The 121,896-nt window shown below is 43.1% G+C and overlaps 1 protein-coding gene across 7 annotated transcripts; it reads left to right on the forward strand.

The window, feature by feature from the left end:
- The first annotated feature begins 10,222 nt into the window (after window positions 1–10,222).
- Window positions 10,223–120,111, forward strand: LOC132894120 (zinc finger protein 883-like). Of its 7 annotated transcripts, XM_060933456.1 has the most exons (10): window positions 10,223–10,338; window positions 30,928–31,153; window positions 31,897–31,964; window positions 32,397–32,559; window positions 36,475–36,746; window positions 50,418–50,485; window positions 50,662–50,840; window positions 64,434–65,778; window position 65,864; window positions 118,840–120,111. In XM_060933456.1, exons 3-10 carry the CDS (start codon window positions 31,902–31,904, stop codon window positions 120,019–120,021), a joined length of 3,273 nt encoding a protein of 1,090 aa, XP_060789439.1. In that variant the 5' UTR covers window positions 10,223–10,338; window positions 30,928–31,153; window positions 31,897–31,901; the 3' UTR covers window positions 120,022–120,111. The 7 variants fall into 7 exon arrangements, with proteins under 7 accessions (XP_060789439.1, XP_060789432.1, XP_060789433.1 ...); XM_060933449.1 differs by lacking the exons at window positions 10,223–10,338; window positions 30,928–31,153; window positions 31,897–31,964; ... (4 more) ...; window positions 64,434–65,778; window position 65,864 and adding exons at window positions 78,731–78,856; window positions 79,877–84,406; window positions 84,758–84,982; ... (3 more) ...; window positions 100,849–100,916; window positions 101,089–101,267 and having other exon boundaries at window positions 118,502–120,111; XM_060933450.1 differs by lacking the exons at window positions 10,223–10,338; window positions 30,928–31,153; window positions 31,897–31,964; ... (4 more) ...; window positions 64,434–65,778; window position 65,864 and adding exons at window positions 78,731–78,856; window positions 84,339–84,406; window positions 84,758–84,982; ... (3 more) ...; window positions 100,849–100,916; window positions 101,089–101,267 and having other exon boundaries at window positions 118,502–120,111.
- The last annotated feature ends 1,785 nt before the right edge of the window (window positions 120,112–121,896 follow it).

Genomic DNA, 121,896 nt, shown 5'->3' on the forward strand with positions numbered 1-121,896 from the left:
TGAAAGATCATATACACGGACCCTCACACCATCAATTGTAGATGGAGCTTTTGATGTCTGGGTCAGAGGAGGGATATCCACAGTTGTAGAACTTTTAGGCAAAGTACCCACATTTGTCTACTGCAGTTTGCAACCATTTAAATCTCCTCAACTACATCACAAAAAGGGATCTATTTATCGATAATACTTTCACGTCCTTTGACCAGATAATGCTGAAGTTTAACATTCCCCGCTCTCATTTTTTTTCGGTTCTTGCAGCTCCGTAATTTTATTTCCGCATCCTTTACTTGTTTTCCAACAATCCCACCCAGCTGTCTTTTGGACTTCATTCTGAGACTCGTGCTATGTTCTAAAGGGATAATTGGGGTGGTATATTCCTGGTTAAACTCACATAATTTGGAACCTTTGACTCTGTTAAAGAATCAGTGGGAGGAAGATTTAGGTGCTTGGATTGCGGATGGAGTTTGGAAGACAGCTCTAGATCGGATACATTCCTCTTCGATTTGTTCATAACATAGAATCATCCAGTTTAAGGTTTTTCATCGTCTGCACTGGTCTAAAGTAAAGCTAGCCAAGTTTACGCCTAATATTGCCTGACCCCTTATGCAATCGATGCAGGCAAACAACAGGGTCCGTGTATCATCCGATCATTCAAGTATTCCATTCAATCTGGAAAACGAAAAACAAAAAAAACACTCAATATTTCGTTTTCCACAGCCACCTTCTCACATATCTTTTGGTTTTGTCCAAAGCTAAATAATTTCTGGCAATTATTATTTAAAACCTTCTCAGATGTTTTAAAAGTACACATAGCACCTTCTGCCATTATTGCAATATCTGGAGCAACTCCACAGGATATAAATTTTAATCGGCAGGTGAAAAGTATGATCGCTTTTTCAACTCTCTTAGCTAGACGACTTGTATTGTTTAAATGGAAGGAAACGCTCCCTCCCACCTTTAGTCTATGGGTTAAAGGTCTTATGCACCATTTGGCATTGGAGAAAATTTGCTACACCACAAGAGTGTGTGCTCAGAAATGTTATGCTATATGGCAGCCATTTTTGACTTACATAGAGAGGGTTGACACCAGGGCCGTAACCAGGATTTTTCAAATACCGAGGTCAAGCATGGCTGACACCCCCCCCCCCCCCCCCCCCCCCCCCCCCGGCACAACTTAAATAAATAAATAACAAACCAAGGATAGATTTGGTGGTGGACACATTTATTTTAACAATTCTATAACTGTGGCACCATAACTGTGGTGTTTTATCTGACATAAAAGTAGAAAGGTAGTGAACTCTTGAACTGAGTATACATACCTAAAGTACCAGTTACCTAAAGTATTGGCATTATTTACATTGCAGCATACACATGACAGAAGACATGACATGACTTTTCCCGACCAAGTTTGATATGTCAAATGAAATCCGTATGGACGAAGCATGGTATTCTAATCATCGCATCCAAGGAACATCACATTTGTCTGGATCTAAGTGTCTGTATGGATGTGGAAGTTAATCCAGGCCCCGAAAGTGAAACCAGTACATGGATGGAGAAAAGTATTGAGAACAGCAAACTGATTTTAAATATACGAAAAGGGACTTTGTCTCACTCAGAAAATCGGGAAAATTGAAACCTGCCCCAGCTGTTGACCACAATCTCAAAATGTTCAGTCTGTTCAGATATCAAGGTTCCTGAAGAGGCGATAAGCATTATGAGAGTCAGACGAATTTTGCCAATAACTTGGCCATATCATTTGAAAACAATCCTATTCCTGTGTCGCAAAGCATCAGCAGGATTATTCCCCGCTAATTCGCTAGAGGTGTATCTCTGATGAACTTGATACCGCTGTCGTGGCTTTCTAGTGCTGACCCAATAACACGTATAGTTTACTTGTTGGCAACTTAAAGTTTTACCTGATTGTATTTCTATCTTTTCTTACCACCACTCATTATTTATATATTTACTTGTTTCTTCATTTACTTTCTTTAATCCTATTGAATCCATGTAATATGTGTACTTCATTTGATGTACTCCGTGTGTGTGTGTGTGTGTGTGTGTGTGTGTATATATATATATATATATATATATATATATATATATATATATATATATATAGAGAGAGAGAGAGAGAGAGAGAGAGAGAAGAGACCCTGATGTGGGTGGAGCACAGAAGCACGGCAGGCAATTGTTTGCTTCTTAACTATTTTCTTTATTTTGGCTTTTCAGCACAAAACACTCAAACTCTCTCTCTCTCTCACACACACACACACACACACACACACACACACACACACACACACACACACACACACACAGGCTATTATCAAGCCCTCTGCACCGATCTCCCCTTCTCACTCTTCTTTTATATGGCACAGTCACTGGAAGAGACACACAAACACGTTAACTGACAACAGGTGTAGCGATACGACCACTAACCTTCCCTGACTCCGCCCTCCATTCACAGACTGACACTCGGCCACACCCCTGCTGCCACATACCCCCACCGCCCAACTCAGGCCGGGAAGCTGTCCGGCCTGCAGCGGACTCCCCCCTTGATGCGACAGGAAGTCCGCCACCACCATCTGCATCCCTGGCCTGTGGAATTTAAATGGCTGGAGGGCAAGATACCAACGGGTGATCTGCGCATTGGCATCCTTCATCCGGTGGAGCCACTGGAGGGGCGCATGGTCTGAACAGAGGATGAAAGGGTGTCCCAGTAGGTAGTACCAGAGGGTGAGGACCACCTACTTGATGGCTAGGCACTCTTTCTCTATCGTGCTGTACCTGCCTTCCCACATTGACAGCTTCTGGCTAATGTACAGCAGAGGACGCTCCTCACCCTCCAGCTTCTGGGACAGAACGGCCCCCAGCCCTCTGTCCGATGCTTCTGTCTGTAAAATAAAGGGGAGAGAAAAGTCAGAGGAGTGTAATAGTGGCCCCACACACAGTGCAGCCTTTACCCTAGAGAAAGCCTGTTGGCACTGCTCTGTCCACTGGACCGGATCTGGTGCTCCCTTTTTAGTAAGATCAGTCAGCAGGCTGGTGACGTCTGAATAATTAGGTATGAACCTACAATAGTAGCCAGCCAGCCCCAGGAACTGTCTCACCCCCTTTTTGGTCTTGGGCCTCAGGCAGGCCGCAATCGCTGCCGTCTTATTAATTTGGGGACGCACCTGCCCATGGCCTAAGTGGAAACCTAGATGCCGTACTTCCACCCGCCCAATTGCACACTTCTTTGGGTTACCTGTGAGACCCGCCCGTCTCAGCGACTTTAGGATGGCCCTAAGGTGTTCGAGGTGCCGCGGCCAGTCATTGCTGTCGATGATAATATCATCAAGATACACGGCTGCGTAGGTGGTGTGGGGGTGGAAGACCCTGTCCATAAGCCGCTGGAATGTAGCAGGTGCTCCAAACAACCCAAAAGGAAACATGACGAATTGGTGTAAGCCAGGGCTTTTCAAAGTGTGGGGCGTGCCCCCCCTGGGGGGCCCCAGAGTTCTTAAGGGGGGGCGCAACATGAGGAAAAATAAACCAGAATAAGTTACTATTGCGGACATTTAGCGAACTTCAGCTAGCCTTTACCAGAGACAAAATGGATCGATTTTTAGTACCTAAAGCTACAGTGAGTGAGGAGACAGAGTCTCGGCCAAGCAAAAAAACAGAGCCTCCAGGATGTTGCGATTTGCAACTTCAACGCAAATTCAACCAATCCCCGCGAATTCAGGGCAGTGTTGCAATTATATCCAATCACCGCAACTTTCCCGCAAATTTGACCAATCGTTGACGTCACCTTGAGGTGACGTCGACAAACTACCTTCCGCCTTACTTCCGTGTATACGTTCAAGAGAAGCAGCATGCGCGCAGTGTTGCCAGATTGGGCGGTTTCAAGTGCATTTTGGCGGGTTTTGAACATATTTTGGACTGGAAAAAATCAGCAGTATCTGGCAACATTGCATGATGTGCGAGTCAGTGTTTATATAGGCTTAAATTCTGTTACTGAAAGTGTGTTATGTTTACAGTGAAGGACTGTGTGCACTTTGCATTTTTTTTTTTTTACTTAATACAAGAAATTAAGGGTGGCACGGTGGTGTAGTGGTTAGCGCTGTCGCCTCACAGCAAGAAGGTCCTGGGTTCGAGCCCAGCGGCCGGCGAGGGCCTTTCTGTGTGGAGTTTGCATGTTCTCCCCATGTCCGCGTGGGTTTCTTCCGGGTGCTCCGGTTTCCCCCACAGTCCAAAGACATGCAGGTTAGGTTAACTGGTGACTCTAAATTGACCGTAGGTGTGAGTGTGAGTGTGAATGGTTGTCTATGTGTCAGCCCTGTGATGAAATGGCGACTTGTCCAGGTTGTACCCTGCCTTTCACCCGTAGTCGGCTGGGATAGGCTCCAGCTTGCCTGCGACCCTGTAGAACAGGATAAAGTGGCTAGAGACAATGACGACAAGAAATTAATGGATGCCAACATTTTTGCCAAAATGGTATTTTATTTTCCATTGTTTGGCAGCTTCAGCCTCATACTGAGATTCTGTTCAAATTGTTTTTTTCTTCTATGAAGCCTGAGCCATTTATTTTATTAGTTTATAATTATTGTTTAATTTAGTCTTCAGGAGAGACTGCCTGCACACAGTACTAGTATTAATAGTGTTTTTTTCTTACATGAAAGCTGAGGCATTTATATTATATTTTAAGGTAACTTCATGTTGTGCTGTGAGGTTCTATGCACTTTAACTTTTGAACCAACAGGTGCATTTGGATAAGTAAAGCCTATTTTTCTGCATTTTTGTAGTCCTGGTAATCTTTTATATTGGTAAAGTTGTTTATAGGACCATTTCTCAGTGTCTTTGTTTTTTTAATCAATAGTTTTTCAGTAATAACTTAATATTTAACATATCACTCAATTTTAATCACAAAAAGAGAAAATCACAACAATTTCTCTCAACTTTCACTTCCTCCCACAATGTAATCACAACAAAAACCTAAACACTGCAACTTTCATCGCAATTTTTTGGAAACCCCTGCAACATCAGACATTTTAGCCTGCAACAATCACAAAAAAGGCCCGCGGAATCCTGGGGGGACTGAAAAAAGAAGGAAGTATGACCACGATTATTTAAAGTTTGGATTTTATATATGTGTGTGTGTATATATACACACACACACATAAATTGGAGCAAATAAACAGTCAAGGGCACTTGAGGTATAGCAGGTAAACATGAAATAAGCAGTATAAACAATAATAATAAACTAATAGGTGTTAAGGTGAGGTAGTGTGGAATAGTGCAAAATGGCGAGGTAAAGTGAAATCTGCAGTCCGTGAGTTCAGTGTGTTAATGAACGTTGAGAGTATGTGTGTGTGTGTTGTGGGGGGAAACTGTGAGGGTGACATGTCAGATGCTGAAGGGGGGGCGGGGTGTGTGTGAGCAGAATCTGTGGCAGAGGGGGGAGGAGGGGCAGAACAGGGGGAGGGAGTTGAGCCTCCTGACCGCCTGGTGAAAGAAACTGTCCTTGAGCCTGCTGGTTTTGGCCCGGAGACTCTGCAGTCTCCTCCCCGATGGCAGCAGACTGAAGAGGCTGTGAGATGGGTGGGTGGGGCCACCTGCAATCCTGATGGCTTTGTGGGTGAGGCGGGAGTAGTAGAAATCCATTAGAGAAGGGAGAGAGACACCAATGATCCTCTCAGTTGCTCTCACGATGTGCTGCAGAGTTTTGCAGCAGGACACGGTGCAGGTGCCGTACCACACGGTGATGCAGCTGGTCAAGATGTTCTCGACGGTGCCTCTGTAGAATGTTTGCATGATGGGGGCCGGGACTCTTGCTCTCCTCAGTTTGCTTAGTTTTAGTTTAGTTTAGTTTATTTGTCACATAAAATATAGATTACACATAAAGTATAAATTACAACAAAAAAATAAATATATACATGTGTGTAGCAAAAATAGGAAAAAAAAGAAATAGATACAAACGTGACAGGAGAAGAAAACAGGGCGTAAGCCCCAATTGACATTCAACCCCCACAGATTACAAAAATATAAAAACTTATGACGCATTTAGGATAGTAAAAAATAATAATAATAATAATAATAATAATAATAATAAATATCATACGTTACGGAGGATGGTACAAAGCGAGTTTCTCAAAGAAGTGAACAGATATTTGTCTTTTGAAGGAGATTGGTGTGGGGGAGAATTTTATAGCAGATGGAAGGCTGTTCCATAATTTAACAGTTCTTGGAAAGTAAGAGTTCCGATAGTAGTTTTGCTTGTGATTGAAGAAGAAGCGGAGATCAGCTGGATGGAAGTTTCTGGTGCAATATCTAGATGTAGTTGGAACGAGCAAACTAGCTAAACTATCACTAACAGTACCGTTTTTGATTTTGTAAAGCAAGACAGCGTCACTGATTTCTCGGCGATACTCTAAAGGGAGAAGACTGAGCGACTTAAGGCGATCGGTATAGGACACATCAGGGGGGTAGTTCAGGATAAACTTTGTGGCGCGGCGCTGAATGTTCTCTAAAAGAGCCTTGTGCTTAGCAGTTGAAGGTGACCATATGCTTGAGGCGTACTCCAGGCGAGGCCTAACTAAGGTGCAATAAAGCAATTTCCTTGTACTTTGGTCATAGATGTCGTGACAGACCCGCCTCACCAGCCCAAGCATCCTGTTAGCTTTTGCACACATGAGCTCTATATGCGGAGGAAGTACAGACACTGTTGGGCTTTTTTGGCCAGTGATGCGGTGTTGTTGCTCCAGGACAGGTCTTCAGAGATGTGCACACTCAGAAACTTGGTGCTGCTCACCCTCTCCACTGCAGCACCGTCGATAGATAGTGGAGCATGCTGGGTGTGCGCTCTCCTGAAGTCCACAACAATCTCCTTTGTCTTCTCCACGTTCAGGCGGAGATTGTTGTCCTTGCACCACATTGCCAAGCGGCTCACCTCACTCCTGTACATTGTCTCATCACCATTGTTGATGAGACCCACCACAGTCGATATAGGGTCATTCCGTGCCAACTCACCTAAATTTCAGGAACTCCCCCACATCACCGTCTCAGATTTTACTCAAAAAATTCTCTAATCAAGAATCATATGTTTGTACCACACATGCAAAATATTAGCCCCCAATTATGTTGTAGTTTTGGAACTACAGGCCTTTGAAATATTGATGTCAAAACACCACATGTCGAAATTGGCTCTTTCCCCAACTTCAGAGACCCATAACTTTTTATTGCAGCTATCTAGAAAGTTGTGTGTGCAGATTCTTACTGAATGATACCCACTCTTTTCAAATCTGTTGCCAGAAAGCCTCTGAAGGACATACTTTTTGCATAATAGGAAGCCAAAAATGGCATTTTGGCCAAAATCGCTTAAAATTCATTAAAACTCAAAGGGGCCTAGTAGAAATATGAAACTAGTTAGATTTTTTTCCTCATTACATAGTAATTGTAGGGTTGTTATCTGTTCACAGAAACATATTTTGCGATGAAAATTATATTCCTGAATTTTTAAATTTTTTTTTAACATCTTACGTCCTTTCCGAGGGGGCTAAAATAGGGCATTTTTGCCATCTTATTTGTTAATGTGGCTAGGGGTTTAGGATCTTCTAGTTTTTTGTGAAGATGCTCTCATATAAGATGTAACTACTCCCTGATTTTTTTTAACAAACGCCCCTTGCTTCATATTTTAATAATTTTTTTTGTACATGGACAGTTTCATCATTTTTCACTTTTTTCCACATTCAGAACTCTGTAACTCTACATTGGAAAATTCCTACTAGCAGCTATTTCAGATTTACATACACTGACATACAAATTTTCATATTTTAGTAGTAGTCTGCCCAAGAAATTCATATTTTTCTTTCTATTGGGACCTAAAAACAGCTATTTGGCCAAAAATGACAAAAATGTTGACTTGATATTTTTCAAGTTCTGGAGGGAATGGGCTATTTTCCTCATAAATTAAAGATGTGGTGACTTTTTCTATCCTGGAACAAGATCTCATCACAGCTTCTGCCCAATTGCACCCACTCAGCTGGAGATGAGAAGGGTTTCTTCTGATGTGGTACCATCATCGGTAGTGGACATAGGACCTGAAACCACACCAGTTTTACAGTCCCAGTTACAGGCCCCAAGCCAAATGTCCCAATCTGCACCAAATATGTACCAGCCAGGCAAATATATTGCCTGTGTTTATGACAGAAAATGGTACATTGGAAATATTGTCACCAGAAATGAAGAAGAAAATGATGTGTATGTCAATTTCATGAGACAAGGACGAGGCAACACATTCTCATGGCCACCACAAAGCAGGAAAGATGAATGTTGGGTGCCTTTGCTTCATGTCCTTTGTGTGGTAGAGGCCCCAAACATAAAAAGTGGGGGACGCCATTACCAACTAACAGAGGATGACTTCAAACTTGTGAAAGACTTAAGTTTTAACTTATGTACTACTAGATGACAGTTTATGAGTGTCTTAGCACATCACATGAAACTGTACTGCCTGTGAATGAATTACCCATTATCACGGATGCCCATATTTGACTTTAAATTATGTACAAATCTTGTGATGTTTTTCAACATCATGATCATGGATCATTGAATGTGTTAATATGTAAATAAAACCTCATTGCTAAATGTTTTGTGCTTACACAACCTTGAAGTATATAAAAAATACTACTCCAGAATTTTGTTGTTATTTTTCTATATTTTCCAAGGATATTCAACAAAAATTGCAATTATACCTAAAATTTTCTAATTGCAAAAAATAATATACAATACAGAAAAAGTTGTTCAGGAAATGTGTATGCCTAGATTAGGTTCTTATAAGCCTTAATTTGTGTGCAAAACACCCCTTTATTATTCCCTTGTTTATTAAAAGCTGCCCAGCGTTTTTGTCATTTTTGGCCAAATAGCTGTTTTTAGGTCCCAATAGAAAGAAAAATATGAATTTCTTGGGCATACAACTACTAAAATATGAAAATTTGTGTGTCAGTGTATGTAAATCTGAAATAGCTGCTAGTAGGAATCTTCCAATTTAGAGTTACAGAGTTCTGAATGTGGAAAAAAGTGAAAAATGATGAAACTGTCCATGTACAAAAAAAATTATTAAAATATGAAGCAAGGGGCGTTTGTTAAAAAAAATCAGGGAGTAGTTACATCTTATATGAGAGCATCTTCACAAAAAATTTGAAGATCCTAAACCCCTAGCCACATGACCAAATAAGATGGCGAAAATGCCCTATTTTAGCCCCCTCGGAAAGGACGTAAGATGTAAAAAAAAATTTTGTAAATTCAGGAATTGAAATTTCATGGCAAAATATGTTTCTGTGAACAGATAACAACCCTACAAATACTATGTAGTGAGGGAAAAAATCTAACTAGCTTCATATTTCTACTATGCCCCCTAGAGTTTTAATGAATTTTATGTGATTTTGGCCAAAACGTCATTTTTGGCTTCCCATTATGCAAAACGTATGTCCTTCAGAGGCTTTCTGACAACAGATTTGAAAAGAGTGGGTATCATTCAGTAAGAATCTGCAAACACAACTGTCTAGATAGCTGCAATAAAAAGTTATGGGTCTCTGAAGTTGGGGAAAGAGCCATTTCGTCATGTGGTATTTTGACATCAAAATTTCAAAGGCCAGTAGTTCCAAAACTACAATGAATTGGGAGCTAATATTTTGCATGTGTGGTACAAACATATGATTCTTGATTATAGAATTTTTTTTAGCAAAATCTGAGACGGTGATGTGGGGACCCTTAGGTGAGTTGGCACGGAATGACCCTATATATTCAATATATATGAGTATATATAATTTTTTTTTTACCTTTATCTTTGTATCTATCTGTGTAATTTCTGGTACAGTAGGGATAGGGCTCTGTTGGAGCAGGACGTTCGGGAGGGGGGGGTGTATTATACTGTGCTTATCAATTTGTGATTCATTGCATTTTGTATGGGATTTGGGAAAGGGGCTAATGGAGACACTGCTCCGGGGGGAAATGTTTATTTACATTTTTTAAAAACAATTGGACTGGAAAGACGGCTTTAAAATGAAATGACAAGAATATAGAAAATAAATCTGTCGATTGTAGTAATGCAACATTGTGGATGCCAACTGCCGTAAAACCCCAAAGAAGAAGACAGGCGTCCTGCACCCTGAAACTCCACTCCAGGTGGTGGCGGTAACGCGTCCAGTAAGCTGTTTCTCCAACTTCCAGAAAACATTGGAGAAGAAAAAGCCGCTGCTTGCCTGAACAACTTTAGCCCCTCGAATTTATAAAAATAAAAGCACGTTATTGTGTCTGGTTTTGAGGATTTAAAACCTTGCTCTGCTTTAAAACACTGAGGTAAGTTAAACTGAAGCTGTGTGGCCGAATCCCAAATGCATCTCCACTTCACTTTTTAAGTGAACTACATTCACTATGAAATTATGCCATGTACTCTCGATGTAGTGCACTATTTATCCACTCAGGAGAGATTTGTCGTTCGGCTAACCTGTTTAGTTGTATGTTGAAATTATTTAAATAATCTTAACTTGAAGTCCCCTATCCATCAGGCTTATTTATTTAGCTAAATTGCGCGATTCCGACTTTATTTCTCCCAATAACGGCTATATTTCTCGCAATTCTGACTTTATTTCTTGGAATTCCGACTTCATTGCTCGGAGTTCCAACTTTTTTTTTTTATTTCTCGAAATTTCGACTTGATTTCTCGCAGATTTTTTTCAGCCAATCAGGCAGTGTCATCCCTTCTGCAGTATGTTAATCAGAAAGTTTTGCACACTGAAAATGGATGCAATCATCATCTTCTTTTGGCTGCTCCCGATTAGGGGTCGCCACAGCAGATCCTTCGTCTCCATTGTAGTGTTAGTTACTTCTAATGGAGAATGATTGATAGATACAGAAAGACATGTCTTGAATGCACGCATGAAGCTGGACTTTAAGTGCCTTGTAAACAATTTCCCCCGCCTGACCACCAGGGGGAGCGTAACATCCTGTGTTCCATAAATGCATTAACACCACATCCCCCTTTCTAAGATCAGTAAATCTGATATCCGACCAAAGGGTTCATTAACGCCACTGTACTGTAGTAGACTATAACAGAAGTTAAATTCACGTGGAATCATTGAAAAGACTGTCACATTAATAATTGAATAGTAAAAATAAACCCAGAGCCAACAGAACAATAAAACCATGAACATGAGCAGTGAGACATCCACTGACAAACTGAACTAAGGAGGTGGGGTAGACTACCCAGTCCTCCTACTGAGTGTGGGGATTTATTCTGCCCCGTCAAAGTCACTCAGTCCTATTTAAGCACAAAGTCCTTCAGATACCCTGGAGGCTGTCTTTCTCTTGCAGGGTAGCGTGCCTGGGTCACAGGACTGCCCAGCAGAGCTGGGCCCTGCTCTGCCTGTGCCGGACTCTCTGGCTGAACTGGAATCTGCTCAGCCCGCGCAGGACTCCCTGGCTGATCAGTAAGTAGGTCCGGCTCTGGCGAGATGGTCTGCTCTGCTGGCGGCACTGGTGTAGTGACGAGGTGGTTGCGGCGTTGGCTACTTCTGGGAGAGTCAATGACATATGACCTTGGTGCGTTTGCCTGACTGATCACCGTCCCCTTCTCCTTTGTGTCCTTTATCCAGACGTGGTCGCCTGGTGCAAGTGTGGTGAGTTGTTGAGCTCTCTGTCTTTTGTTGAAGTGACCCCTTGACCTCTGTCGCATCTTCTGCTCTTCCTCTTTGAGTTTGACTATGTCAGTCCATCCTGGGTTCAGAGATGACAGGGTGACCGGAACCGTTGTCCTGAGCTGTCAGCCCATTGACAGCTGAGCTGGGCTATGCCCGTTGGTGAGTGGGGTGGCCCTGTAAGCCAGGAGAGCCAAATAAGGGTCTTTTTCTTTCTGGAGGAGCCCTTTAATGGTCCGCACAGCCCTTTCTGCCTCTCCATTGCTCTGAGCATATCTGGGGCTGGATGTTGTGTGCGTGAACCCCCACTGTGCTGCAAACTTGGTAAAACATTCGGACGCAAACTGGGGTCCATTGTCTGTCATGACCTCAGATGGTATGCCGTGCCTGGCAAAAATAGACTTGCAATGTTCTGCTACTGCTAATGAGGTGGTTGATGTGAGTTTCGCTACTTCAATGAAACGAGAAAAGTAATCAACCACCAATAAGTACTGATTATCGTCCCACTGAAACAAGTCGGCATCCACCTTTGCCCATGGTCTATCAGAGAACTCTGAAGTGAGCAGTGGCTCTCTGGGGTTGTCTCTTTCCTTAGCACACGTGTCACAGCCCTCGACGACCTTCTGAAGCTGTGTACTCAGCCCCAGCCACCACACAGATTGTTTGGCTCTTTCCCGACACTTCGCTATGCCCTGGTGTCCTGCATGCAGTTTCTAGAGTATATCTGTTTGTAGTGCCTTGGGAATAACTAACCTACACCCTTTTAGTAGTAGGCCATCCTCCACTGTTAGTTCTTCTTCAGCCTGTGCATATGGTAGGTAAGCCGTGTCTATTTTGGATCTGTCTGGCCAGCCCTCATTACAGTACCTTTTCACTTGGCTCAGTATTTCATCACCTTCTTGGCATTTCCGTATTTCTTGTAGCCTCTTCTCCGTAGCTGGGAGGGTTGACATGACCATGTTGACGTACAGGTTTATTTCCTGCTCCGGCTGCCCACTCTCTCTCAAGGGCGCCCTTGACAGCACATCTGCTGTGGCCAATTTCTTGCCAGCCACATGAGAGATGGAGTAGCAGAAAGCCATCAGTCTCATTTTGAGTCTCTGAATGCGTGGCGGGAGCTCATCCAGGCTCTTGGAGCCTCGTAGTGGGACCAGAGGCTTATTGTCCGTTTCCACATGAAACCTGATGCCCACCAGGAAGTCTGAGAACCGCTTGCACGCCCATGTGATTGCTAAAGCCTCTTTCTCAAGCTGGGCATGCCTTTTTTCGGTGTCTGTGAGTGCCCTGGAGCTGTACGCCATTGGCTTGAGGTGGCCTTCCTCCTGTCTCTGCAGTAGCACCGCTCCCAGTCCAAATGATGATGCATCGGCTGAGACGACTGTCTCTGCTTTTGAGTTGTAGAGCGCTAGCCCTGGTAGTGAGCTCAGCTCCTCTTTGTTGTTAAATGCTCTTTGTTGTTGATGTCCCCACTGAAATGTGTTTTGCTTCTTCAACAGATCTCTGAGTGGCTGTGTCTTTTCGGCCAGATTTGGTAAGTACTTTCCTAAGTGGCTCACCATTCCGATGAACCGTCTCACTCCACTCACATCCTCTGGCTCTTCCATGTCCGTCACTGCTCTCGCTTTGTCAGGATCTGCCCGCACACCGGCTGCATCGATAATCTATCCAAGAAATTTGACATGTCTTTTTGAGAATGCACATTTCTCATTCCTCAGCATGACACCTGCCTCCTGCAGTCTCTCCAGCACCGCAAACAGTCGCGTGTCGTGCTGGGCCTGTGTGTCTCCATAGACAAGCACATCATCATCCATCTGGCACAAGACGCCGTCTAGCCCCTCCAGTATCCTGGACATTCTCTTCTGGTAGTGCTCGGGCGCAGAAGATATACCGAAGCAGAGGTGATTAAAGCAAAACCTCCCAAAGGGAGTGAGGAATGTTGTGAGGAGGGCAGATTCCTTGGCAAGGGGTATTTGCCAGAAGCCTGAGTTTGCATCTATTTTAGAAAACACTTTAGCACCCTCTAGCTGTCCAAGTGTGTGCTCAACCGAGGGGAGCATATGTCGCTCCCGCTTGACTGATTTGTTCAATTTTGTTAGATCAACGGAAATGCGCACCTCATTTTTGCCTGGTTTTGGCACAGTGATCATTCCGGCGCACCAGTCTGTGGGTTGTTCCACTCTTGAGATCACCCCTATCTCCTCCATGCGTGAGAGCTCTTTCTTCACTTGAGACATGAGTGGCAGCGGGATTCGTCGTGGGGTCGATATGGAGAATGGCTCGGTGTCTGCTCAATGCTCTTATATTCTCCCTCCATCTTGCCTAGCCCTTTAAATAGCTTGGGTAACTGCTCCTTGACTCTCTCTGTGGAGTCCAGTGCCACTGTATCTACTCTAGCCACTAGGCCAAGTGCTTGGATGGCTGGATGTCCCAACAGGCTACACTTCAGCCCTGGGATTACATACACTTCCTGTGTGGTGCTTTTATTGTCTGTCCTTATGGTAGCAGTGAACTTTCCCCTCACAGTGATGGGTGTTTGGCCTGGCCCCTGCCGCACTTTCTTTGTACTCTCTAGCCGTGGAAATTGCCCCTTTTGGAATATTTCTTCAGATAGCACATTTGCATCAGCCCCTGTGTCTATTTTGAAAACAGCTGTATCCTCATTCACATTAAGTTTGATTAGCCAGGGCTCGCCATCTGAACTGATAGTGCCGAAGAAAGCAATCTCCTCCTCGTCTGATCTTGTTGTGCTCACTTCATTGAGGGCCCCCGATCTGCACACTTTTGCGTAATGACCTTTTTTCTGGCACAGATTACATGCTACGTCTCTAGCTGGGCACTGGTTTTTACTGTGTGCTGGAGTGCATCGTCTCTGGCTACCTATCTGTGTGTGATAACTGCCTTTGTCATTTGTTCTTGCCTGTAATTTCTGCTGTCTTCCTTTGCCTATGACGGGCTGGAGTTTTGTTTGAATGCTGTCCACGTCTGTGGTCGCTGACTTGAAGTTGCTCTTCAACAAGTCCTGTTGGCTTTTCACTTGTTCGCTCTGACGCGCGTGCGTGCGTGCGTGCGTGCGTCACCGCTTTCTCCAGCATCAGCTCGGAGTCTAGTTGGACCTGTTCCGACAGCTTTTTATCCTGTAAGCCTACAACCAGTCTGTCTCGGACCATTTCATCATGGAGGTGCCCATAACCACAGTGCTCTGAAAGGCAGTGGAGTGAAGTGATAAAACTGTCCACAGTCTCACCTTGTTCCTGCTGTCTCTGGTTGAATTTGGCCCGTTTAAAAATAACATTTCTCCTCACTACAAAATGTGCGTCGAGCTTGTTCTTGACCGTGTTGTACTGGCTTGCTTCTATTTCGGTCATGTGAAGTGAAGTTACGATATCTTCCACCTCAACCCCCATGGTATAGATTAAGGTGTTCACCTGGTTTTCTTCTCCCTGGAGCTCTAGTCCCGACGTAATCCGGAATCTCTCGAACCTCTTAATCCATTTCGGCCACTCTTCTGGTCTCGTGAAGTCAAACTTCGGTGGTGGTGGAATCTGGAATCGCTCCATCTTTGTAGACTTGCTCTCAAACGTCCCTTAGCTAGTCAGCAGTCACGTTAGCTATGTTAGCTAGCTAAACTGAAAACGTTAAAACTGACTAAAAAGTAAGTGAGTCCTCTTCAGTTATCTCGGCCAAAGTAACTCTCGTATTTACTCGAAGTGAGAAACTGAAGCCTTCTGACACCATGTAGTGTTAGTTACTTCTAATGGAGAATGATAGATACGGAGAGACATGTCTTGAATGCATGCATGAAGCTGGACTTTAAGTGCCTTGTAAACAATTCCCCCGCCTGACCACCAGGGGGAGCGTAACATCCTGTGTTCCACAAATGCATTAACACCACATCCATTGCTGCCTGTCTTCTGCATCCTTCTCTAACACACCTGCCACTTTCATGTCCTCTCTCACCACATCCATGTATCTCCTCTTTGGCCTTCCTCGTTTTCGTTTGCCTGGTAGCTCCATCCTCAACATTCTCCTTCCCACATGCTCTGCATCTCTTCTCAGGATGTGCCTATACTATCTCAGTCTCATCTCTCTTATGGCCCTTTTCCACTACCCTTTTTCAGCTCACTTCAGCTCGCTTCAGCTCACTTCAGCCCGACACGGCTCGCGTTTCGACTACCAAAAACCAGCACGACTCAGCTCGTTTCAGCCCTGCTTAGCCCCTAAAACTCGCACGGTTTTGGAGTGGGGCTGAAGCGAGCCAAGCCGTGCCGAGTGAGGTTGGGGGCGTGAGCAGACACTCCCCTGTGCACTGATTGGTGAGGAGGCGTGTCCTCACATGCCCACACGCCCCACGAGCGCGCTGGGATCTGTAAACACCGCAAACCCGGAAGGAGAATAATTACGAATTATGAGAATTTCTGAAGCCTTATGCACCTCGCCTCATCTGTACGCTCTTGCCAGTATCTGTTCGCGTTGTCGGTGACAACAAGCCACAGAACCAAGACCAGCAACACTAACGACTCCATGTCCTCCATGTTTATTGTTTACTATTCGGGTCGTGAGACTACCGCTTAAAAGATCACTGAATCAGTGACATACAGAGCATCGTGGACGAGTTCGCGGAGTGCAAGGCTCGTCGTATGCCCTTCAAATAATGCGCGCAGTAGGCTATTGATGTTTTATTATGAGCCATGTACAGTATGTCGCCTAATGTTTTTTTGTTTCTGAGTTACATGTTCGTTTGAAGGACTTAATGTACAAAATAACATAGTTGCACCCCGTAGTGTTGAAATTGGTAAACACAGTGCATTCAGTGAGGTTTGCACCGCCCTCCTTTTATTTCTGACTCTTCCTGTCACCGTTGCAACCTCTGAGCGCTCATTCGTATGCCCTTCAAATAATGTGCGCAGTATAGGCTATTGATGTTTTATTATGAGCCATGTACAGTATCCTAATGTTTTTTGTTTCTGAGTTACATGTTCGTTTGAAGGACTTGATGTACTAAATAACATAGTTGCACCCGGTAGTGTTGAAATTGGTAAACACCGCAGTTGCGGACATTTTGTAGCCTAAAATGATGTTATGATAAGCTTTAATAAAGGGCCCGGTCATTTGCCCCGCCCCCGGCCCGGCTCTGACTTGTTCTGCCACTGTCACTGATGTCACTGTTTGCGCTGCTTAACGACATCACGTGACGTCCACCCACTTTCGCTAACTCTACCCAATGTGTCCACCCACTTCCAGCCAGCACGGTTCAGCGCGGTTGTAGTCGAAATGCAACTCCAACAGCCCCACTCAGCTCGACTCGGCACGGCACGGCTCAGCCGCGTTTGTAGTGGAAAAGCGGCATTAGCTTAATTCCCAAGCTCTCCACATGTGCTGTCCCTCTGATGTGCTCGTTCCTTATCCTGTCCAACCTTGTCACTCCCATCGCAAACCTTAACATCCTCAACTACACCACCTCCAACTTTGCCTCCTGTCTCTTCGTTAAGGGTATGGTCGCCAATCCATACATCACAGCTGTTCTCACTACTGTCTTATACATCTTACCTTTTGCTGGAACTTTCCTATCGCAAATGACTCCCAAAATCCTTCTCCAACTGCTCCACCCTGCCTGCACTCTCTTTCTCACCTCACTATCGCAGACCCCATTTTCCTGCACAGTTGACCCCAGGTACTTGAATTCACCAACTTTTTTCTTTTCTTTGTCTACTGCTTGCATCTTCACTACGCTCTCATCCCCATTCTCACTGATGCACATGTATTCTGTTTTGCTACTGCTCACCTTCATTCCTCTTCGTTCCAATGCATATCTCCATCTCTCCAAACCCAACTCGACCTCCTTTCTACTTTCACCACATATCACAATATCGTCTGCAAACATCATGTTCCATGGTGACTCTTGCCTCACTTTGTCCGTCAAGCTATCCATCACTATGGCAAACAAAAAAGGATTCAAAGCAGATCCTTGATGGAGTCCCACCTTCACCTTGAACCATTCAGTCTTTCCATCTGCACACCTCACTGCTGTTTCACTGTTCTCATACATGTCTTGCACCACTCTAATATACTTCTCATTCATTCCACTCTTTCTCATACAATACCATAACTCCTCTCTCGGCACTCTATTGTATGCCTTCTCCAGGTCTGCAAACACACAATTTAGCTTTCTCTGGCCTTCTCTGTACTTCTCCATGAACATTCTTAAAGCAAAAATTGCATCCAACGTGCTCTTCCTTGGCATAAACCCGTACTGCTGTTCACAGATTGCTACCTCTCTTCTCAATCTCGCCTCCAATATCCTTTCCCATAGCTTCATGGTGTGGCTCATCAGTTTTATCCCTCTGTAATTACTGCAGCTCTGTACATCTCCCTTATTCTTGTATATTGGGACTAGCACAATCTTTCTCCATTCATTTGACATTTTCTCATTCTCTAGGATCTTATTTAACAATCTCCTTAGGAAATCCACAGCCGTCTCACCCAAACATCTCCAAGCCTCAATCGGGATACCATCTGGTCTGACTGCTTTCCCAGTCTTCGTTCTTTTCATGGCTGCCCTCACCTTATCCTTACTAACCAACTCTGTGTCCTGATTGGCTGTCTTCATTGAATCTGACCTTTTTCTCTCTTGAATTCTCCTCGTTTTTAATAAATCCTCAAAGTACTCTTTCCACCTTCTTAATACACTCGCTTTGTTTCTCAGCACATTTCCATTTACGTCTTTCATCACTCTTACCTACTGTCCATCCCTCGCTTCCCTGTTTCTCTGCCTAGCTAGTCTGTACAGGTCTTTCTCTCCTTCTTTGGTCTCCAGTCTTTTGTACAACTCCTGGTATGCATCTGCTTTCACCTTCTCTACTGCTCTTTTTGCCTCGTCGGCGTCATGGCTCAGGTGGATAAGGCGCTGTACCATAAATCCGGGGACCCGGGTTCGATTCCGACCCAAGGTCCTTTCCTGATCCCTCCCCGTCTCTCTCCTGCTCATTTCCTGTCTCTGCACTGTCCTATCCAATAAAGGTGGAAAAAGCCCAAAAAAAATCCTTAAAAAAAAAAAAAAAACTGTATCAAAATACTCGGGCCTTGAAATAAATGCACATTAGTCCTGAACAATGGTAACTACTCTCTTGCGTTATTTTTGACAGAAGTAAAATTCATACATGAACAAATTTTGGCTAGTTGATTTCAGCGCTCGAAACTAACGGTGTCCCGACGTCCCGGGGACCATAAAAAATGTCATCGGGACACAAAATTATTATATCTGGGACAATCCTGGGACAATGGAAAAAAATAGATCTAGAAAAAAAGTTCTACATTAATATTATTTACAAAGCCGTAAACCATACGTAGACATTCACCTAATTTGTCAATTTTAATTTTAAAACGTTAACAGCGAAAAATACATAGTAGCTACACTTTCAATGCACCTGCATCCGTAGGCTACACAGCAGCGCATTCTGTTCTAGAATCTTCGGCCGGAGTCCGCATTATATGGACTTAGAATGGAATTGCTACCGCACACGCTGCGCCGACTCTTGCCAGAACAAAAATGCTGAAGTGGTTGAAGCGGACCGACCGCGGGGAAGAAACTGAAAGCCCAGACATAACGTCTCCGGGACCTTCAGGATCCAAAGTGTCATCGCCTGGTCTGCAGGCAACGCTAGCAACTGAATGAACTGAATGAACACTGTTAGACACGTTATAAAATACAACAGGAATGATGTGGCTGGATAACGGATAAAATGGATAACGGAAAGTTCATAAAATGGATAACGGAAAGTTCATAAAATGGATAACGGTAATGGTGAAAATTATAAGTTGGCCTTATAAGTGCCAACAGATATTCAAGGTATAAGTAGATGAAATGAACATAAAAGGGGTCTTATTTTCAACTAAAGTGTACTGCAGATGTAGGGAGTTGAAACATTTTCTGAATGAGCTAGTTGGCCCCTTTAAATAAACGGGTATCTATTCATACAGTGAGATCGCCAAAGTTTAATAAACTGAAAATGCAATAACTGTAATTTTGAAGTAGATGATGTATAGGACATGTGTCGCTTGTGACTTATTGTAAAAATGATATAAAGGGTTCAAAATCGCATAGTTACAAATATAATAGTAACTTCATATGATAATATTAACCACTGGTTATTTCAGAGAGGAAAAAAATGGGGACACTATTGCTTCCATTCGGGACAATACAACACAGAATTCGGGACCACTGGGGGACACAAAGAAAAAAAGTTAATTTCGAGCCCTGGTTGATTTTTCTGTTTGGCTAGTTACTTTGAAAGGTAACTAGTCTGGCTGGCTGGTGAAAAAATAGATGAATTTCTAGGCCTGCTATTTTACGCATGGTTTCCTGAGCCGGGAGATCTTGTTACTGAAAGAATCGTATGGTATTGAGCTCTAAGCCTCTGATCCGTGGAGAGAGAGAGAGAGAATTCTGTCTAACAGTTAGCTCTGGCAGCAACAAAACCTGTTACTTTAACTCAAGGCTAAAAGCCCAACTCACAAATCTCTGCATCCTGTTTTCGCTGTGGTTTTATTCTTCAAGTTATGACCAGAAGCGATTTGTATCTCCACCGCTTTGATGCTTCTTTCAGGATATTGGTCTTCTTGCTGCTATTCTTCATCTGCCATGCTGTCTTCTGTTTACAAAACAAGTTACACCTCCAAGTTGTGTAGATTGTTCACAGAGTGTCATCCTAATCGTGTCATAACTGATAACGCAATAGCTTAGTTCATGTGGAGTAGGAAAGTTTGGACAGCATTGTTATTACCTCTGCCAGGGAGGTTGTGTATTCAGTGCAGTTTTTTTTTGTGTGTGTGTGTTTTTTGTTTTGATCTGGTGCTCCCTTTCTAGTGAGATCAGTTAGTGGGCTGGTGACATCTGAATAATTAGGTATGAACCTACGATAATAGCCAGCCAGCCCCAGGAACTGTCTCGCCTCCTTTTTGTTCTTGGGCCTCAGGAAGGCCGCAATCGCTGCAGTCTTGTTAATTTGGGGATGCACCTGCCCATGACCTAGGTGGAAACCCAGATACCGTACTTCCACCCGCCCAACTGCACACTTTTTCGGGTTAGCTGTGAGACCCGCATGCCTCAGTGCCTCTAAGATGGCCCTGAGGTGTTGCAGGTGCTACGGCCGATCATTGCTATAAATAATGATGTCGGCAATGTACGCTGCTGCATAGGTGGCGTGAGGGCAGGGGATCTTGTACATGAGCCAGTGGAACGTAGCGGGAGTCCCAAATAACCCAAAAGGAAGCGTGACAAATTTGTGGAACCCAAATGGTGTGGAAAAGGCAGTTTTCTCCCGGGACAGAGGAGTCAAGAGGATCTGCCAATATCCCTTCGTTAGATCCAGTGTTAAATAAAAGCGAGCAGCGCCTAACCAATCGAGCAACTCATCAATGCAAGGCATTGGATATGCATCAAATTTAGACTACCACACTGACTCTTCTATAGTCCACACAGAACCAGACCGACCTGTCGGTCTTGGGAAACAGGACCACCGGGCTGCTCCAGTCACTGTGGGACTCCTCGATTATGCCCATTTCAAGCATGGCCTTGATTTCATCCCGAACCAACTTTTTTTTTTTTACATTTATTGTTTGGGCAAGCGGTAAGGGCGGCTACGCACCACCAACCTCGGGGGCGTCTCAGTGTGGTGTTCTATGAGGTGGGTGTGGCTGTGAAGGGGCGAGAACACATTGGAAATTTCCTTCTGCAACTTGGCCACCTCTTGGGGGAGAGTTGGACTTAAACATCTGACCAAAAGTGGGTGTTACATGCACTCCTAAGTAAACGAAACCGGTGGGAGACCAGCGGAACGGGAAGGGCTCAGCCATATCTGGAACACGTTAATGACCCTAGGGGCATAGCCTCGGATTTTGTAAAATTAATTTTATATCCAGAAAAGACGCTGAATGACGAAATGACCTTAATCAGGTGGGGAACAGAAGTTTGGGGTTGTGATAAATGTATCAAAATGTCATCCGCTTATAAAGTAACTTTGTGTTCCTTTTCACCAATGAAAATACCAGAAATTAAAGTGTTTTGCCTTACTGCTTGGGCCAGTGGCTCAATAGCAATATCAAAGAGCAGGGGGCTGAGGGGGTCGCCCTGTCTATTCCCGCCGTCAGAACCGCCGCCGTCGGAGAATTATACAGAACCCTAATCCAATTCACAAAATTATCGCCTAGGCCAAATTCCTCCAGAGTGTAGAACAAATACGACCACTCGACCCGGTCGAATGCCTTCTCAGCGTCGAAAGACAGCACAAGGGCCAGGTCCTTGCAACTCTGGGTTAGTTGGATGATGTTAAAGAGCCTCCTCATATTACAGGAGTTCCGGCCCTTGACAAAACCAGTTTGGTCCTCCCTGACAATATGAGGCAGAATCCTCTATAGGCGTAATTAAGGCCAAAATTTTGGAGAGCAGTTTTTGGTCAGAGTTAAGTAGGGCTATCGGCCTGCATGAGGCACAGCTATCCGGGCATTTTCCTTTTTTAAGGGTAAGAGAAATGTTGGCCTCCCTAAGGGATTGAGGTCGGATCCCATTTTCAAATGAGCGATTGAGCATAGACAGCAGAGAGTCTATAAGAATACCACTAAACTCCTTATAAAACTCTCATCCGTATCCATCTGGCCCTGGGGCCTTACCGGACGGCATAGATTTCAAAGCAAGTAGCATTTCCTCTCTAGTAATTGGGGCATTTAGTTGTAATTTTTGATCATCCGTAGCTTTGGGGAGTCTTAAGTCTGCAAAAAAACTGACGCATAAGGGTCAGGGCACCGTCAGGCTGCTCAGAACTATATAGCTTGGAATAAAACAATGCAAAGTGTTTATTAATGGTTCTAATATTGAACGATCTTACACCATTAGAGTCAGTAATGGAGACTATATTTTGAGAATCTGCTCTCTTTTTGACAAGCTTAGCAAGATATCTTCCAGGTTTGTCCCTAAACTCATATAATTTCTGCCTGGCAAATTTAAGGGACTGTTCAGAGTCCTGAATCAGAAAAATATTTAATGCAGCACGTGCGGATAACAGTTCCTTAAGCAAATCAGGACTTGGACTAGATATATGATTTTTCTCCAATTCAGCTAGTCGAGATTCGAGAAGTTTACGCTGTTCGTTCTTCGCACGTCTTTTGGATGCAACAAAAGACCTAATCAGTCCACGAGAGTATATTTTACACGTCTCCCAGAGGACAGAGGGATTATCTGTGGATGCTGAGTTGATAGAATAAAAAAATCTTAAATTCTGAAGTAAAGTAGGAGATAAACTTATCTTTGAGGAAATAAGGCTGAAATCTCCTGTCCTCAGCGAGAGAGTATGGACCCTTTTCACGTGACGTCATGACAAACGCGGCTGCCATTTTGGACATGTACTACCAGTAGTTTACCACAACCAACATTGAGGAACGGCAGCAAAGAAAGTGTTTATTTTCAGCAAGACTTCCATCATGCCACTATATTGTTGTGCACCTGGATGTAGTAACCATCAACAAACAAGGCAAGGGTTATCATTTTATTGGATCCCGGTAGATGCTGACCGACGGAGAAGATGGATAGCGGCATACCAACGCTTGTGTAGTGACCCCTTTGTTGGAGGTAAGACAAATAAAATTAGCCAGAAAAGGCATTACATTGCTGTTAACATTCCATTCTAGTTTACTGTAATTATGATCTGGCAGCTATTTACACCGGATCCAGTGTAAATAGCTGCCAGAGCCAACGTCTGAGGTTCCGGAGCGCCCTAGCTCGCGGCCGGCCGGAGCGCCCTAGCTCGCGGCCGGCAAGCTCGGACGTTGGCTCCGGCAGCTATCTACACTGGATCCAGTGTAAATAGCTGCCAGATCATAATTACAGTAAACTAGTAAATACAGTTTTCTGCATCTCGCTCCTTTTTCTTTTATGTTTGTCGCCTTCCTCGCATTCAAACCGATTCGAGCCGAAGTCCACTACATGTCCAAAATGGCGGTCGCGTTTACGAAGGTCACGTGACTGAAAAGGGTCTATACCAAATAAAGGGGGGCATGGTCTGATCACACAATGTTGCCTATAGAACATGATAAAGCAAGAGACATTTTTGAGGAGGGGATGAAAATGTAATCAATTCTGGTATAGCTTTGAAATGGGGCCGAAAAAAGTGAACTCTGAATCAGTAGGGTGAAGCTGCCTCCACACATCAGAATATTCAATATCGTGACCTATATTAGTGAGCACCCTCGCTTGTTTAGAGGGGGAAGAAATGTCAAATGGAAGTTTGTCAAGAGAGGGATTAAGGTGACAATTGAAATCTCCCCCCACAAAAGAGTCCCCTGAGGCCCGATCCATAAAAACTGCAAAAGCCTTGGAGAGAAAATCAGGGGACTAGGCTGGGGGACAATATAGATTCAGAAATGTTACTTCTTTTCCTGTTAGTATTCCTTTAACAATTCTATACCGGCCCTGGCTGTCTTTAACACAATCAAGAGACCTAAATGCTAGCTTTTTACGAATCAAAATGGCTATGCCCCTACTGAAAGAAGAACATGAAGTAGCAAAGAGCTGCCCCACCCAACTCCTTTGCAATTTAGTATTATCCTTGTCCTCCAGGTGAGTCTCCTTGAGGAACACAATAGAAACATCTTCCTTATTCAAAAATGATAATACTGCCGTCCTCTTGGCAGGTTTTTGGAGGCCATGGATGTTCCAAAAACAGATATTAATATTATATAAATCGGACATGGCCATAAGATACTGTTTGCCATAAGGGCAGGATAAAAAAGTCAGAGCCGTTTACACCTACACTCACCCTATATATGCATCCCATGACCCACATTATCAGATACATAGGACAGTTACATTTAACAGGAATGGAAAATGCCACACTGATACCCCACATAAATCTTGTACATAAGTCATGTCTTCAGCTAAACACATGAACTACACTAAACAAGCATAACAAATGTACAACAGAGAAAAACAAACTGAGGGTCTTTCCCCAAATAAACAGGGACTGTCCACCATACAAGCACCTTTCAAACTCACCATGAGCGAACTGACTGCATATGATGAATAGCGTGCCAAGAAAGCGCAAAAAGTCCTCCCTATGGGAGTGAACGAAATCAGGTGGAAACAAAATATTCACGTTACGAGCAGCCACGCCACTCAGTTAGGAAATGTTCGATATATGGGTCAATGACATGACGCCTATATTTTCTGTCCAACTGCAATTTCTTCAGTTAAAAAGTGTTTAAATTTCATAATAATTTACCACATATATGTAGTACATGTGACCTCCATGGAACTAAATCTTTTTTCAGAAATAATTAGTTAGCATGCAATTTTTTTGTCCTCAAAGTGTTAAAAAGCCATGTGGTGCGACTGTCCGACCTTAACTGCTGATTTTTAAACTTTTTAAAAATTACTCTAAATCTAATCAAATTTATTGTCTTTCTTTTTTGGCATATTTTCTGAAGTGTTTTGTAGTCCAACATGAAATTTCAGCTTTCTTGAATATATATTTCCCCCATAATATACAAACAAATAATGTCCGAGCCTGTCTATTTTTCCAAATATCATGTGGTGCGACCATCAAGAAATGACCATTTTGGGACTTTTATTTTAAATCCAAGTGAAAGACATGAAGTTGCATCATTCATCAATAGGCAAAGGACACATGGAATCAACAGGCAGGTCTGTAACCCTCTTTCATACATTTCTAAAAGTAATGATTTTAAGTGCTGTGATGCTGTTGCCATATTTGGATGTCATGCGGTATGACCCCAAAAAGAAAACTATAATAAAGTTTTATTTACAAATGTATATTTTGATAATATAGTTCAAGGTGACCTTCTGTCAGAAACCAGCTAGTTTCTTTACAGTGGCTAATGCTAGGTCTGTAAATTTTCACTGAATCTAGAAAACATCATTTGGTGCGACCAATATCATGTGGTGCGACCATTGCAGGATACTTTCAATTACTTGTATACATTGAAGAGTAGGGCGGCACGGTGGTGTAGTGGTTAGCGCTGTCGCCTCACAGCAAGAAGGTCCTGGGTTCGAGCCCCGGGGCCGGCGAGGGCCTTTCTGTGTGGAGTTTGCATGTTCTCCCCGTGTCCGCGTGGGTTTCCTCCGGGTGCTCCGGTTTCCCCCACAGTCCAAAGACATGCAGGTTAGGTTAACTGGTGACTCTAAATTGACCGTACGTGTGAATGTGAGTGTGAATGGTTGTCTTTGTCTATGTGTCAGCCCTGTGATGACCTGGCGACTTGTCCAGGGTGTACCCCGCCTTTCGCCCGTAGTCAGCTGGGATAGGCTCCAGCTTGCCTGCGACCCTGTAGAAGGATAAAGCGGCTAGAGATAATGAGATGAGATGAGACATTGAAGAGTTAAATTTATTGTGCTTCAAAAGTTATTTTCATGATTAATACAAACAAAGGATTGATTGTAAAATATGTTTTTCCCATTTTTGAGTATTTTTTGTGTATTTCAGGAACAACGAGTTATAATTCATATTTCATAGTATAATTAGAAAAAACATAAAAAGTGAGATCTTGTCACTGCGATAACATATATATTTCCTATTTTATATATATTTATATATTTTAACTGTTTTTAATGTTTTTTTTCAATCAGATGCCACTGTCCAGCAAAATAAAGACTGCCCGCCATAGGGAGCAGGTCAACTCTGACCCAGCAGTATTAGACCTCACCCCGCCATCTATGGAGAGCATTCCACCAGCTCTCCTTAATGTAGCTGTAGATCCCGACCCATCCGGAAATGTGAATCTAGTGGACCCAATATTGAATGACGATTTTAGTCCACCAGTGGTGTCCACACCAGTGAGAGATGAGAGAAGGGATAAGTCAGGCCAGAGACTTTGCAAAAAATTGCAGCGGGAGAAGATAATGCTTAAAAAGTAAGTCTTGCATCTCAGGAAAAAGCTGATGGAAATGCAAAAAATGAAAAATAAAAGTAGAAAGCGTGAGATGAGTGATGGAAATGCAAAGGAAAGTGAGAAGTGGAAAGGTCAAACAAAAGGGTCAGAAGAGACTGTCAGCTGAGAGAAAGCAAGCTGTTATACAGTTTTTGTTGAGAGATGAAAACAGTTGCCTTCTACCTGGGGAAAAAAAGACACAATCATGAAAAATAAACAAAGAGTACAAAGAAGTGTCCTGATAAAGCCTCTCAAAGAGCTCCACACACAGTATCAAACAGAGGTAGAACAGCACCTGTGCATGTCTTACAGGCAGTTTACCCGACACAGGCCCTTTTACATTACAGAGCCAAAGTTACGGGACCGAGATACACGTGCATGTTCAGAACATGAGAACATCCGACTGTTGGCGAACAAACTAGCGAAGACAGGGCTGCTGAAGACAACCAGTGCCTCGGAGTTAGTGGGAATGATTGTGTGTGACCCCAAAAACAAAGCATGTATGGATCGTGTGTGTCCCGAATGCTGCTTTGATGAAATCGTCTTCCCGGAGACAGACAACTGTAAGACTACATCCTGGGAACAATGGGAGCGGGTGACATCAACTAATGGAGACGACAACTTTGCACATGTTGTAGACTTGTTGTGCACTGTTGTGAATGAGAAAAAGTGAAAACTGAAATGACAATGTTGTGAAAAGAAGTAGACATGAAATGGAAAAAAAGATTAAATTTTCATTTTCACTGAGTGTTAAAAGGCAATAAAATTTGATTTAATCATACATGTTGCCTGCACTTTATCTGTTACTAATTTATTGCTATTTGTTTTGCCAATATGAGGATTTCCTGTCATTTGGTGCGACCATGCATCATATGGCACGACCAAAAATAGCAGTAATTTTCTCAAAATAAGAATATGGCATTTCACTTCTATGGCTGGAATTTTAATAACTGACAAAGTTTACTTGGGTGGATGTTGCTCTTCAGGTATTTTTTCTTCATTTTGCACATTTTATAAGGAAAAGTCTTGTTTTAATTAGACGCAAGCAGGTGACTGCCATATTGGACATCAAAAGAAAATAACAATATGCATTTAAAGTCAAAATAAATGTCAATGGGTTGTTTCTATACACATCATACTACTCAGAACTTAGATTAATATCCAAACCATGTTTTGGAAAATAAAACAATTTTAAGGTTATTCTCGGTCGCACCACATGACATTTTTTAAGGTTGTAGCCAATTCGTGTACATAAAACACTAAAAATGCCCAATATGAATATCAAAAATAGATTTATGCATACCTGACATTGTAAATATTTGAACATTCTCAATAGAAGTTAATATTTTTTATATTTTAAAATTTGCAAGTTGAAAATCCTTATCCGTCATTGACCCATGTTCAAAATGTTAAGAGTGTTCAAGATTTGGCAGCGTCTAGAACACGGAGCATGACGTACCAGCCTGAGTGGGAAAACTACGTCTGTTACAGAAAAAGTGTCCCAAACCAGACAAATGGAGCTCTGTGCTCTGCAAAGTTATCATCCAGGCAGAGTCAATGAAACCGCGAACCTCCTCCGGGGTGGAAAACCTCTTTTTGGAGCCTCCGTGTATCACCTGTAGAGTAGCCGGGAACAGCATAGCAGGGTTCTCCACGGATTGAAAATATAGGGGGGTCAATCGGATGACCTCGAAGCAAATTTGCATAAATTTACAGATGTCATTTGCATAAAATACTCAAATAGTAATCATTTAGAACAGGGTTTCTGCAGGCTTGAACAAGTTCAATTTAAGACTTTTTAAGACCTTTTTAAGACCATAAGTTAAATTTAAGACTTATGCCGCACAAAAAAATAAAGAAAATTGTATATGAAGAGTATATGAGACAGTCATTGGGTGTACTCATTTTTGTAATTTAAACAAACTTAAACTATCATGTTTTACCTCAGGCCACAGTGCTGCCCTGTTGTGATTGGCTCAAAACTCAAGACACGTCTGTGCTTGTCCACTGACGGCTACAGAGGAAGTTGCGCCATTTTCTAACTTACACAGAGCAATTTAAGGTCTTTGCACTTTGCATGCTCCTTGGACAATATGCCTGCATTTTTCTGTTTTTAACAATGAGATACAGTCTCTTGCGATGGTGATCTCGTCAAGATGGCAGCAGTTACACTTTGGTTAAACAGCAAAAAGAAACATACAATACTAGTAACAAAACAGTGCTAACCGCATAGATTAAAAAAGTGGCTATGAACAGACAACAGCACATATCACATATCATATTATGGCAGGAACAAGCAGTAGTAACATCCATGACCTTACGCTTAAAGCTCGACAAAGGAAAAACTTGACAGCAAGCTAATTAGCATTTGTTAGCGGCTACAGTCGGTATTCGGCACGTTAAAAGTGGGTCAGCGTTGTAACAACATAACGTTACTGTACAAGCAATGCTTATTTAATGGTAACAAACTTAAGCCCTATATGTTGAAATTCCTATCTTATTCATTTGTTAATTTATCACACAGTCTTGCCTCAGTCAACTTCTTCCCTCCTTCTGTGGAAATTCAATGTCTCAGACGCGGACACGAGTGGGCGGGGGATGTTTGGTTAAGTCTCCTGATTGGCTGGTGATAGATTGGTGTCATTATAGCGCGTCAGAGCGGTTCATGCCAGGCTCGAGTCCGATCCACCACTCCGCGGAAACACTTCAAGAGCTACAGTAACACTGACAGCCAGGTTATATCCTCACGGTTTTATAGGCAATATCATGCTTCCTTTTGTAAAGGGGCGGCAGAAATTAAACGGGGGCGGGAATCACAGAAAGGGGGGCGGCCCGCTCCTCTAAAACCCCTCGTGGAGAACCCTGCATAGCATATGACATCCCTCGCTCTCGCAGCTGCTGTTTCACCGCATCGTATGCCTTGCGTTTCTTCATCACCGTCGAGGAAAAATCGCTGTAGAAAGAGACCCTGGATCCTTTGTAGATTAAGTCACCATCCTGGCTCACCCGGCACACCGCTTCCATGACCCTCTATTTGTCTCTGAACGCGTGGAATCATAGCAGCAGTGACCTGGGCCTCCTGTTCGGGTCCGGTTTCGGTGCGAGGGTGCGGTGGGCTCTCTCCAGCTTTATGCGGCCGGCCTTCGTGGTCATCTTTAGGACGCGGGGTAGCCATGACTCGAAAAACTCCACCGGCTGCCCAGTCTCTGTATCCTCCGCCAAGCCGACAACTCGAATGTTTAGGCACCTACTATAGTTTTCAGCCATGTCCAAACTCTCCGTGAGGGCGCTAACCTGCTTTTCCAGCTCCACAATCCTTGGCTCTTGTGCTGCGGCGGAGTTTTCAACTGCTAGTAACCTAGCCTCTGCTTCATCTAGCCGCTTGCTAGCGGCCTGGAGCTCCGTAGCATGCTTGTGGATTAGTCTCAGCCAGAGGGCTAATTTTTTCTTTAATAACTAAGTTATTAACTTGAATAATGTTGGAAGTCATTATACTCAGGGCTTTAGCAAGGGCAGGGTCAAGCCCATCTGCGGTTACAAATTCGGCCTGGTCGCCATCTTGTGTGTTGTCGCCGGGCTTGGACAGGACGTCTTTTTTGTCTTTATTTCCTCTGGTTCTTCCCATCTTGTCAAAAGACTGTGGCCAAAAGTTTTCCAAGGACCTAGCCTGTTATGTTCATAACAAAGATGGCTTATAGCGCCCGGTTGTTGTCAGGATAATGAAAAAATTAGCACCGGGTGGCACGGAGCTCTGGCAAAAGCGTCTGCTCAGCTCACCGCCATCACATGATCCCCCCCCCCCCCCCCCCCCCCCCCAAAATTTTCTAATAAAAATCATTAAGCTGTTTTACTTTTAATCAGGTCAATGGCTTCGTGCCAGAGTTCAAGGCTAAGGATTTGTCTTTTAGAGACACACACTCCTAGCCTTACTCCACCCCCACCACCCAAAAAAAGGAAAACTGCCACTGAGGCAACACGCGATTGGAATGACCGACTGAAACAAAATGAACCTGAGAGATGGGCTGAATACATCCAAAGAGGCAGAGAGGCATCAAAAGTCTACAAAAAAATTGTTCTGAAGAAATGAAGGTACATTTTTTACAAGAACCTAAATCAAAGTGTGCATTAGACATATTTTGCAAATGCATCTATTGTTGATATTTGTCAATAAGAATGTGTATGGCAGTATAAGTGAATGAAGCGAAGCATACCTGAATATTGCAATTAGTACAAGTTTCATTCTCATGTAACAGAGTTATTCATCATAATGTGTTGAAAAGTTGCCACATACAAAGCTAACTTTTGTGTGTGTGTGCAGGCCATTGAGAGAGAACAAAGCAGGCTTCGGATGCAGGTGATGAGAGCCCGAAAAAAGCAGAGCAGCCAGAGCAACCTAGATTGACTCGAGCTGCTAAAGAGGAGCAGAGAGAGAAGTGGAGGCAGGTGAAGGCAAAGCGGTGGGTGAGCTTACACCCCCCAGAAGTAACGCCGTCAGAGGGAGAAGAGAGCCCAGCAGGAAAGAGAAAAGCGAGCGAACAAAAGAGGTACCATGTATTGTCTAGTAATAAACTTAAATCTAGTAAGGAAAGTGGGAAGTAAATTCCACTTAGTTATAATGTTTGGTGTAAGTTATAATTTCTTAGAGCTCTCTATTTTAAGTGACACTTAAAATATAAAGCTGTAAAAGCCATTTAATCTGAATGTCATGGCCACTACTGACATTGTTCAGCTGCTTTCTGGAAATATTAGAGAGCTCTCCCATCTATTTGTGTTTACCGGTAATGAAAAGAAAGATAATAATATTAACGTAATACACTTTTCTATTTAAAATATTGATTGAATGATTTTTCTTTGAATGTTCTAGTGCATGCAGTCAAAAAAAGATTTTTAAAGATCTTGATGTGAATGATTATCATAACTTTTTTATAAACTGTAGACTGCCTGGAATGTAATGTAACGGAGCAGCTAAAAACATTGTTTTCAAATGTTTCAAAAAATTTCATTGAAAAATTGCTGTTTAAATGGTTAAAGAATACCATTAAATACTTCTCATGCCATCTTACTGTTATAGCATGGATGTTATTGCTACTACTACGACAACTAATAATAATATTAATTCCGTTATAGTTAGGTCAGTATTTTAGTTCGGCTGTAATCTGTTTATTTGTATCTTTCTTTGAGAAATTTTTAGCAATAAAACAAACCACTTGTTTGTTTCCACTAATTTTTATAGAAATGTAAAAATTATTATTATTATTATTATTATTATTATTAATCTTTGTTTAAGCTGTTATGAGTTCATCAGAAGACAGACAGCGCTCCTCCAGGAAGTCTCGGGCTCCTGATCCCTCACAGGTAAAGCTTAATGATGAATTTATTACAAAAAACGATGTTTAGAGTTGAACAAACTGTAGTAGTCTTGCAGCTCAGGGAATGAAGAACTGGGAGACAGGCTTGACAACTCAAGTTGTGCTTTATTGTTAATTTAGAGATCACTTTTTTGTGACGTTATTTTTCTCACCTTTGCACACACATGGTGCTGGGTAGCTTAGTTCTCTCTCTCTTTGATGACTGACTTCTCTGTGAAAGAACACAAGATACAAAAGTAAATTGCTAGTAATCAAACACAGGTGCAACTCCTCACGCGTTACCTGCCGGTTCTACCTGATACCTCACCATCCATAGCTGATACACGATCAAGCCCTCGCTGCCACACAAACCTTATAAATAGATTTATAAACTGTGTTGATGTTTTTTGCTGAATAATTCTTATTGTTTGATCTTTAGCTGTGTGAGGACATGAAATCAGACATATGCAAATCGTCAGAAGTCTATGTGAAGAAAGAGGAGACACTGGAGCTGAACATCTTCAACCATGGAGACGACCTTGACAACCCACCTGAAGATCTCTCCATTAAAGTGGAAGATCCTGACAAGAAAGACTACCTCTGTAAGGCATCAGCCAACTCTGGTCCTCAGTAACACTTGACTGTTTCTTCTACCCTACACACTATCTAGTGCACTAAAAGTGCAATAGAGTACATTTAGGAGCCTCATTTGATAGTACATTTTGTAGCCTCAGTCTAAGATTATTTAGTCAACAAATTGTAACTGAATGAAATTGATATTTTTATTGATAGTGTATAATATAGTAGCAAGGAGTGAGAGAAACAACATTTTTTTTTTCATTTCCTTAAATTACATTAGTCGTTATAGACCGAGGATGTGAACCTGAACAAAAAAGTGTGGAATAGCACATGATGGGTCATGCTGTTATATAAAAAAACTCTATGCCAGGTGATTTTTCAAAAAACAGCACGGCCCAAAATGTATCGTTCCCCTTGTACCATGGTGATTTGCCTATGAGTACAATTTTTAATTTATTAACAAATGACACATTGCTTATTTCTAGTTACATTTAATGTTAGAGAATGTCTGTCATTCTCTCCAGCCACTCCTGTGTTTTGTTCAGAGACCAAAAGAAATTCAGGTTGTGTGATTGAGAAACCAGAAAGCACAAACTCCTCTGTCCTGAAGACTCTCCCATCTTGGCAAACTTACTGACTAATACCTGAGTCTCCTTCCATAAATCTCATCTCATTATCTCTAGCCGCTTTATCCTGTTCTACAGGGTCACAGGCAAGCTGGAGCCTATCCCAGCTGACTACGGGCGAAAGGCGGGGTACACCCTGGACAAGTCGCCAGGTCATCACAGGGCTGACACATAGACACAGACAACCATTCACACTCACATTCACACCTACGGTCAATTTAGAGTCACCAGTTAACCTAACCTGCATGTCTTTGGACTGTGGGGGAAACCGGAGCACCCGGAGGAAACCCACGCGGACACGGGGAGAACATGCAAACTCCGCACAGAAAGGCCCTCGCCGGCCACAGGACTCGAACCCGGACCTTCTTGCTGTGAGGCGGCAGCGCTAACCACTACACCACCGTGCCGCCCTCCTTCCATAAATGTTAAATAAATGTGTCCTTGCGTCTTCACTACATTAGAAGATTGTAGTTTTGTTTTGTTTTTTTGTTTTTTTTTTCTTCCACCCATTTTCTCTCCAATGTGGTCACCTACTAGTATCCACCCACCAGCCAGATCTCTAACCATGTGAGTGAAAGCAGACATGTGAAGCCATCAACCTCCTCTTTTCCAAATGCAGCTCAGGCTGTGTCACAGGATAGCAAAACGCACCTGGAAGAAAGTGCTATGCATTCTCTTCCCCACGTGCACGAGCTCGCAGAAGACCCCAGTTGGCTGTGATTAACAGGGGACAGAGAGTATGTCCCTCAGTATACCCCTGGAATGGGATGTTCAGTTAGGACATATTGGTGTGATGGACAGGTGTCCAAACATCTGAATATGGATTTTGGGGCATCACAGTGGCACAGCTTCGGGGTCCTGGAATCAATTCTAAGCTTGGGTTGCTGTCTGTGTGAAATTTTGCAAGTTCTCCCCATTAGTGTAGGTTTCCTCTGGGTCCACTGGTTTCTTCATAAGTAAATTGGTTATGCTTAAATTGCCACTAGGTGTGAATATATTTTGAATTAAATATGAATCCTAGATGTGTGCCTTTTGAAAAATGTTTAGATCTAGAAATGCCAGCATCATCAGCAAGCTAAAATAGAGACCTGAGTGAGAGAGAGAGAGAGAGAGAGATTTTTTTTTCAGTGTGTGTGCAGTTATTTGCACAAGCGGTAGTGAAGGTGAAAGCAGATGCATACCAGGAGTTCTACGAAAGACTGGAGACCAAAGAAGGAGAGAACGACCTATACAGACTAGCTAGGCAGAGAAACAGGAAAGCGAGGGATGTACAGCTGGTAAGAGCGATGAAAGATGTAAATGGAAATGTGCTGACAAAGAAAGAGTGTATTAAGAAGGTGGAATGAGGAGAATTCAAGAGAGAAAAGGTCAGATTCATTGGAGACGGCAAATCAGGAAGCAGAGTTAGTTAGTAAGGATGAGGTGAGGGCAGCCATGAAAAGAATGAAGACTGGGAAAGCAGTCGGACCAGATGGTATCCCGATTGAGGCTTGGAGATGTTTGGGTGAGACGGCTGTGGAGTTCCTAACGAGATTGTTTAATAAGATCCTAGAGAATGAGAAAATACCAAATGAATGGAGAAAGAGTGTGCTAGTCCCAATATACAAGAATAAGGGAGATGTACAGAGCTGCAGTAATTACAGAGGGATAAAATTGATGAGCCACACCATGAAGCTATGGGAAAGGGTATTGGAGGTGAGATTGAGAAGAGAGGTAGCAATCTGTGAACAGCAGTATGGGCTTATGCGAAGGAAGAGCACGTTGGATGCAATTTTTGCTTTAAGAATGTTCATGGAGAAGTACAGAGAAGGCCAGAGAAAGCTACATTGTGTGTTTGTAGACCTGGAGAAGGCATACGATAGAGTGCCGAGAGATGAGGAGTGGTATTGTATGAGAGAGAGTGGAGTGAATGAGAAGTATATTAGAGTGGTGCAAGAGAGAACAGTGAAACAGCAGTGAGGTGTGCGGTTGGAAAGACGGAATGGTTCAAGGTGAAGGTGGGACTCCATCAAGGATCTGCTTTGAGTCCTTTTTTGTTTGCCATAGTGATGGATCGCTTGACAGATGAAGTGAGGCAAGAGTCGCCATGGAACATGATGTTTGCGGATGATATTGTGATATGTGGTGAAAGTAAAAAAGAGGTTGAGTTGGGTTTGGAGAGATTGATCCATTGGAATGAAGAGGAATGAAGGTGAGCAGTAGCAAAACAGAATACATGTGCATCAGTGAGAATGGGGATGAGAGTGTAGTGAAGATGCAAGGAGTAGACGTAAAGAAAGTTGGTGAATTCAAGTACCTGGGGTCAACTGTGCAGGAAAATGGGGTCTGCGATAGTGAGGTGAGAAAGAGAGTGCAGGCAGGGTGGAGCAGTTGGAGAAGGATTTTGGGAGTCATTTGTGATGGGTAAGATGTATAAGACAGTAGTGAGACCAGCTGTGATGTATGGATTGGCGACCATACCCTTAACGAAGAGACAGGAGGCAAAGTTGGAGGTGGCGGAGTTGAGGATGTTAAGGTTTGCGATGGGAGTGACAAGGTTGGACAGAATAAGGAACGAGCACATCAGAGGGACAGCACATGTGGAGAGCTTGGGAATTAAGCCAAGAGAGATGAGACTGAGATGGTATGGGCACATCCTGAGAAGAGATGCAGAGCATGTGGGAAGGAGAATGTTGAGGATGGAGCTGCCAGGCAAACGAAAACAAGGAAGGCCAAAGAGGAGATACATGGATGTGATGAGAGAGGACATGAAAGTGGCAGGTGTGTTAGAGAAGGATGCTGAAGACAGGGAGCAGTGGAGATGAAATATCCGCTGTGGCGACCCCTAATCGGGGGCAGCCAAAAGAAGAAGCAGCAGTGCAGTTATTTGCACAGTTATATTTGTTTGTACTTTCATGTGATTTCCTCATGAATTTGGTAGATTCTGTTTTCTAAAAGATAACCAAATAAGTTGCTGAATTTAAAACAACCATGACCCTGACCAGGCAGGTTCTAAGAATGCTGTCAATAGATCACGTAGTGCCACACTCATGTTATTGAACGTTGTTTTATTTTGCCCTGCAAGCTTCATATCTGACCACTTATTTACTCCCACTAGTAAGTAAAAATTCATACTCCTGTACTTTGTTGTGTCCTGTAAGATCTCAGTCCTGATGGACACCTCTCGTCTCAACCACATGCTCAGTGAACCTTTCTGGCAAGCTTTCTTTGGATAAACTTTATACAGTACTAATGTTATGGTCTTAGATATAATCACACATTGCACATGCTTTTGGGCCTCATTTCTTCCTATTGTGTTTTCTCTACTTCCAGACTGTGAAGTTTGCAAATCCTTCTTCTTCAGCAAATGTGAGGTTCATGGACCGCCCCTCTTCATCCCAGATACTCCTGTTCCCATGGGAGCCCCTGACCGAGCCAGACAAACTCTTCCTCCTGGGTTAGAAATCCAGAAGTCCAGTATTCCTGATGCAGGCCTGGGAGTGTTTAATAAGGGGGAGACTGTTCCAATAGGTGCACACTTCGGACCCTATCAGGGAGAGCTGGTAAACAGAGCGGAATCCAGGAACAGTGGATACTCCTGGGTTGTGAGTTTGTCATAAATTTTAAAAAATTAAACAAGCCTTACCTGTAAGGTGAAGTTTGATTGTGATTCTACTAAGTCTGAGGTGACGCACTGAGGGTTAACCTGAGATGCACACCTGCTGCTGAGGATATTCATATTTTAAATATTCTGGGTATGATTATAAAGAACAAGGCAAAAAAGAAAAGAACAAGGGAATGGGGAGTAGACCTAATTGCAAGGGAGGGCATATTCACCCTGAGTGTGTCACTGAAGACTCGGTTGAATCACAGTTGAACTTCACCTGACAGGTAAGGCTTGTCTAATTTTTTCATTCTACCAAATCCTGGTGATGCCACTTCCTGTCAACATGAGGTTTTACAGCAATAATTGTGGTCCCAACAATATTATTCAGCCAGGAAAAGATTATTGTAACATAACCATATCAACCAACCAGATCCACTCATTGTAATATAGCTGCAGCAAAGATATTCTCAGTAATCACAGGTTTGTTATAAAATGTGTGAAAAGTTGAGTCCCGAGACCATTCTCTCTGCTTCAGTATTTCATCAGTGGGAATCCTCTTACTGGCTTTTGAAATGGCTGCAGATCTGTTACTGTGAGCTTTAAACTGTGTTGTATCCACATCACTTGCTTGCAGAATGGTTTTAATCCATCGTCCAATAGTGCCTGTTAGTAACAGGTCGATATGTCTTGATATAGGAGAACAGTAGGCGCATATAGACAGTATCACAAAGAGGTTTTGTTCTGTCAAGATTGTGCTTCAGGGTAGTGTAAACACAAAGTGGTTGCTTAGTATTTCCTCGCAAAGGAGGACAATGGAGTTTTCCCAGGTCTGTCTTGTTTAACATGCTCTTGTATGTAGAATACATAATAACAGGGGCTTCAAAGTTTGGGAGAATAGCAGGGTACAAATAATTTACAGCAGGGTGCAAAATGGTAAAATGTCTGCCAGCGGCAGACATAATGCATGCAAAGCGTGCAGGGATATATATATATATATATATATATATATATATATATATATATATATATATATATATGAGAGAGAGAGAGAGAGAGATGCAAGTACGAATTTTTCATGGGGCGGGATGGTTTGGAACAGGTCGTCTAAAATTGGGATAACATTTACCCGGGACGGGTATTTGAGGCGGGTCGTCTAGCTTAAGCTTGATTAGCGTTGTTACGCACGCCAGTGTTTCCCACAGAAATTTTGGAGACTATGGGGGCAGCCCATGGGGGGGGGGGGGTTGTTTAAAATTGAGTGAAATGTTAAATATTAAGTTATTACTGAAAAACTATTGATTAAAAAAACAAAGACACTGAGAAATAGTCCTATAAACAACTTTACCAATATAAAAGATTACCAGGACTACAAAAATGCAGAAAAATAGGCTTTACTTATCCAAATGCACCTGTTGGTTCAAAAGTTAAAGTGCAGAGAACCTCACAGCACAACATGAAGTTACCTTAAAATATAATATAAATGCCTCAGCTTTCATGTAAGAAAAAAAAAACTATTAATACTAGTACTGTGTGCAGGCAGTCTCTCCTGAAGACTAAATTAAACAATAATTACAAACTAATAAAATAAATGGCTCAGGCTTCATAGAAGAAAAAAACAATTTGAACAGAATCTCATGATGCTGAAGCTGCCTAAAGAATGGAAAATAAAATACCATTTTGGCAAAAACGTTGGCATCCATTAATTTCTTGTATTAAGTAAAAAAAATATGTTGCCAGATACTGCTGACGTTTTACAGCCCAAAATATGTTCAAAACCCGCCAAAATGCACTTAAAACCAATCTGGCAACACGGCAGTAATGGCCGCACTCATGTCGAGGATGTAAACAAAGTTGACGCGGCAACGGACATACATGACATAGTGGATGTAATTTACGTTCACAACTTTTTTTGCCGTCAGAAATATTTAATATTAAATTTTGTGACTCGACTGACAATAGCCGGCGGCATAACAAGCCACAGACGGTGATTTGCCGCCGGTGACCGGCTACTTTTGAGACCGCTGAATAATCTCTAGTTGCCTTCATGGCATCAAGGAATGATAAGGTCTGGCATCTTTGTCCTGATGTCAGTGCTAGCAACACAACTCATGTGTTAATTCATTTAGTGACAATTTCTCAAGTGGATATAATAGCTCTATGTACTCCAAGACCAGAGTGACATCCCAAGTTTCTTGATATCGAGGAGCAGGTTTAGCGCGATGGAATACACCCTTGCACTATGAAAGGATGAGCAGCTACAGTGCAGTGAGAACCAGGAAATTCAAATCCCATGAAATGATTCGATCCTTCTGAGCATGCTGTATTGAGTGTGGAGTAAGATAGATGTTGTATATGAAGGCTGTAAAGAAACATGGTATTGACGTTTGGGTGCAGTGAATCAACTTTTTCCCTGTATACAAAATGCACACCATTTTTTGATGTGTGAAGAGGTATGAGATGATTGGACAACTATGGCAGAAGTGGTGAGGGAGACAGCTAGGAAGGTGCTAGGAATGACATCAGGACAAAGAAAGGAAGACAAGGGGACTTGGTAGTGGAATAACAAAGTCCAGGAGAGTATAGGGGAAGAAGTTGGCAGTGCAAAACTGGGATAAAAAGAGAGAGCAGACAAGAATACAAGGAGATGTGAGAGAAAGCAAAGAGAGCAGTGGCAAAGGGAAAGGAAAAGGCTATTAATGAACAACATGAAAGGTTAGAAAGTAAGGATGGAGAAAAGGACCTGTACTGATTAGCAAGACAGCGAGATCAAGCGGGGAATGATGTGCAGCAGATTAGGCTGATAAAGGATGCAGATGGAAATATGCTGACAAGTGAAGAGTGTGTGTTGAGAAGGTGGATGGAGAACTTGGAGAAACTAATGAATGAAGAAAATGAAAGAGAGAGAGAAAGTTGGCCAAGGTGGAGATAGTGAATCAGGAAGTACAGAAAATTAGCAAGGAGGAAGTAAGGTGAGCTATGAAGACCCCCGGAGAGAGGTTGCAGGAGACGGATGCGGAAGAGGGGGAAATGTGGCGGAGTACGACAGAGACTACGGAGAAGATCTAATAGACCACCACTGCCCTCCATGCTTCTCTGTAACGTCCGCTCCCTGAAGAACAAAGTTGAGGAGCTCAGAGCCAATGCCAGGTTTCTCCACGAGTACCGGGAATCATGCCTGCTTGTGTTCACTGAGATGTGCCCGACTCACTAGTTTCCCTGGATGGCTTCTCGTTGATGCGCTCTGATAGGAACGACAACTCCGGCAAGAGCAAAAGTGGCGGCACCTGTGTCTACATCAACAACCTGTGGTGCTCGCAGTTCACCACGAGAGAGTCGGTCTGTAATCCTGACATTGAACTGGTATGTTTAAGCCTGAGACCCTTCTACCTGCCACGTGAATTTGGGAATATTTTACTATGTACTGCATATATCCCGCCTGGGGGTAGTGCTACTAAGGCAGCTAATATCATAGCAGACTGTGTTCACAGACAACTGAAATGCACCCCTGAAGCACCATGTTTTATTCTAGGTGATTTTAATCATTGTAAACTTGAGGCTACTTTACCTGGGTTCAGCCAATATGTTAACTGTAATACCAGAGGAAAAAACACATTGGATAAATGTTATGGAAATATCAAAAACGCCTATACTGCTAAGGTTAAACCTCCTTTAGGGTCCTCTGATCACAACGCTGTCCATTTAATCCCTACTTACAAGTCCCTGCTTAAAAGCAACAAACCACAAGTTAAAACTGTTTCTATATGGAACAGTGATAGTGTAGAAACTCTGAAAAGCTGCTTCTCTTGCACCAACTGGGACCTCTTTCATAGTCTGGAACTAGAGGAGGCCACAGATACTATCACGGATTATATTGTTCTGTAAAGATAATGTGCCAACTCAAAAATCTATCACTATGTACCCAAATAATAAATCTTATATCTCCAAGGAGATTAAAGAGTGCATAGTACAGAGGAAAGTAGCATTTAAGAATGGGGACCTACTAAGCATGAAAAACACGCAGAAGGAACTTAATCACAAACTAAGGACTGCTAGGAGGAAGGAGAGGGAGAAATTTGAATCTCACTGCTCAGGTATGAGTACTAAAAAACTATGGGACTCTATGAAAACGATGACACACATGACTCCAGCTAAGAGGTGTATCAATGTGTTAAATGAGGAGGAAAAGGCTAATGAGCTGAATAACTTTTTTTGCCGATTTGACTGAAGAGACTTCTCATATGAGAAGAAAATAGCTATGGATGGTGTGCCTGAATCAGGCCCTGGAGTAATCACTATTGACCAGCATGCTGTGGAGAGACTTTTTTCACGCATCTGCCCCAGAAAGGCCTCTGGTCCAGATGGCATCTCTGGGTGCCTACTGAAGTCCTGTAGCAAAGAACTGGCAGAAGCCTGGTGTCCCATCTTCCAGAAATCACTAGACACTCATTCTGTTCCCTCTATCTGGAAAAGTTCTGTTATCATTCCTGTGCCTAAAAAAGCAAGCTGTAAAGAGAATAATGACTACCGTCCTGTTGCACTGACTTCATTGGTAATGAAGTGTTTTGAGAAAATCATGATCAATTTCTTGAAGACAGAAGTTAGTGGTTTTGTAGATCCCTTTCAGTTTGCTTACAAGTGCAACAGAAGTACTGAAGATGCCATTTTAGCTGTGACCCACCTTATCAATAAGCACTTGGAGGATTCTAGCTCATTTGCACGTCTTTTATTGGTTGATTTTAGTTCAGCTTTTAATACGTTGCAGCCACATCTTTTAATTAGCAGATTAATTTTGATGTTCATCCTTTTATTATTAAATGGTACTTTTCGTTTTTAACAAATCGTAGACAGCGGGTCAGTGTTAATGGAACTTTATCTGAAACTAAAACTGAGCACAGGTGCACCACAGGGATGCGTGAGTTCACCGGTTCTGTTCAGTCTGTACACAGATGCGTGTAGAAATTTTTATACAATCACATCATTAAGTTCTCAGACGACACTGCAATTTTATCACTGTTGAAAAAGAATCATGATATATCTGACTACTTTCTAGAAATTCAGAGGTTTGTTGAGTGGTGCAACGATAACCACCTCATTCTGAATGTGAATAAGACAGAAGAAATGGTGTTCGACCCTTGAGGAGTAGGTGACCGCAGGCCCGTGGTCATCCACAATCAAGCCATTGCCCAGGTGCAGTCATACAAATATCTGGGTGTCTTTATTGACAACGCACTCACCTGGAGCACATACGTCGGCAGCCTCTGTTGCAGACTACAGCAACGGTTGCATTTTCTTCGTCATCTGAGAATTCATGGTGTTGATCAAAGATTTGATTTTTTTTTTTTTTATAAGGCAGTCTTGGAAACTCTGATCAGGTATAGTATCACAGCTTGGTTTGCTAACCTCTCTGTGCAGCTAAAGAACAAACTGCTTCGGCTAATTCATGCTGCTGGAAAAATTATTGGTGTTAAAGAGCACTTCTCCATTCAGAGTATTTATGAACAGGCCACTCTGCAACAAGCAAATAAGATTTTCTGCGATCCATCACACGTCATGCATGGCGAGTATGAGCTGCTACCATCTGGTAGAAGGTTTAGAGTTCCTCATTGCAGACTGAACAGATATTTAAAAACTCATTTGTTCCTGTGTCAATTAAGCTGGTAAACAAGGTCAGATAAGACCAGAGCACAGATGACGTGGTGGTTTGTTTTGCACAGGTTAGTATTTTTACTTATTAGAATTTTAGCATTTTATTACACCTATTAGGTGTTATTTATTCACTCTCTTATTTATTTTTTGCATGTTTATTATTATTATTATTATTATTATTATTATTATTATTTTGTTTTTTTTATTTTAATTCACAATGTTTCTTGCACTTTAGGCACCTTTGTATGTCTTTGTATGTGTATTGTGTTGTACTGTATGTTCTGTATTGTGGCTGCAGCATGGGCGAATGGCCCAGAACAAATTTCTCACTTTGTGAGACAATAAAGTTAATCTTGAATCTTGAAGAGAATGAAAATTGGTAAGGCAATCAGGCCAGATGATATACCAGTGGAGGTATGAAGAGGCTTAGGAGAGATGCAGTTGACTTTTTGAGTAGCTTGTTTAACAAGATTTTGGAAAGTGAGAGGATGCCTGAGGAGTGGAGTAGTAGTATACTGGTACCAATATTCAATGTCCAGTGCTGCAGTAACTATAGAGGCATAAAGTTGACCAGCCCACAGCATGAAGTTATGGGAAAGAGTAGTGGAAGGTAGGCTAAGAGGAGAGGTGGAGATATGTGAGCAGCAATATGGTTTGATGCCAGGAAAGAGTACTATAGATGCAATATTTGCATTGAGAATGTTGATGGAAAAGTATAGAGAAGGCCAGAAGGAGCTGCATTGTGGATTTAGAGAAGGCATATGACAGGATGCTGAGAGAGGAGTTGTAGTACTGCATGAGGAAATCAGGAGTGGCAGAGAAATATGTGAGATCGGTGCAGGATATGTATGAGGACTGTGTGACAGCAGTGAGATGTGTAGTGGGAATGACAGAGGCATTTAAGGTAGATGTTGGATTGCACCAAGGCTCGGTCCTAAGCACTTTCTTGTTTGCAATGATAATGGACAGGTTGACAGATAACATCAGGCAAGATGCCCCATGGATAATGATGTTTGCAGATGATCTTGTGATCTGGAGTGAGAACCGGGAGCAAGAAGAAGAAAAAACTTGGCGCCATGGAGAAATGCGCTAGAGAGAAGGGGAAAGAAAGTCAGTAGGAGCAGGATAAAGCGCATGTGCGTGAATGAAGGTGATGACAGTGGAATGGTACAGCTAAAGGAATAGAAGTGGTCAAAGCAGAGGAGTTCAGATATCTAGGGTCAACTGTACAAAGTAATGGTGAGTGCCAAAGTGAAGAAGAGAGTGCAAGCAGGTTGGAACCAGGGCTTTGAACCGGTTCAAGGAACGAAAACGAAAACCGGGAACTTTTTCTATTTCACATGGAACAGAAACGAAACCAGAAACTTTATTATTTTTTATGTTCCGGAACAGAAACGCTTATTAAAAATAATGGTAACCGGTTAATACCGGTTTTTATTTCGTTCCTCAAAGTTTCTGTAGCCTACAAATAGTCAGTCTTCTCCTGCGCAAGTTTCTATGACCCGCTGGGGTTCACTTCCTGTGTGACGTTCGCTGATTGAATGGAGAGCGCGGGAAGGTGGACTGCCATCACGTCTCCATTACTGAGTGTCTGAGCAAAGAAGAGCCTGAACGATGCAACCTCCCTATTGGCTGTTTGTAAAAATGTATCAGTTGTTGCCCTTCCCACGGGAATCATCGCGGGCTCGAGAGACAAGACCTGACGAGTTAGTTCGTTGGTAGCAGAACAAAATGTCTGGACACAAATCGGGTTTTCAGAAAAGGAAAGAAAATAAACGGAGGGTCGAAAATACAAAAAAGGAGGCAGAAAATGCAAAACGAGTTTTAAGGTAGGACAAATGGTTACTTTTCTGAGGCAGCCCGCCGTGGCTGCCTGCAGGCTGATTTATTATAGCCCATTTAGTTAAAATAGTTGATATAAAATGTTTATAGTTATAGTTATGTGATGGTTGTCCTGATTTAGACTGGTTTTGGGGGGGGGGGGTTGCGCGATGTTGCACCCGGGTCCAGATTAGGGCAGAACCGGCCCTGGCTACATTTCAGCTGTAGTTTATGAATGTATGTACTTGCATAGATGTGTACTTCCAATATGGCGCCTAACAAAATCTCGCGGCGCGGTGACGTCATGCGGTAGCCCTCTATAGGGCCTGACTAGCCTTTGGTAACACACTAAACGAATTCTCTTTCATTTTTGGCACTTTTTCTGTTTGTGTAGATGGGAAGACATACTGAGAATCCAAATCCCCAACATCTGAAATAATAATAATTGTTTTGAATTATTTCTTGTCTTATTTAATGAAGGTTGTAATAGAATTAGCCTACATTTGGCTTAAGCTGGATGAGACAGAGACATAATTTTATAGCCATTTGTTAAACAGCTGACAGGGAACGTAATTAACCGTTCCGGGAACGAAATTTTTTTGTTCTAACCGGTTCGGGAACGTCTATTTAATGGTGGAACCCAAAACCGGAAACGTTAAAATTCCGTTTCTGTTCGGAACGAACCAATAGGAAAAAAATTCCGGTTCAAAGCCCTGTGCTTTTTCACAAGCATTGATCATGGCATGCATTGAATAAATAGGCCTAATGGTTAGAGAAGCAGCTTTGGGACCAAAAGGTCGCTGGTTTGATTTCCTGAACCAGCAGGAATGGCTGAAATGCCCTTGAGCAAGGCACCTAATCGCCAACTCCTCCCCAGGCTTCTTTGGGTATGTTGTAGGGTTGGGCGGTATTACGGTAAGAAGGTATCCAGAGGTATCCAAAAGTACCAACGGTATCGGTCTCATTACCGTCATTTAAAAAATATATATAATATCTAAATAAATATGGAGTACATGAGGTCATAATATAGAATAATAAATTGAAGATCATCCCGAATAACTGTGTGATCGTATTTTCACTAATTCTATCAATTTCCTAAAGAAGTTTTCATCGCGTGCAGGGTTGTTTATGTCGTTACCATGGCAACCCTGCGTGACATTTGGAGTCTGACAGAAAGCTTCGCAAGAGACTGAGACCGGGGGTGTCATGGCTCAGATGGCTAAGGCACCGTACCATAAATCCGGGGACCCGGGTTCGATTCCGACCCGAGGTTATTTCCCGATCTCGTCTCTCTCTCCCCCGCTCAGTTCCTGTCTCTCTATATACTGTCCTATCTAAAAAAAAAAAAAAAGAGAGACTGAGACCATGGTTGAAAGATGGCAAGTCAAGATAACGAGTTAGTGGCAAAAAAAAATACAACATCGGCAGTGTGGCAGTATTTTGGTTTCAAACCAAACGAAAAATCTAATATGTCCCCTAAGGCACACCATAGCCTGGGGTACTCCACTTCCACGAGATCTCTCCAATGAGTTGTGTTTTGAGTAGGTTACATGAGTAACAACAAGGTAAAATAATATAACGTATGACATTTGGGATGTGGGTAATAAACGTTTGAAATGTCATCTACTGAAGAAACGGAAGAAAACATCGTAGCGTAAACTGTTAGGTTTCTGGTGGGAATTAGCAATGCACTTGCTATCTTTGTTGGGTGTGTTAAACCGTATGGATTTAAGTGGAATAATTGTAAGGAGTTATGTGATCAAGACAACGTTTTAAGCAAGGTAAGGCCATTTGATTATTAATTTCCCCGCCATGGCATGACGTGGGCCCATATGATTTTGCCTTGTGCAGCTATCACGCATTTGAATTAGGTTCGCCTCATTTTCGCTGAAGAATATGGTTTATCGCGCAGTCTAAACGGACTTGGGTGTTGGTTGATTCTTTTTCTTTTTTTTATTTCCCATGCTTGAAAGGGTATGATCCTGCTCATCGTGTACTTTTTTTTGATGGAGTAGGTGAAATAGTGCTGCAAATGCGTTTCAACGCAGACGTGTAAACGACAGTTGAATGCTATTTTCAAGATGAAGGAAGAGTTGCGTGATGCTTTGAAATATCTCTTAATCCATTCATCAATGCACAAAATTCGCTTTGCTGCTTAATCCATACCACAATGCACACAATTCGCTATGCTGCTTTTAAATAGTACATTTGAGGCATAGGCGCACATTACACAGTAGGCCGAAACAAAATATTATTTTTTTCTCGGTAATACCGTATACCCCGGGAAAACACAGAGACAGTTTAAAGGTATCAAAATTTGGATACCGCCCAACCCTAGTATGTTGTACATTGTTCTGGATAAGAACCTCTGCTAAATGCCATTAATGTAAAACAAAGCACTGTTGAGCTTTCTGGAATGCCTTATCTGCCAACTTGTTACTTTGACTGGCCTTTAATTGGTTCCAGACTGCCCTGTTAACTTTTGGGGGAGACTCACAGAGGACAATTTTCTCGCCTTGGATATCACGTTATCAGTTCTTCAAGCTTTGTTTTGGTTAATTTTCCTTTGATAAGCTCCTCAGCCGTACCGGCTAATTTTTTTGTCAACAAAAGGACCCATCTTATATTGTTGAGAATTCTTGTACAATATCATCAAAATTTGATTTAGAGGCCTCACCCATTAAATAGTTGGTAATAGCTGCACCCACTGTAGGTGAGCAGGGTTCCCCTGGGATCTGAAAAATATTTTCCACTTTTTTCCTTGAAAATTAAAATTCAATAAGTACAGTTGTGCTCATGAGTTTACATACCCTGGCAGAATCTATGATTCTTTGACCATTTTTCAGAGAATATGAATGATAACACAAAAACATCTTTTCCACTCATGCTTAGTGGTTGGGTGAAACCATTTATTGTCAAACGACTGTTTTCTCTTTTTAAATCATAATGACAACAGAAACTACCCAAATGACCCTGATCAAAAGTTCACATACCCTGGTGATTTTGGCCTGATAACATGCACAGAAGTTGACACAAATGGGTTTGAATGGCTACTAAAGGTAACATCTTCACCTGTGATCTGTTTGCTTGTAATCAGTGTGTGTGCATAAAAGCTGAGTGAGTTTCTGGGATCCAGACAGACTCTTGCATCTTTCATCCAGCCACTGACGTTTCTGGATTCTGAGTCATGGGGAAAGCAAAAGAATTGTCAACGGATCTACGGGAAAAGGTAGTTGAACTGTATAAAACAGGAAAGGGATACAAAAAGATATCCACGGAATTGATAATGCCAGTCAGCAGTGTTCAAACTGTGATTAACAAATGGAAAATCAGGGGCTCTGTTAAAACCAAACCACGGTCAGGTAGACCAACAAAAATTTACGCCAAACAGCACAGAGACAAGCCTCAAAACTTCTGGAACAAGGTAATTTGGAGTGATGAGACCAAAATTGAACTTTTTGGCCACAAACATAAACGTTACATTTGGAGAGGTGTCAACATGGCCTATGATGAAAGGAACACCATTCCTACTGTAAAGCACGGAGGTGGATCGCTGATGTTTTGGGGATGTGTGAGCTACAAAGGAACAGGAAACTTGGTCAAAGTTGAAGGAAAGATAAATGCAGCGCGTTATCAGCAAATACTGGAGGCAAATTTGCACTCATCAGCCCGGAAGCTGCGCATGGGACGTATTTGGACGTTCCAACATGACAACGATCCAAAACACAAGGCCAAGTCGACCTGTCATTGGCTACAGCAGAACAAAGTGAAGGTTCTGGAGTGGCCATCTCAGTCTCCTGACCTCAATATCATTGAGCCACTCTGGGGAGATCTCAAGCGCGCAGTTCATGCAAGACAGCCCAGGAATTTACAGGAACTGGAGGCTTTTTGCCAAGAAGAATGGGCAGCTTTACCATCTGAGAAAATAAAGAGCCTCATCCACAACTACCACAAAAGACTTCAGGCTGTCATTGATGTTAGAGGGGGCAATACACGGTATTAAGAACTGGGGTATGTAAACTTTTGATCAGGGTCATTTGGATGTTTTTTGTTGTCATTATGATTTAAAAATAGAGAAAACAGTTATCAATAAATGGCTTCACCCAACCACTAACCATGAGTGGGGAAAAAAGTTTTTGTGTTATCATTCATATTCTCTGAAAAAAGGCCAAGAAAGCAAAAATTCTGCCAGGGTATGTAAACTTATGAGCACAACTGTATTCTTCACTTTTTCTTAGTCTGTATTTATTTCTTAGCTACCATCTTATCAAAGTGGACTTAATACAGGTTTATACCAACCAAACTGGCACAATTCAAATATTTGAATTGTTGACGAGTGTGACGAGCACCAGCGGGAACCCTGAGTGAGCCTTTTGAACTTCAGTCATTATCAGAAAACTCATTATCAGAAAACTCCTTATCTTCACCTTCTGATTCGTCATTATGTGCAAATTGACCTTCAGTGTGTTGAGTAATTTCCTCTTTAAATGATGCAAACATATCTTTCATCTCAGCTCGTCAAGACACAGGTGGGGGTGAGTCAAGAGCACTTTCATCCATGGTGAATCGTCACTATAAAACAAACAATTCGAGTAAAACTATGAGCTTCAATGAGCAAATAAGTAGAATTCATTATCTTATTGTTTTCCTTCCCTTTACATGCGTTCTTGTTTTAACTACAAGCATCTTGCAACCAGTAGAAATGGTTGGCTAGTACTTCAGTGTCCCTGAGGTAGATACTGGTTCATCTCAACTCGAGAAACTGCAACTTTTTTGAGATGCACTAGTATAAGCGTTTCCTACGTTTCAAAGGCTTTTATTAACAAATACATCAAGTGTATGCAAAGAGTCAATATTTACAGTGTTGACCCTTCTTTTTCAAGAGTCCTGCAATTTGCCCTGGCATGCTAGATATCAGCTTCTGGGCCAAATCCTGACTGATGGCAACTCATTCTTGCATAATCAGTGCTTGGAGTTTATCACAATTTTTGGGTTTTTGTTTGTCCACTCGCTTTTTGAGGATTGACCACAGGTTCTTGATGGGATTAAGATCTGTGGAGTTTCCTGGCCATGGACCCAAAATTTCAATGTTTTATTCCCCGAGCCACTTAGCACCATGTCACTTTTTTCCTTGTGACATGCTGCTCCATCATGCTGGAAAAAGCATTGCTCATCACCACATTGCTCCTGGATCGTTGGGAGAAGTTGCTCTTGGAGGATGTTTTTGATACCATTCTTTATTCTTGGCCGTGTTCTTAGGCAAAATTGAGTAAGCCCATTCCCTTGGATGAGAAGCAACCCCACACATGAATAGTTTCAGGATGCTTTACTGTTGGCATGACACAGGACTCATGGTAGTGCTCACCTTTTCTTCTCCAGTCAGTCATTTTTCCAGGTGTCCCAAACAGTCTGAAGGGGGCTTCATCAGAGAAAATAACTTTTTGCATGACTTTTTGCAGACTGTAGAGGACTGGGGTAAAGTTATTTTTTCTGATGAAGCCCCCTTCAGACTGTCATCCAGCAATAGCCCTCCTGCAGTAGCCCCTCTCAAAACTACAGGACACATTTTACAACAAAACATTGACTAGAATTGGACTGAAGTTGAGTTCCACTGATTAAATTTTGATGAATACGAAACAAAGAGACTAAAATAAAACTACAATTTTCAGTCCAAGACTACAACAAAATTTAAAATTCTTTAAATTCAAAATTAACACTGCTATACTGAACTAAACCATCATTACTTCCAAACACTTGTGGCAAATAAATGACTTGTACAAATCCATAATATTTTATATAAAACCCATTTAGTGACCGAACTGACTTTAAAGGTGAGCATTTTTGTAGCGGTCTCTAAACAGACCAAAACACAAGGGACAGATATTTATCAGAGAGGTCTGATTGACAGCACAGTTTTGCCATGTCAAAGATGTAAAGCCTTTTATGAGAAACCTTTCCTTTACCTAAATTCTGATAAAGCCTTGCTTGCATTTTCCTATCATTACTAAATTCATCTCGGAACTTGTCGGCTGTTTTGTGAATCTAAAGATACAGTCAAGAACCTTTAATTCAGCCTTCATGATGCTTAATATAATATTGGCATGAGCCATTATTCTCGTTTCCGTATACCTTGTTTAAAGGCATAGATTGATTGATTGATTGATTTTAGTGAAGAAAATGTAAATGTGGTATTTTTTGACAGATATGCAGGAGCATGCAGTGTGAAGAATACATAGATGCCAAAAGAGAGATGCATGTGAATTGGATGAGGTGAGGAATACACCAGTTGGTCTTTTTAGTGATTTTATTTTATAGCTCCTCATTTGTTGGAAGAACTTTATCTTCTTGCTGTCACTGATTATCTCTGCCATGTGTTCTCCAAGTCTGTAATTCTGATCTGATTTTTATATTTTCTGGAACGTTGCCGCACTTTTTTTTTTTTTTAGGTATGTGAATTGTACCCGAAACGATGAAGAACAGAATCTTGTGGCATTTCAGTATCAAGGGGGAATTCTGTATCGTTGCTGTCGACCCATTAACCCAGGACAGGAGCTCTTGGTGTGGTATGAAGAGGAGTACACCAAAGAACTTAGTCCTGTACCTACAGGAACAGCCAGACAGCAAGGTGTTATTATAGTCTGATATAGATGTTGTTTTCTGTATTATCTCGTGACACATTTCTTAGCTTAACAGTGTTTCTGGGATGAAAGTTGTTGTACATTGCAGTCTATAATAACCAGAGCACTCCTCCAGAGAACTGATTTTGGCCAGTTCCACCAACCAGGAAGGTCTTCTCTATCATATGACAATGACCAACCAGAGATGGTGAAGTCTGTCAGCTTCCTTTCAAGTCAAGTCAACTTTATTGTCAAATATGCTATACATGCTCGATATACAGCACTGATGAAATTTCAGTCCTCTCTGACCCACGGTGCAAACAGGCAATGCAATAAATAAAAATAGAATAATTGAAAAAACAAACACCAATATAAACAGCATAAACACTAGATAAGAACTCGACAGACTAAACACTATATATTAGTGCTGTTAAGCGATTAAAATATTTAATCGCGATTAATGTCGCGACTGTCATAGTTAACTCGTGATTAATCGCAATTTAATCGCACATTTTTGTCACATGAAAAACCATTGTAATTCTCTTATCAGCATAAAAAAGTGAATGGGCTTGCTTTGTACCAATGTTTTTTTTTTATTGCAGAGCATAACACTACGGAGCCGTAGAGGGGACATGGTGAATAAAAAAATAACAAAGCGTGGGAATGACTTATAAGACGTGTGCACGAGATATTAATGTGCACGCACGAGTTATAACCCGTGCGCACGCTTTGCGTTAAGGCGTGCGCTCGGGTAATTAAAAGTGAGGGGACGAGTTACTACGGCTCCGTATAACACGTCTTGTCACAGCCACTGCAAAGTCGGGCTGGAGCCGCCGATGGGAAAACGAAACCTAAGCTGAGCACCGTGGCTCTTCGTCCCGAGGCGCGGCAGCGCGAGCTGCCCGCGCTGGTTCTTTGGGGGGAGGGCAGAGGACTCTGGCTGTGCGGGGCGTGGCATTACAGTCTAGCTGCTATCGTTTTTCTAAGCAAAGTCTCTGTTCTGTTCCAAGTTCCTGGCAGTTTCAAAAGCTTATGAAAAACCTACATCATGTCACAGAGCGTTAATCTCATGATAAAAAAATTATCGCCGTTAAAATTGAGTCAAGTTAACGCGATAACGCGACATTTTTGACAGCACCTATATATATATATATATATATATATATATATATATATATATACATACATAGACACACACACAGTTAGGTCCATAAATTTTTGGACAGAGACATTTTTCTAATTTTGGTTCTGTACATTACCACAATGAATTGTGAACAAAACAATTCAGATGCAGTTGAAGTTCAGACTTTCAGCTTTAATTCAGTGGGTTGAACAAAATGATTGCATAAAAATGTGAGGAGCTAAAGCATTTTTTAAACACAATCCCTTCATTTCAGGGGCTCAAAAGTAATTAGACAAATTAAATAATTGCAAATAAAATGTTCATTTCTAATACTTGGTTGAAAACCCTTTGTTGGCAATGACTGCCTGAAGTCTTGAACTCATGGACATCACCAGACGCTGTGTTTCCTCCTTTTTAATGCTCTGCCAGGCCTTTACTGCACCGGTTTTCAGTTGTTGTTTGTTTGTGGGCTTTTCTGTCTGAAGTTTAGTCTTTAACAAGTGAAATGCATGCTCAATTGGGTTGAGATCAGGTGACTGACTTGGCCATTCAAGAATATTCCACTTCTTTGCTTTAATAAACTCCTGGGTTGCTTTGGCTTTATGTTTTGGGTCATTGTCCATCTGTATTATGAAACGCCGACCAATCAGTTTGGCTGCATTTGGCTGGATTTGAGCACACAGTACATCTCTGAATACCTCAGAATTCATCCAGTTTCTTCTGTCCTGTGTCACATCCTCAATAAACACTAGTGACCCAGTGCCACTGGCAACCATGCATGCCCAAGCCATTACACTGCCTTCGCCGTGTTTTACAGATGATGTGGTATGCTTTGGATCATGAGCTGTACCACGTCTTCGCCATACTTTTTTCTTGCCATCATTCTGGTAGAGGTTGAGCTTGATTTCATCTGTCCAAAGAATGTTCTTCCAGAACTGTGCTGGCTTTTTTAGATGTTTTTTAGCAAAGTCCAATCTAGCCTTTTTTCAGGGTTCCTGCGGGGTCTAAAAAAGTCTAAAATTCAGAAAGTTAAATTTTAGGCCTTAAAATGTCGAAAAAACACACATTTTCATCCCAGGTCTAAAATTTAATTTATCCAAGTCTAAAATTCTTACATCCGCTCAGTCCGTTCCTAGAAGTGCCTGCAAAACATTAATAAAAAATGTGCCGGTTGCGTTGTTGTCTGCCTGCTAAAAAACTTCAATCACCGATGATCGCGGCAAGTATGCAACGGTCCAGTTTGTCCACTACGCCTACCGTAGTTCTACCTTCTAAGTTCCCGCCGAGTTTATGCAGTCTGTGGCAGTCAGAGAAGGTTAGCGGTTGTTTTGGCAGTGCGATGAAGAGTGTGGATAGCGCGTCGAATAATAGTGAGTAAAGAGGTTCACATACTTTTGCCACTCACAGATATGTAATACTGGATCATTTTCCTCAATAAATAAATGACCAAGTATAATATTTTTGTCTCATTTGTTTAACTGGGTTCTCTTTATCCACTTTTCGGACTTATGTGAAAATCTGATGTTTTTGGTCATATTTATGCAGAAATATAGAAAATTCTAAAGGGTTCACAAACTTTCAAGCACCGCCGTAAGTATGAAAAACGAGAATGTTCTGCGAGCAATAGGCTGAAGCACACTATCGCTAAAAGGAGCTGTGTTGGGCTGGAACGGTGGGTTAAATAGCCGCTCACATTAGCGCGGAGAGCTTTCACACGGTCAGCGGTCTCAAAAGTAGCCGGTCACCGGCGGCAAATCACCGTCTGTGGCTTGTTATGCCACCAGCTATTGTCAGTCGAGTCACAAAATTTAAAATTAAATATTTCTGATGGCAAAAAAAGTTGTGAACGTAAATTACATCCACTATGTCATGTATGTCCGTTGCCGCGTCAACTTTGTTTACATCCTCGACATGAGTGCAGCCATTACTGCCCTGTGTTGCCAGATTGGGCGGTTTTAAGTGCATTTTGGCGGGTTTTGAACATATTTTGGGCTGTAAAACGTCAGCAGTATCTGGCAACATATTTTTTTTACTTAATACAAGAAATTAATGGATGCCAACGTTTTTGCCAAAATGGTATTTTATTTTCCATTCTTTAGGCAGCTTCAGCATCATACTGTGAGATTCTGTTCAAATTGTTTTTTCTTCTATGAAGCCTGAGCCATTTATTTTATTAGTTTATAATTATTGTTTAATTTAGTCTTCAGGAGAGACTGCCTGCACACAGTACTAGTATTAATAGTTTTTTTTTCTTACATGAAATCTGAGGCATTCATATTATATTTTAAGGTAACTTCATGTTGTGCTGTGAGGTTCTCTGCACTTTAACTTTTGAACCAACAGGTGCATTTGGATAAGTAAAGCCTATTTTTCTGCATTTTTGTAGTCCTGGTAATCTTTTATATTGGTAAAGTTGTTTATAGGACCATTTCTCAGTGTCTTTGTTTTTTTTAATCAATAGTTTTTCAGTAATAACTTAATATTTAACATATCACTCAATTTTAAACAACCCCCCATGGGCTGCCCCCTTAGTCTCCAAAATTTCTGTGGGAAACTGGGAAACACTGGCGTGCGTAACAACGCTAATCAAGCTTAAGCTAGACGACCCGCCTCAAATACCCGTCCCGGGTAAATGTTATCCCAATTTTAGACGACCTGTTACAAACCATCCCGCCCCATGAAAAATTCGTACTTGCATCTCTCTCATATATATATATATATATATATATATATATATATATCCCTGCACGCTTTGCGTGCATTATGTCTGCCGCTGGCAGACATTTTACCATTTTGCACCCTGCTGTAAATTATTTGTACCTTGCTATTCTCCCAAACTTTGAAGCCCCTGCACTGTAGACAATCTTAGCGTGCACATTACATGTCGTCAACGTTACCATGACATGGAGCACATGAGTCTAGTCAGCGTATTCAGCTTTCTAACAGTGCTCTTTTTTTTTTTTTTTAAATATATTATTCTCTCCCCAATGGTGTGTCTTTCCTGGCTTTATTATTTAGTATTTATGAATTTTGCATTCATATTTTGCAATGATTTTACACCTCTGTCTCAAATGGCCCCTGTTTGCTCCGCTACTGCTTAAAAACCTGCTGTCTCCCTCGTATACCTCTCGCAAGGTATGGCTTGATGTCATTGGTAAATCGCTGCCGCCTTGCGTGAGTTTGCTGTTTAACTGGAAGCAAGTGTGCTACGGGGCTACTACGTATGTTTTAACTATTAGTTTTAAAAGATGTGTATGCATTTTTACTGTTAATATGGTTGAAATGGTTGCTACAGCAAGTGGAGGTCTGCGATGCTGTGGTTTGCAGCATGGGGTTCACATGAGCAATCAAGAAAGTCATCATCTGACAACAGTGCATTATATAATAACGCTGTTTTATTACCAGAACACCACTAATCAAAAGTTTAAATGAGTTCTGTTGCAGTTAGGGGAAAAAACCAAACCCCTACAGACTGCATTTACTGCACAAATGCCCTTTATCACTCTATTGTTTTGTACTTTTGTTGCTGTGACATAATGTACTAATGTTGTACTAATGTTGCCATATGACATAAATAAGCCCACAATCAGTTTGTATCCCTGATAGTCAGTTTACCAATACAAATGACTTTGTTTTGAGAATTGAACTCGATTGTCTTTTTTTGGGAAGGGCGGGGGTAGGGCAGGTTGTAATGCTTCGTGTTGGTCTAAAAAATTTTTCATAATGGTCTTAAAAAGTCTAAAAAAAGGTCTAAAATTTAACTTACTGAATCCTGCAAGAACCCTGCTTTTTATTCTTGAGGCTTATGAGTGGCTTGCACTGTGCAGCGAACCCTCTGTATTTACTTTCATGCAGTCTTCTCTTTATGGTAGATTTGGATTTTGATACACCTACCTCCTGGAGAGTGTTGTTCACTTGCTTGGCTGTTGTGAAGGGGTTTCTCTTCACCATGGAAATTATTCTGCGATCATCCACCACTGTTGTCTTCTGTGGGCGTCCAGGTCTTTTTGCATTGATGAGTTCACCAGTGCTCTCTTTCTTTCTCAGGATGTACCAAACTGTAGATTTTGCCACTCCTCATATTGCAGCAATTTCTCGGATGGGTTTTTTCTGTTTTCGCAGCTTCAGGATGGCTTGTTTCACCTGCATGGAGAGCTCCTTTGACCGCATGTTTTCTTCACAGCAAAATCTTCCAAGTGCAAGCACCACACCTCAAATCAACTCCAGGCCTTTTATCTGCTTAATTGAGAATGACATAACGAAGGAATTGCCCACATCTGCCCATGAAGTAGCCTTTGAGTCAATTGTCCAATTACTTTTGGTCCCTTTAAAAACGGGGTGGCACAAGTTAAGGAGCTGAAACTCCTAAACCCTTCATCCAATTTTGATGTGGATACCCTCAAATGAAAGCTGAAAGTCTGGACTTTGTCCATGTCCATTACATAACTATAACTTGAATATGTTTCAGTAAACAGGTAAAAAAAAACAATTTGTGTCAGTGTCCAAATATATATATGGACCTACAGTGGTGCTTGAAAGTTTGTGAACCCTTTAGAATTTTCTATATTTCTGCATAAATATGACCTAAAACATCAAATTTTCACACAAGTCCTAAAAGTAAATAAAGAGAACCCAGTTAAACAAATGAGACAAAAATATTATACTTGGTCATTTATTTATTGAGGAAAATGATCCAATATTACATATCTGTCAGTGGCAAAAGTATGTGAACCTCTAGGATTAGCAGTTAATTTGAAGGTGAAATTAGTCAGGTGTTTTCAATCAATGGGATGACAATCAGGTGTGAGTGGGCACCCTGTTTTATTTCAAGAACAGGGATCTATCAAAGTCTGATCTTCACAAGACATGTTTGTGGAAGTGTATCATGGCACGAACAAAGGAGATTTCTGAGGACCTCAGAAAAAGCGTTGTTGATGCTCATCAGGCTGGAAAAGGTTACAAAACCATCTCTAAAGACTTTGGACTCCACCAATCCACAGTCAGACAGATTTTGTACAAATGGAGGAAATTCAAGATCATTGTTACTCTCCCCAGGAGTGGTCGACCAACAAAGATCACTCCAAGAGCAAGGCATGTAATAGTCGGCGAGGTCACAAAGAACCCCAGGGTGACTTCTAAGCAACTGAAGGCCTCTCTTACATTGGCTAATGTTAATGTTCAATAGTCCACCATCAGGAGAACACTGAACAACAATGGTGTGCATGGCAGGGTTGCAAGGAGAAAGCCACTGCTCTCCAAAAAGAACATTGCTGCTCATCTGCAGTTTGCTAAAGATCATGTGGTCAAGCCAGAAGGGTATTGAAAAAAATGTTTTGTGGACAGATGAGACCAAAATAGAACTTTTTGGTTTAAATGAGAAGCGTTATGTCTGGAGAAAGGAAAACACTGCATTCCAGCATAAGAACCTTATCCCATCTGTGAAACATGGTGGTGGTAGTATCATGGTTTGGGCCTGTTTTGCTGCATGTGGGCCAGGATGGCTTGCCATCATTGATAGAACAATTAATTCTGAATTATACCAGCGAATTCTACAGGAAAATGTCAGGACATCTGTCCATGAACTGAATCTCAAGAGAAGGTGGGTCATACAGCAAGACAACGACCCTAAGCACACAAGTTGTTCCACCAAAGAATGGTTAAAGAAGAATAATGTTTTGGAATGACCAAGTCAAAGTCCTGACCTAAATCCAATCAAAATGTTGTGGAAGGACCTGAAGCGAGCAGTTCATGTCAGGAAACCTACCAACATCCCAGAGTTGAAGCTGGTCTGTATGGAGGAATGGGCTAAAATTCCTGCAAGCCGGTGTGCAGGACTGATCAACAGTTACCGGAAACGTTTGGTTGCAGTTATTGCTGCACAAGGGGGTCACACCAGCTACTGAAAGCAAAGGTTCACATACTTTTGCCACTCACAGATATGTAATATTGGATCATTTTCCTCAATAAATAAATGATCAAGTATAATATTTTGTCTCATTTGTTTAACTGGGTTCTCTTTATCTACTTTTAGGACTTGTGTGAAAATCTGATGATGTTTTAGCTCATATTTATGCAGAAATATAGAAAATTCTAAAGGGTTCACAAACTTTCAAGCACCACTGTAACTGTATACCGGCAACTAACACACACACGTAAATTGGTGCAAATAAACAAACAGTCAAGGGCACTTGAGGTATAGCAGGTAAACATGAAATAAGCAGTATAAACAAACTAATAGCTGTTAAGGTGAGGTAGTGCGGAATAGTGCAAATGAGTGAGGTAAAGTGAGATGTGTGGTCCCTGAGTTCAGTGTGTTAATGAACGATGAGATGTATGTATGTGTGTTTGGGGTTGGGGAAACTGTGAGGATGACATGTCAGATGCGGAAGGGGGGGCAGGGGGGTGTACGGGCAGAATCTGTGGCAGGGGGCAGAGGGGGGAGGAGGGGCAGAACAGGGAGGGAGTTGAGCCTCCTGACCGCCTGGTGAAAGAAACTGTTCTTGAGCCTGCTAGTTTTGGCCCGGAGACTCCGCAGTCTCCTCCCTGACGGCAGCAGACTGAAGAGGTTGTGAGATGGGTGGGTGGGTGAGTGGGGTCACCTGCAATTCTGATGGTTTTGCAGGTGAGGTGGGAGTTATAAATATCCATTAGAGAAGGGAGAGAGACACCAATGATCCTCTCAGCTGCTCTCACGATGCGCTGCAGAGTCTTGCAGCAGGAAACGGTGCAGGCGCCGTACCACACGGTGATGCAGCTGGTCAGGATGTTCTCGATGGTGCCTTTGTAGAAAGTGTGCATGATGGGGGGCCGGGGCGCTTGCTCTCCTCAGTTTGCGGAGGAAGTACAGACGCTCTTGGGCTTTTTTGGACAGTGATGCGGTGTTGTTGCTCCAGGACAGGTCTTCAGAGATGTGTACACCCAGAAACTTGGTGCTGCTCACCCTCTCCACTGCAGCACCGTTTGAGACACATGAAGTCAGCCCACTGCATCTCTTGCTGTTACAAGTCCTCTGTAAAGTCTGGCTCTTGTCCATAAGAGTGCTAATTAATCTACATTTCTCACAAGTAAAACTAATACTAATTACAGAAGAAGAATAGCTAAACATCTTCCACTCAACATCATGAATAAACTCAATGTTGTTTATTCTGAAATACTGTGGATTGTATTTGTGTTTCGAGCCATTTCCTGATGAGGACTATGAAGAACATGGTGTCCTGCTTTTAACCAAAATTGTTGTTTGTAAAAGCAATGTAGCAGCAGGTGAAAAATGAAGGAAAAAATGTTTTCTAATCAATAAATGCACCGTGTCTTCTTGAAATCATTCGTGGGTAAGATCTGATCTTATGGATAAGATGGACACTTTTTTTTTCTTTACTTTTGAACAGTCTGGTTACATTGGGCATTTGTTAAAATTTTATGAAAACTTGGAAAAGCTTTGCTAAAAATGTCAGATTTACAAAAGGCTGATGACTGCAAATCACCCATAAATTAGGTGGTTTGGTCACACCCCAGCTGATCTGCATTTGGTGAAGTCCGCAAAACTAAAACGGAACAAAAAAGTCATGATTATCATGGCACCAAGCGCAGCACACAGGGAAGCTCCCCCCCCCCCCAAAAAAAAAGAAAGAAAAAGAGGATTTTTGCATAAACTGAAGGATTTCTTTTATATTTTAATGACTATTTGAATATTCAAAAATCATAACCCAACTCTAAGGTTATTTGTTTGATGCTTGATATATAGTAAACCACAAAATACTGTTGCATTTTTATTCATCATGCACAGTTTAACCAGAAGTAGCGTAAAACGCACGTCCTGTGGATCCTGAGTGGCACCGTGGAAAAGTGTCCTCCCATCATCCTCCTCAACATTTGGAGATTACCACTTTGAATCCTGATGATGCCATGGCCATCTCTGTTTGGGAGCTCAAAAGAGAAAATTTGTCTGGGCTTTCTGCGAGGGAGTGGTCACATGCTCTCTCTCCCATGTCAATTATGCTAGCGAGTCATGGACGTCTGTGAGCTCATGCACATTCGTATGGAAGTGAGTGGATTGGGCTTTCCTCTGAGTGTGTTATGCTGCCCCTTGACATTGTATAAGTAAAAGATGCGGTCAACTGGTGTTACTTGCCTCGAAGGAAGCATGTGATAGCCTTAGCCCTCCCTGGTTGGTTGCTGTTGTGTGATATGGGAGAGCAGTCTGATGGGTCGGAATTGGCCATGGATAAATTTGGGAGAAAATGGGGGAAAATTAGGGGAAATAACGCATGCCCTGTCACAGCAAACACACAATTTAGGATAATGATGTCAGACCTCCCCATATCCTTGACTTGCAAGTGACGTCAAAGCAAAATAGAAACCCGGATGCTGACCATGTTGGTGGATATAGAAATGTGGGGTCAAGTGACATTCCATACAAAACATAGTCATGCGTGCACAACTCTCTTTGTATTTCCACTGCTTTAAGCATTCTTTTAGCTATTCCATATCTTTGTGCTGTATGTGTTTGTGGTCACAACAGTACCCGTGACCGTGGCATGTTCCGATTGTTTTAGAATTTTGTCCGTGATTTGGAAAGAGGGCGAGGAAACTCTGAGGCTTAGTACGGAGAGGAGACGAGCATGGCTGACCAACATCGGCAGGGCTGATTGAACACAGGCTAAAACCAAAACAGCTCGTGTTTTGCAGTTAATCATTTTATCTCGAGTGAGATTCAAAAACTTTCTCAATATTATCATGGAAGAATTTTATTTCGTGTTACTAGAATTTTGCTGAAAAATGAGCATTCTCTTGTTGTGGTTCACTCGGTCGTTGTTATAATTTTAACACACGTTACCATTTCTCGTCTCGGAGCACCAGCAAAATTATATGATAGAAACAATCCAGACTGGGCGCCCACTCAGAAAACGGACTATGTTTCGTCCAAGGTCAGACTTGATTCTTCGGCAGTCAAAACAGATAGCACACGATATCTGGGTATTCGATGGTCGGTAGAAGCATTTTGTCTTCGGAAAAGTCTGACTTTTTTAAATAATATGAGTCAAAACCACATCTATGTATCAACTCTTCGTTCCACTGTTCAAATCATGGTAATACTGAGTAAATTCAGCATTGTTTACAGACACGTTTTCAGTGGCTGCCATCCTAGTTGCTTTGTATATCCACCATCACAGCGGATGCTAATGACTTAGCACATTTTGATCACGTGGTTGCAAGTCATCTATTACAGGAACGCGCAAGGGGGAAAAAGTTAATACCTTCAGTGCAATACAAGCAACTGGTTGGATAGAAATTAGTTGAACACATACATGCAGCGTGTCTGAACCAAGAGAAGTTGTTAATTGACTAATACAGATGTTAGTGAAGCCCTTCAAGCATTATACAATCAATTAGAACACATTTGCTTTATTTCAGGAGCATATGTGATGGTTATATTATCAAGCAATTTAACAAGAAATAATATTATTTTTAGTATTAAATTCAATTATTGGGCGGCACGGTGGTGTAGTGGTTTGCGCTGTTGCCTCACAGCAAGAAGGTCCGGGTTCGAGCCCCGTGGCCGGCGAGCGCCTTTCTCTGTGGAGTTTGCATGTTCTCCCCGTGTCTGCGTGGGTTTCCTCCGGGTGCTCCGGTTTCCCCCACAGTCCAAAGACATGCAGGCTAGGTTAAAGGCGTCGTGCGGTAATTTCAGCAATCAGGCTATATCATGTGTCAAAATGTCGGGTTTGGTGGGTTATTCAAGCCCCTCGGTTTCCCGCGATCTCAGTGTCACGATGCGCCCGCTACAAGCATTTAAAGTTGACGCGCACAGCCAAATTTAGGCAGCCAGCCGTTAACTAGGTCAACTTATGTGTGACGTCATACCAGTAACCTCCCTTGGGTGATGCTGGCCTGTCGCCATGTTTTCTCTATAGCGTGCGTTTACCAGAGTTGTTTACATTGCGGATTTTGTGGATTTATTTAGTTTGTGGATAGTTTTGAACACTCAAAACACTATGAAATGATGTATTAATATTCTGTGATACAAAATGCCTAATCGGTGTATTGTGTTTGGCTGTAACAACGAGCCCCAGCCAGGAATTGCCTTACATGAATTTCCCACTGACAAGACAGTTCAAGAAGCATGGAGACGATTTGTTTGTCGGACCAGAGCAGGTTGGACAGGACCCAGCAAAAGTTCGTCCATTTGCAGCAAACACTTCAAAGATCTATAGGATAGAAACCAAAAGGCCAAATTTGGACTTGTCCAAATTTTACAGTGATTTATGCCACAGAGCTGCCTTTAACTAATAATTATCACTTATTACTGACGATTGTACGTTTACTAAACAATACAATACAAAGCTCAATACTCCCAGCCTATAACATACTGAATATCAAGTTAAAATCAACCGCAATAAAAGGAAAATGATGAAAACTGGAATATCAAGGGGTCTACTGTATCAGAAGGCCCACTGCATTTCGTGAGATCACAAGCTGTCAAGTTGCTAGAATTCAATCTTTCTAGCTATACTTTCACCCCCTACAGCTATCAGTATTACACATAATCATAGATTAATCACACAGCATTCTAATTCAAGTGAAAATGGTCTTTAAAAATACACACAAGTAGTGATTTAGTCAGGCTGGATACCACCAGGACATTCAGCTGTCAAAATCTCTACTTGTGGGCCATTTTATTCTTCTGTATCGGTAAAATCAAAGCTAATTTCCTCAGCATCGCTCCTATTTTCTGGTGTGTCCGCCATTGCAACTGCACCGAGTGGTTACTGGTATGACGTCACGCAGCTGTTCCATTGACTGAGAGGGGGCGCTGCGAACGCGGGAAATTTCAAGTGATGGGAATGACCAAATAAGGACCGATTACAACCGCGGGAAGCTTTTGAAAAATCGACGGTCAATTTATTTCGAATCTCGAAAGCATTCTGGTGCAGAATAATGTGACTTTTATCGCCACTGCGTGACGCCTTTAACTGGTGACTCTAAATTGACCGCAGGTGTGAATGTGAGTGCGAATGGTTGTCTGTGTCTATGTGTCAGCCCCATGATGACCTGGCGACTTGTCCAGGGTGTACCCCGCCTTTCGCCCGTAGTCAGCTGGGATAGGCTCCAGCTTGCCTGCGACCCTGTAGAACAGGATAAAGCGGCTAGAGATAATGAGATGAATTCAATAATTCCCCAAGAGTCATGCCATGCAGAAATAATCTTTTGAATAATGTTTCTTTTAAACTCCTTACTCTAATATTAAGGGACAAGTAGCATCCGATGAACGAATGAACAAACATATGGAGGTTTGTCTACTTTATTACTCCAAACCCCACCTTGGCATTCTTCAAATACTGCAGTAAGGAAATTCCTATACTGCTGCAGACCTACTTGAATACCGTCTGAACCATTGCAGTGCGTCCCTTTGTTATACTGTATGCCTGCATTTCTGCATGGCTATTTTTATGTCTCAATTTATGGATGTTAGCTTGCTTTCTCTCATCAGTTACATTAACATGAATCAACTGGGTTTCACAAAATCCCACAAAATTTAATTTCATTAAATGTTTGTATAATCAAAACTAATAAGTGTCTTGGCGGCACGGTGGTGTAGTGGTTAGCGCTGTCGCCTCACAGCAAGAAGGTCCTGGGTTCGAGCCCCGTGGCCGGCGAGGGCCTTTCTGTGTGGAGTTTGCATGTTCTCCCCGTGTCCGCGTGGGTTTCCTCCGGGTGCTCCGGTTTCCCCCACAGTCCAAAGACATGCAGGTTAGGTTAACTGGTGACTCTAAATTGACCATAGGTGTGAATGTGAGTGTGAATGGTTGTCTGTGTCTATGTGTCAGCCCTGTGATGACCTGGCGACTTGTCCAGGGTGTACCCCGCCTTTCGCCCGTAGTCAGCTGGGATAGGCTCCAGCTTGCCTGCGACCCTGTAGAACAGGATAAGGCAGCTAGAGATAATGAGATGAGATGAGATGAATAAGTGTCTTAAATGTGGCAGCCTTATCCACATATAAAATCCAGTTGTAAAAATACAGACTTTCTTGTGTAAATGCTATTGATAAATCTAATCATATCTGGCTCGATAAATAAGGCCCATTGTTGTCTCTTTTCAGAACCTTGAATGCTTGGGCCGAGTTTACTTCTCAGTCCGAGACAAGCTGTAAATAAGGCTACGCTTGCCATTACCTATACTTAACATATCAGACAGAAACCAACAACTCCCCCTTGGTCGCTCAGACCCACGGGGCTATGGCCAATGCTGTGCATAACTGCTATTCCAGCACCGTATTGAATCTAGCAGTATTCCTACGTAGCTAGAGGCTGCTATATCTTAGTCCTCAAACTTTTTTTTGTCTCAGTCTTCATTCATGTAGAATCTTGCATGTTTGAGGTTCAGTAAATATGCTCCCTGACAGTGGATTAATGTTGTTAGATTTTATAATCTTGTTGCATTTCATGTTCATTTTCTGGTATTTTTTCTTTCACTTCTCCAGAAGTAAAGGACACTCTGCTGCAGGTGTTTTCCTGCTCCACATGTCCTCGTTCCTATGCATCTCAAATTGACCTCGACAAACACATCCAGAGATGCCATTATGAAGAATATGTGAGACTTCGGGAATCAAGAGAGATTAAATATGAACTTCAAATCCCCTCCAAATGCTCCAGTAGTGAGCCCACATCAACTGATACTCTCAGTTCTGATACATCTCATAATGATATACAGAAGGGAATTCACCACTGCTCAGACAGTGGAAAAAGTTTTGGTCATCAGAATGCACTCAAGACAAACCAGCGCCTTCACACAGGAGGAAATCCACATTACTGCTCTCAGTGCGGAAAGAGTTTTACTCGTCGGAGTCATCTCCAAAAACACCAGCGTATTCACACAGGAGAGAAGTCATATCACTGCTCACAGTGTGGAAAGAGTTTTACTCATCAGAGAAACCTCCGAACACACCAGCGCGTTCACATAGGAGAGAAGCCGTATCATTGCTCACAGTGTGGAAAGAGTTTTGCCCGTCGGAGTGATCTCCAAACACACCAGCGCATTCATACAGGAGAGAAGCCGTATCACTGCTCACAGTGTGGAAAAAGTTTTACTCAGCAGGGTCATCTCCAAACACACCAGCGCATTCACACAGGAGAGAAGCCATATCACTGCTCGCAGTGTGGAAAGAGTTTTCCTCTTCAGAGTGATCTCCAAAAACACCACCACATTCACACAGGAGAGAAGCCGTATCACTGCTCACAGTGTGGAAAGAGTTTTACTCAGCAGAGTCATCTCCAAACACACCAGCGCATTCACACAGGAGAGAAGCCGTATCACTGCTCACAGTGTGGAAAGTGTTTTACTCAGCAGAGTCATCTCCAAACACACCAGCGCATTCACACAGGAGAGAAGCCGTATCACTGCTCACAGTGTGGAAAGAGTTTTACTCACCAGAGTCATCTCCAAAAACACCAGTGGATTCATACAGGAGAGAAGCCGTATCACTGCTCACAGTGTGGAAAGAGTTTTACTCAGCAGAGTCATCTTCAGCAACACCAGCGCATTCACACAGGAGAGAAACTGTATCACTGCTCCCAGTGTGGAAAGAGTTTTACTCATCAGAGTAATCTGCAAACACACCAGCGCATTCATACAGGAGAGAAGCCGTATCACTGCTCACAGTGTGGAAAGAGTTTTACTCATCAGAGTAATCTCCAAAAACACCACCGCATTCACACAGGAGAGAAGCCATATCACTGCTCACAGTGTGGAAAGAGTTTTACTCAACAGAGTAATTTCCAAACACACCAGCACATTCACACAGGAGAGAAGCCGTATCACTGCTCACAGTGTGGAAAGAGTTTTCCTCGTCAGAGTGATCTCCAAAAACACCACCACATTCACACAGGAGAGAAGCTGTATCACTGCTCACAGTGTGGAAAGAGTTTTACTCAGCAGGGTCATCTCCAAACACACCAGCGCATTCACACAGGAGAGAAGCCGTAGCACTGCTCACAGTGTGGAAAGAGTTTTGCTCGTCAGAGTTATCTCCAAACACACCAGCGCATTGTAGGGACAGCCACAGTCCCCATCTAGAACTACAAATCCCATCAACTAACTCCCGCGATGACCTACGTCACGGCGGCCATGATCACCTACGTCACGTCACGTGACCGACTCTATAAGTGACCCCGTCACACTCAACTCGCTCTCTCTGTCTGGCGGATCTTCGCATCATACAGACGTATAGAGAGACCCACTTTCATCGAACAATCCGAAAATCACGACGTCTGCCTTGCAAGAAAGAAGACTCAGCGCGCTTTCATATATACCACTGGCCACGGTAAAGAGTACCTAAGTTGCGCCGTCTTGCTCAATTGAGTTACAACCGGTTTATTTGTTTATTATAAGTAACGTTACGACTGTAGCCCAAGCAGTTAATTAAAAGTTAGAAGCGACCGGATTCCTTCTGACTTGATCACTGTGCACATTATCGTCAGAGACTTTTCCTCACAAACACGAAACTTCGGGACATCTCTGCATATCCTGCATAGAAACATTGATACTGGAAGTAAGGCTGGCATTTGGGCAAACTAGTCTTAGGAATTAGCTTTATGAAGTAGTGTGAATTTAAACTCAGAAACTGTTTAATTGTGCATACTGTAGACACTTAGAGTGTCGAGTTGATCATTGTGTTCTACATTATTCTCTCCGTTGTTTTAATAGATAGGTTGTTGCATGCTCTTTTCTATCTTCTCTAACACCCCTTAATTTCATTATTACACACACTTTGACCTCATCAAGATTTCAGTGGATTTGGTAATGTTATAAAGTGGCATTAGCAACCACGACGAATTCCTTTGTCTCAAGAAACCACGAGGTGATTTTCACTTCCCCCCCCCCCCCCCCCAACACCTTAGATAACATTCCAATCTCTGATTTATTTACCGCGCATCTCCTGCACGCATATTCAATCTCTCTTTGTCTCCTCCTCTCTGCCTCGCACCCCTCCCTTCTCATACTGCGCAGCCGCATATGGGACACGCCCTAAGAGCTCAGTCGCTCGCTTGGCAGCAAGGAGAAAACATCTCTCTCCCTCTCTAAATCTCCCCTCGCTTCCCCCCTCTCACACACACACACACACACACGGTCATCGAGTACTACCTCACTGTTTATGCCTTGTCTATACCTGTATATTGCTGCTGACCATATTGAATGTATTCAACTGCTATTACCCATTTAGTATCATTGTTATAATAAATTGAATTATTCTGTTAAACTGGGCTTGTCTGTTGCTACTGTATCCTTGAAGTCACACAATCTCAAAGAACTCCAAATTGCCTTCACCCAAGTGTATATGAATGCTATTGGCTGTAGTGTCTATGTAATACGGTAAATAATACATTATTGCTGCATCAGTAGTGATCATAATAATTTGGAATATACCATAATTTAGCTGTTTGGTAATTTATTATTAAACACCAAAATTAATGGTATTATTAATGAGACTGATTTAATGAGACTGATCACTTAAGACCAATTGCACCCACAGCATTCACACAGGAGAGAAGCTGTATCACTGCTCACAGTGTGGAAAGAAGTTTACTTATTCTGTTACATTTAAGACCCACCAGTGCATCAAGTTAGAGACATTGCATGATTTAAAGTTGTCAAATTAAATATCTCATCTCATCTCGTTATCTCTAGCCGCTTTATCCTTCTACAGGGTCGCAGGCAAGCTGGAGCCTATCCCAGCTGACTACGGGCAAAAGGCGGGGTACACCCTGGACAAGTCGCCAGGTCATCACAGGGCTGACACATAGACACAGACAACCAATCACACTCACATTCACACCTACGGTCAATTTAGAGTCACCAGTTAACCTAACCTGCATGTCTTTGGACTGTGGGGGAAACCGGAGCACCCGGAGGAAACCCATGCGGACACGGGGAGAACATGCAAATTCCACACAGAAAGGCCCTCGCTGGCCCCAGGGCTCGAACCCAGGACCTTCTTGCTGTGAGGCGACAGCGCTAACCACTACACCACCGTGCCGCCCCTGAACTTTGTTATATGACCATTTTTTTTAAATATGTAACCTTAAAGATGTTTAAAATAAGAATGTTTGTTTGGTTTTTGTTTTTCTTTTGATCTTAAGTAGTCATTAATTACTGCCGTACAAGTAATGATTTAACTGCGACACTGTTTTCATTGTAGTACTGCAGTATGAGACTAATTATTAATGGAATTATTACTGATCAGGAATTTAATGTACTATGTTTAACAGGAATGTGGATCAAACCAATGGAGTATGTAGCATTTAAATGAAGCTATATTTATCAGCCTCGCCTAACTGGTTGAGGAGAAGGCGTCAGTTATTTATTATGATGATCTCAGCAATATACAAAAACCTGAACAAAAATTCAATCTGTTTGTAGTTCTTTATCCTAACATATGTCGCAAAAAAAAAATGTCTCCCCAGTCGATTTAGCTAATTATTTTTTTACAGACCCATGGTCTATTTTCTAAATTCCTTTGTGAATTTGCACATTTCATCTAAAAATCTGGTTGTTTCTTTAGACAAATTATTAAATTCTCCAAAAATTCATTTTCATTTTGATAACCTGGAAGACCGTCTGAGAACAGCATCCGTGTTCATTCTCGATTCAGTCGAAGTTAATCAGAATGTTCTAGGACCCACTCATAATGGTGTTCGCACTCCTCAATCTAATACTGGCATTCATATTATATATAGAAAATGTAGTCACACTTCCACAGTCTGAAGCTCCCTCAGATCATTATCTCCTCTCATTTGAAACATGACTACAATATAATATATAAACAATAATATACTGTATGCACCTTGCCACGCCATTGCACATTCACATCAACTACTGCACAAGATTGGATCAGTAGTCTCCGAGAATTATCAACGCTGATTGGATCACCGTCAGACCCCACAGAACCTGATCGGCCAACTGTAGCTTTGTAACAGAGGAAAGTTCCTCTGAGGTGGAAGTTGTCAGTGCGCAGGTGCCAGTAATGGTGGCCATAAGATTTTTAGCTCTGGTCTTATTTTTATTTAATTTGAGCCTGGGTGGTATACAAAGATTTCATATACCAGCTGTATCTATGCTCAGCTTTTATAGAGTTGTTGGAGTAGATTTTTGTGGCAAGAATGTGCGGGTGATGGAATTTTATAGTCCAAATGTGAAAGTGGTAAGACACTTTTCCCGACCAAGTTTGATATGTCAAATGATATCCGTATGGACGAAGCATGGTATTCTAATCATCGCATCCAAGGAACATCACATTTGTCTGGATCTAAGTGTCTGTATGGATGTGGAAGTTAATCCAGGCCCCGAAAGTGAAACCAGTACATGGATGGAGAAAAGTATTGAGAACGGCAAACTGATTTTAAATTTACGAAAAGGGACTTTATCTGACTCGGAAAATTGAAACCTGCCCCATTGTTGACCACAATCTCAAAATGTTCAGTCTGTTCAGATATCAAGGTTCCTGAAGAGGCAATAAGCATTATGAGAGTTAGACGAATTTTGCCAATAACTTGGCCATATCATTTGAAAACAATCCTATTCCTGTGTCGCAAAGCATCGGCAGGATTATTCCCCGCTAATTCGCTAGAGGTGTATCTCTGATGAACTTGATACAAATATTTTTCACTCTGTCGTGGTACTAGGCAGGGCTGCCCCGTCGCCCCTGTAATATTCGCTATTGCAGTTGAACCATTGGTGATTGCACTGCGTGGTGAAGCTGACATTAAGGGAATACAGAGAAATGGATTAGAGAATAAAGTATCCCTTTACGCTGATGATATGCTATTATACCTACCTGACCCCTTAATTAGTCTACCAAAAACACTTAATTTAGTAGAAGACTTCGGCAAAATATCAGACTATAAATTAATTTACAAAAGAGTGAGATCATGTCAGTCAATACTGCAGCCAAACTAATTACATTGAATTTATTCCCCGTTAAAGTAAATACATAAATTCCAGCACTTAGGCATTTGGATTACACACGAATTTAAGGATCCTTTTGAGGCTAACTCCCCCATTGCTCTTTCTCCTGAAACAAGATTTGGAATGCTGGAGCTTACCTTTATCACTAGGAGGGAGAATCATCTCATCTCATCTCATTGTCTCTAGCCGCTTTATCCTTCGACAGGGTCGCAGTCAAGCTGGAGCCTATCCCAGCTGACTATGGGCGAAAGGCGGGGTACACCCTGGACAAGTCGCCAGGTCATCACAGGGCTGACATAGACACAGACAACCATTCACACTCACAATCACACCTACGGTCAATTTAGAGTCACCAGTTAACCTAACCTGCATGTCTTTGGACTGTGGGGGAAACCGGAGCACCCGGAGGAAACCCACGCGGACACGGGGAGAACATGCAAACTCCGCACAGAAAGGCCCTCGCCGGCCACGGGGCTCGAACCCGGACCTTCTTGCTGTGAGGCGACAGCGCTAACCACTACACCACCTTGCCGCCCGAGGGAGAATCAATACAATCAAAATGAACTTACTGCCAAAATTTTTATATGTATTTCAGTGTATTCCAGTTTTTTTAACCAAAACATTTTTTTTGTCCATAGATAAATTAATATCTGGATTTATTTGGAATGGTAAAAACCCTCAAATACGCAAGAGTATCTTACAGCGACATCGCCTACACGGCGGACTAGCCCTCCCTAATTTTCAGTTTTATTATTGGGCTGCTAACTTTAGGATTATGTTGTATTGGAAAGAACCTTTAATCCATGATGCAACTCTGAAATGGTTACAACTGGAAAACCTATCTTGCGACCTCACTTCCTTGTATGCCCTGCTCTGCTCAAAACTTCCATTATCTGAACCTTTGTCAAGGTACACTTTAAATCCGATCGTGAAGCATTCTCTTAAAATATGGATACAGTTTAGACGATCCTTCTTACATAATGACTTTTCTATTTATGCTCCCATAGTGAAAAATCATATGCTCACACCATCAATTATAGATGGAGCTTTTGATGTCTGGGTCAGAGGAGGGATATCCACAGTAAGGGATCTAGTTATCGATAATACTTTCACGTCCTTTGACCAGATAATGCTGAAGTTTAACATTCCCAGCTCTCATTTTTTTTCGGTTCCTGCAGCTCCATAATTTTATTTCCGCATCCTTTACTTGTTTTCCAACAATCCCACCCAGCTGTCTTTTGGACTCCATTCTGAGACTCGTGCCATGTTCTAAAGGGATAATTGGGGTGGTATATTCCTGGTTAAACTCACATAATTTGGAACCTTTGACTCTGTTAAAGAATCAGTGGGAGGAAGGTTTAGGTGTTTGGATTGCGGAAGAAGTTTGGAAGACAGTTCTAGATAGGATACATTCCTCTTCGATTTGTTCACAACATAGAATCATCCAGTTTAAGGTTTTTCATCGTCTGCACTGGTCTAAAGTAAAGCTAGCCAAGTTTACTCCTAATATTGACTGACCCCTTATGCTATCGATGCAGGCAAACAACAACCACCTTCTCACATATCTTTTAGTTTTGTCCAAAGCTAAATAATTTCTGGCAATTAATATTTAAAACCTTCTCAAATGTTTTAAAAGTATACATAGAACCTTCTGCCATTATTGCAATATTTGGAGCAACTCCACAGGATATAAATTTTAATCGGCAGGCGAAAAGTATGATCGCTTTTTCAACTCTCTTCGCTAGACAACTTGTATTGTTTAAATGGAAGGAAACGCTCCCTCCCACCTTTAGTCTATGGGTTAAAGATCTTATGCACCATTTGGCATTGGAGAAAATTTGCTACACCACAAGAGGGTGTGCTCAGAAATGTTATGCTATATGGCAGCCATTTTTGACTTACATAGAGAGGGTTGACACCGCTGTCGTGGCTTTCTAGTGCTGACCCAATAACACGTATAGCTTACTTGTTGGCAACTTATTTTTAAGTTTTACCTGATTGTATTTCTCTCTTTTCTTACCACCACTCATTATTTATATATTTACTTGTTTCTTCATTTACTTTCTTTAATCCTATTGAATCCATGTAATATGTGTATTTCATTTGATGTACTCCGTGTGTGTGTGTGTGTGTCTGAGTCTCTCTCTCTCTCTCTCTCTCTCTCTATATATATATATATATATATATATGTATATATATATGAGAGAGAGAGAGAAGAGACCCTGATGTGGGTGGAGCACAGAAGCATGGCAGGCAGTTGTTTGCTTCTTAACTATTTTCTTTATTTTGGCTTTTCAGCACAAAAGACTCAAACTCTAACTCTCTCTCTCTCTCTCTCTCTCTCTTTCTCACACACACACACACACACACACACACACACACACACACACAGGCTATTATCAAGCCCTCGGCGCCGATCTCCCCTTCTCACTCTTCTTTTATATGGCACAGTCACTGGAAGAGACACACAAACACGTTAATTGACAACAGGTGTAGCGATATGACCACTAACCTTCCCTGACTTCGCCCTCCATTCACAGACTGACACTCGGCCACACCCCTGCTACCACATACCCCGACTGCCCAACTCAGGCTGGGGAGCTGTCCGGCCTACAGCGGACTCCCCCCTTGATGGGACAGGAAGTCAGCCACCACCATCTGCACCCCTGGCCTGTGGAATTTAAATGGCTGGAGGGCAAGATACCAACGGGTGATCTGCGCGTTGGCATCCTTCATCCGGTGGAGCCACTGGAGGGGCGCATGGTCTGATCAGAGGGTAAAAGGGTGTTCCAGTAGGTAGTACCGGAGGGCGAGGACCACCTACTTGATGGCTAGGCACTCTTTCTCTATCATGCTGTACCTGCCTTCCCACATTGACAGCTTCCGGCTAATGTACAGCAGAGGACGCTCCTCACCCTCCACCTTCTGGGACAGTACGGCCCCCAGCCCTCTGTCCAATGCGTCCGTCTGTAAAATAAAGGGGAGCGAAAAGTCAGGGGAGTGTAATAGTGGCCCCCCACACAGTGCAGCCTTTACCCTAGAGAAAGCCTGTTGGCACTGCTCCGTCCACTGGACCGGATCTGGTGCTCCCTTTTTAGTAAGATCAGTCAGCAGGCTGGTGACGTCCGAATAATTAGGTATGAACCTACAATAGTAGCCAGCCAGCCCCAGGAACTGTCTCACCCCCTTTTTGGTCTTGGGCCTCGGGCAGGCCGCAATCGCTGCCGTCTTATTAATTTGGGAATGCACGTGCCCATGGCCTAAGTGGAAACCCAGATGCCGTACTTCCACCCGCCCAATTGCACACTTCTTTGGGTTACCTGTGAGACCTGCCCGCCTCAGTGACTTTTGGATGGCCCAAAGGTGTTTGAGGTGCCGCGGCCAGTCATTGCTGTAGATGATATCATCAAGATACACGGCTGCGTAGGTGGTGTGGGGGCGGAGGACCCTGTCCATAAGCCGCTGGAATGTAGCGGGTGCTCCAAACAACCCAAAAGGAAGTGTGATGAATTGGTGTAAGCCAAACGGTGTGGAAAAGGCCGTATTCTCTCGGGACAGAGGAGTCAAGGGGATCTGCCAGTATCCCTTCGTTAAATCCAGTGTCGAATAAAAGCGAGCAGTGCCTAATCAATCGAGCAGCTCGTCAATGCAAGGCGTTGGGTATGCGTCAAATTTAGACACTGCGTTGAATTTCCTATAGTCCACACAGAACCGGACCAATCCATCGGTCTTGGGGACCAGGACCACTGGGCTACTCCAGTCACTGTGGGACTCCTCGATTATGCCCATTTCAGCCACGGCCTCGAGTTCATCCCAGACCACTTTTTTTTTGTGTTCAGGCCGGCGGTAAGGGTGGCTGCATACTACCACCCCCGGGGGCATCTCAATGTGGTGTTCTATGAGGTGGGTGCAGCCGGGCAAGGGTGAAAACATGTCAGAAAATTCTTTCTGCAACTGGGCTATCTCCATGAGTTGGGCCAGGGAGAGGTGGTCTCCACAGGGGACCGGAGTGGTGGGCGATGTCAATTTTCTTTTTTGAACCTCCAGCCCCAGCTCCGCCTTCTCCAGGATTACTGACACCAATGCCACAGGGACCTCCTCATTCCAATGTTTTAATAGATTGAGGTGGTAAATTTGCAATGCCCCACCCCTGTCCATTCGCCTCACCTCATAGTGGACATCCCCGACTTGCCGTGTGACCTCAAAGGGCCCTTGCCACTTGGCAATCAATTTGGAGCTCGACGTGGGCAGTAATACGAGTACTTGTCTCCCGGTGTGAACTCTCTAAGGCGCGTGCCCCTGTCGTACAGTCTGACTTGATGTTCTTGCACCCTCGCAAATTCTCCTGAGTTAAGTGCATGAGTGCGTGGAGTTTGGCGCGCAGGTCGAGAACATATTGAATCTCATTCTTACTAGGTGAAGGTCCCTCCTCCCAGTTTTCACATAGCACATCCAAAATGCCACGCAGCTTACGCCCATATAATAATTCAAATGCTGAGAAACCTGTGGAGGCTTGTGGGACCTCCCATACTGCAAATAACAGGGGTTCAAGCCACTTATCCCAATTACGTGCATCTTCACTTATGGACTTACGAATTATATTTCTGAGAGTTCGATTAAACCATTCCACTAAGCCATCAGTTTGTGGGTGATGGACGCTGGTGCGGATAGGCTTAATCCCCAGTAACCCATACAGCTCGTGCATGACATAAATGTAGTGCCTTGGTCTGTCAGGATTTCTTTCGGAATCCCGACCCGGGAGATAAAGTGGAAGAGCGCTTCTGCAATACTGCATGCTGAGATATTGCGGAGAGGCACTGCTTCTAAGTATCGCGTTGCATAGTCCACCAGAACTAAAATAAAGCGATATTCCCGTGCTGACTGATCTAATGGCCTGATGAGATCCATTCCAATTCATTCAAAAGGGGTCTCGATTAAAGGAAGAGGGCGCAAAGCCGCTTTTGGAGTGGCCGCGGGATTTACTAATTGGCATTCGCGGCATGCCGCACACCACCGACGGATCTCTCCGCGAATCCCTGGCCAATAGAACCGGGCCATTATTTGGGATAGTGTTTTATCCTGCCCTATGTGTCTGGCCATGGGATTAAAATGAGCCGCCTGGAATATGAATTCCTGGCGGCTCTTTGGGTTTAATAACTGTGTGATCTTTTCTCCAGTTTGAGTGTCCTGCATCACTCAGTATAACCTATCCTTAATAATAGCAAAGTAGGTGAAGGCCGGCGTCACATTTGGCTGGAGAATTTGATTATTGATTACGCTCACTTGGTCAAATGCATGCCGCAGAGTCCCATCTCGTGACTGCTCTAACGGGAAATCCCCAAGGGAATCCCCGAGAGAGGGAGGAGGGGTGGGGTGTTCCTCACTCCGCGTGTCGCCCTGACGCTGTGCTGATGTAGACGGCTCTGTTACAGCTTCTCCTGCTAATGCTAGTCTGGGGTCTTCCACAGATGGATTACTGCAGGACCCACTCCTTACTATGTGCATCATTAATTCCTTAAAACCCGGCCAATCAGTCCCCAAAATCAGCGAGAGGGTGAGACGAGGGTTAACCGGCACCTTTAAACTATGCTTTTTCCCCTCGAAATAGAATGTGGACGGACACTAAAGGGTAGTTGTGAACATTCCCGTGCACACACAACACCTTGACCATTCATGCTCTCCCCAATGCCTCACCTTGCACCAGGCTTTGGTGGATTGAGTTCTGGTTACAGCTAGAATCCACCAAAGCCTGGTATGTATCCCCTTGGACACCTACCGGAATACGATACGCTCCGGCCCGATCGAGGGCGGTTTCTGGCGCGTCGGGGACCTGGACCACCACGCCCACCTCCATCGTGGAGCACTGATTTTGGAGATGTCCCGGCTCCCCACAGTGCCAGCACACCGGCCCAGGCTCTTGCTCTGCACCAGTGTTACAGACATCACTCACCTGGGGGGGGGGGGGGGGGGGGAGAAGAAGACACAGACAGGGAAGGGGAAAACAGGAGGACGCTGGGGGGGAGCCGGCCCCCGCCTTTGCAGTGGGGGAATGGGGCAAGGACGGGAAGCAGAAGGAGAGGGAAAGAGAGAGAGAAAGAGGAGAAGAGGAAACACGTCTTCCTGCCGTCGGAACTGCCACCATGTGGTCCTCTGCCAGCTCGATAGCTTGGTCCAGCGACCCCGGGCAATGACACTGGACCCACTCCGCTATTCCTTCTGGAAGTTGCACGATGAATTGCTCCAGTGTCATCAGATCGATAACTCTATCGGCGTCGTGGTCGTCTGCCCTCAGCCACCGCCGGCAGGTGTCCCGGAGTTGTTGCCTGAATGCGAACGGTCAGCCGACCTCCTCCAAGTGCAGCGAGCGGAAGCGCTGCCGCTGTTGCTCTGGGGAGCGGCCGACAAGCTGGAGGATGGCTCTTCGGAGGTCTGCGTACACGAGCCGGCTGTTGATGGGGAGCTGCAGCGTGGCAAGCTGCACCTCCCCCGTCAGCAGGGGGAGGAGGCGCGCTGTGCGCTAGTCGACCAGCCAAACGCACGCCTCCGCTGCTTGCTCAAAGAACGCGAGGAAGGATTCCGGATCATTGTGCAGACCCATCTTTGTTAGGGTGAGGTGGGGAGGTTTCTGCTCCAGTGGCGGTCATGGACCTTGCCAATGCGAGCAGGTGCCGGAACACCTGCCAGTCTTCCTGTTGGGCCAGCACCAAGGCTTCGAACCGTTGTTCTTGTTCCTTTCGGAGGGCGACCAGCACTTGGTGCTGGTTCTGCTGGGCTGTGGCAAGGGCCTGGATCAGGTCCTTGAACAGAGAGGACTCCATCGGGCTGTTCTCTTCTGCACTCCCGGGTTTCAGCACCACTGTAGAAGAGACCCTGATGTGGGTGGAGCACAGAAGCACGGCAGGCAGTTGTTTGTTTCTTAACTATTTTCTTTATTTTTGGCTTTTCAGAACAAAACACTCAAACTCTCTCTCACACACACAGGCGATTATCAAGCCCTTGGTGCTGATCTCCCCTTCTCACTCTTATTTTATAGGGCGGAGTCATTGGAAGAGACACACAAACACATGTTAATTGACAACAGGTGCAGCGATACGACCACTCACATTCCCTGACTCCACCCTCCATGCACAGACTGACGCTCGGCCATGCCCACACTACCACAAGTCAAGTCAAGTCAAGTTTATTGTCAAATATGCTATACATGCTCGACATACAGCACAGATGAAATTTCAGTCCTCTCTGACCCATGGTGCAAACAGGCAATGCAATAAATAAAAATAGAATTATTGAAAAAAACAGTATAAACACTCTAGATAAGAACTAGACATAGAGTAAACACTCATTATATATATATATATATATATATATATATATATATATATATATATATACACACACACACACACACACACAAATTGGAGCAAATAAACAGTCAAGGGCACTTGAGGTATAGCAGGTAAACATGAAATAAGCAGTATAAATAATAATAATAAACTAATCGGTGTTAAGGTGAGGTAGTACAGAATAGTGCAAAATGGTGAGGTAAAGTGAAATCTGCAGTCCGTGAATTAAGTGTGTTAATGAACATTGAGAGTATGTGTGTGTGTGTTGTGGGGGGAAACTGTGAGGGTGACATGTCAGATGCTGAAGGGGGGATGGGGTGTGTGTGAGCAGAATCTGTGGCAGAGGGGGGAGGAGGGGCAGAACAGGGGGAGGGAGTTGAGCCTCCTGACCGCCTGGTGAAAGAAACTGTCCTTGCGCCTGCTGGTTTTGGCCCGGAGACTCTGCAGTCTCCTCCCCGATGGCAGCAGACTGAAGAGGCTGTGAGATGGGTGGGTGGGGCCACCTGCAATCCTGATGGCTTTGCGGGTGAGGCGGGAGTGGTAGATATCCATTAGAGAAGGGAGAGAGACACCAATGATCCTCTCAGCTGCTCTCACGATGCGCTGCAGAGTTTTGCAGCAGGACACGGTGCAGGTGCCGTACCACACGGTGATGCAGCTGGTCAAGATGTTCTCGACGGTGCCTCTGTAGAATGTTTGCATGATGGGGGCCGGGACTCTTGCTCTCCTCAGTTTGCGGAGGAAGTACAGACACTGTTGGGCTTTTTTGGCCAGTGATGCAGTGTTGTTGCTCCAGGACAGGTCTTCAGAGATGTGCACACTCAGAAACTTGGTGCTGCTCACCCTCTCCACTGCAGCACCGTCGATAGATAGTGGAGCATGCTGGGTGTGCGCTCTCCTGAAGTCCACAACAATTTCCTTCGTCTTCTCCACGTTCAGGCGGAGATTGTTGTCCTTGCACAACATTGCCAAGCGGCTCACCTCACTCCTGTACATTGTCTCATCACCGTTGTTGATGAGACCCACCACAGTCGATATATATTCAATATGTGTATATATAATATTTTTTTACCTTTATCTTTGTATCTATCTGTGTAATTTCTGGTACAGTGGGAATGGGGCTCTGTTGGAGCAGGACGTTCGGGGGGGGGGGGGGTGTATTATACTGTGCTTAGTCAATTTGTGATTCATAGCATTTTGTATGGGATTTGGGAAAGGGGCTAATGGAGACACTGCTACGGGGGAAAATGTTTATTTACATTTTTAAAAAACAATTGGACTGGAAAGACGGCTTTAAAATGAAATGACAAGAATATAGAAAATAAACCTGTCGATTGCAGTAATGCAACATTGTGGATGCCAACTGCCGTAAAACCCCAAAGAAGAAGACAGGCGTCCTGCACCCTGAAACTCCACTCCAGTCCAGGTGGTGGCGGTAACGCGTCCAGTAAGCTGTTTCTCCAACTTCCAGAAAACATTGGAGAAGAAAAAGCCGCTGCTTGCCTGAACAACTTTAGCCCCTCGAATTTATAAAAATAAAAGCACGTTATTGTGTCTGGCTTTGAGTATTTAAAACCTTGCTCTGCTTTAAAACACTGAGGTAAGTTAAACTGAAGCTGTGTGGCCGAATCCCAAATGCATCTCCACTTCACTTTTTAAGTGAACTACATTCACTATGAAATTATGCCATGTACTCTCGATGTAGTGCACTATTTATCCACTCAGGAGAGATTTGTCGTTCGGCTAACCTGTTTAGTTGTATGTTGAAATTATTTAAATAATCTTAACTTGAAGTCCCCTATCCATCAGGCTTATTTATTTAGCTAAATTGCGCGATTCCGACTTTATTTCTCCCAATAACGGCTATATTTCTCGCAATTCTGACTTTATTTCTTGGAATTCCGACTTCATTGCTCGGAGTTCCAACTTTTTTTTATTTCTCGAAATTTCGACTTGATTTCTCGCAGATTTTTTTCAGCCAATCAGGCAGCGTCATCCCTTCTGCAGTATGTTAATCAGAAAGTTTTGCACACTGAAAATGGATGCAATCATCATCTTCTTTTGGCTGCTCCCGATTAGGGGTCGCCACAGCGGATCCTTAGTCTCCATTGTAGTGTTAGTTATTTCTAATGGAGAATGATAGATACGGAGAGACATGTCTTGAATGCACGCATGAAGCTGGACTTTAAGTGCCTTGTAAACAATTTCCCCCGCCTGACCACCAGGGGGAGCGTAACATCCTGTGTTCCATAAATGCATTAACACCACATCCCCCTTTCTAAAATCAGTAAATCTGATATCCGACCAAAGGGTTCATTAACGCCACTGTACTGTAGCAGCCTATAACAGAAGACTATAACAGAAATTAAATTCACGTGGAATCATTGAAAAGACTGTCACATGAATAATTGAATAGTAAAAATAAACCCAGAGCCAACAGAACAATAAAACCATGAACATGAGCAATGAGACATTCACTGACTAACTGAACTCAGGAGGTGGGGTGGACTACCCAGTCCTCCTACTGAGTGTGGGGTTTTATTCTGCCCTGTCAAAGTCACTCAGTCCTATTTAAGCACAAAGTCCTTCAGATACCCTGGAGGCTGTCTTTCTCTTGCAGGGTAGCGTGCCCGGGTCACAGGACTGCCCAGCGGAGCTGGGCCCTGCTCTGCCTGTGCCGGACTCTCTGGCTGAACTGGAATCTGCTCAGCCCGCGCAGGACTCCCTGGCTGATCAGTAAGTAGGTCCGGCTCTGGCGAGATGGTCTGCTCTGCTGGCGGCGCTGATGTAGTGACGAGGTGATTGCGGTTGCGGCGTAGGATACCTCTGGGAGAGTCAATGACATATGACCTTGGTGCGTTCGCCTGACTGATCACCGTCCCCTTCTCCTTTGTGTCCTTTATCCAGACGTGGTCACCTGGTGCGAGTGTGGTGAGTTGTTGAGCTCTCTGTCTTTTGTTGAAGTGACCCCTTGACCTTTGTCGCATCTTCTGCTCTTCCTCTTTGAGTTTGACTATGTCAGTCCATCCTGGGTTCAGAGATGACGGGGTGACCGGAACCGTTGTCCTGAGCTGTCGGCCCATTGACAGCTGAGCTGGGCTATGCCCGTTGGCGAGTGGGGTGGCCCTGTAAGCCAGGAGGGCCAAATAAGGGTCTTTTTCTTTCTGGAGAAGCCCTTTAACGGTCCGCACAGCCCTTTCTGCCTCTCCATTGCTCTGAGCATATCTGGGGCTGGATGTTGTGTGCGTGAACCCCCACTGTGCTGCAAACTTGGTAAAACATTCAGACGCAAACTGGGGTCCATTGTCTGTCATGACCTCAGATGGTATGCCGTGCCTGGCAAAAATAGACTTGCAATGTTCTGCTACTGCTAATGAGGTGGTTGATGTGAGTTTTGCTACTTCAATGAAACGAGAAAAGTAATCAACCACCAGTAAGTACTGATTAGCATCCCACTGAAACAAGTTGGCACCCACCTTTGCCCATGGTCTATCAGGGGACTCTGAAGTGAGCAGTGGCTCTCTGAGGTTGTCTCTTTCTTTACCACACGTGTCACAACCCTCGACGACCTTCTGAAGCTGTGTACTCAGCCCCGGCCACCAGACAGATTGTTTGGCTCTTTCCCAACACTTCGCTATGCCCTGGTGTCCTGCATGCAGTTTCTGGAGTATATCTGTTTGTAGTGCCTTGGGAATAACTAACCTACACCCTTTTAGTAGTAGGCCATCCTCCACTGTTAGTTCTTCTTCAGCCTGTGCATATGGTAGGTAAGCCGTGTCTATTTTGGATCTGTCTGGCCAGCCCTCATTACAGTACCTTTTCACTTGGCTGAGTATTTCATCACCACCTTGGCATTTCCGTATTTCTTGTAGCCTCTTCTCCGTAGCTGGGAGGGTTGACATGACCATGTTGACGTACAGGTTTATTTCCTGCTCCAGCTGCCCACTCTCTCTCAAGGGCGCCCTTGACAGCACATCTGCTGTGGCCAATTTCTTGCCAGCCACATGAGAGATGGAGTAGCAGAAAGCCATCAGTCTCATTCTGAGTCTCTGAATGCGTGGCGGGAGCTCATCCAGGCTCTTGGAGCCTAGTAGTGGGACCAGAGGCTTATGGTCCGTTTCCACATGAAACCTGATGCCCACCAGGAAGTCTGAGAACGGCTCGCACGCCCATGTGATTGCTAAAGCCTCTTTCTCAAGCTGGGCATACCTTTTTTCGGTGTCTGTGAGTGCCCTGGAGCTGTACGCCACTGGCTTGAGGTGGCCTTCCTCCTGTCTCTGCAGTAGCACCGCTCCCAGTCCAAATGATGATGCGTCGGCTGAGACGACTGTCTCTGCTTTTGAGTTGTAGAGCGCTAGCCCTGGTGGTGAGCTCAGCACCTCTTTGATGTTGTTAAATGCTCTTTGTTGTTGATGTCCCCACTGAAATGTGTTTTGCTTCTTCAACAGATCTCTGAGTGGCTGTGTCTTTTCGGCCAGATTTGGTAAGTACTTTCCTAAGTGGTTCACCATTCCGAGGAACTGTCTCACTCCACTCACATCTTCTGGCTCTTCCATGTCCGTCACTGCTCTCACTTTGTCAGGATCTGGCTGCACACCGGCTGCATCGATAATCTGTCCAAGAAATTTGTCATGTCTTTTTGAGAATGCACATTTCTCATTCCTCAGCATGACACCTGCCTCCTGCAGTCTCTCCAGCACCGCGAACAGTCGCGTGTCGTGCTGGGCTTGTGTCTCTCCATAGACAAGCACATCATCCATCTGGCACAAGACGCCGTCTAGCCCCTCCAGTATCCTGGACATTCTCTTTTGGTAGTGCTCGGGCGCAGAAGATATGCCGAAGCAGAGGCGATTAAAGCAAAACCTCCCAAAGGGAGTGAGGAATGTTGTGAAGATGGCAGATTCTTTGGCAAGGGGTATTTGCCAGAAGCCTGAGTTTGCATCTATTTTAGAGAACACTTGAGCACCCTGTAGCTGTCTGAGTGTGTGCTCAACCGAGGGGAGCATATGTCTCTCCCGCTTGACTGACTCATTCAATTTTGTCAGATCAACGCAAATGCGCACCTCATTTTTGCCTGGTTTTGGCACAGTGACCATTCCGGCGCACCAGTCTGTGGGTTGTTCCACTCTTGAGATCACCCCTATCTCCTCCATGCGTGAGAGCTCTTTCTTCACTTGAGACATGAGTGGCAGCGGGATTTGTCGTGGGGTCGATATGGAGAATGGCTTGGCGTCTGCTCTAAGCTCTATCTTATATTCTCTCTCCATCTTGCCTAGCCCTTTAAATAGCTTGGGGAACTGCTCCTTGACTCTCTCTGTGGAGTCCAGTGCCACTGTGTCTACTCTAGCCACTAGGCCAAGTGCTTGGATGGCTGGATGTCCCAACAGGCTACACTTCAGCCCTGGGACTACATACACTTCCTGTGTGGTGCTTTTATTGTCTGTCCTTATGGTAGCAGTGAACTTTCCCCTCACTGTGATGGTTGTCTGGCCTGGCCCCTGCAGCACTTTCTTTGTACTCTCTAGCCGTGGAAATTGCCCCTTTTGGAATATTTCTTCAGATAGCACGGTTACATCAGCCCCTGTGTCTATTTTGAAAACAGCTGTGTCCTCATTCACATTAAGTTTGATTAGCCAGGGCTCGCCATCTGAACTGATAGTGCCTAAGAAAGCAATCTCCTCCTCGTCTGATCCTGTTGTGTTCACTTCATTGAGGGCCCCCGATCTGCACACTTTTGCGTAATGACCTTTTTTCTGGCACAGATTACATGCTACGTCTCTACCTGGGCACCGCATCGTATGCCTTGCGTTTCTTCATCACCGTCGAGGAAAAATCGCTGTAGAAAGAGACCCTGGATCCTTTGTAGATTAAGTCACCGTCCTGGCTCACCCAGCACGCCGCTTCCATGACCCTCTGTTTGTCTCTGAACACGTGGAATCATAGCAGCAGTGACCTGGGCCTCCTGTTGGGGTCCGGTTTCGGTGTGAGGGTGCGGTGGGCTCTCTCCAGCTTTATGCGGCCGGCCTTCGTGGTCATCTTTAGGACGCGGGGTAGCCATGACTCAAAAAACTCCACCGGCTGCCCACTCTCTGTATCCTCCGCCAAGCCGACAACTCGAATGTTTAGGCGCCTACTATAGTTTTCAGCCATGTCCAAACGCTCTGTGAGGGCGCTAACCTGCTTTTCCAGCTCCACAATCCTTGGCTCTTGTGCTGCGGCGGAGTTTTCAACTGCTAGTAACCTAGCCTCTGCTTCATCTAGCCGCTTACTAGCGGCCTGGAGCTCCGTAGCATGCTTGTGGATTAGTCTCGGGCAGAGGGCTAAATTTTTCTTTAATAACTAAGTTATTAACTTGAATAATGTTGGAAGTCATTATGCTCAGGGCTTTAGCAAGGGCAGGGTCAAGCCCATCTGCAGTTACAAATTCGGCCTGGTCGCCATCTTGTGTGTTGTCGCCAGGCTCGGACAGGACATCTTTTTTTTTTGTCTTTATTTCCTCTGGTTCTTCCCATCTTGTCAAAAGACTGTGGCCAAAAGTTTTCCAAGGACCTAGCCTGTTATGTTCATAACAAAGATGGCTTATAGCGCCCGGTTGTGGTCAGGATAATGAAAAAATTAGCACCGGGTGGCACGGAGCTCTGGCAAAAGCGTCTGCTCAGCTCACCGCCATCACGTGACACCCCCCCTGCAAAATTTTCTAATAAAAATCATTTAGCTGTTTTACTTTTAATCAGGTCAATGGCTTCATGCCAGAGTTCAAGGCTAAGGATTTGTCTTTTAGAGTCACACACTCCTAGCCTTACTCCACCCCCACCACCCAAAAAAAGGAAAACTGCCACTGAGGCGACGCGCGATTGGAATGACCGACTGAAACAAAATGAACCTGAGAGATGGGTTGAATACATCCAAAGAGGCAGAGAGGCAACAAAAGTCTACAGAAAAATTGTTCTGAAGAAAAGAAGGTACATGTGGCAGCGGGGGTGTGGTCAAGCGCTGGTCTGTGACAGGGGGGCGGAGTCAGGAAGGTAAGTGGCAGGATCACTACACCTGAGAGCAATTAACCTGTGTTTGTGTCTTCCCAGTGACCGCGCCCTACTTAAGGAGGGAGAGCGAGAGCAGAGGGAGCTCTTCCCCGAACCATATGCCGAGTGTGTGTGTCTGTCTGTAATTTCATAATTGTTAAACTGAAAAGTGTAGCAATAAACGCTATATCAACCTGTACTCTGTCCTGCCGCCTTCTGTGCTCCACCCTTGTACAAGAACTGCTACAGTACATTTTTTACAAGAACCTAAATCAAAGTGTGCATTAGACATATTTTGCAAATGCATCTATTGTTTATATATTTGTCAATAAGAATGTGTATGGCAGTATAAGTGAATGAAACGAAGCATACCTGAATATTGCAATTAGTACAAGTTTCATTTTCATGTAACAGGGTTATTCATCATAATGTGTTGAAAAGTTGCCAAATACAAAGCTAACTTTTGTGTGTGTGTGCAGGCCATTGAGAGAGAACAAAGCAGGCTTTGGATGCAGGCAATGAGAGCCCGAAAAAAGCAGAGCAGCCAGAGCAACCTAGATTGACTCGAGCTGCTAAAGAGGAGCAGAGAGAGAAGTGGAGGCAGGCGGAGGCAAAGCGGTGGGTGAGCTTACATCCCCAGAAGTAACGCCGTCAGAGGGAGAAGAGAGCCCAGCGGGAAAGAGAAAAGTGAGCGAACAAAAGAGGTACCATGTATTGTCTAGTAATAATAAACTTAAATCTAGTAAGGAAAGTGGGAAGTAAATTCCACTTCGTTATAATGTTTGGTGTAAGTTATAATTTCTCAGAGCTCTCTATTTTAAGTGACACTTAAAATATAAAGCTGTAAAAGCCATTTAATCTGAATGTCATGGCCACTCCCGACATTGTTCAGCTGCTTTCTGGAAATATTAGAGAGCTCTCCCATCTATTTGTGTTTACTGGTAATGAAAAGAAAGATAATAATATTAACATAAACTTTTCTATTTAAAATATTGATTGAATGATTTTTCTTTGAATGTTCTAGTGCATGCAGTCAAAAAAAGATTTTTAAAGATCTTGATGTGAATGATTATCATAACTTTTTATAAACTGTAGACTGCCTGTAATGTAATGTAACGGAGCAGCTAAACAAACATATTCTGTTTTCAAGTGTTTCAAAAAATTTAATTGAAAAATTGCTGTTTAAATGGTTAAAGAATACCATTAAATACTTCTCATGTCATCTTACTGTTAAAGCATGGATGTTATTGCTACTACTACGACAACTACTAATAATAATAATTCCGTTATAGTTAGGTCAGTATTTTAGTTCGGCTGTAATCTGTTTATTTGTATCTTTCTTTGAGAAATTTTTAGCAATAAAACAAACCACTTGTTTGTTTCCACTAATTTTTATAGAAATGTAAAATTTATTATTATTATTATTATTATTATTATTATTATTATTATTTATCTTTGTTTAAGCTGTTATGAGTTCATCAGAAGACAGACAGCGCTCCTCCAGGAAGTCTCGGGCTCCTGATCCCTCACAGGTAAAGCTTAATGATGAATTTGTTACAAAAAACAATGTTTTGAGTTGAACAAACTGTAGTAGTCTTGCAGCTCAGGGAATGAAGAACTGGGAGACAGGCTTGACAACTCAAGGTGTGCTTTATTGTTAATTTAGAGATCACTTTTTTGTGACGTTATTTTTCTCTACTTTGCACACACACGGTGCTGGGTAGCTTAGCTCTCTCTCTTTGATGACTGACTTCTCTGTGAAAAAACACAAGATACAGAAGTAAATTGCTAGTAATCAAACACAGGTGCAACTCCTCACGCGTTACCTGCCGGTTCTACCTGATACCTCACCATCCATAGCTGATACACGATCAACCCCTCGCTGCCACACAAACCTTATAAATAGATTTATAAACTGTGTTGATGTTTTTTTGCTGAATAATTCTTATTGTTTGATCTTTAGCTGTGTGAGGACATGAAATCAGAGACATGCAAAGCGTCAGAAGTCTATGTGAAGAAAGAGGAGACACTGGAGCTGAACATCTTCAACCATGGAGACGATCTTGACAACCCACCTGAAGATCTCTCCATTAAAGTGGAAGATCCTGACAAGAAAGACTACCTCTGTAAGGCATCAGCCAACTCTGGTCCTCAGTAACACTTGACTGTTTCTTCTACCCTACACACTATCTAGTGCACTAAAAGTGCAATAGAGTACATTTAGGAGCCTCATTTTATAGTACATTTTGTAGCCTCAGTCTAAGATTATTTAGTCAACAAATTGTGACTGAATGAAATTGATATTTTTATTGATAGTGTATAATATAGTAGCAAGGAGTGAGAGAAACTAAATAATTTTTTTTCATTTCCTTAAATTACATTAGTCGTTATAGACTGAGGATGTTAACCTGAACAAAAAAGTGTGGAATAACACACGATGGGTCATGCTGTTATACAAAAAACTCTATGCCGGGTGATTTTTCAAAAAACAGCACGGCCCAAAATGTATCGTTCCCCTTGTACCATGGTGATTTGCCTATGAGTACAATTTTTAATTTATTAACGAATGACACATTGCTTATTTCTAGTTACATTTAATGTTAGAGAATGTCTGTCATTCTCTCCAGCCACTCCTGTGTTTTGTTCAGAGACCAAAAGAAATTCAGGTTGTGTGATTGAGAAACCAGAAAGCACAAACTCCTCTGTCCTGAAGACTCTCCCATCTTGGCAAACTTACTGACTAATACCTGGGTCTCCTTCCATAAATGTTAAATAAATGTGTCCTTGCGTCTTCACCACATTAGAAGATTGTAGTTTTGTTTTTGTTTTTTTTTTCTTCCGACCATTTTCTCCCCAATGTGGTCACCTGCGAGTATCCCCCCACCAGCCAGATCTCTAACCATGTGAGTGAAAGCAGACATGTGAAGCCATCAACCTCCTCTTTTCCAAATGCAGCTCAGGCTGTGTCACAGGATAGCAAAATGCACCTGGAGGAAAGTGCTATGCATTCTCTTCCCCATGTGCACAAGCTCGCAGAAGACCCCAGTTGGCTGTGATTAACAGGGGACAGAGAGTATATCCCTCAGTATACCCCTGGAATGGGATGTTCAGTTAGGACATATTGGTGTGATGGACAGGTGTCCAAACATCTGAATATGGATTTTGGGGCATCACAGTGGCACAGCTTCGGGGTCCTGGAATCAATTCTAAGCTTGGGTTGCTGTCTGTGTGAAATTTTGCAAGTTCTCCCCATTAGTGTAGGTTTCCTCTGGGTCCACTGGTTTCTTCATAAGTAAATTGGTTATGCTTAAATTGCCACTAGGTGTGAATATTTGAATTAAATATGAATCCTAGATGTGTGCCTTTTGAAAAATGTTTAGATCTAGAAATGCCAGCATCATCAGCAAGCTAAAATAGAGACGTGAGTGAGGGAGAGATAGAGATTTTTTTTTTCAATGTGTGTGCAGTTATTTGCACAAGCGGTAGTGAAGGTGAAAGCAGATGCATACCAGGAGTTGTACGAAAGACTGGAGACCAAAGAAGGAAAGACCTATACAGACTAGCTAGGCAGAGAAACAGGAAGGCGAGGGATGTACAGTTGGTAAGAGTGATGAAAAATGGAAATGTGCTGACAAAGAAAGAGTGTATTAAGAAGGTGGAATGAGGAGAATTCAAGAGAGAAAAGGTCAGATTCATTGGAGACTGCAAATCAGGAAGCAGAGTTGGTTAGTAAGGATGACCTGAGGGCAGCCATGAAAAGAATGAAGACTGGGAAAGCAGTTGGACCAGATGGTATCCCGATTGAGGCTTGGAGATGTTTGGGTGAGACGGCTGTGGAGTTCCTAACGAGGTTGTTTAATAAGATCCTAGAGAATGAGAAAATGCCAAATGAATGGAGAAAGAGTGTGCTAGTCCCAATATACAAGAATAAGGGAGATGTACAGAGCTACAGTAATTACAGAGGGAAAAAATTGATGAGCCACACCATGAAGCTATGGGAAAGAGTATTGGAGGCGAGATTGAGAAGAGAGGTAGCAATCTGTGAACAGCAGTATGGGCTTATGCCAAGGAAGAGCACGTTGGATGCAATTTTTGCTTTAAGAATGTTCATGGAGAAGTACAGAGAAGGCCAGAGAAAGCTACATTGTGTGTTTGTAGACCTGGAGAAGGCATACGATAGAGTGCCGAGAGATGAGTGGTATTGTATGAGAAAGAGTGGAGTGAATGAGAAGTATATTAGAGTGGTGCAAGACATGTATGAGAACAGTGAAACAGCAGTGAGGTGTGCGGTTGGAAAGACGGAATGGTTCAAGGTGAAGGTGGGACTCCATCAAGGATCTGCTTTGAGTCCTTTTTTGTTTGCCATCGTGATGGATAGCTTGACAGATGAAGTGAGGCAAGAGTCGCCATGGAACATGATGTTTGCGGATGATATTGTGATACGTGGTGAAAGTAGAAAAGAGGTTGAGTTGGGTTTGGAGAGATTGAGATATGGATTGGAACGAAGAGGAATGAAGGTGAGCAGTAGCAAAACAGAATACATGTGCATCAGTGAGAATGGGGATGAGAGTGTCGTGAAGATGCAAGGAGTAGACGTAAAGTTAGTTGGTGAATTCAAGTACCTGGGGTCATCTGTGCAGGAAAATGGGGTCTGCGATAGTGAGGTGAGAAGGAGAGTGCAGGCAGGGTGGAGCAGTTGGAGAAGGATTTTGGGAGTCATTTGTGATAGGTAAGATGTATAAGACAGTAGTGAGACCAGCTGTGATGTATGGATTGGCGACCATACCCTTAATGAAGAGACAGGAGGCAAAGTTGGAGGTGGCAGAGTTGAGGATGTTAAGGTTTGCGATGGGAGTGACAAGGTTGGACAGGATAAGGAACGAGCACATCAGAGGGACAGCACATGTGGAGAGCTTGGGAATTAAGCCAAGAGAGATGAGACTGAGATGGTATGGGCACATCCTGAGAAGAGATGCAGAGCATGTGGGAAGGAGAATGTTGAGGATGGAGCTGCCAGGCAAACGAAAACGAGGAAGGCCAAAGAAGAGATACATGGATGTGATGAGAGAGGACATGAAAGTGGCAGGTGTGTTAGAGAAGGATGCTGAAGACAGGGAGCAGTGGAGATGAAATATCCGCTGTGGCGACCCCTAATCGGGGGCAGCCAAAAGAAGCAGCAGCAGTGCAGTTATTTGCACAGTTATATTTGTTTGTACTTGCATGTGATTTCATCATGAATTTGGTAGATTCTGTTTTCTAAAAGATAGCCAAATAAGTTGCTGAATTTAAAACAACCATGACCCTGACCAGGCAGGTTCGAAGAATGCTGTCAGTAGATCACGTAGTGCCACACTCATGTTATTGAACGTTGTTTTATTTTGCCCTGCAAGCTTCATATCTGACCACTTATTTACTCCCACTAGTAAGTAAAAATTCATACTCCTGTACCTTGTTGTGTCCTGTAAGATCTCAGTCCTGATGGACACCTCTCGTCTCAACCACATGCTCAGTGAACCTTTCTGGCAAGCTTTCTTTGGATAAACTTTATACAGTACTAATGTTATGGTCTTAGATATAATCACACATTGCACATGGTTTTGGGCCTCATTTCTTCCTATTGTGTTTTCTCTACTTCCAGACTGTGAAGTTTGCAAATCCTTCTTCTTCAGCAAATGTGAGGTTCATGGACCGCCCCTCTTCATCCCAGATACTCCTGTTCCCATGGGAGTCCCTGACCGAGCCAGACAAACTCTTCCTCCTGGGTTAGAAATCCAGAAGTCCAGTATTCCTGATGCAGGCCTGGGAGTGTTTAATAAGGGGGAGACTGTTCCAATAGGTGCACACTTCGGACCCTATCAGGGAGAGCTGGTAAACAGAGCGGAATCCAGGAACAGTGGATACTCCTGGGTTGTGAGTTTGTCATAAATTAAAAAAATTAAACAAGCCTTACCTGTAAGGTGAAGTTTGATTGTGATTCTACTAAGTCTGAGGTGACGCACTGAGGGTTAACCTGAGATGCACACCTGCTGCTGAGGATATTCATATTTTTAAATATTGTGGGCATGATTATAAAGAACAAGACAAAAAAGAAAAGAACAAGGGAATGGGGAATAGATCTAATTGCAAGGGAGGGCATGTTCACCCTGAGTGTGTCACTGAAGACTCGGTTGAATCACAGTTGAACTTCACCTGACAGGTAAGGCTTGTCTAATTTTTTCATTCTACCAAATCCTGGTGATGCCACTTCCTGTCAACATGAGGTTTTACAGCAATAATTGTGGTCCCAACAATATTATTCAGCCAGGAAAAGATTATTGTAACATAACCATATCAACCAACCAGATCCACTCATTGTAATATAGCTGCAGCAAAGATATTCTCAGTAATCACAGGTTTGTTATAAAATGTGTGAAAAGTTGAGTCCCGAGACCATTCTCTATGCTTCAATATTTCTTCAGTGGGAATCCCCTGACTGGTTTTTGAAATGGCTGCAGATCTGTTACTGTGAGCTTTGAACTGTGTTGTATCCACATCACTTGCTTGCAGAATGGTTTTAATCCATCGTCCAATAGTGCCTGTTAGTAACAGGTCGATATGGCTTGATATAGGATAACAGTTGGCGCGTATAGACAGGATCACAAAGAGGCTTTGTTCGGTCAAGATTGTGCTTCAGAGTAGTGTAAACCAGGGCTTTGAACCGGTTCAAGGAACGAAAACCGGGAACTTTTTCTATTTCACATGGAACAGAAACGAAACCAGAAACTTTATTATTTTTTATGTTCCGGAACAGAAACGCTTATTAAAAATAATGGTAACCGGTTAATACCAGTTTTTATTTCGTTCCTCAAAGTTTCTGTAGCCTACAAATAAGTCATTCTTCTCCTGCGCAAGTTTCTATGACCCGCTGGGGTTCACTTCCTGTGTGACGTTCACTGATTGAATGGAGAGAGCGGGAAGGTGGACTACTATCATGTCTCCATGTGATAATAAGTGAGTAAGTGCATTACTGAGTGTCTGAGCAAAGAAGAGCCTGAACGTTGCAACCTCCCTATTGGCTGTTTATTGGTTGTTTGTAAAAATGTATCAGTTGTTGCTCTTCCCACGGGAATCATCGCGGGCTCGAGAGACGAGACCTGACGAGTTAGTTCGTTGGTAGCAGAACAAAATGTCTGGACACAAATCGGGTTTTCAGAAAAGGAAAGAAAATAAACGGAGGGTCGAAAATACAAAAAAGGAGGCAGAAAATGCAAAACGAGTTTTAAGGTAGGACAAATGGTTACTTTATTTTTTTTTAAAGATATTTTTTTGGGCTTTTTGCACCTTTATTGGATAGGACAGTGCAGAGACAGGAAATGAGCGGGAGAGAGAGAGAGACGGGAAGGGATCGGGAAATGACCTCGGGCCGGAATCGAACCCGGGTCGCCCGCATTCATGGTATGGCGCCTTAACCACCTGAGCCACGACGCCCCCAAAATGGTTACTTTTTAAGGCAGCCCGCCGTGGCTGCAGGCTTTCAGTTGTCATTGAATGGTTACTTTTCTGAGGCAGCCCGCCGTGGCTGCCTGCAGCCTTATTTATTATAGCCCATTTAGTTCAAATAGTTGATATAAAATGTTTATAGTTATGTGATGGTTGTCCTGATTTAGACTGGTGTTTTTGTTTTTTGTTTTTTGTTTTTTGGGGGGGGGTTGCGCGATGTTGCACCCGGGTCCAGATTAGGGCAGAACCGGCCCTGGCTACATTTCAGGTGTAGTTTGTTTTATGTATGTACTTGCATAGATGTGTACTTGGTCTTCCAATATGGCGCCTAACAAAATCTCGCGGCGCGGTGACGTCATGCAGTAGCCCTCTATAGGGCCTGACTAGCCTTTGGTAACACACTAAACTAATTATCTTTTCATTTTTGGCACTTTTTCTGTTTGTGTAGATGGGAAGACGTACTGAGAATCCAAATCACCAACATTTGAAATAATAATTGTTTTGAATTATTTCTTGTCTTATTTAATGAAGGTTGTAATAGAATTAGCCTACATTTGGCTTAAGCTGGATGAGACAGAGACATAATTTTATAGCCATTTGTTAAACAGCTGACAGGGAACGTAATTAACCGTTCCGGGAACGAAATTTTTTTGTTCTAACCGGTTCGGGAACGTCTATTTAATGGTGGAACCCAAAACCGGAAACGTTAAAATTCCGTTTCTGTTCGGAACGAACCAATAGGAAAAAAATTCTGGTTCAAAGCCCTGGTGTAAACACAGTGGTTGTTTATGGTATTTCCTCACAAAGAGTGATAATGGAGTTTTCCCAGGTCTGTCTTGTTTAACATGCTCTCGTATGTAGAATACATAATAATCTGTAGTTGCCTTCATAGCATCATTATCAAGAAACGATAAGGTCTGGCATCTTTGTCCTGATGTCAGTGCTAGCAGCACAACTCCTTTCAGTGTTAATTCATTTACTGACAATTTCTCAAGTGGATATAATAGTTGTATGTACTCCAAGACCAGAGTGACATCCCAAGTTTCTTGATATCGAGGAGCAGGCTTGGCGCGATGGAATACACCTTTGCACTATGAAAGGATGAGCAGCTACAGTGCAGTGAGAACCAGGAAATTCAAATCCCATGAAATGATTCGATCCTTCTGAGCATGCTGTATTGAGTGTGGAGTAAGATAGATGTTGTATATGAAGGCTGTGAAGAAACATGGTATTGACGTTTGGGTGCATTGAATCAACTTTTTCCCTGTATACAAAATGCACACCATCTTTTGATGTGTGAAGAGGTATGAGATGATTGGACAACTGTGGCAGAAGTGGTGAGGGAGACAGCTAGGAAGGTGCTAGGAATGACCTCAGGACAAAGAAAGGAAGACAAGGGGACTTGGTAGTGGAATAACAAAGTCCAGGAGAGTATATGGGGAAGAAGTTGGCAGTGCAAAACTGGGATAAAAAGAGAGAGCAGACAAGAATACAATGAGATCTGAGAGAAAGCAAAGAGAGCAGTGGCAAAGGGGAAGGAAAAGCCTATTAATGAACAACATGAAAGGTTAGAAACTAAGGATGGAGAAAAGGGCCTGTACTGATCAGCAAGACAGCGAGATAAAGCTGGGAATGATGTGCAGCAGATTAGGCTGATAAAGGATGCAGATGGAAATACTGTACGCTGACAAGTGAAGAGTGTGTGTTGAGAAGGTGGATGGAGAACTTGGAGAACATAATGAATGAAGAAAATGAGAGAGAGAAGGTTGGCCAAGGTGGAGATAGTGAATCAGGAAGTAGAGCAAATTAGCAAGGAGGAAGTAAGGTGAGCTATGAAGAGAATGAAAATCGGTAAGGCAATCAGGCCAGATGATATACCAGTGGAGGCATGAAGAGGCTTACGAGAGATGCAGTTGACTTTTTGAGTAGTCGGTTTAACAAGATTTTGGAAAGTGAGAGGATGCCTGAGGAGTGGAGAAGTAGAATACTGGTACCAATATTCAAGAACAAGCGCAATGTCCAGTGCTGCAGTAACTATAGAGGCATAAAGTTGACCAGCCCACAGCATGAAGTTATGGGAAAGAGTAGTGGAAGGTAGGCTAAGAGGAGAGGTGGAGATATGTGAGCGGCATTATGGTTTGATGCCAGGAAAGAGTACTATAGATGCAATATTTGCATTGAGAATGTTGATGGAAAAGTATAGAGAAGGCCAGAAGGAGCTGCATTGTGGATTTAGAGAAGGCATATGACAGGATGCTGAGAGAGGAGTTGTAGTACTGCATGAGGAAATCAGGAGTGGCAGAGAAATATGTGAGATTGGTGCAGGATATGTATGAGGACCGTGTGACAGCAGTGAGATGTGTAGTGGGAATGACAGACGCATTTAAGGTAGATGTTGGATTGCACCAAGGCTCGGCCCTAAGCGCTTTCTTGTTTGCAATGATAATGGACAGGTTGACAGACGACATCAGGCAAGAGGCCCCATGGATAATGATGTTTGCAGATAATCTTGTGATCTGGAGTGAGAACCGGGAGCAAGTAGAAAAAAAACTTGGCGCCATGGAGAAATGCGCTAGAGAGAAGGGGAAAGAAAGTCAGTAGGAGCAGGATAAAGCTCATGTGTGTGAATGAAGGTGACGACAGTGGAATGGTACAGCTAAAGGAATAGAAGTGGTCAAAGCAGGGGAGTTCAGATATCTAGGGTCAACTGTACAAAGTAATGGTGAGTGCCGAAGTGAAGAAAAGAGTGCAAGCAGGTTGGAACGGATGGAGGAGAGTGTCAGGAGTGATTTGTGACCGATGCCAGCAAGAGTGAATGGGAAAGTGTACAAGACAGTAATAAGACCAGCTATGTTGCGTGGTTTGGAGACAGTGGCACGGACAAAAAGTCAGGAGGCTGAACTGGAGGTAGCAGAGCTGAAGATGTTGAGATTCTCACTGGGAGTGGAAAAGTTGGACAAGATTAGAAATGAGAGTATTAGGAGGACAGCACATGCAGGACGACTTGGAAACAAAGTGAGAGAGACGATCTTGAGATGGTTTGGACACGTACAGAGAAGAGATCCAGGGTATATTGGGAAAAGAATGCTGGAGATGGAGCCGTCAGGTAGAATGAAAAGAAGACGACCAAAGATTAGATTTATGTATGTGGTGAAGGAGGACATGAGGACAGTTGGTGATGATCACTGTTGCTTGCTCCAACACTATTTTTTTGGAGGCATCTTCCAATTAGACAAAATGGCAGGAAAGCATAACTGTAAGTAAAGATAGACCAATCCACATAAGAGGAATATGGCTCTTGCTTCCATGACACACATGTAGGAGTTTGATGATGAATTTGACTTGGAAACAGATCAATCTTGGTAACACAAAAAAAAAATCCCACAAATATTCTCAAATACCCAAGGATTTAACTGCCATTCTATTCCATTCTCAAAATGGTGGGACAAGGAGTCTGCAGGTACATTTCAAGTGTCCTGGCTGATGGGGAGCAGAGCCAATTATGTCTATTGATTGCCCATAGCTAAATTTCCTTCGCAAGCCGATTACATTCTTTGCTCCTACAACCTCCCATAGCATTAATATAAAAAACTGTCATCACATTGTCAGACATAACTCTAATGAGTTGATTGGACACTGTTCCAAGTAATGACATGAGCCCTAGTTTCACTGCAGGCATTTGAAGAATATTGATATGAGCTTCAGTTTGAGACCATAATCCTTGTGTTTGGCTGAGGTGAGATGCTGCACCCCCCATCCCATGCCTGTTCGAAGTGTAATGGGTGGACTCGTAGTTATTGCCTGTGAGCCTGATTTCCTCTGATTGATACATTTGTATAACACAGGTCTAGAAGGCCCAGTGGAGAGTTGAGTGGACACGTGATGTACATGTTTTCACTGTGTTCTGCCAAACTGACATAAATTGCTCCCCACGTCTCCTCAGTGACGTAGACTCTGCCTTAGTGGAAGTCTCCGGCGAGGAGTGCTGATTGCGAGGTCCCATACAATTGAAAGTCTCAGGCGAGTCGGAGAGGGGATTCCCCGCCGAGGCTGCATGCATTGTGTTAGCATAAGCATGTAGCCTATGGTAAATGAATCGTGTGTTGGATTAGCACTAATCCCATGTTTTAGAAAATCAAAAATGTTTGCCTTGGGCCCCTCTGGGGTGTCACCAATCCATCTGCAAAGTATGGAGTATGTGTGTCCAACCGTGTCGATTTGCATAGGCGAACAGACAGCCTTCCTTTAGTCGTATAGATTACCATAATCAATATTCCTGCAGGTTGTTGGAAGCAACCTGACCCACCACTCTAATTCATGAATGCTTTCTGAAAACTGAGACACTTTTTCTTCAAGATCCCCTAGGGCAGACTTCAAGGTTAAATCCTTGTCATATTCCAAGCTTCTATAATAAAGGGGCCCACATTCAGCCCCAGTAAAAGTAAAAACCAAAGTTCCTACTAGTGATGCAACTTCACGCATCATAAATTCCTTGGCCTGTAAGTATTTTTTGCACGTGAGAATAATTTTATCAACTTCCTTTGGGGTTAACCAAACGGTCATTGAGGTAGAGTTCAACTGAAACCCCAGTAACTCTAAACACTGTGGAAGGTGAACTACAGACTTGTTTGGGTGAATAACAAATCCCAGTTGAGTAAACAATTGAACTGCATGCAACATTGCCTCACGACAAGCATCCTCAGTGTCCTCTGTATAAAAGGAATCATCAATTTAACCCAAACAATTGTCCCCATACTGTGTTCCCAAAGTAGAAAAAAAGGCTTCAACACCTTGGTAAAAATGCAAGGGCGACTGATCAACCCCATGCACAGGGCTCTCAACTGAAATAGTAAACCCCTCCATGCAAACTTTTTTTTTTCTTTACTCACATCAATTTCTTTGCCAATGTAATCTCCAAACAACTCCCCTGTTTATTGGTGTAACAGAGTTGCAAAGGGAAGAAAACTGGGAATTGAGCTCTGGTCTTGTAGCTTCTCGGCAACAAAGATTTAGCTCCCGGTTCCCAGCTAATGCCAATACTAGAGCGTGTATAAGTCTGGGTTTCATCTCATCTGTTGCTTTTTCACAAGCATTGATCATGACATGCATTTAATAAATAGGCCTAATGGTTAGAGAAGCAGCTTTGGGACCAAAAGGTCGCTGGTTTGATTTCCTGAACCAGCAGGAATGGCTGAAATGCCCTTGAGCAAGGCACCTAATCGCCAACTCCTCCTCAGGCTTCTCTGGGTATGTTGTACATTGTTCTGGATAAGAACCTCTGCTAAATGCCATTAATGTAAAACAAAGCACTGTTGAGCTTTCTGGAATGCCTTATCTGCCAACTTGTTACTTTGACTGGCCTTTAATTGGTTCCAGACTGCCCTGTTAACTTCTGGGGGAGACTCACAGAGGACAGTTTTCTCGCTTCTGATATCACGTTATCGGTTCTTCAAGCTTTGTTTTGGGTAATTTTCCTTTGATAAGCTCCTCAGCCGTACCGGCTAATTTTTTGTCAACAAAAGGACCCATCTTATATTGTTTAGAATTCTTGTACAATATCATCAAAATTTGATTTAGAGGCCTCACCCATTAAATAGTTGGTAATAGCTGCACCCACTGTAGGTGAGCAGGGTTCCCCTGGGATCTGAAAAATATTTTCCACTTTTTTCCTTGAAAATTAAAATTCAATAAGGACAGTTGTTCTCATGAGTTTACATACCCTGGCAGAATCTATGATTCTTTGACCATTTTTCAGAGAATATGAATGATGACACAAAAACATCTTTTCCACTCATGCTTAGTGGTTGGGTGAAACCATTTATTGTCAAACGACTGTGTTTTCTCTTTTTAAATCATAATGACAACAGAAACTACCCAAATGACCCTGATCAAAAGTTCACATACCCTGGTGATTTTGGCCTGATAACATGCACAGAAGTTGACACAAATGGGTTTGAATGGCTACTAAAGGTAACATCTTCACCTGTGATCTGTTTGCTTGTAATCAGTGTGTGTGCATAAAAGCTGAGTGAGTTTCTGGGATCCAGACAGACTCTCGCATCTTTCATCCAGCCACTGACGTTTCTGGATTCTGAGTCATGGGGAAAGCAAAAGAATGGTCAACGGATCTACGGGAAAAGGTAGTTGAACTGTATAAAACAGGAAAGGGATACAAAAAGATATCCACGGAATTGATAATGCCGGTCAGCAGTGTTCAAACTGTGATTAACAAATGGAAAATCAGGGGCTCTGTTAAAACCAAACCACGGTCAGGTAGACCAACAAAAATTTACGCCAAACAGCACAGAGACAAGCCTCAAAACTTCTGGAACAAGGTAATTTGGAGTGATGAGACCAAAATTGAACTTTTTGGCCACAAACATAAACGTTACATTTGGAGAGGTGTCAACAAGGCCTATGATGAAAGGAACACCATTCCTACTGTAAAGCACGGAGGTGGATCGCTGATGTTTTGGGGATGTGTGAGCTACAAAGGAACAGGAAACTTGGTCAAAGTTGAAGGAAAGATGAATGCAGCACGTTATCAGCAAATACTGGAGGCAAATTTGCAGTCATCAGCCCGGAAGCTGCGCATGGGACGTACTTGGACGTTCCAACATGACAACGATCCAAAACACAAGGCCAAGTCGACCTGTCATTGGCTACAGCAGAACAAAGTGAAGGTTCTGGAGTGGCCATCTCAGTCTCCTGACCTCAATATCATTGAGCCACTCTGGGGAGATCTCAAGCGCGCAGTTCATGCAAGACAGCCCAGGAATTTACAGGAACTGGAGGCTTTTTGCCAAGAAGAATGGGCAGCTTTACCATCTGAGAAAATAAAGAGCCTCATCCACAACTACCACAAAAGACTTCAGGCTGTCATTGATGTTAGAGGGGGCAATACACGGTATTAAGAACTGGGGTATGTAAACTTTTGATCAGGGTCATTTGGATGTTTTTTGTTGTCATTATGATTTAAAAATAGAGAAAACAGTTGTTTATCAATAAATGGCTTCACCCAACCACTAACCATGAGTGGGGAAAAAAGTTTTTGTGTTATCATTCATATTCTCTGAAAAAAGGCCAAGAAAGCAAAAATTCTGCCAGGGTATGTAAACTTATGAGCACAACTGTATTCTTCACTTTTTCTTAGTCTGTATTTATTTCTTAGCTACCATCTTATCAAAGTGGACTTAATACAGGTTTATACCAACCAAACTGGCACAATTCAAATATTTGAATTGTTGACGAGTGTGACGAGCACCAGCGGGAACCCTGAGTGAGCCTTTTGAATTTCAGAAAACTCCTTATCTTCACCTTCCGATTCGTCATTATGTGCAAATTGACCTTCAGTGTGTTGAGTAATTTCCTCTTTAAATGATGCCAACATATCTTTCATCTCAGCTCGTCAAGACACAGGTGAGGGTGAGTCAAGAGCACTTTCATCCATGGTGAATTGTCACTATAAAACAAACAATTTGAGTAAAACTATGAGCTTCAATGAGCAAATAAGTAGAATTCATTATCTTATTGTTTTCCTTCCCTTTACATGCGTTCTTGTTTTAACTACAAGCATCTTGCAACCAGTAGAAATGGTTGGCTAGTACTTCAGTGTCCCTGAGGTAGATACTGGTTCATCTCAACTTGAGAAACTGCAACTTTTTTGAGATGCACTAGTATAAGCGTTTCCTACGTTTCAAAGGCTTTTATTAACAAATACATCAAGTGTATGCAAAGAGTCAATATTTACAGTGTTGACCCTTCTTTTTCAAGAGTCCTGCAATTTGCCCTGGCATGCTAGATATCAGCTTCTGGTCCAAATCCTGACTGATGGCAACTCATTCTTGCCTAATCAGTGCTTGGAGTTTATCACAATTTTTGGGTTTTTGTTTGTCCACTCGCTTTTTGAGGATTGACCACAGGTTCTTGATGGGATTAAGATCTGTGGAGTTTCCTGGCCATGGACCCAAAATTTCAATGTTTTATTCCCCGAGCCACTTAGCACCATGTCACTTTTGCCTTGTGACATGGTGCTCCATCATGCTGGAAAAAACATTGCTCATCACCACATTGCTCCTGGATCGTTGGGAGAAGTTGCTCTTGCAGGATGTTTTTGATGCCATTCTTTATTCATGGCTGTGTTCTTAGGCAAAATAGAGTAAGCCCATTCCCTTGGATGAGAAGCAACCCCACACATGAATAGTTTCAGGATGCTTTACTGTTGGCATGACACAGGACTCATGGTAGTGCTCACCTTTTCTTCTCCAGTCAGTCATTTTTCCAGGTGTCCCAAACAGTCTGAAGGGGGCTTCATCAGAGAAAATAACTTTTTGCATGACTTTTTGCAGACTGTAGAGGACTGGGGTAAAGTTATTTTCTCTGATGAAGCCCCCTTCAGACTGTCATCCAGCAATAGCCCTCCTGCAGTAGCCCCTCTCAAAACTACAGGACACATTTTACAACAAAACATTGACTAGAATTGGACTGAAGTTGAGTTCCACTGATTAAATTTTGATGAATACGAAACAAAGAGACTAAAATAAAACTACAATTTTCAGTCCAAGACTACAACAAAATTTAAAATTCTTTAAATTCAAAATTAACACTGCTATACTGAACTAAACCATCATTACTTCCAAATACTTGTGGCAAATAAATGACTTGTACAAATCCATAATATTTTATATAAAACCCATTTAGTGACCGAACTGACTTTAAAGGTGAGCATTTTTGTAGCGGTCTCTAAACAGACCAAAACACAAGGGACAGATATTTATCAGAGAGGTCTGATTGACAGCACAGTTTTGCCATGTCAAAGATGTAAAGCCTTTTATGAGAAACCTTTCGTTTACCTAAATTCTGATAAAGCCTTGCCTGCATTTTCCTATCATTACTAAATTCATCTCGGAACTTGTCGGCTGTTTTGTGAATCTAAAGATACAGTCAAGAACCTTTAATTCAGCCTTCATGATGCTTAATATAATATTGGCATGAGCCATTATTCTCGTTTCCGTATACCTTGTTTAAAGGTATAGATTGAATGATTGATTGATTTTAGTGAAGAAAATGTAAATGTGGTATTTTTTGACAGATATGCAGGAGCATGCAGTGTGAAGAATACATAGATGCCAAAAGAGAGATGCATGTGAATTGGATGAGGTGAGGAATACACCAGTTGGTCTTTTTAGTGATTTTATTTTACAGCTCCTCATTTGTTGGAAGAACTTTATCTTCTTGCTGTCACTGATTATCTCTGCCATGTGTTCTCCAAGTCTGTAACTCTGATCTGATTTTTATATTTTCTGGAACGTTACCGCACTCTTTTTTTTAGGTATGTGAATTGTACCCGTAACGATGAAGAACAGAATCTTGTGGCATTTCAGTATCAAGGGGGAATTCTGTATCGTTGCTGTCGACCCATTAATCCAGGACAGGAGCTCTTGGTGTGTTATGAAGAGGAGTACACCAAAGAACTTGGTCCTGTACCTACAGGAACAGCCAGACAGCAAGGTGTTACTATAGTCTTGTATAGATGTTGTTTTCTGCATTATCTCGTGACACATTTCTTAGCTTAACAGTGTTTCTGGGATGAAAGTTGTTGTTGTACATTGCAGTCTACAATAACCAGAGCACTCCTCCAGAGAACTGATTTTGGCCAGTTCCACCAACCAGGAAGGTCTTCTCTATCATATGACAATGACCAACCAGAGAGGGTGAAGTCTGTCAGCTTCCTTTCAAGTCAAGTCAACTTTATTGTCAAATATGCTATATATGTTCGACATACAGCACAGATGAAATTTCAGTCCTCTCTGACCCACGGGGCAAACAGGCAATGCAATAAATAAAAATAGAATAATTGAAAAAACAAACAAACAGTATAAACACTCTAGATAAGAACTAGACAAAGACTAAACACTCAGACAATATAAACACTAGATAAGAACTAGACAGACTAAACACTCATATATACATACAGTTAGGTCCATAGATTTTTGGACAGAGACAACATTTGTCTAATTTTGGTTCTGTACATTACCACAATGAATTTTGAACAAAACAATTCAGATGCAGTTGAAGTTCAGACTTTCAGCTTTAATTCAGTGGGTTGAACAAAATGATTGCATAAAAATGTGAGGAACTAAAGCATTTTTTAAACACAATCCCTTCATTTCAGGGGCTTAAAAGTAATTAGACAAATTAAATAATTGTAAATAAAATGTTCATTTCTAATACTTGGTTGAAAACCCTTTGTTGGCAATGACTGCCTGAATTCTTGAACTCATGGACATCACCAGATGCTGTGTTTCCTCCTATTTAATGCTCTGCCAGGCCTTTACTGCACCGGTTTTCAGTTGTTGTTTGTTTGTGGGCCTTTCTGTCTGAAGTTTAGTCTTTAACAAGTGAAATGCATGTTCAATTGGGTTGAGATCAGGTGACTGACGTGTCCATTCAAGAATATTCCACTTCTTTGCTTTAATAAACTCCTGGGGTTGCTTTGGCTTTATGTTTTGGGTCATTGTCCATCTGTATTATGAAATGCTGACCAATCAGTTTGGCTGCATTTGGCTGGATTTGAGCACACAGTATGTCTCTGAATACCTCAGAATTCATCCAGCTTCTTCTGTCCTGTGTCACATCATCAATAAACACTAGTGACCCAGTGCCACTGGCAGCCATGTATGCCCAAGCCATCACACTGCCTCCGCCGTGTTTTACAGATGATGTGGTATGCTTTGGATCATGAGCTGTACCACGCCTTCGCCATACTTTTTTCTTGCCATCATTCTGGTAGAGGTTGAGCTTGATTTCATCTGTCCAAAGAATGTTCTTCCAGAACTGTGCTGGCTTTTTTAGATGTTTTTTAGCAAAGTCCAATCTAGGCTTTTTATTCTTGAGGCTTATGAGTGGCTTGCACTGTGCAGTGAACCCTCTGTATTTACTTTCATGCAGTCTTCTCTTTATGGTAGATTTGGATATTGATACACCTACCTCCTGGAGAGTGTTGTTCACTTGCTTGGCTGTTGTGAAGGGGTTTCTCTTCACCATGGAAATTATTCTGCGATCATCCACCACTGTTGTCTTCTGTGGGCGTTCAGGTCTTTTTGCATTGATGAGTTCACCAGTGCTCGCTTTCTTTCTCAGGATGTACCAAACTGTAGATTTTGCCACTCCTAATATTGCAGCAATTTCTCGGCTGGGTTTTTTCTGTTTTCGCAGCTTAAGGATGGCTTGTTTCACCTGCATGGAGAGCTCCTTTGACCACATGTTTTCTTCACAGCAAAATCTTCCAAGTGCAAGCGCCACACCTCAAATCAACTCCAGGCCTTTTATCTGCTTAATTGAGAATGACATAACGAAGGAATTGCCCACATCTGCCCATGAAGTAGCCTTTGAGTCAATTGTCCAATTACTTTTGGTCCCTTTAAAAACGGGGTGGCACATGTTAAGGAGCTGAAACTCCTAAACCCTTCATCCAATTTTAATGTGGATACCCTCAAATGAAAGCTGAAAGTCTGGACTTTATGTTCATGTCCATTGTATAACTATAACTTGAATATGTTTCAGTAAACAGGTAAAAAAAAAACAAAATTTGTGTCAGTGTCCAAATATATATGGACCTAACTGTATAACACACACACACGTAAATTGGTGCAAATAAACAAACAGTCAAGGGTGTCTGTGAAGATTCTCAGGCCCTGTCCACACGGCAACGGATTCAGGTGACTCCGATACAATTGCTTATCGTTTAGGCCTGGCGTCCACACGGCACTGGCGTTTTGGGTGCCCAAAACACAATCTTTTTGAGAACGGGTTCCAGAGTGGAAAGATCTGGCAATGTTGCAGTTGCGAAGTCGTCTGGATGAGTAGAACGGATTTGTTTACGATGACGTCACAACCACATGACTGAGTGCGTCACGCCGGGTAGAAGTGCAACGAACTCGATGCGAGTTGTCAACAAATCCTATAACTTGGTTCATGAAACGCGCTTACAAAATATTTTCACTGTGAGTATTTATTGTGTAATGGTGCAGAGGGAGAGAGTCAATCCCGCCAGCAAAAATAGGGAAAAAAAGGAGCAATCTCACCTCTTCAGATGTTGATTTAAGTCCTACAATACATTCCTCAAAAAGGGTGTAGAAGAGCAAATTAATCCATCAACGTGTAGCATTCAATTTATTCCGGACCATTAAAGACGCCGCCTTCCGTGTAGAATCATACGTCATCCTTGCCGCCATATTGGATAGGTCAAAGCGGAGAATAAAGATTCATGTGCTGCGTTTAACTGTACCAACAGGTTTACCGTCCAAACGAGATCACATGGGATTGCCTTTCACAGGTGAGAAACAACAAATTAATCCATCAATGTGTAGCATTCAATTTATTCCGGACCATTAAAGACGCCGCCTTCCGCGTAGAATCATATGTCATCCTCGCCGCCATATTGGATAGGTCAAAGTGGAGACTAAAGATTAGCTGAGTTTAACTGTACCAACAGGTTTGCTATTCAAACGAGATCACATGGGATTACCTTTCACAGGTGAGACTGGAAAAATACTTTTCATTGTATTTGGTCATTATAATGTAATTTTACAAACAGATTTTCCTGACTTTGTGGCTAATATGAAGTCTCGCACATAATAGTTTATGCGCATGCGTCCTTACTACTTCTATTGTTCTGGTGTCTCCGAAGGGACCGTCTTACAGCGCCCCTAGAGGTGTGGCATGTGTATTGCATCGTTTTCAGCAAGCGTTGCGTTGCCATATGGACCTGATATTTTACTGATCGTTGCCCATTTGGACGCGATATTTTTTTAAATAACATCTCGTTGCCATTGTCGTGTGGATGTAGCCTCAGTCATCCAGGTCATAGTAACTGTGGGTGGTAAAAGAGAGCAACTGGACTTGCTTGAAGATTCTTGAAGACATTTCACCTCTCATCCAAAAGACTTCTTCAGTTCTGTCTGACTAGTAGGGAGTATCAGGTATTTATCCTCTCATGGATGAAAAGCTCATCTAAGGTGTCGTTGAGTCATCCTGTTGGTGTGGGTCACTGGGGGCTGAATGTGAATGGCCTCGAGAGTCGTTAGGGTGATCAATGGATTGCCCGTTAAGGTGATCAATGGAATGCTGATTCTCTCTGTCCTCCTGTGAGCCACTGAAAACAGCTGGGTTTTGGTGTGCATTCAGTTGTCTGGGAAGTGTGCCAAGGACTGCATTGTAGGTGGCTGATAAATGATGTCTTAGGCCCTGTCCACACTGCAACGGATTCAGGTGAATCCGATAAAATTGTTTATCGTTTCGGCCTGGCGTCCACACGGCACCGGCGTTTTGGGTGCCCCAAAACGCAATCTTTTGAGACGGGTTCCAGAGTGGAAAGATCTGGCAACGTTGCCGTTGCGAAGTCGTCTGGATGAGTAGAACGGATTTGTTTACGATGATGTCACAACCACATGACTGTGAGTGCTTCACGCCGGGTAGAAGTGTAACGAACTCGATGCGAGTTGTCAACAAATCCTATAACTTGGTTCATGAAACAAGCTTACAAAATATTTTCACTGTGAATATTTATTGTGTAATGGTGCAGAGAGAGAGAGGGAGAGAGTCAATCCCGCCAGCAAAAATAGGGAAAAAAAGGAGCGATCTCACCTCTTCAGATGTTGGTTTAAGTCCTACAATACAGTCCTCAAAAAGGGCATAGAAGAACAAATTAATCTATCATCGTGTAGCATTCAATTTATTCTGGACCATTAAAGAAGCCGCCTTCCGCGTAGAATCATACGTCATCCTCGCCGCCATATTGGATGGGTCAAAGCGGAGAATGAAGATGCCTCATTTATGTGCTGCGTTTAACTGTACCAACAGGTTTGCCGTCCAAACGAGATCACATGGGATTACCTTTCACAGGTGAGACTGGAAAAATACTTTTCATTGTATTTGGTCATTATAATGTAATTTTACGAACAGATTTTTCTGACTTTGTGGCTAATATGAAGTCTCGCGCATAATAGTTTATGTTCATGGGTCCTTACTACTTCTATTGTTTTGGTGTCTCCGAAGGGACCGTCTTACAGCGCCCCTAGAGGTGTGGCATGTGTATTGCATCGTTTTTTAGCAAGCCTTGCGTTGCCATATGGACCTGATATTTTACTGATTGTTGCCCATATGGACGCGATATTTTTTTAAATAACATCTCATTGCCATTGTCGTGTGGATCCACACGACAACGGCAACGAGATGTTATTTAAAAAAATAACATCGAGAGTCGTTAGGGTGATCAATGGATTGCCCGTTAAGGTGATCAATGGAATGCTGATTCTCTCTGTCCTCCTGTGAGCCTTTTTGACTCAGTCATGTGAGTCAAAAAGTGGTCAAAGCTTTATGTTCCACTTCCTCCATGTAAAGATTGGCCACAATAGGGGACACCGGTGAGCCCATGGCACATCCATGCTTCTGTCTGTAGAAACTTTCATTAAACTGGAAATAAGTGAGATGCCGACAATCAAACATTATCCCCACTAGCCTACGACTGCATTCAACGGTCAAAGGACACAGAGCTTAAATAATCATACAGAAAGCCCAGAAGCAGCTTCTCAACAAGAGAGTGAGACAAGTATATTTCACCATCGATGCTCTCCAGAACAAGACTGAACTGATGTTTGAAGAGTTGGCAGTACTTCTTCCCAGTGAAGTTTTGGAACGAGTCTCTGATTTCGCAGAGAAGGCACAGATTTCACAACATACCAAAGGCAAGGAACAACAGATACGCAAATTCCAAACATTGCTGTCTAAAACCACCTCCTCCAGGAAGACAGAAGTGCTGACTTGGAGGAAGAAATCTGACCAGGCTACACAACCAGACATAGAAGAGAAATGGGTGAAGAACTTATCTGACAGGGTACTCACCCAACCAGAGAAAGATGTTTTATCTAAGGGACTTAACTTTGCAGTTTCACCAGAGCGGATACCAGTGGTAGATCTCATCACAGCCACAGAGTCAGCCATCAGAAACAACAATCTGACCATACGTAGTGGATGTTCATTATGTCTAACTATTACAAATATTTTTAAGTTCGTTTCTTAGACAAGGATATTTTTTTAAGCTTGTTACCTTGTTAACAGTTTCGGCGAGAATCTCCCGCCTTCTTCAGAAACAGTCACCAGATGGCGAGTGGTGACGTGCCTTATCAGCTGATGTTGCGTGCAGGAATCCTCACCTCAGCTAAATCGCCACCCAGAAACATAACCAAACAGGAAATGGAAGCCATCAGAACACTCGCAAAGAACAAGAAAATAACAATATTACCGGCTGATAAAGGGAGGACCACGGTTATCCTGGACACTAATCAATATGAAAAACAAATGAATGAAATGCTCACGGACCCAAACACATATGAAGTATTAAAAAAAGACCCGACGGAGGAAAAGAAAAGAAGACTAAAGCTATTACTCAGACCGTTACTGGATGACAACAAAATCGATAAACAAACATACAACCACCTCATCCCCACAGCAGACATCACCCCCCGGATATACGGCACACCGAAAATTCATAAACCCGGAGCACCATTAAGACCCATAGTAGACAGTATAGGATCAGTTACTTACAACCTTTCCAAGACGCTGTCAGACATAATCAAACCACTCCTCGGACTTACGGAATACCACTGCAAAAACTCAAAACAACTGGCGAAAGAATTAAAGGAAATCAAGATAAAAAAGGATGAAATGTTTGTATCGCATGACATCATATCCCTCTTTACAAAAACACCGGTCACAAACACTCTCAACATAGTAGAAAACCGGTTAAAAGCAGACAGAACCCTGAAAAAACGCACAAAACTTACAGTACAGGACATAACAAAACTATTACATTTCATTTCCACTTCCACATTTTTCCAATTTAGAGGCATAATCTATAGACAAAAAGAGGGATTTGCAATGGGGGATCCGCTATCTGCCACTCTATGTAACTTTTTTATGGAGGATCTGGAAACCCGAGCCATAGAAACAGCACCGGATGACTGCAAACCTATCTTCTGGAAAAGATACGTTGATGACATTCTTGAAATAACCAAAACAGGCCACACACAACAACTCACGGATCATTTAAACTCCATAGACAACACAGGCAACATCAAATTCACACACGAAGAGGAAACGGACAAGACAATAGCTTTTTTGGACTTAAAAATACACCACACAGAAGAAGGGAACATTAGAATTACAACATACAGAAAACCTACACACACCGACCAATATCTTCTCTGGACATCTGAACATCCCATCGCACACAAAATGTCAGTAATCAGAACACTATACGACCGAGCACAGAACATCACGGAGGAGAAAGACAGACAGGAGGAGGAACAACACATCCAACAGGCATTAAAAAACTGCCAATATCCACCGTGGGCAATTCGGAAAGGGAAATTAGAGACACAAATAAAAGAAAATAAACAAACAAGAAAAAACACCGAAAAAACAAACCGGGGCTTTGTCACGCTACCGTACATAAAAGGAGTCACAGAACGCATCCAACGATCCATGAGGAAATACCACATCAACACCCCGGTCAAACCATACAAGAACCTCCGACAGCTGCTAGTTCACCCCAAAGATAAAATACAACTGGACAATAAATGCAATGTCATCTATGAAATCCCTTGCCGTTCATGTAATAAAGTCTATATTGGTGAAACGGGCAGATGCTTCCATACTCGAAGGAAAGAACACAAAATAGAATGTGAAAAAGAAACAACAAGAAGACTCACAAGATCCGAAAAAGAAAAAGCACACCAAGAAAACCTAAAATCAGCCATTTCAGACCACTGCAAACGGCAAAATCACATAATGAATTGGGAAGAGGCCAGAGTCATTCGCGCTGAAGAAAATAGATTCCAGCGTTGGATTTTAAAGGCAGTGGAGATACGCAAGCGGGCGCAGAGGACGATGAACCGGGACGAGGGAGCGTATGCACTGTCGCACACCTGGAGCGCCGTTCTGGAGGAGCGACCTGACAGCAGGAGGCGTGGACTACCTGTCAAATTGGGCGGGATGTTCACGCCTCCTGCACGCAACATCAGCTGATAAGGCACGTCACCACTCGCCATCTGGTGACTGTTTCTGAAGAAGGCGGGAGATTCTCGCCGAAACTGTTAACAAGGTAACAAGCTTAAAAAAATATCCTTGTCTAAGAAACGAACTTAAAAATATTAACAATCTGACCAACACAGAGGCAGAACAACTTAGACTGAAGGTATCAGCTGCTCTGTCCAGTGCAAAAGTACCCCCCTCCAACCTCACCAGCCAAGAAAGGAGGGCTCTTACATTGCTTCAAAGAGACCGGGACATCACCATCCTTCCTGCTGACAAAGGGAGATGCACAGTGGTGCTAAACACAGCGGACTACCACTCAAAGATGACCAGTCTCCTCAGCAACACAACCACCTATGAAACCTTAAGGCGGGACCCCACCAGTTGTTACAAAAAGAAAGTTGTTAGCTGCCTGCAACAACTAGAAAAGGACCAAACCATCAACCGATCTCTGTACTACAGATTGTACCCTGGGGAAGCCGTTCCTCTCATATACGGACTCACCAAGATTCACAAGGAAGGAGCTCCACTCAGACCTATCATCAGCAGTATAAACTCTGTCACCTATAACATTGCCAAACACCTAGCCACCATCCTGGCTCCTCTTGTTGGGAATATGCTACATCACGTCAAAAACTCCCAAGATTTTGCTACTAAAGTTGCAGACCTCAAACTAGACTTAGATGAAACCATGGTTTCTTACGATGTCACTTCTCTTTTCACCTGCATTCCCACCACAGAAGCAGTTGAATCTGTTAGAAAACGACTCCTTCAAGACAACACCTTACTGGATAGAATGAACCTCACCACGGACCAGATTTGCACCCTGCTTGACCTCTGCCTGACTACCACTTATTTCCAGTTTAATGAAAGTTTCTACAGACAGAAGCATGGATGTGCCATGGGCTCACCGGTGTCCCCTATTGTGGCCAATCTTTACATGGAGGAAGTGGAACATAAAGCTTTGACCACTTTTTCAGGAGTTGCTCCCAGCCACTGGTTCAGATATGTGGATGACACCTGGGTTAAAATCAAAACCCATGAAGTGGAAGCCTTCTCTAAACACATCAATGCAGTGGATATCAACATCAGTTTCACTCGGGAGGACGTAAGTGGGAATAATCTAGCCTTCTTGGATTGTGATGTACACATTAGACAAGACAGAAGCCTTAGCATCGAGGTCTACCGGAAACCCACACACACGGACCAGTACCTACTCTTCGACTCTCACCACCCACTGGAACACAAATTGGGGGTCATTAGGACCTTGCAACACAGGGCTCAGAACATCCCTACAACGGTAGAGGGAAAAGAGAAGGAGCAGAATCACATCAGGAAAGCACTTCAGAACTGCGGGTATCCCAACTGGCCTTTCTTCAAGAGCAGAAACAGGAACATAACGGGCAAGGAGGATAACAGGAACAAATGCAAGAACATTGTCATTCCCTACATTTCTGGTCTATCTGAGAAACTCAGGAGGATCTTCTACAAACACAACATTCCGGTACGTTTCAGACCCAGTAACACCCTGAAGCAGAAACTGGTCCACCCTAAGGACAGAATACCCAGACACAAACAGGACAACGTAGTGTATGCAATTCAGTGCAGTGAGCAATGCACGGACTCGTATATTGGTGAAACCAAACAACCGCTTCACAGGCGTATGGCTCAACACAGGAGAGCCAGTTCCTCAGGCCAGGACTCTGCTGTCTACCTTCATCTTAACAACAAAGGACACTCATTTCAGGATTGCAACGTACGCATTTTAGCCAGAGAGGATCGTTGGTATGAGCGAGGAGTTAAAGAAGCCATTTTTGTCAACCTGGAACGGCCATCACTGAACAGAGGTGGGGGTCTAAGGCCAGTGTCCACACGGCAACGGATTCAGGTGACTCCGATACAATTGCTTATCGTTTAGGCCTGGCGTCCACATGGCACCGGCGTTTTGGGTGCCCAAAACGCAATCTTTTTGAGAACGGGTTCCAGAGTGGAAAGATCTGGCAACGTTGCCGTTGTGAAGTCGTCTGGATGAGTAGAACGGATTTGTTTACGATGATGTCACAACCACATGACTGTGAGTGCTTCACGCCGGGTAGAAGTGTAACGAATATCACCAGGAAAAAGCCTTACAGATCACTAGTGAGAGTGAAACACGAGCTTGGATATTATTATTATTATTATTATTATGTTCAGTGTTCGTTCACAGTAGTAATGCAAGAAGCAGAATAGTGACAGTAATAGTGAAGCAAAAACATGCAATTGTACAAACACTGCAGCTCTACAGCAAAATATTCATTTATGAAATGGTCTGATTCTTAACACCAGTAGTGCCAATGATCTTCTCATTGCGATGCGAGTTGTCAACAAATCCTATAACTTGGTTCATGAAACGCGCTTACAAAATATTTTCACTGTGAATATTTATTGTGTAATGGTGCAATCCCGCCAGCAAAAATAGGGAAAAAAAGGAGCGATCTCACCTCTTCAGATGTTGATTTAAGTCCGATAATACATTCCTCAAAAAGGGCGTAGAGGAGCAAATTAATCCATCAACGTGTAGCATTCAATTTATTCCGGGCCATTAAAGACGCCGCCTTCCGCGTAGAATCATACGTCATCCTCGCCGCCATATTGGATAGGTCAAAGCGGAGAATAAAGATTCATGTGCTGCGTTTAACTGTACCAACAGGTTTACCGTCCAAACGAGATCACATGGGATTACCTTTCACAGGTGAGAAACAAATTAATCCATCAACGTGTAGTATTCAATTTATTCCGGACCATTAAAGACGCCGCCTTCCGCGTAGAATCATACGTCATCCTCGCCGCCATATTGGAGAGGTCAAAGCGGAGAATAAAGATTAGCTGCGTTTAACTGTACCAACAGGTTTGCTGTCCAAACAAGATCACATGGGATTACCTTTCACAGATGAGACTGGAAAAATACTTTTCATTGTATTTGGTCATTATAATGTAACTTTACAAACAGATTTTCCTGACTTTGTGGCTACTATGAAGTCTCGCGCATTATGCACATGCGTCCTTACTTCTTCTATTGTTCTGGTGTCTCCGAAGGGACCGTCTTACAGCGCCCCTAGAGGTGTGGCATGTGTATTGCATTGTTTTCAGCAAGTGTTGCGTTGCCATATGGACCTGATATTTTACTGATTGTTGCCCATTTGGACGCGATATATTTTTAAATAACATCTCGTTGCCATTGTCGTGTGGATGTAGCCTAAGACATCATTTATCAGCCACCTACAATGCAGTCCTTGGCACGCTTCCCAGACAACTGAATGCACACCAAAACCCAGCTGTTTTCAGTGGCTCACAGGAGGACAGAGAGAATCAGCATTCCATTGATCACCTTAACGGGCAATCCATTGATCACTGTAATGACGCTCGAAGCCATTCACATTCAGCCCCCAGTGACCCACACCAACAGGATGACTCAACGACACCTTAGATGAGCTTTTCATCCATGAGAGGATAAATACCTGATACTCCCTACTAGTCAGACAGAACTGAAGAAGCCTTTCGGATGAGAGGTGAAACGCCTTCAAGAATCTTCAATCAAGTCCAGTTGCTCTCTTTTACCACCCACAAACAGTCAAGGGCACTTGAGGTATAGCAGGTAAACATGAAATAAGCAGTATAAACAAACTAATAGCTGTTAAGGTGAGGTAGTGTGGAATAGTGCAAATGAGCGAGGTAAAGTGAGGCTACATTCACACGACAACGGCAACAAGATGTTATTTAAAAAATATCGTGTCCAGATGGGCAACGATCAGTAAAATATCAGGTCCATATGGCAACGCAAGGCTTGCTGAAAACGATGCAATACACATGCCACACCTCTAGGGGCGCTGTAAGACGGTCCCTTCGGAGACACCAGAACAATAGAAGAAGTAAGGACACATGCGCATAAACTATTATGCGCGAGACTTCATATTAGCCACAAAGTCAGGAAAATCTGTTCGTAAAATTACGTTATAATGACCAAATACAATGAAAAGTATTTTTCCAGTCTCACCTGTGAAAGGTAATCCCATGTGATCTCGTTTGGACGGTAAACCTGTTGGTACAGTTAAACGCAGCACATGAATGAGGCATCTTTATTCTCCGCTTTGACCTATCCAATATGGCGGCGAGGATGACGTATGATTCTACGCGGAAGGCAGCGTCTTTAATGGTCCGGAATAAATTGAATGCTGCACGTTGATGGATTAATTTGTTGTTCTACGCCCTTTTTTGAGGAATGTATTGTAGGACTTAAACCAACATCTGAAGAGGTGAGATCGCTCCTTTTTTTCCCTATTTTTGCTGGCGGGATTGACTCTGCCCTAAGGGCTATTTTCTCTCTCTCTCTCTCTCTCTCACTTTGCACCATTACACAATAAATATTCACAGTGAAAATATTTTGTAAGCGTGTTTCATGAACCAAGTTATAGGATTTGTTGACAACTCGCATCGAGTTCGTTACACTTCTACCCGGGATGACGCACTCTCAGTCATGTGGTTGTGACGTCATCGTAAACAAATCCGTTCTACTCATCCAGACGACTTCGCAACAGCAATATTGCCAGATCTTTCCACTCTGGAACCCGTTCTCAAAAAGATTGCGTTTTGGGCACCCAAAACGCCTGTGCCGTGTGGACGCCAGGCCTAAACGATAAGCAATTGTATCAGAGTCACCTGAATCCGTTGCCGTGTGGACAGGGCCTGAGATGTGTGGTCCCTAAGTTCAGTGTGTTAATGAACGATGAGATGTATGTGTGTGTGTGTTTGGGGTTGGGGAAACTGTGAGGATGACATGTCAGATGCTGAAGGGGGGGCAGGGGGGTGTACGGGCAGAATCTGTGGCAGGGGGCAGAGGGGGGAGGAGGGGCAGAACAGGGAGGGAGTTGAGCCTCCTGACCGCCTGGTGAAAGAAACTGTTCTTGAGCCTGCTGGTTTTGGCCCGGAGGCTCCGCAGTCTCCTCCCCGACGGCAGCAGACTGAAGAGGTTGTGAGATGGGTGGGTGAGTGGGGTCACCTGCAATTCTGATGGTTTTGCAGGTGAGGTGGGAGTTATAAATATCCATTAGAGAAGGGAGAGAGACATCAATGATCCTCTCAGCTGCTCTCACGATGCGCTGCAGAGTCTTGCAGCAGGAAACGGTGTAGGTGCCATACCACACGGTGATGCAGCTAGTCAGGATGTTCTCGATGGTGCCTCTGTAGAAAGTGTGCATGATGGGGGCCAGGGCGCTTGCTCTCCTCAGTTTGCGGAGGAAGTACAGACGCTGTTGGGCTTTTTTGGACAGTGATGCGGTGTTGTTGCTCCAGGACAGGTCTTCAGAGATGTGTACACCCAGAAACTTGGTGCTGCTCACCCTCTCCACTGCAGCACCGTTTGAGACACATGAAGTCAGCCCACTGCATCTCTTGCTGTTACAAGTCCTCTGTAAAGTCTGGCTCTTGTCCATAAGAGTGCTAATTAATCTACATTTCTCACAAGTAAAACTAATACTAATTACAGAAGAAGAATAGCTAAACATCTTCCACTCAACATCATGAATAAACTCAATGTTGTTTATTCTGAAATACTGTGGATTGTATTTGTGTTTCAAGCCATTTCCTGATGAGGAGTATGAAGAACATGGTGTCCTGCTTTTAACCAAAATTGTTGTTTGTAAAAGCAATGTAGCAGCAGGTGAAAAATGAAGGAAAAAAATGTTTTCTAACCAATAAATGCACCGTGTCTTCTTGAAATCATTCGTGGATAAGATCTGATCTTATGGATAAGATGGACACTTCTTTTTTTCTTTACTTTTGAACAGTCTGGTTACATTGGGCATTTGTTAAAATTTTATGAAGACTTGGAAAAGCTTTGCTAAAAATGTCAGATTTACAAAAGGCTGATTTGCTTTGGATTCATGTGCATGCTGATGACTGCAAATCACCCATAAATTAGGTGGTTTGGCCACACCCCAGCTGATCTGCATTTGGTGAAGTCCGCAAAACTAAAACGGAACAAAAAAGTCATGATTATCATGGCACCAAGCGCAGCACACAGGGAAACTCCCCCCCCCAAAAAAAAAAAGAAAAAGAGGATTCTTGCATAAACTGAAGGATTTCTTTTATATTTTAGTGACTATTTGAATATTCAAAAATCATAACCCAACTCTAAGGTTATTTGTTTGATGCTGGATATATAGTAAACCACAAAATACTGTTGCATTTTTATTCATCATGCACAGTTTAACCAGAAGTAGCGTAAAACGCACGTCCTGTGGATCCTGAGTGGCACCGTGGAAAAGTGTCCTCCCATCATCCTCCTCAACATTTGGAGATTACCACTTTGAATCTTGACGATGCCATGTCCATCTCTGTTTGGGAGCTCAAAAGAGAAAATTTGTCTGGGCTTTCTGCGAGGGAGTGGTCACATGCTCTCTCTCCCATGTCAATTATGCTAGTGAGTCATGGACGTCTGTGAGCTCATGCACATTTGTATGGAAGTGAGTGGATTGGGCTTTCCTCCGAGTGTGTTATGCTGCCCGTTGACATTGTATAAGTAAAAGATGCGGTCAACTGGTGTTACTTGCCTCGGAGGAAGCATGTGATAGCCTTAGCCCTCCCTGGTTGGTTGCTGTTGTGTGATATGGGAGACCAGTCTGATAGGTGGGAATTGGCCATGGATAAATTTGGGAGAAAATGGGGGAAAATTAGGGGAAATAACGCATGCCCTGTCACAGCAAACACACAATTTAGGATAATGATGTCAGACCTCCCCATATCCTTGACTTGCAAGTGACGTCAGAGCAAAATAGAAACCCGGATGCTGACCATGTTGGTGGATATAGAAATGTGGGGTCAAGTGACATTCCATACGAAACATAGTCATGCGTGCACAACTCTCTTTGTATTTCCACTGCTTTAAGGATTCTTTTAGCTATTCCATATCTTTGTGCTGTATACGTTTGTGGTCACAACAGTACCCGTGACCGTGGCACGTTCCGATTGTTTTAGAATTTTGTCCGTGATTTGGAAAGAGGGCGAGGAAACTCTGAGGCTTAGTACGGAGAGGAGATGAGCATGACTGACCAACATTGGCAGGGCTGATTGAACACAGGCTAAAACCAAAACAGCTCGTGTTTGCAGTTAATCATTTTATTTCGAGTGAGATTCAAAAACTTTCTCAATATTATCATGGAAGAATTTTATTTCGTGTTACTAGAATTTTGCTGAAAAATGAGCATTCTCTTGTTGTGGTTCACTCGGTCGTTGTTATAATTTTAACACGTTACCATTTCTCATCTAGGAGCACCAGCAAAATTATATGATAGAAACAATTCAGACTGAGCGCCCACTCAGAAAACGGACTATGTTTCGTCCAAGGTCAGACTTGATTCTTCGGCAGTCAAAACAGATAGTACACGATATCTGGGTACTCGATGGTCGGTAGAAGCATTTTGTCTTCAGAAAAGTCTGACTTTTTTAAATAATATGAGTCAAAACCACATCTACTCTTTGTATCGACTCTTCGTTCGACTGTTCAAATCATGGTAATACTGAGTAAATTCAGCATTGTTTACAGACACGCTTTCAGTGGCTGCCATCCTAGTTGCTTTGTATATCCACCATCACGGCGGATGCTAAATACATGCAGCATGTCTGAACCAAGTGAAGTTGTTAATCGACTAATACAGATGTTAGTGAAGCCCTTCAAGCATTATACAATCAATTAGAACACATTTGCTTTATTTCAGGAGCATATGTGATGGTTATATTATCAAGCAATTTAACAAGAAATAATATTATTTTTAGTATTAAATTAAATAATTCCCCAAGAGTCATGCCATGCAGAAATAATCTTTTGAATAATGTTTCTTTTTAACTCCTTACTCTAATATTAAGGGATAAGTAGCATCCGATGAACGAATGAACAAACATATGGAGGTTTGTCTACTTTATTACTCCAAACCCCACCTTGGTATTCTTCAAATACTGCAGAAGGAAATTCCTATACTGCTGCAGACCTACTTGAATACTGTCTGAACCGTTGCAGTGCGTCCCTTTTTTATATACCTGCATTTCTGCATGGCTATTTTTATGTCTCAATTCATGGATGTTAGCTTGCTTTCTCTCATCAGTTACATTAACATGAATCAACTGGGTTTCACAAAATCCTACAAAATTTAATTTCATTAAATGTGTGTATAATCAAAACTAATCAGTGTCTTAAATGTGGCAGCCTTATCCATATATAAAATCCAGTTGTAAAAATACAGACTTTCTTGTGTAAATGCCATTGATAAATCTAATCATATCCGGCTCGATAAATAAGGCCCATTGTTGTCTCTTTTCAGAACCTTGAATGCTTGGACTGAGTTTACTTCTCAGTCCGAGACGAGCTGTAAATAAGGCTACGCTTGCCATTATCTATACTTGACATATCAGACAGAAACCAACAACTCCCCCTTGGTCGCTCAGACCCACGGGGCTATGGCCAATGCTGTGCATAACTGCTATTCCAGCCCCGTAGTGAATCTAGCAGTATTCCTACATACCGTAGCTAGATGCTGCTATATCTTGAGGCCTCTGCATTCTCTTGCGACAAGGCTTTCGCAGATAGCTTTTCGCAGACAGTTGTTGTTGAGCGGGAAGTAATAGGCGTGCGCGATGTTATTCACCGGCACAATGCAAGGGGGTTCGAAGTCGCTAGGAGTAGTTGGTGGGTGTGGTTAGTGGAGTGTTTATCCTCTGGTTACTTATAATGACTAGAACTTTTTTTTTTTTTATAATGACTAGAACTGGAGTCGGGGCGGCACGGTGGTGTAGTGGTTAGCGCTATCGCCTCACAGCAAGAAGGTCCGGGTTCGAGCCCCGTGGCCGGTGAGGGCCTTTCTGTGTGGAATTTGCATGTTCTCCCCGTGTCCGCGTGGGTTTCCTCCGGGTGCTCCGGTTTCCCCCACAGTCCAAAGTCATGCAGGTTAGGTTAACTGGTGACTCTAAATTGACCATAGGTGTGAGTGTGAATGGTTGTCTATGTGTCAGCCCTGTGATGACCTGGCAACTTGTCCAGGGTGTACCCCGCCTTTCGCCCGTAGTCAGCTGGGACAGGCTCCAGCTTGCCTGCGACCCTGTAGAACAGGATAAAGCGGCTAGAGATAATGAGATGAGATGAGATGAGAACTGGAGTCGTATAGATGTACGTACTTCCTCAATCAACCGCTCTTCGTGCTGCTCCATCTTCGCTCGTGTTTTTAAAAATGCCGGTCGTGAAAACAAAACAAACCGGGAAAGTAGGGAAGCGGAAGTGCGTGTACGGCGGATGTAGAGTGGAACAATCAGAGCCCTCTTGTCTGCGACGCTGTCTGCGAGGCTTCTGCGGTGGTCACAATTTTTGGGAGGTGCGCGCAGAGCGTCTGCGAAGGTGGGGGGGCTACGCAGATGCTATCTGCGACACCGTCTGCGAGGACTGGGTTGTCAGCATAAATTGGCCTTTAGTCCTCAAACTTTTTTTGTCTCAGTCTTCATTCATGTAGAATCTTGCATGTTTGAGGTTCAGTAAATATGCTCCCTGACAGTGGATTAATGTTGTTAGATTTTATAATCTTGTTCCATTTCATGTTCATTTTCTGGTATTTTTTCTTTCACTTCTCCAGAAGTAAAGGACACTCTGCTGCAGGTGTTTTCCTGCTCCACATGTCCTCGTTCCTATGCATCTCAAATTGACCTCGACAAACACATCCAGAGATGCCATTATGAAGAATATGTGAGACTTCGGGAATCAAGAGAGATTAAATATGAACTTCAAATCCCCTCCAAATGCTCCAGTAGTGAGCCCACATCAACTGATACTCTCAGTTCTGACACATCTTATAACGATATACAGAAGGGAATTCACCACTGCTCAGACAGTGGAAAAAGTTTTGGTCATCAGAATGCACTCAAGACAAACCAGCGCCTTCACACAGGAGGAAATCCACATTACTGCTCTCAGTGTGGAAAGAGTTTTACTCGTCGGAGTGATCTCCAAAAACACCAGCGTATTCACACAGGAGAGAAGCCGTATCACTGCTCACAGTGTGGAAAAAATTTTACTCATCAGAGTAATCTCCGAACACACCAGCGCGTTCACACAGGAGAGAAGCCGTATCATTGCTCACAGTGTGGAAAGAGTTTTCCTCGTCAGAGTCATCTTCAGGAGCACCAGCGCATTCACACAGGAGAGAAGCCGTATCACTGCTCACAGTGTGGAAAGAGTTTTGCTCAACAGAGTAATTTCCAAACACACCAGCGCATTCACACAGCAGAGAAGCTGTATCACTGCTCACAGTGTGGAAAGAGTTTTACTCATCAGAGTAGTCTCCAAACACACCAGCGCATTCACACAGGAGAGAAGCCGTATCACTGCTCACAGTGTGGAAAGAGTTTTGCTCAACAGAGTAATTTCCAAACACACCAGCGCATTCACACAGCAGAGAAGCTGTATCACTGCTCACAGTGTGGAAAGAGTTTTCCTCAGCAGAGTGATCTCCAGAAACACCAGCGCATTCACACAGGAGAGAAGCCGTATCACTGCTCACAGTGTGGAAAGAGTTTTACTCATCAGAGTAGTCTCCAAGCACACCAGCGCATTCATACAGGAGAGAAGCCGTATCACTGCTCACAGTGTGGAAAGAGTTTTACTCATCAGAGTAGTCTCCAAAAACACGAGCGCATTCACACAGGAGAGAAGCCGTATCACTGCTCACAGTGTGGAAAGAGTTTTACTCGTCAGAGTCATCTTCAGCAACACCAGCGCATTCACACAGGAGAGAAGCCGTATCACTGCTCACAGTGTGGAAAGAGTTTTGCTCAACAGATTAATTTCCAAACACACCAGCGCATTCACACAGGAGAGAAGCCGCATCACTGCTTACAGTGTGGAAAGAGTTTTACTCAGCAGAGTCATCTCCAAAAACACCAGCGCATTCACACAGGAGAGAAGCCATATCACTGCTCACAGTGTGAAAAGAGTTTTACTCATCAGAGTAATCTCCAAACACACCAGCGCATTCACACAGGAGAGAAGCCGTATCACTGCTCACAGTGTGGAAAGTTGTTTACTTATTCTGTTACATTTAAGACCCACCAGTGCATCAAGTTAGAGACATTGCATGATTTAAAGTTGTCAAATTAAATATGGTTATTAATTATTAACCTGAAAATGACCTGTACTTTGAACTTTGTTTGTTATATGACCATTTTTTAAAATATGTAACCTTAAAGATGTTTAAAATAAGAATGTTTTTGTTTGTTTTTGTTTTTCTTTTGATCTTAAGTAGTCATTAATTACCACCGTACAAGTAATGATTTAACTGCGACACTGTTTTCATTGTAGTACTGCAGTACGAGACTAATTGTTAATGGAATTATTACTAATCAGGAATTTAATGTACTGCGTTTAACAGGAATGTGGATCAAACCAATTGAGTATGTAGCATTTAAATGAAGCTATATTTATCAGCCTCGCCAAACTGGTCGAGGAGAAGGCATCAGTTATTTATAATGATGATCTCAGCAATATACAAACACCTGAACAAAAATTCAATCTGTTTGTAGTTCTTTATCCTAACATATGTCGCAAAAGAAATGTCTCCCCAGTCGATTTAGCTAATAATTTTTTTTACAGACCCATGGTCTATTTTCTAAATTCCTTTGTGAATTTGCACATTTCATCTAAAAACCTGGTTGTTTCTTTAGACAAATTATTAAATTCTCCAACAATTCATTTTCATCCCACCATCATGTCTTCCACTGAGGAGACTGAGGCTGATGACTCAGAGGTGGACTCGTCCATTACCCAAGCCGAAGTCACTGAGGTGGTTTGCAAGCTCCTCGGTGGCAATGCACCGGGGGTGGATGAGATCCACCCTGAGTATCTCAAGTCTCTGGATGTTGTGGGGCTGTCTTGGTTGACACGCCTCTGCAACATCGCGTGGCGGTCAGGGACAGTGCCTCTGGAGTGGCAGACTGGGGTGGTGGTCCCTCTTTTTAAGAAAGGGGACTGGAGAGTGTGCTCCAATTATAGGGGAATCACACTTCTCAGCCTCCCAGGGAAGGTTTACTCCAGGGTACTGGAGAGGAGAATTCGACCAATAGTCGAACCTCGGATCCAGGAGGAACAATGCAGTTTTCGTCCTGGTCGCGGAACACTGGACCAGCTCTATACCCTTCATAGGGTGCTCGAGGGTTCATGGGAGTTTGCCCAACCAGTCCACATGTGCTTTGTGGATCTGGAGAAGGCATTCGACCGTGTCCCCCGTAGTATTCTGTGGGGGGTGCTTCGGGAGTATGGGGTTCGGGGCTCTTTGCTAAGGGCTGTCCGGTCCCTGTACGAACGGAGCAGGAGTCTGGTTCGCATTGCCGGCAGTAAGTTAGACCTGTTCCAAGTGCATGTTGGACTCCGGCAGGGCTGCCCTTTGTCACCGGTTCTGTTCATAATTTTTATGGACAGAATTTCTAGGTGCAGCCAGGGGCCAGAAGGAATCCTGTTTGGGAACCACAGGATTTCATCTCTGCTTTTTGCGGATGATGTTGTCCTGTTGGCTTCTTCAAACCAGGACCTTCAGCATGCACTGGGGCGGTTTGCAGTCGAGTGTGAAGCGGCTGGGATGAGAATCAGCACCTCCAAGTCCGAGGCCATGGTTCTCGACCGGAAAAGGGTGGCTTGCCCTCTCCAGGTTGGTGAAGTTGTTCTGCCTCAAGTGGAGGAGTTTAAGTATCTCGGGATCTTGTTCACGAGTGAGGGAAGGATGGAGCGTGAGATCGACAGGCGGATCGGTGCAGCCTCCGCAGTGATGCGGTCGCTTTACTGGTCCGTCGTGGTGAAGAAGGAGCTGAGCCAAAAGGCGAAGCTCTCAATTTACCTGTCGATCTACGTTCCGACTCTCACCTATGGTCATGAGCTTTGGGTAATGACCGAAAGAACAAGATCGCGGATACAAGCGGCCGAAATGAGTTTCCTTCGCAGGGTGGCTGGGCGCTCCCTTAGAGATAGGGTGAGAAGCACAGT

This window comes from Neoarius graeffei, chromosome 11 (genome assembly GCF_027579695.1).
Source record: "Neoarius graeffei isolate fNeoGra1 chromosome 11, fNeoGra1.pri, whole genome shotgun sequence".
Classification (NCBI taxonomy): domain Eukaryota; kingdom Metazoa; phylum Chordata; class Actinopteri; order Siluriformes; family Ariidae; genus Neoarius; species Neoarius graeffei.

Excerpts from the sequence above, each read along its gene's own strand:
- LOC132894120 (XM_060933456.1), top strand. The coding sequence starts at position 31,902 with ATGAGTTCATCAGAAGACAGACAGCGCTCCTCCAGGAAGTCTCGGGCT. Across the intron at positions 32,560-36,474 it reads TGACAAGAAAGACTACCTCT|ACTGTGAAGTTTGCAAATCC; the intron begins GTAAGGCATCAG and ends CTCTACTTCCAG. Across the intron at positions 50,841-64,433 it reads AGGAACAGCCAGACAGCAAG|AAGTAAAGGACACTCTGCTG; the intron begins GTGTTATTATAG and ends TCACTTCTCCAG.